The 138,760-nt window shown below is 37.1% G+C and overlaps 16 protein-coding genes across 36 annotated transcripts; 9 read left to right on the top strand and 7 right to left on the bottom strand.

Annotated features, from left to right (window-relative positions):
- Positions 1-7,089: 7,089 nt before the first annotated feature.
- LOC125194766 (kinetochore protein NDC80 homolog) lies at positions 7,090-10,809 on the bottom strand. The gene is made up of 4 exons (XM_048092991.1): positions 9,530-10,809; positions 8,429-8,675; positions 7,419-7,565; positions 7,090-7,320 (listed from the first exon to the last, which is right to left on the bottom strand). Exons 1-4 carry the CDS (start codon positions 10,807-10,809, stop codon positions 7,090-7,092), a joined length of 1,905 nt encoding a protein of 634 aa, XP_047948948.1.
- A 4,181-nt stretch (positions 10,810-14,990) lies between these two features.
- Positions 14,991-18,868, top strand: LOC125196766 (WD-40 repeat-containing protein MSI1). 2 transcript variants are annotated; one of them, XM_048095383.1, is made up of 6 exons: positions 14,991-15,441; positions 15,950-16,276; positions 16,393-16,545; positions 17,849-17,973; positions 18,104-18,199; positions 18,508-18,868. In XM_048095383.1, the coding sequence occupies exons 1-6, from the start codon at positions 15,097-15,099 to the stop codon at positions 18,734-18,736; spliced, it is 1,275 nt and encodes a 424-aa protein (XP_047951340.1). In that variant the 5' UTR covers positions 14,991-15,096; the 3' UTR covers positions 18,737-18,868. The 2 variants fall into 2 exon arrangements, with proteins under 2 accessions (XP_047951340.1, XP_047951341.1); XM_048095384.1 differs by lacking the exon at positions 16,393-16,545.
- A 9,532-nt stretch (positions 18,869-28,400) lies between these two features.
- On the top strand, positions 28,401-31,890 carry LOC125196042. 5 transcript variants are annotated; one of them, XM_048094393.1, is made up of 4 exons: positions 28,401-28,625; positions 28,879-28,941; positions 29,060-29,162; positions 30,530-31,890. In XM_048094393.1, the coding sequence occupies exons 3-4, from the start codon at positions 29,097-29,099 to the stop codon at positions 31,646-31,648; spliced, it is 1,185 nt and encodes a 394-aa protein (XP_047950350.1). In that variant the 5' UTR covers positions 28,401-28,625; positions 28,879-28,941; positions 29,060-29,096; the 3' UTR covers positions 31,649-31,890. The 5 variants fall into 5 exon arrangements, with proteins under 5 accessions (XP_047950350.1, XP_047950349.1, XP_047950353.1 ...); XM_048094396.1 differs by having other exon boundaries at positions 28,402-28,625; positions 30,557-31,890; XM_048094392.1 differs by lacking the exon at positions 28,879-28,941.
- Positions 31,891-42,433: 10,543 nt separating this feature from the next.
- LOC125195986 (anti-sigma-I factor RsgI2-like) lies at positions 42,434-47,573 on the top strand. Of its 4 annotated transcripts, XM_048094308.1 has the most exons (6): positions 42,437-42,946; positions 44,489-44,598; positions 44,697-44,765; positions 44,862-45,077; positions 45,479-46,127; positions 47,225-47,573. In XM_048094308.1, the coding sequence occupies exons 1-6, from the start codon at positions 42,706-42,708 to the stop codon at positions 47,290-47,292; spliced, it is 1,353 nt and encodes a 450-aa protein (XP_047950265.1). In that variant the 5' UTR covers positions 42,437-42,705; the 3' UTR covers positions 47,293-47,573. The 4 variants fall into 4 exon arrangements, with proteins under 4 accessions (XP_047950264.1, XP_047950265.1, XP_047950263.1 ...); XM_048094307.1 differs by having other exon boundaries at positions 42,434-42,946; positions 44,697-45,077; positions 47,293-47,573; XM_048094306.1 differs by having other exon boundaries at positions 44,697-45,077.
- Positions 47,574-49,479: 1,906 nt separating this feature from the next.
- On the bottom strand, positions 49,480-53,190 carry LOC125193805 (RHOMBOID-like protein 10, chloroplastic). 5 transcript variants are annotated; one of them, XM_048091693.1, is made up of 10 exons: positions 53,071-53,190; positions 52,811-52,981; positions 51,812-52,065; positions 51,522-51,576; positions 51,324-51,404; positions 51,147-51,243; positions 50,989-51,056; positions 50,664-50,762; positions 50,009-50,050; positions 49,480-49,838 (listed from the first exon to the last, which is right to left on the bottom strand). In XM_048091693.1, exons 2-10 carry the CDS (start codon positions 52,949-52,951, stop codon positions 49,698-49,700), a joined length of 978 nt encoding a protein of 325 aa, XP_047947650.1. In that variant the 5' UTR covers positions 52,952-52,981; positions 53,071-53,190; the 3' UTR covers positions 49,480-49,697. The 5 variants fall into 5 exon arrangements, with proteins under 5 accessions (XP_047947650.1, XP_047947651.1, XP_047947649.1 ...); XM_048091694.1 differs by having other exon boundaries at positions 53,067-53,083; XM_048091692.1 differs by lacking the exon at positions 53,071-53,190 and having other exon boundaries at positions 52,811-53,060.
- A 2,755-nt stretch (positions 53,191-55,945) lies between these two features.
- LOC125193806 (E3 ubiquitin-protein ligase SIRP1-like) lies at positions 55,946-57,367 on the bottom strand. 4 transcript variants are annotated; one of them, XR_007171637.1, is made up of 3 exons: positions 56,557-57,367; positions 56,294-56,410; positions 55,946-56,170 (listed from the first exon to the last, which is right to left on the bottom strand). XR_007171637.1 is itself a non-coding variant. In XM_048091697.1 (2 exons), exons 1-2 carry the CDS (start codon positions 57,365-57,367, stop codon positions 56,376-56,378), a joined length of 846 nt encoding a protein of 281 aa, XP_047947654.1. In that variant the 3' UTR covers positions 56,190-56,375. The 4 variants fall into 4 exon arrangements, 1 of the variants encoding a protein (XP_047947654.1); XR_007171636.1 differs by having other exon boundaries at positions 55,946-56,181; positions 56,297-56,410; XR_007171638.1 differs by having other exon boundaries at positions 55,946-56,165; positions 56,297-56,410.
- A 2,229-nt stretch (positions 57,368-59,596) lies between these two features.
- Positions 59,597-63,936, top strand: LOC125193804 (protein RETICULATA-RELATED 1, chloroplastic-like). Its single transcript, XM_048091691.1, has 8 exons — positions 59,597-60,161; positions 60,658-60,822; positions 60,931-61,023; positions 61,092-61,207; positions 62,233-62,331; positions 62,437-62,742; positions 62,850-63,014; positions 63,376-63,936. The coding sequence occupies exons 1-8, from the start codon at positions 59,793-59,795 to the stop codon at positions 63,656-63,658; spliced, it is 1,596 nt and encodes a 531-aa protein (XP_047947648.1). The 5' UTR covers positions 59,597-59,792; the 3' UTR covers positions 63,659-63,936.
- Positions 63,937-65,205: 1,269 nt separating this feature from the next.
- Positions 65,206-80,592, top strand: LOC125194150 (protein ALTERED SEED GERMINATION 2). 2 transcript variants are annotated; one of them, XM_048092206.1, is made up of 20 exons: positions 65,206-65,374; positions 65,856-65,924; positions 66,855-66,932; positions 68,450-68,584; positions 68,679-68,786; positions 68,867-68,995; positions 69,170-69,285; positions 69,358-69,475; positions 72,112-72,217; positions 74,060-74,202; positions 74,288-74,458; positions 74,551-74,661; positions 74,974-75,085; positions 75,783-76,126; positions 76,483-76,573; positions 77,239-77,334; positions 77,745-77,815; positions 77,898-78,022; positions 78,374-78,484; positions 80,340-80,592. In XM_048092206.1, the coding sequence occupies exons 1-19, from the start codon at positions 65,300-65,302 to the stop codon at positions 78,453-78,455; spliced, it is 2,280 nt and encodes a 759-aa protein (XP_047948163.1). In that variant the 5' UTR covers positions 65,206-65,299; the 3' UTR covers positions 78,456-78,484; positions 80,340-80,592. The 2 variants fall into 2 exon arrangements, with proteins under 2 accessions (XP_047948163.1, XP_047948164.1); XM_048092207.1 differs by lacking the exon at positions 65,206-65,374 and having other exon boundaries at positions 68,669-68,786.
- Positions 80,593-81,815: 1,223 nt separating this feature from the next.
- LOC125196305 (cytochrome c oxidase subunit 6b-1-like) lies at positions 81,816-83,092 on the top strand. Its single transcript, XM_048094761.1, has 3 exons — positions 81,816-81,925; positions 82,033-82,114; positions 82,832-83,092. The coding sequence occupies exons 1-3, from the start codon at positions 81,828-81,830 to the stop codon at positions 82,883-82,885; spliced, it is 234 nt and encodes a 77-aa protein (XP_047950718.1). The 5' UTR covers positions 81,816-81,827; the 3' UTR covers positions 82,886-83,092.
- A 1,015-nt stretch (positions 83,093-84,107) lies between these two features.
- On the bottom strand, positions 84,108-89,224 carry LOC125196961 (O-fucosyltransferase 7). 3 transcript variants are annotated; one of them, XM_048095630.1, is made up of 13 exons: positions 88,854-89,224; positions 88,472-88,570; positions 88,217-88,319; positions 88,052-88,119; positions 87,824-87,912; positions 87,562-87,742; positions 87,359-87,487; positions 87,121-87,254; positions 86,823-87,036; positions 84,994-85,178; positions 84,815-84,910; positions 84,447-84,553; positions 84,108-84,342 (listed from the first exon to the last, which is right to left on the bottom strand). In XM_048095630.1, the coding sequence occupies exons 1-13, from the start codon at positions 89,010-89,012 to the stop codon at positions 84,200-84,202; spliced, it is 1,707 nt and encodes a 568-aa protein (XP_047951587.1). In that variant the 5' UTR covers positions 89,013-89,224; the 3' UTR covers positions 84,108-84,199. The 3 variants fall into 3 exon arrangements, with proteins under 3 accessions (XP_047951587.1, XP_047951588.1, XP_047951589.1); XM_048095631.1 differs by having other exon boundaries at positions 88,472-88,567; XM_048095632.1 differs by having other exon boundaries at positions 88,402-88,567; positions 88,854-88,995.
- Positions 89,225-90,104: 880 nt separating this feature from the next.
- Positions 90,105-92,907, bottom strand: LOC125192973 (protein MAINTENANCE OF PSII UNDER HIGH LIGHT 1). The gene is made up of 5 exons (XM_048090659.1): positions 92,767-92,907; positions 91,996-92,090; positions 91,529-91,683; positions 91,076-91,210; positions 90,105-90,654 (listed from the first exon to the last, which is right to left on the bottom strand). The coding sequence occupies exons 2-5, from the start codon at positions 92,030-92,032 to the stop codon at positions 90,274-90,276; spliced, it is 708 nt and encodes a 235-aa protein (XP_047946616.1). The 5' UTR covers positions 92,033-92,090; positions 92,767-92,907; the 3' UTR covers positions 90,105-90,273.
- Positions 92,908-94,155: 1,248 nt separating this feature from the next.
- LOC125196897 (centlein-like) lies at positions 94,156-97,274 on the bottom strand. The gene is made up of 6 exons (XM_048095557.1): positions 96,999-97,274; positions 96,643-96,912; positions 94,937-95,094; positions 94,731-94,836; positions 94,530-94,646; positions 94,156-94,434 (listed from the first exon to the last, which is right to left on the bottom strand). The coding sequence occupies exons 1-6, from the start codon at positions 97,188-97,190 to the stop codon at positions 94,300-94,302; spliced, it is 978 nt and encodes a 325-aa protein (XP_047951514.1). The 5' UTR covers positions 97,191-97,274; the 3' UTR covers positions 94,156-94,299.
- Positions 97,275-101,338: 4,064 nt separating this feature from the next.
- Positions 101,339-108,176, top strand: LOC125192080 (cryptochrome-1-like). Its single transcript, XM_048089535.1, has 5 exons — positions 101,339-102,206; positions 102,645-102,863; positions 105,446-106,152; positions 106,740-107,543; positions 107,820-108,176. Exons 1-4 carry the CDS (start codon positions 101,888-101,890, stop codon positions 107,520-107,522), a joined length of 2,028 nt encoding a protein of 675 aa, XP_047945492.1. The 5' UTR covers positions 101,339-101,887; the 3' UTR covers positions 107,523-107,543; positions 107,820-108,176.
- A 2,580-nt stretch (positions 108,177-110,756) lies between these two features.
- On the top strand, positions 110,757-115,744 carry LOC125192171 (oligopeptide transporter 4-like). Its single transcript, XM_048089675.1, has 6 exons — positions 110,757-111,370; positions 111,956-112,053; positions 112,722-113,309; positions 113,747-113,999; positions 114,092-114,274; positions 114,991-115,744. Exons 1-6 carry the CDS (start codon positions 110,852-110,854, stop codon positions 115,600-115,602), a joined length of 2,253 nt encoding a protein of 750 aa, XP_047945632.1. The 5' UTR covers positions 110,757-110,851; the 3' UTR covers positions 115,603-115,744.
- Positions 115,745-117,182: 1,438 nt separating this feature from the next.
- Positions 117,183-122,055, top strand: LOC125196620. 2 transcript variants are annotated; one of them, XM_048095211.1, is made up of 8 exons: positions 117,183-117,365; positions 118,145-118,573; positions 118,671-118,845; positions 119,172-119,463; positions 120,396-120,468; positions 120,941-121,031; positions 121,435-121,514; positions 121,607-122,055. In XM_048095211.1, exons 1-8 carry the CDS (start codon positions 117,309-117,311, stop codon positions 121,889-121,891), a joined length of 1,482 nt encoding a protein of 493 aa, XP_047951168.1. In that variant the 5' UTR covers positions 117,183-117,308; the 3' UTR covers positions 121,892-122,055. The 2 variants fall into 2 exon arrangements, with proteins under 2 accessions (XP_047951168.1, XP_047951169.1); XM_048095212.1 differs by having other exon boundaries at positions 117,214-117,365; positions 117,911-118,573.
- A 10,995-nt stretch (positions 122,056-133,050) lies between these two features.
- On the bottom strand, positions 133,051-134,346 carry LOC125196824 (transcription factor bHLH93-like). 2 transcript variants are annotated; one of them, XM_048095470.1, is made up of 4 exons: positions 133,850-134,346; positions 133,615-133,773; positions 133,376-133,543; positions 133,051-133,304 (listed from the first exon to the last, which is right to left on the bottom strand). In XM_048095470.1, exons 1-4 carry the CDS (start codon positions 134,267-134,269, stop codon positions 133,218-133,220), a joined length of 834 nt encoding a protein of 277 aa, XP_047951427.1. In that variant the 5' UTR covers positions 134,270-134,346; the 3' UTR covers positions 133,051-133,217. The 2 variants fall into 2 exon arrangements, with proteins under 2 accessions (XP_047951427.1, XP_047951428.1); XM_048095471.1 differs by having other exon boundaries at positions 133,051-133,295.
- Positions 134,347-138,760: the final 4,414 nt, after the last annotated feature.

The following is a 138,760-nucleotide window of genomic DNA, read 5'->3' as shown; positions in this document are numbered from 1 at the left end:
CATGATATTGTTTCGATTTAATGTTTTTTTATAAGACAAAATCGAGTAAATGTTTTAAACGATGAGAAAAAACAAGTAAATGTCCAAAATGACGAGACAAAATCAAGTAAGTAAACATTTTTTGCAATTTACAATTAATACACCATTGCCATGTGGATAATAGACACGTAAGTTCGGCTACATGACATTTTATTTCTGAAAAACGACAAATACAAGGTAAATGATAAACTTAAAGATGAGATATTTTCGAGTAATTGTCCTAATAATGCGACAAAATCGACTATTTATACTTATTTCTATTATACGAGACTTTTCCTTTTTATAACCGTATATTTATATTTCTAATATGGTAAACTTAAAAAGTTGAGGGAACTTTATATTTAGCCTATGGAACAAGGACAAATATTTTCTATCCACGTCAGGTTTTATAGCCAATCGCATTTTTAGCTGGATTGTAAAAAATGTAAGTAGTAATTTATATAGCTGTCTTAGTTTGTAAGAGCATCCACAATGGTCGGCAAGCAACCGGCTAGCCGATTTTCGGCGCTGGCCGATCCGCTCGCCGAACCACTGAAATCGGCGAGCGCCATTTCGGCGAGAAATTCGGCGAGCGCTCGTCGCCATTGTAGGCTGGCGATTGGCCAGCGATTGGCCAGCGTATTTTTTTTTAATTAAATTTTCGAAACACTATATATACACGATTTTCATGTCATTTTCATTCGCACCACTTGTGTTAACGAGTTTTCTCTCTCTCCTAATTTCTGTACAAGAGCAACAACGTGAAATGAGTAACGGGCATGATATGGGCTACTACTTGGTGGATGGGATATACCCTAGGTGACCCGTCTTTGTGAAGAATATCAGATGCGCATATGAGGACATGAAGGCCTACTTTGCGGAACAGCAGGAGTCGGCACGCAAGGACGTGGAGCGCGAATTTGGTGTGCTCCTGTCCCGATGGGCGGCAATTAGGGGTCCAACGCGTTTGTGGCATGTCGACAACATTGCTTCTATAATGTACGTGTGATTGTTGCATACAAATTGCTGAGCTAAAATGGGTGAGAATCGGATCAAGGAAGAATTCAAGCTATTCAGCTCCCGGGCTTCAGTAGCCGTTGGATGCGTTTAGTTGTCTGAGATTAAATCGTAGTCGTGCGATCCAACTAGCCGTTGGATTTGAATGTTTAGTTAAAAGGCGTTTGTTGCCAAGTTGTTAGTTAGTTTTCGAGAGCTTTCTTCTTCCATTTTTCTTCTCCCTCTTCTTCGATAGTGTAATCAATCCAGAGAGTGGATCCTTTCTTGAGTGCAATACAAAAGTTTCTTGCGTTCAATTGCGTTTCTTTGGTCGTGTTTCTCAACTAAGAAAGCCAACAAGTGGCGTCGTCCGTGGGAACGTTTTTTCCCCTTTTCCGGTGAGAGTATCGATCGAGATCAAGTTCAGGCTGATTGAAGATGGGGTCTAGGTTCGAAGCAGAAAAGTTTACCGGCAAAAATGACTTCGGCCTTTGGAGAATGAAGATGAAGGCGATGCTAATCCAGCAAGGCTTATCGGAGGCCAAAAAAGGTGATGAAGCTGAGGTGCTCGATGAAAAGGCCAAGGCAAAGCGCGCAGAGATTCTTGCGAAAGCGCACAATGTGGTTGTTCTATGTCTCGGCGACAAAGTGTTGCGGGAAGTTGCAAAGGAGACAACCGCGGCTGGGATTTTGGAGAAGCTCGAGAATCTGTACATGACAAAGTCCCTCGCCAACCGTTTGTTCATGAAGCAGAGGCTATATTTGTGGAGATTCTTGGAAGATAAAAGTATTATCGAGCAATTAGAGGATTTTGACAAGGCCGTGGATGATCTTGAGAACATTGACGTTGTGATTGACGACGAGGACAAAGCGATATTATTGCTGAATGCTCTCCCAAAGTCCTACGATCAATTGAGGGATGCCATCCTATTTGGAAGAGAAGGGACTGTCACCTTGCAAAAAGTTCAGTCGGCTCTGAGATCCAAAGAGTTGCAGAGAGGCGGAGTCAAAGTGGCTGAGAATGTGCCCGAGAGCTTAACGATCAAGAAGTTCAAAGGCAAGAAAAATTTCAAGAAAGGAGGTGAAGCAGCCAAGGCATCCTCGAGTGATCAAAAGGAGACACGTTCTTGCCATTGGTGCAAGAAGCCCGACCATCTAAAAAAAGATTGCTTCGCATGGAAGAAGAAGCAAGCTGCAGAGGCAGCGCAAGGCAAAAACACCTCAGATTGTGTTCAAGAAAATGAATCTCCAGAAGCCTTGAATGTGATGTTACATGAGAATAGGGGCTCTTGGATTCTAGATTCCGGTTGCAGCTTCCACATATGCCCGGATGTGGAATTTTTCTCTGACTTAAGGGAAGCAAGTGGCTCGGTGGTTCTTGGAAATAATCAAGTTTGCCAGATTGAGGGAGTTGGGAATGTTAAGTTGAAACTAGACAATGACTCAGTGAAGTTGCTGACTGAAGTCAGATTAATCCCAACAGTTAAGAGGAATTTGATCTCTGGGGATGCTTGAAAGAAAGGGATGCTATTTTGAGTCCTCGAATGGAAAGATGTATGTTAAGAGGGGTCAGCTGTTCTTATGCAAGCAGAGAGAAATTGGAGCCTATATTACTTGTGTGGCTCTGCAGTGAAGGCAACTGATGGTGTCTTGAATGCTACTGAGTCAGATTCTGGAAGATTGTGGCACTTGAGAATGGGGCACCCATCAGATGGTGGCATTAAAGAGCTGATTAAGAAGGGTGTCATCTATGGAAATTATTCCAAAGCCAGTGAGCCATGTGAGGAATGTGTTCTGGGCAAGGCCAAGAAACAACCATATCCAAAGGGTAAGCATACTTCTCTAGCTCCATTGGATTATGCACATAGTGACTTATGTGGGCCATCTCCAATTAATTACATGACTACTATAGATGATTATTCTAGGAAGATGTAGCTCTATATTCTGAAAGAAAAATCAGAGGCTCTCACTAAGTTTAAAGAATAGTGCATGATTGTTGAGAAAGAGAAGGGCAGTATGTTGAAGGTGTTAAGAACTGACAATGGGTTGAAATTTTTGTCCAAGGATTTTGAAAAGTTTTGTGCAAAAAGGGGAATTAAAAGACACAGGACAATACCTCTCAACCCTCAGCAAAATGGAGTGGCAGAGAGGGCCAATCGAACCATTCTTGAAAGAGTTAGATGTATGTTGTTCTCCTCAGGCTTAGAAAAGAAGTTCTGGGGTGAAGCTGCTGCTACTGCTGTCAAATTACTGAATAAATGTCCTTCTTCAGCCATCAATGGTGATACTCTTGATTTCAGATGGTATGACAGGTATGGAGATTATTCAACCATCAGAGTTTTTGGTTGCCAAGCCTATGCTCATATCAAACAGAGTAAGCTTGATGCTAGAGCTCTGAGATGTGTTTTTCTGGGATATCAGCCTGGTGTGAAAGGGTATAGGTTGTGGTGTGTTGAACCTGGGAACCACAAGATCATCATAAGCAGAGATGTTATTTTTTCTGAATCTGTGATGCCTTTCAAAAGGGATCAAAGTACTGAGGGTTCTGACGTGGCTGATAGCTCTACTCCAGGAGTTGAGGTGGAGACAGTCCCATCAGTTCAAGGAGTTTGGGGAGCCAGCTTCTTACAAGGTTGCTATGGAATGCAAAGAAAGAGATAAGTGGTTTAAGTCCATGATTGAAGAGATTGATTCTTTGTTAAAAAATGGTACCTGGGTGCTAGTGGATAAGGTTGAAGGAAGGAGAATTATTAGCTGCAAATGGATTTTCAAAAAGAAGATTGAATCTGCTGATAATGAAAAGATCAGATATAAAGCTAGGATAGTTGCTAGAGGCTTCACTCAAGAACATGGTGTTGATTATACTGAAGTATTTTCTCTAGTAGTTAAACACACTTCAATAAGAACTCTATTGGTTGTGGTTGCAAGGATGGACTGGGAGCTGGAGCAACTTGATGTGAAGACAACATTTCTCCATGGGGATCTAAAGGAGACTATCTACATGCAGCAACCAAAGGGTTTTGCAAGACCTATTGAAGAGAATAAGGTGTGCTTATTGAAGAAAAGCATATATGGCCTAAAGCAAGCTAGTAGGCAGTGGCATATTAAATTTGATGATCATATTCTTAGAAATGGATTCACTAGATCAAAATATGATGAGTGTGTCTATATCAAGAGGAAAGGGGATGTTGTTGTGGCCTACTTACTTCTTTATGTTGATGATATGCTAGTGGCTGGAGATAGCAAGCAGGTGATTAAGGAGATCAAAGAGGATCCGAGGTCTGCTTTTGACATGAAGGACCTGGGAAATGCTAAAAGAATTCTGGGCATGAATATAGTCAGAAATTGAGCTAAGAAGGAGATCTGGCTGAATCAGTCAGACTACATCTCAAGATTGGTCAGAAGGTTCAAAATGGAAAACTCTAGGCCAACTTCAACACCTCAGGCTCAGCATTTCAGACTAACAGTGGAGCAGAAGCCTAAGAATGAGCAGGAGAGGCTAGAAATGTAGGCCATTCCTTACGCTAATATTGTGGGCAGTGTAATGTATGCATGATTAGCTCAAGACCAGATGTTGCTCAGGCTATTAGTGTCACTAGCAGATTCATGAGTGATCATGGTAAGGAGCACTGATTAGCTCTGAAATGGATATTGAATTACCTCAATGGTGCAGGGAGTGTTGGGATTCTTTTTAGTGGAAGTAAGGAGGTGAAAGGGGATGCTTTGGTTGGGTTTTGTGACAGTGATTATGTTGGGAGTGTTGAGAGCAAGAAGTCACAAACTGGCTACATCTTCACATTGTTTGGAGCTGCTGTGAGCTGGAAATCAAGCTTGCAGAGTGTGGTTGCTTTATCCACAACTGAGGCCGAGTATATGGCTTTAACAACAACTGTAAGGGAAAGCTTCTGGCTGAAAGGAATTGCATCTGATTTTGGAGTTGTTCAAGCTGCAGTGGCCATAGGATGTGATAACAATGGTGCACTGAGCTTGGCCAAGAATCATGTCTTCCTTGAAAGGAGCAAGCACATTGATGTGCGGTTGCATTTCATTAGGGAGGAGATAGAGAAAGGAAAAGTTAAAGTCTTCAAGGTGACACTTTGGAGAACCCAGCCGACATGCTCACCAAACCTTTGCCAAAGGAGAAGTTTGAGATGTGTTTAAAGTTGGTTGGGATGTGCAAAAGAAATTAAGGGGCTCAGCAAGTTGTATTTAAGGCAGAGATTTGTGATTGTTGCATACAAATTGCTGAGCTAAAATGGGTGAGAATCGAATCAAGGAAGAATTCAAGCTATTCAGCTCCCGGGCTTCAGTAGCCGTTGGATGCGTTTAGTTGTCTAAGATTAAATCGTAGCCGTGCGATCCAACTAGCCGTTGGATTTGAATGTTTAGTTAAAAGGCGTTTGTTGCCGAGTTGTTAGTTGGTTTTAGAGAGATTCCTTCTTCCATTTTTCTTCTCCCTCTTCTTCGATAGTGTAATCAATCCAGAGAGTGGATCCTTTCTTGAGTGCAATACAAAAGTTTCTTGCGTTCAATTGCGTTTCTTTGATCGTGTTTCTCAACTAAGAAAGCCAACAACACGCATGTATTATCATGCACAACATGATAGTCGAAGATGAAGGTGTACAACTGACTATTTGGGCCAATGACGATGAAGCCGGTCCAAGCCACGACGTGGCCACCCCCAACGTACGAAGGGGGGTACCTCACGATGAAATCGGCCGCCTCCAGACACATGCCGACATGCGCCAAGTGGATGCTCATATTCAACTCCAAAAGGATTTAATTGAAGAGTTGTGGACGCGGAGGACTGCATGACGATAGTTTTTTTTGTTTTATGTATTTTTTAAAAAGTTAATGTACTTTTTTTTATTTTAATGAAATTAATGAATTTTACCATATATGTGTCGTAAATTTTATTCCCTATTTTGTATTTTATTCCGTGAATTTAGTTGTTTTTTAATTTTGATTGTTGTGGCTAGGGCTAGCCTATTACTTGTCTTGATGATGTGGCAGGAGGAATTTTAGTGCTAATGATGTGGTAGGAGGAGTTTGTGGCTGACCTATGGCTAGCCTGAAGCCATTGTGGATGCTCTAAACACGACCTTGCTGTGTTATTTGGTGAAAAACTATCATTAGTAATTTTTAATCTACACTAACTGTGATCAACCGTGACCAATTTCCAGGCCCTAAACTGTTAAGATTCATTTTGATTCTTAATCACCATTCAAATTCATAAAATTGGGAATTGAAATGTTAGAGTGCGACTGAGCATGAATTAGCATAATTAAACATGGTTAGCTAAACCTGTGCTTTGTTATAGTTGTCACATTGGATGTTTATGCCAAGTCAATCCAAACAGCAAGTCCCACATACTTTATGTTTTTCATTGAATATCGAGTATGTACCTCTCAGTTTCGGGATCATCTTTTTCTCATCATACTTTATTCAATTTGCATCTTACACATCACTAAGTATTCAATGTTGATGGTGAAAAGTACTCATTTTTTCAATAAAGAATGACAAAATATATTTACCCTTTTATGCATATAAAAATAACAGGACTTAGCAAAAATAAAAAAACGTGCTTACCAATAATAACATTTTCCCCTCAAATAGAAAGGTGAATAAAAAACTTCATTGGTGTATTTATTTTTAAGTACTTATACAAAGTTTTATGTATCAATTTATACCTCATTTGCTTAAAACTCAAAGTAGACTGTTAAAATTTGGGCAATCCGGCCCCAAAATTGACAATTTTACAATTTTACAATTTTATGCCACCTTTCATCTCTTTGGTTAGAAGAGTTATGTACACCCAATTTAACACATTACCAAATTACTAATACAAAGAACAAAATATAATATTTTAGACATTTCATATTGTATCCATTAATTTTAGGCGAAGTGGACAAGATTCAGTGAAAACATAAAAGGTAGGATAAGTATATCAACAAGCATCAGCAAGGCAGAAACTTGTACACAAGATAAGCTATGACTGCAAAAGAGAATTTTGTCCATCATATTTAGCTACGAAATCAAGTGAACTGCCAACCGTTGTGTTAAAGAAGTTTGCCATCAACTGTTCGAATCTGAATTAGCGCAGCCCAGTGACGGATGGTAACCTTTGTAAGTATCAGCAATGGCGCTAGCAGTTTCTACTAGGTCACTCTTCATTCGTGCAATTTTCGAGCCTACGTACTCTTTGTATGACGCAACTGAATTGATCAAGTCAAAGAGTTCCCGAGCGCATAACTTGACATCTTCTTCAGTTTGAATCACGTCTTCGTGCAGCCCGGCCATGGATTTCTTCACCAAAGCAAATCAATAAATAAAGACAATGATATTTATGTAAAATGCATTTGTCCATGGATGTAAAGGGAAGCAGTAATAAGTGTTGGAATTACCTTCAACAATTCTGCTGCTTCATTTTCAACAACTGAAATGTGCTGAACCTTCATCTCAATTTCCTCTACCATTTTTTTCGCTTCTGCTGCACGTCTAGACATATACTCTTGCATTTCTTTTGTCACTTTATCCAACTGGGATTCAACCTATATGATCAGACCATTCATTAGGACATACTCATATACGATACAATCAATTCATGTACAGTGAGAAATAAACCTTCAATACTGAACTCCTCAACCAGTTGAGCCTTTTAAGATGCAGAGTAGGGAACATTTATCTAATACAGTAAGGAAAAGAAAACAAAGACGAAGGCACTAATATAGCAGCCGGATTCAACCAGGATATCAAACAGAATAACTAGGATGTCCTGCATCAAAACATAAGGACCACGCAAACAGTTGTTATCTTTGCCCCTATCACTGAGTTGCCTAATGCACATTATATCTGCTTGAGATAAAGCAGCTTCTTCACTACATATGAGCCAAAGGAACGAGGTACAAAGTAGAAGGAAAAAACATATAATTAGGTTTAATGTAATTTAGAAAACTTGATGCCCGAGTATTAACGGTAGCTATAAAGAGCATTAATAAGTTCGTTTTTCCTGATATTAGTCTTTTGCAGGAAAAATTGACACTTGATAGTTGATACACCACAAGGGAAAAAAGGAGCATTCTTAGCAAAACAAGTCTGTTGTATGACTTCTTGGATGTGACTTAGTTGAGTTTATTCCCAAGTTGCATAGAAGAAATACAAGAATGCTGCTACGCATATACCAAACCATCTTATCATGCTCTATATCCAGGTGCTAGAATGGCAGTACCTCTCAATTTAAATGACATCTCAGAACGACTAATCTCACATGGTACTTCTTACATATACAGAGAAAATTGATGAATTATTGCTAAATTAGCAGCTTACATGCATGTTCTTGACACAAAAAGTGATGTGAGCATAAGAAACATTTGCAAGTAAGTATTTAGTGTTGAATTCAACTCTACATGCTTACCTCATCATTGGAGGATTGAAGCACAACAATACGATTCCGTTTTTCCTCCAGCTTAGTGGCATTTTCACCTGATCGTGGCCGAAGAGAAATGAGTTCTTCCAATTTCTCCATTGAGCTTCCTTTTATTTCTTCAGCAAAGGCGACAAGTGCAGGCTTTAGTATGCTCTTGTAATCCAATCCCAATACCTCAGATGGTGTGGACCCATCAGCACGTAGCTGATATTGAAATCCATTTCCAAGTTTCAACCTAGAAATGTGTATTGAAAGAAAATAGCAATAATTAATGGGTAGCTGAATCAAATGGTAGCTTAAAGTAAACTAACTTAACCCCTGGAGAGCAAAGTCTTTAGAATTTAACTTGTACATAGTCTAATAAAATAAAACTGCTACGGTGGGAAAAATAATTGGATAGACAACTTTTCTAGCCTTAAATAAAATTAAAGAAATATTTGTAATAACTAATTATTTCTCTTTCCTCTTTCCTGCCTTTCATTCTTATAATTCAAAATTGAAGTAGAACTTCGCAACAGAGAAAAGACAAAAGATACATGATGAAACAAGAAGGTTCTTGTAAGATTTACATTTGACTTATAAAAATTCACCTAAACTACCCAGTCCTAGAGTCAATATAGATGCTATATAACTACTACTCAATAGCATCATGCTATTTAAATAGTTGAACAGAGGCAATCTTATCTGAGAATTACTCCAAAACGTAAATGAAGCATTTATACATGAATTTGAGTGTCACTCCATACAAAATGCATATAAAATTTTGCACAAGATGGAGTACCAACCAACCTAAGCAAGAGTGGATTATCACATCATTATATAAAAGGGTTTGAATGAAATTGAGCCAAAGACACTCGGGACAGTGACATAGTAGAGCTACAAGGATTAATCAGAGACACTCGGGACAGTGACATAGTCGAGCTACAAGGATTAATCAGCCTCCAATAGCAACAACTTGGTACAACGTAATTATTGTAGACGAGTTTCCCTTAAGAGACAAATGTAAATGTGTAATTGCAAGAGACAATAGCACTAGGAACTAGTTTATGCAGTTTTGGATTAGTTAAGAGAAGTGACAAGAAGAACCACCTTCGAATAGTTTGGTTGCATTCCATCACGAGACGCTCAAGCTCCTTAAACTTATGCCCTATCTCAGAATCAAGTTCCCAAATCTTCTCCTCCCAGCCACTTCTCCCAGCCTCCGACTCCTCAAAATCCCGCTCCACAGCCTGTAATTCTCGCTTCATTCTCTCAGCATCTCTCATATTAAACCCCTGTTCCTCAATCTTCCTCTTCAAATCCTGATTCTCATCACAAATTCTCTTGTGCTCCTCAACCTTGGCCTCTAATGCCCTTTCCTTCTCCTCTAATTTCTTCTGCACATTCACAAAATGAGCGTCCAACTGTTCGATCATATCATGGAACTTCGTCACGTCCTTTTCTACAACGGCCTTCTCCTGCTCCAAAACCTCCTTCTGACTTGGGCCCTTCTTCAAATCCATCACTTTGGCATCCAGCTCGTTAGCAGCTTCATCAACAGCCGTTGCATTTTCACCCACTTTACCCCTCCACTCTTCCAACTCCTTTATAAACTCTGAATCCAAACCATCCACCGCCTCATCATCCCCCCTAATGTAGAGATGATAACTGTCTAAATGGTGCGTCATCATCTGATCGCCCTTGAGTTCAGGCGATGAATTGATTGTAGAATCTGTGTACTGAGCTAACTGAACAAGCCAGTGGATAACTGCAAGCAAATTGGGCCATGAATGGGGCGTCCACGGGGCTCGCAGCGCCGATTTATTTAGTTTGAAGGGGCATTTGAGGCACTTCAGCGCGTGGTTGAGTTCTTCGTTGATTTTCTGCGAAGCGAACCCGAGTCGTTGCAGTAGAAGCTTTAGGGTTTCGGTGATTTGTTTACCGGAAGGCAAAGGGTGCTTGAGCGAAAAGGGGGCAGATTGAGAGGAGAGGTAGGAATTGATGGTGCGGAGGGCGGAGAGTTGGTAGGAACGATCGGAGATGTTGATGGGGGCGGCGGAAGGGCGACCGATGGAGGCAATTGAGGGGCGGCTGCTGCAGAAGCTAGCGTCAGATTCGCGGCCCTGGACAGGGGTGGTGAGTTGCCAGGGATCCGCGGTGTTCGTGGGCGTGGGAGGTGGCAGACCCCGGTCAGGGATTAGGGATTCCGACGGGCGGCGGCGGCCGGAGCTCTCATCGTTGTAGATTGGTTCGGATTCAGATGTTGGTTTCCCGCCAAGAATCAGTGACTTTATGCTTTGAGTTTTAAAATCACAATTAATAATACAGTAAATTTTAGGGGTAACTGCTTTTAAAATCATGAACTTTTCAAGTATTTCGGTTTTTCCCATTAACTTTAAAAGGTTCGTGTAATATCACTAATTTTATAGTCGGTTGCCGTTTTCCCATGTCGGGTTTTCCGGTAGTGTAGGTCGGCACGTGGACTATTTTTCTGATGTGGCAATGACATGGAAAATTATTATTTTTTTATTTACTTCTCCAATCTAACTTAACCTAATTTCTAACTTAAATTCATGAGATTACACCTTAAATTCAATTTTAATCCCAAATTGCAAGCCATAGGGTTCAGATTTTAATCCCAATTTCGATTGAATCTTTTATTTTTCCTAGATTGCTTCGAATTTAGTCAATTTCTGGCAATTGCAATTCCCAAATTTTTACATTTTGTTTCGATTTCAATTTTGATTTGGGGGCAGAGGTGATTCAACTGTGCACGAGCAAAATGATCAGAAGAGGAAGGCGGAGCTGGAGCTTCCTCTTATTTGCTCTGCTGAGCTGAAGATCGGATCCTTCGTTTTTGTTGTTTCCAACCTAACCGACGATTCATCTTCTCCTGTGAAATCTTCCGTAAGCAGCCTCGTTTTCTGCCTGGAAACTGAATCCGTTCAATCTGCTGTGGCCAAGGGTGTGGCCAAGGGTGCTGTTTCCGAAGACGAAGTGATCGAGTGTGAAAGCGCTTGCTGCAGCGGGGTCATGTGCAAGGTGAAGAACCCATATTGAAGAAAAGGAAATTGATGCCGGCAACGACGTGGGTGGCAAATTACCGCTGCTGAAGTGTTTTAACGTTTTAAAACGACGTCGTTTTACATATTTTCGACAGTTGCCACATAAGATTTCAGGCGTGCCCCGTCAGCAATATTTCTGCCGGAAAAACCCCGGGTCGTGTCGAATGGGAAAATCGCAACGCCCGGTAAAGTTCGTGACATTACACGAACCTTTTAAAGTTCGTGGGAAAAACTGGAATTCTTGAAAAGTTCGTGATTTTAAAAGCAGTTACCCCTAAATTTTATGTGATTCTAACAATTCAAATGATATGTTACTGCTTCATCTCTGTTTCATATATACGGAGTGAAGGGGTTGGCAGCGGAAGCGCTTACATAAATCAATTACATAATAATTCAGATCTATTTAGCGGATTATTTAGACAAATTCTACTCGCGTAATTATCACATGTATCATGCTCATAACTCAAATAATAACATGCTTTAAATTAATTGAAACCTAAAACATGCTTTTCTAAGGTTCAGCCATTATACCTTGATGATTCTCCAAAGAATCGAAGATGGCTAGCGCCTTTTCCTCGTGAAGATCTTCAGTACAAAACCACGGATCTTCTGACTGGTTCCCGGACTGTGAACTGATATCAGGGTGGGCTGATATCACCAGCGCACTAGGACTTAAATAGAGAAGACAGAAATCCTTTCCCCCATAGGAGAGAAATTCGACTACCACAAGAAGTAGGGGCCGAAATTTTTTGAGAAAAATTAAGTGTCTTTTCTGTCTCCTTTATTCTCCTATTTATAATAAGTCACATATTGGGCCCAGACAGGGATCTATGAAAGGCTTTGGATATGAGCTCCTCCAATTAGCTTTTTACTAATTAAATTAAACCCAATTTAATATAAGCTAAAATTGGAATATTATGAGCAGCCATTACAGAAGTAATATCTTGCACTCCCCATCCAAATCCGAAATTATAAGTAATTCGGATTTCCAATACTTTATATTTATTTCCCGCGCTTAAGATAGAAACATCCATTAATTAATTATTGTCTGCTATGAACTTAATTAATTAATATCTTATTTATTCCAAGAGAGGACTCAGCAAGAAAATCTTATTTATTATTCATAGGAGTAATTAAACTCCAACTAGCTAGGTTCCGAATAATAAAACCTTATTTCAAGCTTCTCTTGGGGATGTTATCAAATGAGACTCACCTCGCGCACGATTCAACATAATAGCAATCCTAGCACCGCTAGATACTAATCACCACTACCCAATATACCAGGCTTATTGGGTTGCGAAAAACCCGCACCATTTGGTAAGTCAAAGTAGTGCATGATCAATACCGTATGCTCAATGCTAACGTACATTGATTGAGAAATAGTTTACGAGACCTCGTCTTTCAGTAGATAGCATAAAGACTGTCTCGCTGTTAGATCCATTCAGTGCTATACCACACCATCGTCATCTTATTTTAGTAAGGCTTAGAAATAATCGGACTGACATTGCAACCTTTCACGATAGTTAGTCTAAGCCTATCTAGGTTGTGAAATTATTCTTTTTCTTTGTTTAGAACTGACCGTGTTACCTTAAAGTGGACGACGCCCACAACCGGTCTACTAAAACAAAGACTTAGACTTTGTTAAGTTACTTATACATTTAAATATGCAATAAACATCCATTAAATGTAAAACATAACAACATTATGACAAAAATAATCTGTTTATTCATTTGGAAAATAAAATAAGAGTTTTAACAGTATTCAATCACTCGAAAGGTGATTTCTAGTATACAAACTCTTACACGGAGTACGATAATTTTCATATTTATATACTACGATAATAGTAAAAAATGACGAAATTTTATCAACTTCTAGTATTTACATGAATTTTGAAATTAAAATATTAAAATATTAATTTTCAAATCTTCTTAATTTTTTCATTTATGTACAAATCAGAGTATTTTTGTAATGTTGAACATGACAATATTTCAATAAAATAAGAAGAGAAATTAGAAAATAAAAGAATCTAAATAAATAATACTTACCTATTTTAATGAACCCCGTCATTTTCAATAGCATTAAAAGATGACTTTTTGTGCATGAATGGAAGAATTGATAAAATTTGAAACTTCATAATTTAATATTTTGATTTCAACGTTTATGAAACATACCGGAATTGACTAAATTTCATAATGTAGTTGGCTATTAATCCTTTACATTAAATATATGAAGTTCATGTAATATGAAAATTAAATATATTAAAATAAAATACAAATATAATGTTTTGTATATTTTTTTATGTAAACTTTAAAATGGTAATATTATTTATATTTGAATATAAATGATACCAATAAAAATATAAATACTAAAGATGTAATTCATTTAATTAAAAAATTAATGAAGGAAAGAATTATTAGGGGTGGCAAATCGTGCGTGTCGGGTCGTTATCGTGTCGACACGATAACAACAAACACGAACACGACCCGTTAAGAAAACCTCAAACACGAACACGAACACGACCTGCTACCCTCCCGAGACACGAACACGACACGAACCCATTAACGACACGAACCGTTTCGGGTCAACACGACACGAATACGACACGAACCCATTAATGACACGAAAATAAGTATTGAAAAATGAAAATAATAAGAATAATAATATTAAAATATTATGTGTTAACGGATAACACGAACACGACACGAACACGCATTGTTAATGGATAACACGAACCCGACACGAAATTTTCGTGTCCTTAATGGGTCGACCCGATAAGGACACGAACACGATAAGGTCTGACCCAAACCCATTAATTTCGTGCCTGTTCGTGTCGTGTTATCGTGTCGTGTCAAAAATTGCCAGCCCTAAGAATTATGCGTGTGTCTGAGGAAAAAATTTGGACATACTCTACCTAGTTGTTATCCAATAGATTTTAGAATTTGAGATTAAATTGAATGGTCTTTTAGTTTTTGGATTAAATTCGCACCTATTTCAGAATATGAGATGAGGACGCAAGAACTTTTCATTTTTAGGGGATTATTATCCTTTTCTCTTATTTTCTATTCTTAATCCTATTATTTCCTCAAAAAAAAAACTTCCCCATTTAAGATTTCTTTTTCAATTATTCTTTTCCTCTTTCTTTTCAATAGTGTTCATAATCCCCCTCTCTCTGTTTTCTGAAAAAGTGTCTTAGGACTGTTAAGTTTACATGATGGTATCGAGATAAAACTAGTAGTGTATATGGTTTATGAAATTTAATCTCTCGACTTAATTCTAGATAAATTATTATAAAATAATTAATTATAACTAATCTCCTATAATCAAAATAATCTCAGAACTTCTCAAGGAAATCGAACACCCCCTTATTCGTTTAAAGTTTGTAGTGGTTAGTAGGCGTTGGATGTGAGTTAGCATATGGGCTAGGAAGAAAAAGCCCAATAACCCAACTCGGCAGCATGAAAATATATATAGAAACCCTTTACAAAACCAGAAGAAAAAAAAGATCCCTCTCTCTCTTCCTTCCCTCCAACTCTCCTTCCAAACCCTCACCACATACCAAATTACACCTGCAAAAACCTCCACTCCCCTACCTCTACTCGGCGCTGCTCGATAATGGGGAAGGACGAGGACGAAATGCGTGGGGAAATCGAGGAGCGCCTTGTCAACGAGGAGTATAAGATTTGGAAGAAGAACACCCCCTTTCTGTACGATCTGGTAATCACTCACGCCCTCGAGTGGCCCTCCCTCACCGTCGAGTGGCTGCCGGACCGCCAGGAGCCTCCGGGTAAGGATTACTCCGTGCAGAAGATGATCCTCGGCACCCACACCTCCGAGAATGAGCCCAATTATTTGATGGTGGCTCAGGCTCAGCTTCCCCTAGAGGATGCTGAGAATGATGCTCGCCAGTACGAAGATGAGCGCTCTGAATTCGGCGGTTTCGGCTGCGCTAATGGCAAGGTAGCTCTCCACAAGTTTAGCTTGATATTTTTTTTCTGTTGCTGCTGCTTCTGTGTGTCGTACTTTGTGTTCAGGAAGTTGGACCTCCGAGGACTTGTAATTGCTGGATTTTTTGTTTTGATAACCTAATTTATCTGTTTCCAATTAAGTCTGAAGATCTCAACTTGATCGCTGAAGTTGCTCGTGAGATCAGATTAGATTGTCGTTTAGATGTTTAGATGAATTATGCATTTATGAGCAAATCTTTTATGCCGAAAAACCCTTCCCCGATACACCTGTATATGTAAAGCTACTAACATGAACTTGATATCCTTAATGGTTTATGATGGATAACGATTGAATGCTGAAGCAGGAAATACCAGATATGCGAAAATCTACCCCTTATTGGAAACCAATTACTGTTTGTTTGACAATTTTTGGCTATGTGCTTTTGTTATGGCTATTTTACCTGTGAAATTGCCAAAAGCCCTCTTGTTGATTGTGGTACGCGATGTGTGATCTCATGCAGGTGCAAATCATTCAGCAAATTAACCATGATGGGGAAGTGAATCGTGCTCGCTATATGCCTCAAAACCCGTTTATTATTGCCACTAAGACTGTTAGTGCAGAAGTTTATGTCTTTGATTATAGCAAGCATCCATCTAAGCCTCCCTTGGATGGTGCGTGCAACCCTGATCTGAGGCTTAGGGGCCATAGTACCGAGGGATATGGGTTATCATGGAGCCAGTTCAAGCAGGGTCATTTGTTGAGTGGTTCAGATGATGCCCAAATATGTTTATGGGACATAAATGTGACTCCAAAGAATAAGGCTTTAGACGCCATGCAAATTTTCAAGGTAAATAAAAGAAATATTCAGGGGACATTTGTTCCATTTTTTTTCTGTACAAAAGTTGTGGGTTCCTGCATGTCATGACTTCATTAACACAAAGCTACTATATGCAATGAGATCAGATTCATGAAGGTGTGGTTGAAGATGTAGCGTGGCATCTTAGGCATGAATACTTGTTTGGGTCTGTTGGAGACGATCAGTATTTGCATATATGGGATCTTCGTAATCCATCAATGAGCAAGCCAGTACAATCTGTAGTTGCTCATCAGAGTGAGGTAGGTGCCATGTCTGGTAATCTTTAACTGGGTAAATAAATTACCACTTTTTACATTAGAATACTGATCTTTCCGATGCTCACCTGTAACAGGTATCATGTTCTTTTTTCTTCAAAAAAGAGGCTTTATGTGATTGTGAACTATTTAGAAGGAAAATATATCTTTCTTATTAAGGTGTTTAGTTGCGAGAGAAACCTTTGTCACAATTTGCAAGTTTAAGATTGTGATCTATGATTCAGTTAGTAGATATAAAAGCCAGAAGAATTGTCATTTGATTCTCTTTCCTGGTCTGGATTATTCTCCAACTAAAAGTTCATCTACATATTTAGGATGCACTCAGCAAATCTACCCAATTTATGAATATTAATGTGATAGTAAGAAAAAACTTTTTTGGTGCTGATAACTGAAACTTTTACCTGATTTTGGTTCCTACATCTTTATAAATTGTTTCAATTATGATCACTTTTCACTTCATAGAAACATAGAGGCGCTCAAAAAATTTCTGTATCCGTAAAAAGGCTTAGGCATACTTATTTTTCATGTTGATAGGAAATTTGACTAAGAAACTACCAGCGTGGATATAAAAATCATTCAAGCTTTGTTTTTTCTTTTATTGGAAATTCTTGGGGCATTGCCTATTTTGCTACAAATTGTAAAGTGGTCTCATTATTGAGATGATATATAAAGCATATCTAAAACTAAAGTCGGGTCAAAGTTTGTATTCCCTCCATCCCAAGGAAGATGACCCCTTCCTTGAGCGGCACGGGATTTTATTCAACTTTATTTTGTGTGTTAAGTGGAGAGAGCAAAGTTAGAGAGAGAGAATAAAGTAGAGATAAAGGTGATTCCATTTTTAGTAATGAGTTATCTTGATTGGGACAAACCAAAAGGAAAGTGGGTCATCTTTAGTGGGACAGAGGGAGTTATTTTTTTTGGCAATCGACCCTTAAGTATAATATGCACTACTAGCCATTGATGTCCTGATATTATTTCTGGCTAGAGTACTATTCTACATGCTTATTGTGCCTCACGGGACTAACTTGGTAGTGCGTTAGGAATTTTTGCTTGGAATATACTATATATATTATGTCTATTGCCCGCATTTATATTCATTAATGGGGATGCGAATTCATTAATTTGCTTCTCTTCAAATGATCTCGTAATTGTGTACTTGAACATGTTATTTCTGATATGCACTCTGTAGGCTAACTACTTAGCCCCTTCGATCCGTTTAATTTCCTTCGCTCCAGATGTACCTGTAGTTGTGTACTTGAACATGTTCTTTCTGATTTGCACTTTGTAGGTAAATTGCTTAGCCTTCAATCCGTTTAACGAGTGGGTTTTAGCAACCGGATCTACTGACAAGACTGTTAAATTATTTGATATGCGAAAGCTTTCGACTGCCCTCCACACCTTTGATTGCCACAAGTAAGATTTTGTGCATAAGGGATAATCGTATACCCTCATTTATTATCTGTGTGGTTGCTAAAATTTCTTTTTTTAAGGGATCGGTGGACCTCTCTCATTTTAATTGAATCTTCTTGAACTGTAACAACAGGGAGGAGGTTTTCCAGGTTGGATGGAACCCAAAAAACGAGACTATCTTAGCTTCTTGTTGTCTTGGTAGGAGATTAATGATCTGGGATCTTAGCAGGTAACTTATCCGGCCTGCTTGAAATGGCAAACGATTTGATGACTAAATTTATAATATTCCTTATTTTGAAATGCTAATGCTTTAGTTTAACTTATTTAGTTTCAAGATATCCAACTATGTAGCTTGAATTTATCCTGAATGTCATTTACTTTTTCAGAACAACAACCATGATAGCATTAGCCAATGGTGTTTGAATTCCCGCTTATTCACAGCAACTCTATATTGTGCTAATTAATGCTTTCGCCAATAGCTATCTGTTATATTAAGAAGATAAAGAGTTACAAGTATTGTCTGTAACTGCATGGCAGGATTGACGAAGAACAAACACCAGAGGATGCGGAGGATGGGCCACCAGAGTTGTTATTCATCCACGGTGGTCATACAAGCAAGATTTCAGACTTTTCATGGAACCCATGTGAGGATTGGGTTGTTGCTAGTGTGGCCGAAGATAATATACTGCAAATTTGGCAGATGGCAGAAAACATCTATCACGACGAAGATGATCTGCCAGGGGATGATTCTACCAAAGCTTCCTAGTTCACAACTGACCAAAATATCCATGCCATGTACTATGTTGTGGTAATTAACTCTTCTACTTCTTCTTTCCTGATGTATCATTAACTTCAAGTATTTATATTACTTTCAGTGTCAAACTCATTTTTTTTATAATGCTAATTGTTGATTTTCCTGCAGTAATATAATTATTTATCAAGGATGATCTCTTGACACATTGAATTTTGACTTTTACTAGAAAATTCAGTCATTTATGTGTTTGTCGTGTCATCGTGTGTGTCTGTTTCAAATTTATTCTGTGGTTACTTTTTTAAGTTTTGTGCTAATTTGCAAGAAAGCTCTCATATTGAACAAAGAGAGTTGGTTCAGGTAGGGCTTTCTACTGATAGCTTGAGGTAAACTTATTAGGTTTAGGTATACATCAGTTTGAAGTTTGGTTATGAAACAGCAGCCATGTTTTTTATATCAATTGTCTATGAAATACAATCATTTTTTATTTTCATTCTGGAATATCATCTGGGTTTGTTTGATAGTGTTGTTAGATTAAAATCAAGACTAAACCTGAAATTAAGTTAGTATTAGTTGTAGAGATAAAATTGAATATTAAATTACTATTTATTTTATTTGTTGTAGTTTTGTGATAAGATTGAAAACGGGGAAATTTTTGTTAATCATTTCGTAATAAAGATTATTTGGTAGAGTAAAATTATAAAAATCTCATTTTTTACTATTATTTTTTGAAAATAAAAAACTTATTACCTAATAAATTGTGAATCAAATAATAATTAATCAATCAAATGTTGTAGTAGATATTAACATTAAACTAATTTGGACATTGAGACTCCTATCAAAGTCAGATCTCTTTGTTTTAATGCTCTAAGAAATTAGATTATACAATTCAAATTTGAAATGATCTCTTAGGGCACCCACAACGCATCGCGTGGGTGTCTCCATCTCGTCTCGGAGAGACGAGATGGCAGCGAGACAGCGATGCAGATGCAAGCTCTGTCTCGTCGCCATCTTGTCTCCGTCGCGCCCCGTGTCTCCTTCCGAAGAGGCAGCTGGCGAGACGTCTCGCCATGCGCCTTGGCGAGTTGTGGTTCGTGCATGACGCCCACTCGCCGCCCCGCGAGTGGTCGTCGTTTATATCAGTTAAAATTTGTTTTTTTTTGTTTTTTTTAAATTCAGAAAAAAATTCAAAAATTTTAGAAAATATATAAAAAAAATTCCAAAAATTATACTAGCCGTTTATAGCCGTTTTTTTCAAATTTGTAATTTTTTTTCAATTTTTTAAAGCCTCCAATCACTTCTATAAATACCAAATCATTCCCACAAATTATCCACCATAAAAAAACTCTCTTTTCTCACTCAATTTTTTTTAATGTTGTGTTTTCTTATTTTTTTATGATTTTAATTATTTGTTTTTACTTTTTTAGGATTATTAATTATGTGTTTTTTATATTTTTAGGATTTTAAATTGTAATTTTATTTTATTTAATGAAGTGTTTTTTATTAATTGGATTTGTTGAAAATAAAAATAAAAAATGAAATTGAATGAATTGTTAAGAGATGAGATGGTTAAAAGATGGAGGGATGTAGGTGTTGTCTCTTAGTTAAGAGATGCAGTGAAAAAATACAGTGAGACCCATAAATAATAAAGAGATGAAAGGCTAAGAGATGGATAAGAGACAGCGTTGTGGATGATCTCATAGTAATTCTATACATCGCGTGTTAGTAGTTAATAAGAATAACACCAAAAGTCAATCATCTAATTGGTCATTGTCTTAAAAAAAGGATCCACTTTCTTCCGAGCAATAAGAGACTACACAGTTCATAAACAGTGTACATAAAAAAATTTATATCTTGTCCTACTAGCTTACACGTTACTAAGTTGAAATATCTAATAATTGAAAACAAATGTTTCATTTCCACAAGTATAACATAGACTACATAAGAAAGTTATTTCCTTGACCTAATGACGTTTGTGTAGGTAGTTAATAAGAATAACACCAAAAGTCAATCATCTAATTGGTCATTGTCTTAAAAAAAGGATCCACTTTCTTTCGAGCAATAAGAGACTACACAGTTCATAAACAGTGTACATAAAAAAATTTATATCTTGTCCTACTAGCTTACACGTTACTAAGTTGAAATATCTAATAATTGAAAACAAATGTTTCATTTCCACAAGTATAACATAGACTACATAAGAAAGTTATTTCCTTGACCTAATGACGTTTACTCTACACAGGGTATTTAGTTTGGTGAATTTGATATAATGGAATATTAATAACTCCATCATACTATATTGTTTGGTTGGATAGACTCGTCTCATATTTTAGCCATTGATTAATGATTAGTGTTAATTAAAGTTATTTCTATCATATAAGTTTTGGCCCTCTTTAATGATAAAATCATTATTGCATTCAGAGCATCCGCAATGCTGCGCGATGCGGTCTCGATCTCGTCTCGACGGGACGAGACGGCATCGAGACAGCGATGCGGCTACCGTCTCGTCTCGACGCGTGACGCGTCCCGGCGAGGCCGGCCTCGAGCTGGCGAGACACGCGCCCGGAGCCACGTGGCGCGCGCGGGCGGCTGGCGTGACGCCCACTCGCCTACCCGCGAGTGGGCGTCAGATTTATGACGTCATAATTCAATTTTTTTTTAAAAAAATCAGATTTTTCGGAAAAAAAAAATTAAAATTAAAAAAAAACGGTAATATGACCGTTCAACGGTCATATTTTTAATTTTATTTTTTTTATATTCTATATATACTCTTCTCCATTCTCCATTTTACACACAAACACACATCTATTCTCTCATCTTTCTTTCTTTCCTCTCCAATCACTTCTATAAAATCATTCCTTTATTTTTTTTCTTCTCCACAATTTAATCAATTATGGATCCATTTGAGCAAATGCGTCGAATAATGGAAGAATCGCTAGAAGAAGATCGACGTAGGGAGGAGGAAGCCGCCGCGCCTCCTAGGCGACGCCGGACATACATCCATCGTAACCGGGAGGAAGCCGCCGCAAGGTTGGAACGTGATTACTTCAGTCCGAACCCGGTGTGGGGAGATATCTACTTCCGTCGCCGTTTCCGTATGTCATGCGCGCTATTTTTGCATATCGCGAGTACATTGGCGGCACGGGAAGAGTTCTTCGAGAGAAGGGTTCGACGCTGTTGGCCGTCCTAGCCACACGACGCTCCAGAAATGTACTGCGGCGATCCGTCAGCTTGCTACTGGACAAACGGCGGATGCGTTCGACGAATACCTGCACGTCGGAGAATCCACTGGGAGACTTTGTTTGTTGAACTTCTGCAAAGGCGTCCGGGCAGCCTTCACCGCCGAATTTCTGAAGAAGCCAACCACCGCAGATTGTCGGTTTCTGCTCCGTCTTCACGAACAAGTGCACGGTTTCCCCGGGATGCTCGGGAGTGTCGATTGCATGCATTGGCAATGGAAGAATTGCCCTGTGGCGTGGAGGGGGTCATACACGAGCGGCCACAAAGGCACCCACCCCACCGTTATACTCGAGGCCGTCGCCGACTACCGGCTATGGATTTGGCATGCGTATTTCGGGGTCCCCGGCTCGAACAACGACGTCAACGTGCTCAACAACTCCGACCTCTTCGCTGAAGTTCTGAATGGTAAAGCGCCGGCCATCAACTTCATCGCTAACAATCGCCAGTATAAAATGGGGTACTATCTTGCCGACGGCATCTATCCGAAGTGGCCAACCTTCGTGAAGACGTTCAACAGGCCTGCGGACGAAAAGCAGTCTCTTTTTGCGCAGAAGCAAGAGTCTGCTCGCAAGGATGTGGAGAGAGCGTTCGGGGTTCTCCAAGCTCGATTCAACATTATCAAAGCCCCGGCTCGACAGTGGTTTATGGAGAATATGGTCGACATCATGTATACGTGCATAATCTTGCACAACATGATTGTCGCCGACGAAGGACCTGAGGCGGGAAATTGGTTCGACCCTGAAACCCCGGGAAGCTCAACCGCAAGTAGTCCGCCTCGAACGGGAGTGCATCCGTCTTTGCAAGAGCGGTTGTCTATTCGGGCAAGGACACGTGATTCTACCGCCCACGCCCAACTCCAGGAGGATCTAATGGAGCACATTTGGGCAAAATTTGGCAACCGTTAGATGATCGTCACTAGAGAACTCCTTCTTCTGCTTCTTTGCCTCCATTTTTTTTATTTGAGTTTAAGTGTGCAATTTGTAATTTCTAGTTTTTTAATTATGTCTTTTTTATTTTTTTAGGTATTTAAATTGTAATTTTATTTTATTTAATGAAGTGTGTTTTTTATTAATTGAATTTGTTGGAATTAAAAATAAAAAATGAAATTGAATGAATAGTTAAGAGATGATGTAAGTTATTTTTAAAACCAGTCCGAATTATATAAAAAATCGAAGAATCAAATTTTCATTTTTAATTATAATTCATAACCAACAATGCAGCACCAAAAATGTCTCAGTAGATACGATAGTATTAATTGAGGAGGGTAATGATAAAATACAAACCTATATATGGTACAAACTCAAAACTTTTCAACACAACTTCAATACTGTTTCAATAAATATCAACACAGTGTAAAATTTCAAGATTTTAATATGAACATAGTATTAACACAATATCAACACAACATCAATTATTGACTATTGTTGAAATTTTGTTAATATTTTTTTGTTGATGTTTTTTTGTGATCTGTTCATATTTTTCAATGGTTCAGATCATAAATTTGAGTTTTTACAATACTTAGAGATTTTATTTAATCACGATCCTAATTGAGGAAAAGAGGGAAAAAAATATGTAAAATTGAAATGTCACGCTTTGGCCACCTAAATTGTAAATGTCACGCCTCCCCCTACCCTATAGTGAGAAAAATGAATAAGTTACGGCTCTTAGTATTACACTCAAGTTAGGAGCGTCCTCAACAGTTTGTCATCAGATTAATTACAAGTACTTCCCAAACAAAAGTGCGTGCAATCATGTCCTCTCTCCCTGCGCGTGAAATAGTAACGCATCAGTTATTTTAGTAGAGAGTGGCGTGTTTGTGACTCGAAGTATCTAACATGAAAGTATCCCAAATTTATAATATTAATTTAATAATAAATTAAACGATAGTGTGAAAAGTTAGTGGTAAATAGGTCTATTTATTAAAAATAGGAAAAAACAAAATGAGTAAAGGCCAAAATTAGTTCTAAATATATGGTTATTTTATGTTTTTGGTGCTAAACATTATCTTTTGGATTTTTTGGTCCTGCACATATGAAAATTTTATCATTTTGGTCATTCGTCAACATTTCCGTTAAAAACTAACGGTCAACGAGTTTAATCCCGATTTTGACCAAATTAAACTTTTAATTCTGATTTTTTACTCTCTAATTAATTTCCTAATTATTTTTACACTTCTATCTTTCATCTTCTTTCATCTTCTTGCTTCCCTATTCTAATCTTTCCCTACTCACACAAAACCTCCATTCTCAGAGATGAACACCATGAAAGGAAAGCTGTTGAAGAAGCTCAAGACGGTCAAGGATGCCCCCCTTGGCCGCCATTGAAGAATGCCCTGATTCAACGGAGCTGATCAAGGACCTCCGAGATGAAGAGACGGACTTTGATTCGCAGCTCACGGATGATAAAGAGAATGACAGTCCAGTGGAAAACGGGAATGTTGCTGAATCGAAGCCTCCTTCGTCGGAGATCGATGCGACGTCGTTTAGGCGGCCGGATTTGTACTCGGAGAGCCTCTTCGATCCGAATCTCCTCGCGGCATTCGAGCAGGCGGTGATGGAGGTGAAGGCGAGAGAAGCCGAGAGAAGGAAGCGAATTGAGGAAGACGGCGAAGAGGAAGCACGCTATTAGTTTACTATTTGATCTTCGGATATCAATCCGGTCAACCCGACCTTCTTCCTGTAGGCCGAGCACCTGTTCGCCGTCGACGCCACCGCCACCGCCACCGGCGCGGCCTGGATCTGAGCCTTCTCAGGGAGGGAGATCAAAACAGGTGGCGCCGCGGCGGCGTGATGCGCCGGAGAGGAGGCGGTCAAGGGAGCGGAGAAGACGGTGGAATCGGCGAAATTTGGAGGCAGAGACGGCGAGATTTTTTGCAAATTGGATAATATTTGGAATAGCCAATCTCAAAATTGGAAAGGAGGAGCTTGGAACTGTGGGCAATTTGAGAGGAGAGAAAGGAAGAAGATGAAAGATGAGAGGAAGGAAGATTGAAGTGTAAAAATAATTAGGGAATTGATTAGGGAATAAAAAATCAGAATTAAAAGTTTAATTTGGTCAAAATTGGAATTAAATCCGTTGACCGTTAGTTTTTAACGGAAATGTTGACAGAGGACCAAAATGATCAAATTTCTATATGTGCAGGACCAAAAAATCCAAAAGATCATGTTTAGCACCAAAAACATAAAATGGTCATATGTTCAGGACTAGTTTTGGTCTTTACTCAAACAAAATGGATAATTGTTTATAGATAGACCAAAATGATAAAATAGGACAATATTTTATGGACGAAGGGATAACTCTCTAACAAGTGAAAAGTATGAACTAGTACTAATGATGTGGAGTATACTCTTTATTAACAATATCATTTCTCTCTCTTACTTTATCAATTATACATTAAACCCGTGTTGAATTAAATGTTCATACATTTCAGAACATTGTGGATCACCTACATTTTTTCCTACACCATTTCTTACTCCACCCCTCACAAACATAAAATATGATAGTGTGCCCATTATTCATTTTTGTGAGGAGTGGAGTAGGAAATGGTGTAGGAAAAGTTGTAGGTGATCCAGACTGATTTCCAGAATGAAGAGAATTAAATTATCTTATTGCTCTTATGCGAAAATATTTATAATGTTAGATAAATTAATTTTTAGTTGGTAGTGATTATTAATTCGGATGAACAATACTCTATATGTCCTAAGTAAACGGATTCATATTTTTTTAGATATCACAGATTAAATGGGTAATTTCATTTTCTGTCAAAAGTTAAACCTTGTAATATGTTTCATACTATTATTTATTTATCTATTTTATTCTTACCAATAAACTTTATTTTCTTTTATAGTAGTAGTACTTCCTTTATTATCTTTTCGTCGAATGGACTGAACACAACTTTTTTAAATTTATTGCCGAAAATAAATATCTTGATTGAAAAAGAGAGCCTAATGTGGGTGGAAAAGGGAGAAGACATACTATCACAGATATTATTATTTGAGAAAAACAATTATCGAGACACGTGGAGGCATTTCATCCCTCTGTTCGTTACTCGGCCAAGACATCCCTTAGGTTAAAGTATTAGTTATTTTTTTCTTTTAGAAAAACTTTTGAATTATTTATATTTTATTAATATTTATTTTAATTTTGTTTTGTTTTATTTTTATTTTTATTTATTTTTATTTTATTTTATTTGTATTTATTAATTTCAATTTTGTTTTTGTTTAATGTTAACAAATTTTGTATTTCAATTAAATTATATATAATTTAATACTCACCTTGTTCTGTGTTAATGGGATTGTAATTATTTTTCGGTTGTTCCAACATAATAGGGTTATTTGTATTTTGGCAAAATGTAGCGCATTTCATTTCTCCTAATTTTTTTTTTCAATTTTCTTAATTTGTTCTCTCTCGAATTTTATAGCCTTTCGATTAACACACTAAATATCTATTACTCCCTCCATCCCCCATTAGGAGTCACACTTTGACCGGACACGGGTTTTAAGAAATGTAAAGAAAAATTGGTTTGAAAAAATTAGTGGAATGTGGGACCCATGTTTTTATATTGGTTTTATAATAAAATGTGAGTGAATTGAGTTAGTGGAATGTGGGACCTACTTACCATTTATGGTAAAAATGTAGTGTGACTCTTAATTGAAGACGGACCAAAAATGTGATTCTTAATAGGGGACGGAGGGAGTACATTTTAATCTGTGTGGAAAAAAATGTTTTTAAAAAAATTAAATAAAAAAATTAAAAAAATACTGGATCCACAAATATTTAAGTGAAAATATAGTAGATTATGGATGTTTCTAGAATGAAAAATGCGTTAAAAAATGATGTAAGACCTCTACATAAAATTATTGAGAGATTTCGGAAAAAAGGGGTTAATTTCGCTGACCTTTCGAAATGAGGGATTAATTTCGTTGACCTTTCGAAATATGAGTCCGAGGCATGCGAATTTTTCAGAATGAGGGATTTTCGATTCTTTATGCATTTTCTCTTCTTTTTAAAGATTATTTCGTTCATAATATTTATTAATTGACCAAATTATCCTCGAAATTTTTTTAGCACAATTTATAAAAAAAAGTCATCTTTTTCTCTCTGGATAGAACTGTTACAATGCATTGTTGCTACGAAAAACCTCATTCAATTAGGCAGAGTCAGCAGCTTCCACAGCCTTTGGTGCCTCATCTGCTTTCAACTGCTCCAATGCCGACACACGTTCGTCCAGTGACTTGTAAGTGTTATCTATCTGTTGAGAGATGGCGTGGTGGGCAATTGCGTAATCCTTCTGGAGATAATAGAGACCGGCGGCGGATGCCAGTGCCGCGCCGGTGAAGAATGAAGCCAATCTAACTCGCAGCACATAACCCATTTCAGTCCCCTCCGATTTCACCGGTCTCATCCCCAACGTCTTCATTTTCATCAATCAAGCTCATATCTGTGCTTAAATTGTGGCTCGTGATCGTGCTGCTGTTCCTGCTATTACTACTACTTGATTGAATGTGATTTTGGGGCTCTATATTTTGATGATCATGAATTCCTGATTGTGATTACTTCTCAATTCTCTAGAGAAATCCTTGAAAGAATTGGACACAATTTCCTTGAAATTCTAGATTAAAACCCATTTCTTTGATTTGGGCTTGTACCTCTGCCGCTGCTGATCTTACTGATTCTCTGAGGGGCCAGAGATGAAATTCCTCTCGATCAAGCCGGAGCGGAATCCGCGCTCAATTTGGCCGGAGATCAGGCTGGAATTTCTGAGGATCGGGACAGATTTAACAATGGCGGTTGAGTTTCTGGAGATTGGCTGGAGCGAGATTGAGGAGAGAAGAAATTGGAGCTCTCAAAGGCGGAAGCGTTGTCGATTTGAGCTCTCAAAAGTTTGTATATCTGTGTATTTTTTGTACCTTACAAACGCTGCCATGGAGGAGAGAACAGGATGGGGCAGTTTGTGGAAAGAGGCGTGCAGTTTGGGGGCGGGGGTGGGGGTTGGTTGGGGTGATTTTTTATAAATTGTGTTAAAATTTGTAGAGGGTAATTTGGTCAATTAATAAATGTTAGGAATGAAATAATCCTTAAAAAGAAGAGAAAATGCATAAAAAATCGAAAATCCCTTCTTTCGAAAAATTCGCATACCTCGTACCCATATTTTAAAAGGTCAACGAAATTAATCCCTTATAAAGGTCAGCGAAATGAACCCTTTTTTCCGAAATCTCTCAAAATTATTAGGGTAACTAATAAATTAAGATATGTATCGACTATGAAGCCCTGTATATATATTTATATATCCTAAATTAAAAATAATTACCGAAAGAAATTATATTAAGTTGCTCCACGTTCATAAAATAAGTAAATAAAACATTATTTAATAAAGGTATCGGTTACTTTAATAACAATCCGTTTTCTTTTATCAATATTAACATACAACACTCTCAAATATGTTTTCAGCCCATTTCTGTAATTAATTATTTAGTGATTGGAATTTTTAAGCAGTAATTGAAAGCTTGGAGAAATGGCCGCCCTCTGAATTCTGATATCCCCTCGATCTCTCAGATGCACACCAACCCTCTCTCTCTAAGCTCTATAATTTTTTGTATAGCTGCATTTTTTTTTCTTTTTTAAAAGTATTAGAAGAATCCACCAATTACGAGAAAATTCTTCGGTAAGCATTTCCTGCTAATTTATCATTTTTTCATAAATATTTTGCAGCGTAATTTTCACTGTAGGCGTGATTAACTGGGGAATCTGTGATGTTAATTTATGGTTAAATCGTCGTGGAGCATGTGCTTTGGTGCCTTTATTGATTTACTGATTAAATATTATTTTCTGCTGTATTAGTTTATAGATTTTTCTAATCTAATAATTTATTGATGAGCGATCGATTGAGTTGAGCTTCTGTAAAAAAAATTCAATAGCCTTATCTGTCGCATCGCGTGATTCCGAGCTTGTGGCACGTTGTTTCGTGTTTTGGCCTTTAGGTATCTACTTAGCATGTTATCCGAATCTCCCTTTCATAAAATAACGCTGTGTATGTATATATGTATGTATATGTGAATCTGAATCGTGATTGATGTAGTGATATTTTATTTTCTGAAGGTCGAATTTTGTTTTTGCGCGTATATAAATATAGTGGATGCGCATTTTGGTCTCCGCCAATAATTCTTCAACTAGGATCCAGATTTGCTTTGTGGATAACGAGGTGGGTTTGTTCTTCTCTTTTGTGGCTGAATTCTGGTTTTGAATTCTGTGCAAATTGAGACTGCTCCCTTTATTATTTGAATTGGTAATTCTGTTTAGCTATTGATGACGTTCTAATAAATTGTGATTTTTCCAACAGTGTAAGATCTGGTTTGGATGAAATTGGGTCGTGAATTTTGTGCTTATGTTGTTGGGTAAATGAGGTTTTAGTTTTTGAGAAGTTTCTATGAACTATGTTTGCTAAAATTAACAGAAGTGGCAGTTGGTAGTGACGCCATTCTTTCTTTCAACTAATGCATTTACAAGATGTTGTGATCTTCAAATTTTGATTAAGTTAGAGTTGGTTATGAGAAGGATACTTTATACCATGACATTTTTTACATACGTGCATTTTCTATAATTTATTTTGTGCACTGATGCTGAGTTGGAGGTATTGGAAATTGTCCTGTGCTTGTTTTGATTTTGGCAGGAGACTAGGAGTCGTGCTTTTGTGAATTGTGATTGATTTCCCTTCCCATAATTGACATGTTATTTTGGTTGGATATTTTCATAAGTTTATACATTTTTCATGTTTTCTTCATACAAGTTTTGATTAGGAATTGCTGCACTGCACCTACAATTCTTTCTTGTTTGCTCTATATTTTGTTGGGTGTCATTTTTGGAGTGAGCCAAGGTAATGGTACTATTTAGATGTATTGAATTGAGTGTGGTAGTAATAGAGTTTCATATTCTCTCATCTCATAATTTACATTTAGCTTAAATTCTCCAGGACGCTCACTGGTTACCTGGTCATTTCGTTCACTTACTGAGAATATTTGAAAGAATCTCTTCTGCAGGGATTTTTACTTAATGATAGTAATTTTTTTTTTATCACTTTATTGATTGGCAACTTTCACCAGATCTTATGTTCTACTTTCGTTTCTCAGTGGTTAATTGTGGATTTTGATCTTATGTTATCTTATACTGACTGCTTCCTCCATCATGATTCATATGCAACTTGACTTACTTGCAGTTGGGCTTTTTTTATATCTACTTGCCTTTGGTTGCATGCTTTAATTGGTGCACATATTGGAATTGATAGCATAAGGCCTCTTTATAAAAAAAAATTCTGCTCATGCAACAAATTTTAACACTATATTTAATGCATTAATTTGTAAATAAAGGCTTTGGTTGCTGGATATATTTACCCTGTTTATATGCTTGCTTATAAACTCAATTTTAATGGGGTGAGAAAAAAAGAATAAACTTATACCCACGTGTTTGGTGTTGGCGATTTGATTGTGTTTATACATAACCTGCTGTAGTTCGAATTTTTCATGATCCGCTGCCTTTGACTTAATAATGATGTGATTTATTGTGTTTGATAAGATTCCTACGTTGGCGGGTGTTGTTCAGGAAATGGCAAAAGGTACAAGAGGTCGACGCCGGATTGCTTCACGGCAGTGCAGGGAAACACCATACCCCCTACCATCGCACAAACAAAAGGAAGACACTTGCTCCAAGGTAATTAAAAAAGACTGGGAAGATGCTACATGCTCAGTGTGCATGGAATGTCCTCACAATGCTGTCCTTCTCTTGTGCTCCTCCCATGACAAAGGGTGTCGTCCTTACATGTGCGGGACAAGTTTTCGTTATTCGAACTGCCTTGACCAATACAAAAAGGCCTATGCAAAAGCAGCACCATCTGACAGCCATTCGGTTCACGATTCACTTGATAGTCAAGTTATTGGTCCATTTTCTGCTCACTCAGCGGACAGTGGCGATGCTGCAGAGCTTGCATGTCCTCTTTGCAGGGGACAGGTGAAGGGTTGGACTGTTGTAGAGCCTGCGCGAGAGCAACTCAATGCCAATAAACGAAGTTGTATGCAGGAAAATTGTACATTTGTGGGGACATTCAAAGAGCTGCGGAAACATGTGAAGGCGGACCACCCTTCTGCAAAGCCAAGAGTAGTGGATCCCACACTAGAACAGAAGTGGAGGAGGATGGAGCGTGACCGAGAGAGAGAAGATGTGATGAGTACCATAAGATCATCAATGCCAGGAGCAGTGTTTTTTGGTGATTATGTGATAGAAGGAGGAGGTCAATATGAGTCTGATTCAGATGAAGAGGAGGAGGGGTCTGATATTAATGCCATGGAGCAGAATGAGGGCATGGGAGTTGGCGTTAATCAGAATTTGATGTCTATGTTCCTCTTTCTGCAGGCCTTTGGTTCTGCAGGCAATGACGGATCAAATAGACGACAAGAGAGAGGCTCCAACACCAACGGCGCACTTGATAGAGGCTCTGTGAGATTGCATCGCCACAACACAATAGATGAATTAGAGTATTCTGATCAAGATAGTGAAAACGATGATGATATAGGAAACGAAAATGATGAGAACGGTGGTTCGTCTCTGGTTGGACGCCTACGTCGCCAAAGTAGAGTCGTCCTGGGGCGTTCTGGAAGGAGGGGAAGGAATAGAGAGGTGAATCAAGGGATGATATAGTTGCCTTACCTTGCCTCCAATTGCCAATATCATAAAAAGTTCACAAGTAGGAAATTGGTTAGCTGTTACTTTTAAACATTTGCACATGCACATTTGATATTCCATGATCCATTGATTCAAGAGATGTATGATAATACTATTATAGGATAGCTCAGGAATATGGATGAAAAACTTGCATCTTGTAATTTAAGTACATTGTAATTGCTGATTAATTTGTTTATCACATGTTAATTATTCACTCACTCGTGAGTATTATGTAAAGAATATTGTAGCTTCTGCAGATTTTTAATCTCTCTTCAGCTTTGTTAGGTTTGAAATATTAATTGCCACCTCTTTTTATAATGTAATTTGTCTTTATAGAGCCTCTTGAACCGTAAATTTGAACTGATGCTAATTCAGAAAAGGAAGGGAATCTGAATACTTTTGAACAATGTGAATTTGTGCTGAGTAGATCAGATCAAGTTTGCAGCAGAATCTCACGTGCTTCATGAACATGGCCAGAAAATTTTCGTGCTCAATGCATGTGTGTGTCGAGGTAGAAATAAGTATCGCAGCTCGGTTATGTTTCCTAGTAAGGACTAGTCTCATGGCTATGGAGGGAACTAAGCTAGCCATCAGACAGCCCCCATGAGCATAGGATAGAGTTGCATAAATGATATAAAACAGAATTCCCACACATAGAATGTACTATTGTGAATGCAGCTACATCATGCCCAGGATATGCAACTAACCATTATCACATTACATAGTATGTATTGTAACACATCAAGCATTGATGTCATCGGAACGGACGTCTCATCTCTTTGAGAGAAGGGAAAACAAATCTTATCTTGCTTCAAGTGAACTTAAAACATCTTAATTAACATCATGGCATTTTGGGACGATTCTGTCTCGTGAGCAAATTCGGCTGACATCATGGTCAACACCCCGAAGATGTGGCAAAGCGGCCATAATTTTATCGACATTCTTAAAAATATGAATATGGAAATCGAGGAGAATCTCCACTCTGTCTCATCCCCCGACATTGAAAGTCGTCCTATGGGGACTAAAGTAGTGAAGAGAAAAACCAAGGGGAAGGAAGGGTACAAGGATGATTGTTGGGGTTTGGTGCCCCTTGCACAGCGGAACACTTGTACAAAACAAATAAATCAGACGTAGGATCTATTTGACCGATTATGCGATTAATCAATTCACATGTTAAACAGATAATTGCATGCTAGAACGCAAATAATTCATGCTCAAGAAAATAAATCCTAAACATGATTTCTACGGTTTAGAGTTACCGATTTGATTATCCAAAGAATCGTCGATTGCTCGCGCCTTCTCCACGTGATGATCTTCGATACTAGACCACGGATCTTCTCTCTGGTTCCCGAACTGTATCTCGATATCAGGGTGGACTGATCTTATCAAAATACTAGGACTCGAATAAAGAAGACAGAAGAAATCCTTCTCCAATTAGGAGAGAAATTCGAACTCCTCTAGGTAGAGGGGAACGAAAATTATGAGTAATAATAATAATGATTTATGTCTCCTTTATTCTCCTATTTATATTAAGTTCCTTTTGGGCCCAGACAAGGATCTATGGAAGGTTTTGGATATGGGCTCCCCAATTAGCTTTTTACTAATTAATATCTTATTAATTCCAAGAGTGGACTTAGCAAGACACATTTATTTATTATTCATAGAGCGATAAAACTCCAACTGCCCAGTTTTTCGAATAATAAAACTTTGTTCGAGCTCCTCTTGAGGACATCATCAAACGAGACTCACCTCGCACACGTTTCAACATAATAGCAATTCTAGCACCGCTAGATATTAATCACCACTACCCAATATATCAGGATTATTGGGTTGCGAAAAACCCGCACCATTTGATAAGTCAAAGTAGTGCATAATCAATACCGTATGCTCAATGCTAACATATGTAGATTAAGAAATAGTATTTTATCAAGACCTAGTCTTTCAGTAGATAGCATAAAGACACGTCTTGTTGTTAGATCCGTTCAGTGCTATACCACACCAATGTCATCTTATTTCAGTAAGGCTTAGAAATATACGGAATGACATTGCAACCTTTCACGATAGGTATTCTAAGCCTATCTAGGTTGTGAAATTCTTCTTTTTCTTTTGCAAAGCATTGCATAGATCTGACCGTGTTACCTTAAAGTGGACAACGCCCACAACCGGTCTACTAAGCAAAAGACTTAGACTTTGTTTACTTCTTATGCATTTAAATGTTTGTAAAACATCTTATAAATGCACAAGCAAACACAATGTAATAATACACTGATTCTATTCGTGCGAAACTGCTCGAATAATACTGAATCGGGTTAAAAGTGGATTATAGAGTTTTACGTATACAAGCAAGATTCTATTCGAGCGAAACTTGCTCGAAACATGCTTTTCAATATACCAAACCTAACAATCTCCCACTTATACTCAAAACATGCTTTCGAGTATACCCACTGCCAAAAACTCTCCCACTTATACACAAAGCAGGTATTGATACTAGATATATCGAACTACCATTCATTTCACAAGTGAAAGAAAAATCTGCTTGGTTGTTCTCTGATAATATCTTTTTCACCATAATGTCTTTGCTGCGCACTTGATCTTTAATTAATTTCATCCCCATATGTGATTGCTTAGCTTAATAAACTCGTGTGTCCCTTGAGTTAGCCTTCACTAGAGTAATAAAAAATAATACTCATAGGCATACTCAAACTTACGATTAAAGCTATTAGGAAGATATTCCTAAGATAAACACATATTCAGAGGATGACTTACTCGATCACTGATTAGTCATAAAACTAAGACAGTGTAACCCCAAGGACATTACATGAATGACTGGTAAACTAGAATATAGTTACTAGTCTTTCTCAAGCACTAGGGTATATTCATTACCTCAATCAAAATCCTTTGCCATGGTTAATATGATATATACTTGCTATGCATAAGCACAACTAATATCAAACTTAGTACACACTATAGCATACATGAGACAACTATCTCCGAAACTAGTCTCATAATTCTTGATCTCACTAAGCGTCAAACGACACTTGACTAGAGACAAGACAATTCCATCTTGAGAGGTATAAACCTTTTCATGGAATTTCTAATGCTTAAATGTTCCAAGCAATGTGTAGATATATGATTCCTAAGAGAATGTCAACATTCTTTCTAGCATCTTAAAAGGACTTAGATGCTAAGAATGTAATTAGTTTCTCTTAGATCATTTATCTTAAACTGGGTAGACAACCAGTTTCCTACGCCAGATGCCAATCTTAGTTGTTTGCAACTTTTGTAGATTTCATCATCGTAGAGTACCAATAATACCATATGTAATGCACTTTCAACTTCCTTGTGCTTATAGCACTGTTAAGGACACAAGTCAAATACCAAATATTTGACAATTTTAATAAAACACATATACTCTGATTTAGATGCTTGCCTAAGACCACGAAGGTCTATATAAGCTTCCAATCATGCGTTTCTTGCCCTTAATTACATATCCCATTAGAATGTTCTAGTAGATGATTTCCTCAAGACTTCTATTTATAGAAGGCTGTCTTGACAATCATAATACATACATTCTAATTTATGTAAGTTCTAATAGACAATATGATCGAATAAATCCTGGCACAACGATAGCGAGAAGATAATTCTCTTTGGGCATAACCCATTGTCATTGTCTAGCCTTTTGAGATCCATATTTACACTTGCAAATATACTAGCTCCCACTGACTGACACAGCCTATAGGTAGTTTTGCAAGTCTTGTAAAACATGTTGTCTATCTTAGATTGTAGTTTGAAATCTATCACCTTTTCAAGGATGAATATCCAAATGAACCAATACTACATTGTAGTTAAAGGGATTATGTTCAAGTTGATCTAAGACTGAGTCTTACGACACTCTTAGACCCATGAACTTGTTGTGTTCCAGTGGAACGCTCCCACTACGATATGATTCTTACAATCTTAGGTACTGAAGTTGATTTTATTAGTGCAAAAGTTTCTAATGGTATGACTTCTTGGTAATGTGGAAAATCCGATATCTCTCTCTTTATTTTGAGAGTTATCACGCTGTTAGGCTTGTAGTTCATCTCTAGATCTTCATACAAGAATTATATCTTTGAAGATTACAGAACTTATAACCTTACATCATTTGGGAAAAACCTTAAAACATGCCTCAGTACACAACTCCAATTTCTTGGACACTTTTCCAACACGTGTTGGAACAACATTACACCTTGAGATGTGCTAGACTAGAGACGCTCTAGTCCACAACTCGTGTTTTGTAGAAGGTACTGATGTTGGTAGTTTCTTTAATGTTTATCCCATCAATGATAAGATTTTAATGAGTACAACTCATCACATAATCAAACTTGTCTTAGAAAGACTTCGATTCCTTCTTACATAACTATCCCATTCATTAGATGAATGCTTGGATTCGTTAATGGAGATTAGACTCCCACTACTGATCATAACCCTTTGCTCGTCTCCTTATGGTGTAAACCATTAAGACTTGCTAGTCTTTCTATGTTGCACTTCTATAAGTATTCTGAATCTCTTGAAAAATCAAATGATTCTAACTCATAGTGCATCAAATAGACTTTCTCAACTCTCAAGCTATTTAACGAAATATTAAAATCTTGATAGTCTAGATCAGTTCGAACAATTTCTAAGTATTTTCTTGGCCTTAAGGCTAAGAGCCATAAATACTTTATCATTCAATGATTAAGAAGTTGATGTGTTGTTGAATACTCAACCTTGTCGCACTTATATTATTTTAATACTATGATGCCTTAAGCATCAACCATAAAACAATAGTTGAGCATTAATAGCTCCCACTGCAACAAAAACCTAACTGGATCAAGATCTCTTACTTAGAAGTTGCATTGTCATGTAAGTCATTGTCCTTCTATAAAATAGGTCAATCCAACTCACAAAGCATCTTTTCTCGCTTTAAACAAACTTTGATGACAATCCAGGCTCTCCCATTTCCATATCTAGTCTTTTGTTCAAATGAACTAGGACTTAAGAAAAATGCAGCCTTTATGAATTCGTCATCTATCATGTTACTTTCCTCTAATAGTAACACAACGACTATTATTCTGAAGATTTTCTACTTTTCAGTTAAACCTTCTTATAGTCATTTCTTGTTACTTTAGGCGATGACTTGTGTCAGAAACTATTTGAGTGATCAAAAGATCCTCAAAACATTCTGTCACTCTAGGATATTCCAATCGAATCATCTTGACAGATTCTATTGATATCCATCTTTCATCGTCATTAACCAAGACTTGTCGAGCTACTTAAAGGAAAATAGCTTGACCTTATTCCTCAAAGAGCTTGTCAAGTACATGCATAATGCATTCTCGAACATTCTTCGTGGAATTATGTCGAGGAAATGGAGGACATGAATCATTGAGTATAAACTCCAAGCTTTCAGCGATGAGAATTTTATCCATTTTCGTTTCCGGTCTACATAATTTAGGCATTCGAGTTTTCTTTCTTTAAGGATCGCAGACAAATATTAAATGACATAATGAAGATTTGACAAATAAACTTATTATCACATACTCATGCTCAATACATAATCACAAATAACCACAAAACAATTATGTATCTTACAACAACAAAATTAATAAATTGTATCCTCCTTTGGAGGTTAATACGCATTAAAACTTTGACAATTTTACTGGTCACAACACCGACGCATCAATATCTTCCTCCTTTGGAGGTCAACACGCCTAATGCTGCCTAAGCACGACCATCAGATTTAGCATTACAGAATTTTATTTCTACAACACACTCCCATAACAATGTTCATGTGCTGATAACAAAACCAAGCTATCTCATAAATTCTGATTGAACCCTGAAACTCGCAGTTCCTTAGGATTATTGTCCCCACTTTGCAGGTGGCAATAATATTGGGAACCACTTTCTAGTTCATTCTATTTATTATGTGAGAAGTCCGCCCTTATGAACTTACTGTTTTCGTAGGATTATTGTCCCTACTTTGTAGGTGGCGATAATATTAGAAAATCAGCTTCACAAAATTTGGCAGTCCAACCGATGGAGACCGTATACAACGCACTTGTTGTAATCATCACTTAGATATTTTGTATGGTTTTTGCATAATTATCACATAAGCAGATAAAGCAGATAATCCACTTAAAATAGATAAACACCAAATAAACAGATAAATCTATTTAATGCATGACATTTTAACACACATGATAATTATCGGCAATTATTTAATCTAGTCAAGGGAGAATCAATTAAATAATTAAGTTTTATATTGGATAACAATTATCCAAATTTATTTAGGATTTATCAAGATAGAGTTAACTATCTAAATCCATTTAGGATTATTCAAGATTTTATTTTGATAAAATCAAATCCTACGATTCAAGATAACGTTGATCTAGGATTATCATTATTTAAATCGTACTAGGATATTACTAGATAGAAACAATTCCATCATTATCCATAAGATAAAAATAAAATCCTATCAACCAAGGTTTATACAAATCTTAATTCTATTTAGAATAGACATCCAGAATATATCAAACATTTCTTAGGATTTCTTAGATAAATAAATTTATCTAAATCCAATTAATTAAGGATTTCTTATATATCATCTTTATCCTAATCTATCTAGGATATAAATCCAAAAGATAAGGATAACTTGGATTAATACTTATTTTAATTCATCTAAGATTTGTCTTAATAGAATTAAATCTATTCAAATCCATAGGATAAAATAAATCAATATTAATATTAATCCTAATCCATCTAGGATTTAACTTGGAGTAAATCCATATAAATCCATAGAATTAAATAATATTATATTATAATTATTCAAATCTATCCAAGATTTATCTAGGAACAAATCCATATAAATCTATAAGATAAGAATAAAATATTATATTATCACTATCCAAATCCATCTAGAATTTATCTATGAATAAATTCATATAAACTTGATAAGGCTAATTTCATGCATCGGTAATGTGCGAAAAATGTTATAATTTGCTGGGTCTAACACGTTTCCTAAGCCAGGTGTGTGAAGAAAATCGCTAGATCAAGGAAGTACTGAAGGAGATGGTCTAGCGAAGGAAAGGAACGAAGTGAGCAGGATTTACAAGGAAAATTGGCGTGACAGAGGAGTCTACAGCTGAGGGCAACAAAGTCTTATCTATACCTCGCTGGGCCCACTCAAACGCCTATATATATAGAAGAGCATGCAACGCAAAAGAGAGAGTTTTTTTTTCACTCTTCTTAGCTCACACACTTTACACACACTTGGGAATGGATCTGGGGTGGTCGTGATCGGAAGGGTACTTTCTAGAAAATCTCGTGTTTGGCAACACCGTCCGAGTGAGGGCGAAGATACAATTACCTTTAATTTCAGTTGTTTTGCTTGTTTTCACCGTCGAACTTCACTTTTGGGAGTCGACCTTGATGTTGATGATGCTTAATTGTTTTACCGTTCGTGGATCTGCGTTTAGCGGTTAAATTTCAAGTCATTTTGCATAGATCTCTCTGCTGTTAGCTTATTTCTTCAATTGTTATGTCGATCTCTGTTTATTTTGATGTTATTTGCAAAATTGAATCCAAGGATTTGGAAATCCTAATCAAATTTGGAAAGAATCTTGACCGAACCTTGCATGGCTCGGTTTGACTCCCACTGAATCCACGGCCACCACCGCCCTTGCTGGTCGGAGATGTCACAGCCGCCTGCAGCCATCTCGGTTGATGTTCCTCGGCTCCTTGCGCTGTCACCGCAGCCACCGGTGCTGCACACGTGCAAACCACCGTTCTAGGCCACACGACACCACTGTGCGACACCGAATCAGACCGTCGCTGCTGTGCAGAACTCCTCACGTCGGTGGAGTTCGGACTTCCGTTGCTGCTGCCTGCGTTGCTGCGTCGTCGCTTATGCGACGTCGTCTCTGCAGCACCGGCGCTGCTGCACGAAAGTCCCCGCTACTGCACGTTGCCGACGAAGCTCGTGGATACCGCCAGCAGCCCTCCTGGGCAGCTCGCTATTTCGCCCAGCCTGCCACAGCGCTGCTGCTGCAATCCACGTCGTCCGCATCCAAAAGCGCTGCTCTCCGTTACCATCGGCGACGCTCACGGCAGATCGTCGCGGTATTACGAATCACGCACGTTAAAAGGTTTTGCAAGATGAATTCCATGCAATAATTACTTAAATGTAATGATTGCACATTCAAATTTAATTCAAGTGCATGAATATAATGATTACTGTCGCACGTAATCATCTCACAAGACAAACATGTATGCTATGAATTGATTCTGGAGAATTAAATTTCCTAATTCATTGAATTTGGGCATATCACAAGTTCGTGCGGTATTCGACTTCCTCGTACTTACGAATTACGATATGTTGATTTAATTGAAAATTAACAACAACCACGCAACGAAGAAAAACATGCATTCAAGCAATTCACATAACAAGAAATTAATCCACATAATCAGAGCCAAAACTTGGCTTTGATACCAATTGTTGGGGTTTGGTGCCCCTTGCACAGCGGAAGACTTGTACAAAATAAATAAATCAGACGTAGGATCTATTTGACCGATTATGCGATTAATCAATTCACATGTTAAACAGATAATTGCATGCTAGAACGCAAATAATTCATGCTCATGGAAAATAAATCCTAAACATGATTTCTACGGTTTAGAGTTACCGATTTGATTCTCCAAAGAATCGTCGATTGCTCGCGCCTTCTCCACGTGATGATCTTCGATACTAGACCACAGATCTTCTCTCTGGTTCCCGAACTGTATCTCGATATCAGGGTGGCCTGATCTTATCAAAATACTAGGACTCGAATAAAGAAGACAGAAGAAATCCTTCTCCAATTAGGAGAGAAATTCGAACTCCTCTAGGTAGAGGGGAACGAAAATTATGAGTAATAATAATAATAATGATTTATGTCTCCTTTATTCTCCTATTTATATTAAATTCCTTTTGGGCCCAGACAGGGATCTATGGAAGGTTTTGGATATGGGCTCCCCCAATTAGCTTTTTACTAATTAAATTGAACCCACAATTTAATACAAGCTTATATTGGAATATTACGAGCATCCACTACAGAAGTAATATTGAACTCTCCCCATCCAAATCCGAAATTACAAGTAATCCGGGTTTCCAATTTGTTTATTATTTATTTATCGCGCTTAAGATACAAATGTCCATTAATTAATTAATGTCTGCTATGGACTTAATTAATTAATATCTTATTAATTCCAAGAGTGGACTTAGCAAGAAACATTTATTTATTATTCATAGAGCGATAAAACTCCAACTGACCAGTTTTCCGAATAATAAAACTTTGTTCGAGCTCCTCTTGAGGACATTATCAAACGAGACTCACCTCGCACACGTTTCAACATAATAGCAATCCTAGCACCGCTAGATATTAATCACCACTACCCAATATATCAGGATTATTGGGTTGCGAAAAACCCGCACCATTTGATAAGTCAAAGTAGTGCATAATCAATACCGTATGCTCAATGCTAACATATGTAGATTAAGAAATAGTATTTTATCAAGACCTAGTCTTTCAGTAGATAGCATAAAGACACGTCTTGCTGTTAGATCCGTTCAGTGCTATACCACACCAATGTCATCTTATTTCAGTAAGGCTTAGAAATATACGGACTGACATTGCAACCTTTCACGATAGGTATTCTAAGCCTGTCTAGGTTGTGAAATTCTTCTTTTTCTTTTGCAAAGCATTGCTTAGATCGGACCGTGTTACCTTAAAGTGGACGACGCCCACAACCGGTCTACTAAGCAAAAGACTTAGACTTTGTTTACTTCTTATGCATTTAAATGTTTGTAAAACATCTTATAAATGCACAAGCAAACACAATGTAATAATATACTGATTCTATTCGTGCGAAACTGCTCGAATAATACTGAATCGGGTTAAAAGTGGATTATAGAGTTTTATGTATACAAGCAAGATTCTATTCGAGCGAAACTTGCTTGAAACATGCTTTTCAGTATATCAAACCTAACAGAGCACATAACACCCCTTTGACGCTCTTCTAGATAACTACTCTTTCATTGTGGTCAACCTCAACTGCACTCTCAAGTTCAAGAAGTTAGGCACCATGATTGCCCAATATATGTCGATGATATTCCATAGTCTTCGAGAGGTGCAAGGGGAGGTGAATGGATGCTCTTGAATAAGTAATTTAGGTATTTTAGTTTTCTTTAAAATATAATTAGTGTAGTTTTTAGGAATTTTAAATTTTTAATCAATTGACTAATTATGTCATTTGAAGTGAGATTTTATGGAGAGATATGAGAAACCACGTATAATTATAGGAGTTGTGCCCTGCCCCTAATATAAAAGTAAAAGGGAAAAAATTATAATGATAGGACAAAGAATATACTTACTTCCTAACTAAAAAATGTGATCGAGAGACATATGACTCGTCCATTCTTAATCAAATAATTAGAGTTAGCTATCCTAATATCTTTTTTGAGGTGTCTATGAATGAATAAACTCAATGAATAATCACTTAGTCTGTGAGTAAATACTCTTAATCTAATAGAAAAAAAATACTGTACATCCACTTTTATTTAAACCAAAAAAAGTTTCTCTTTTAGTCCTTTTCTGAAGTCGTTACACAGTCATATAATATGTGAATAGTAAAATGATTAAAGTAAAATTATAGATGAAGCAATAAGTGATGAAAAAAGCATTTAGATTGAGTGCGTTTAATGGTAGGGAGATTGGGTTCGCATTTGTTGGCATTGCACACCCGTCCCTTTCTCCTTCCCACCCCAACTTCTTCTCTCCACATCTTCTTCTCACACAAACTCACTCTGATAGTGAGATCAACCCAATCACGACAAATCCATCCCGCTCCCCTTCCTCTGCCTCTACGTGTACGCTGCGCCGATACATACATACATACCCTTCTCTAATCTCTAGAGAGATAAAATTTTGATTTCTTAGATAGAGAGAGAGTCGCTCCGAACCGATGCTGTGGTGGGAATGGGGAAGGCCGTTAATCAGCAACTGCCAATTGTACAGCAGCAGCAGCAGCAGCCTCGTCACAGCTCTAGAACCTTCCTCTGCCAGAGATGTGCGGTGGGAGTTTCCAGATTCTTCAGCTTCAAATGCGCCCTAGTTTTAATGCTCAGTCTCGCCGCTTTCTTTTCTGCCCTTTTCGGGGTTCTTCCTTTTCGATACAAGCATCCAGGGTTTGATGCTAAGACCTCAATCAAGCTCAGTGGTGAATTGCTTATCCCTACATGTTTAATTGGGGGTTTTTAGGAAGTTATGTTGTGATTGCTTTAGAATTAGGTTTCTTTTATTAGGTGAATTGAATTTCTCGTAATTGCTAGAAACCTGTAATTGATTTGGTATTTCTGCCTATAGTGCTTCTAATTGTACTTACGCGTAGTGCTTGGACTTAGAATTGGACTCTTGTGCCAATTATTTGAGGTTATGGCGCTTCTTTACGTGGTGTTTGTTAAAAGAGATGTTTTTGACGGGTGATTGGAGCGTTCTGAAGCTTATTTTACTTGAATATGCTTATAGTTTATACTGGAATAAGTTCGTGTACAGATTTCTTGTGAAGTCCAAAGGTAGAAACTGGCCTCTGATGTGTAATATGTTGCTGTGAAAACTCGCTGTATAACAGCTCTTACATGTTGTTTGGACTGTAGAACAAATTGGTAATTATTGAGTTGTATGACGTATGTGGCTTTACTCCAACTAACTCAGTACAGATAACTTTGATTGAGGTCTTTATATGAACGTAGTTACTTGCAGCAACTGTGCTCTTTATGCATTTGCATGATCGGTTCTTTATGCAAGATCTGTTCCTCCTGGTCTTTGTAGACAGAGTAATGGTCTGTCTGCTCTTCTCGAGGCAGGAGAAATGTTTCTTAAATTAGGAATGTCGAGTTGTAGATTGTCAAGCTAACCATAATGTTTCTTTTCCAGGCTGTGGAATAATGACAATAAAATCTATTGCTGAAATCTTTGAATATGACCAGGGAGTACCTAACTTGATGATTTTAATGCCCTGATTGGCACACTGTTGCCAGTACTGCAGCCTTCTTAAGAATTTTATTTATTCTAATGATTGAAGTCTACTCTCTTGTATATACTCTCTCCGACCCTTAAAAATAGATCACATTTGCCATCTTGGGATGTCCCTTAAAAATAGACTAATTCTATTTAAGGAAACTTTTTTCTCTCTAATGAGGAGGATCCCATTCTCCATTTACAATACTCCAATCACTTTTCTTTCTATCTCTCTTTGACTTTACCAATTGTTCGTTAAAACCCGTGCCATTTCAAAGGTTGTCTATTTTTAAGGGACGGAGACGGAGGGAGTATAATTTATTCAAATGTCCATGCACTTTGTGAATTAAGCTAACAATACTTTATTTGAGTTGGAAATGTAGAATTGGACCATTTAGGTTTTCTATTAGTTGTTATATTTGTGTAGCCTAGGCTCTAGACCAGGTTAGTAATAATGTGATTGCAGCATCATCTTTTACACCATCTATTAAGCTGTGAAGACTGCAATAACTTTTAGAAAAGGTAGTTACTATAAAAGTTAGTTGGATTAGTTAGTTTTGACTGTTATTATAATGTTGTGTCACATTATTTGTGTTTTTCTTTCCTTGAATCTTACATGAATTTATTATCATATTTCTAGAGGGCAAGAGTTTACATGGAAGAAAATGGTTGTTTATTATTGATGGCTTTGTTTAAAATCTCCATTCCTTGTCTGACTAATGGTTATGGCTCTTATTTTCAGCAACTGTTCAATCATATTTCCAGCTTCAAAAGCCAATTTCTGAACTTATACCATATATTTCAAGACTAGAATATGATATCAATGAGGAAATAGGTGTCCTTTCCTTTAAGGTTGGCCTCAATCTTCTACTTCATACAGTACTTGTTTTTCCAACCATCAAGTTCAGAGAAAAGAATAGATCTGTTGATGATCACTTATTTTTTTACAGGTTGCTGTTCTGTCCATGCATCCGGCAGATCCCTCTAACTGGAATAGCTTATCTAACTGGACTGATGTGGTGTTTGGCTTCATTCCTGATCCGATTAATAGTACAACAAATCCTGTGGCATTGAGTGTGTTGAAATTGTCATTGATTGATCTGTTTCTTCAACAGTACAATTTGACGTTAACGTCCACAATTTTTGGAGAACCTTCTTCATTTGAGATTCTAAAATATCCTGGCGGGGTTACTATAATTCCAGAGAGAACTCCTTTGCTGTCTTTGCCTCTAGTCAATTTCACCCTCAATAGCTCAATTTATGATATCAAAGAAAATCTTCCAGTGTTGAAAGAACAACTAAAACTGGGATTACACCTGACGCCGTATGAGGTAAAACTAATTTCTACTTTAGAATACCATTGCAATTCTGGGTCAGCAGTTGAATTTCATTCCCTTAGCTTGAATACTGGTACTTGTTAGTATGTAACTTTGTTGTTTTAATCTGCACAAGGGGATGAATGATGATACATGCATCCTTTCTTAATCTGGTCTACCCACTACTGTTGTTGCTGCGGCTGCTATGTTTTCAATTTAAATTTTATTCTATTCCTTTGCTGCTTATATTTAAAGATTTAAAATTTCTTCTAACTGAGACTTCCATGGATATATTTTTCATTTCCATTTATAGTTTACCTTTAGAATTAAAAGCCTTTGATGTTTGGTCTCATCTAATTGGATATGAATTTGGTTATCCATTTCCTCCTGGCCTGATAGAATCTTTCTCGATGCAGATGGTGTACGTACAAGTAACAAACAAGCATGGCTCAACAAAAGATCCGCCGGTGATGGTTGAAGCTTTAGTTGCATCTGACATTCCTATACAGCCAGAGAGATTAAGACAGCTAGCTCAAATAATTACTGGATCACCCTCTATGGAAAACCTTGGGCTTGATCATTCTGTTTTTGGAAAAGTTAAGGAAATTAGTTTGTCCTCATTTCTGAATCACTCTCTTTACGCACCCGCACCTACACCCACACCCGCACCCGCACCCACACCCACACCCACACCCGCACCCACACCTTCTCAATCTCCATCTCCATCTCCATCAATAGATTATCACAGTGGACCATCTATGGCGCCGTCTTACTCTCCTGGCCTTTCACCCAACTCACACCATGCCCCAGCACCATGTCCTACATGTTATGCCAATGAACCTTTACCCAGGCCACATAATGCTCCTCAGCATTCTTTATCTCCAAATTCTGGTTCTCCTTCTCCCACACCCATAGCAGCTCAAGGCTGTCAACATTGTGGTTCTGATGATTCACCAAGTCCTTCTCCAACTTCTCGAAACTTGTCTCCCCATTCCCCCAGAAAATCACCCGGAGCAGTGTCAACACCCCAGACTGCACCAACCAGTCCATCCTATATTCATTCATGTAAGTATCAAAACGACAATAAAGTTTACTATCATTACTTCTAAGTCTACAATGGTTTAACATGTAATTTATCATCATCAATATTTTTCTTAATTTTGTGCCTAAAGTTCAAAAGGTGTGCCTTGTGTGTCTCTAGGGTTGTTTGCATTTGCTCCTTTAATAACTATGATTCAGCTGCTGAAAGTTGATTTCAAAAGTATAAGAAAAACATGATATAGAATTGTCTCAGACTGACAGGTGCACCTCCAGCACTTTGCGTTCCGCATTTTAATGAACAAAAATCAGGCCGCCAGAGCAACTATGGTTTTTGTTACCTTATTTACAAAAAATGCATCTTTAAGAGGAAAAAATAGGTATTTGAATAATCCTATCACATCACATATGGAGTACTAGTTTAAGTGCTTTGTCTATGGAATTTCATCCCAATCAGTGGCCGTAAACTATTCCGAGAAAACCATGCTAGGGGTACTATGATAGTTTCATCTGATCAACACATAAGCTATCTTGTAGTCTTGCCTAGATCAAATGTTTTTATTCTTTCAAACATATAGTTGTTCACTCTCATTCTATTAGAAGAAAGCTTTTATTTGTATGGAAGATTGCCATTTAGCTTTCTTGAAAAAGAGATGAGCATGGTTCAAGATAATGGTTTGTCTCATGTAAATTGCTATTTGCAATTGAAACAAATGCTATGAATGGGTAAAAACCTAATAGGATGCTGGAGGATATCTGCTGCAACAAAAATGTTACTGACGCAATTCACTTCTAACTGGGTCGACATTAATTGGAAAACTAATAAACATCCATTTTCTAATGATAATTTAAGCTATGTTTTGTCACAGCAATTATGATCCTTGTACTAAAATCAGGGTTCTGTTTGCTCACTAGAACTTTCTAGCAATTGTCAGAAATTCAAATTCTTGTACATTAATATGGTACATACTATGCATAAAGTGTATTCAGTGCCATGTAGTTTTGTGCATTATAGATTTCAGCTTAAATTTTCCGAAATTTGTTTCTCTGTATCTGATTGCCACCTTTTGATCTGCAATTTTCTTGGGTTGAGAATTGCTGAAGAATAATATGCATATTTGCAGCTTACAGTCTGAGTATCCAATGCTTAAATGGACTGCTGACATTCTTCCTCCTGCTCTGGATATCCTAGATGAGGCCCCCATGTCAACGAACAGTTTTGGTGGTTGAGAGAGCAACAAAAAAGTGAGTTGGAGTTGATACTTAACCTTACAGGATGGCCGTATACGACCTAACCATCAAAGGAAACTGGTAGGTCGCCTAGTTGCAGGTTTCCGAAAGAACAAACTGTAAAATGCACAGGTTCTTTCTGGGATGTGCAATTATGGGAAGTGCGGAATGTAATGTTAACAAAAAAAAGGACTATAGCTATTTACATAGTTTTAGTAAAGAAATGAGAATTATCTTCTAACATGCTTTCACCTTACATAAGATTTGTTGGGTGAATGGTCTTCTAAAATGCTTCAACCTACAAAAGATTTGTTGCGTTATTGTACTATACTCTCACACACTATAGGCATCTAATAGGTTGCTTCTCTTGAAACGTGTGGTCGTATCATTGCTATGAGAGCATTTTTTAAATGGGTAGGTCTCAAATTTAATTAGAATAATTTTATTAAGAAAGTAATTTTTCTAGAATATGATTATTTTTGCGGTTAAAGAGCGCTCTCATTTGTTTTAGAATTCTTGTACCAATGACATAGTCACATGAATTTTTTACAAACAAAGTAGTGTTGAATTGAAATTAATTTTTCATGAAAAGGTTATGAATATTTTATGGATAATTGAGCTTTTGCGAAAAAACTAAGTCACCTACTGAAACTTGTAGTATTTCATTATTCGGGTACAAAATTTTTGAGTTGTTTGTTTATAGACATATTTCACTATTCAGGTACAGAAAATTTAGACTTATTTGTTTATAGACGTAAATATTTATAAAACATAGCATAAATGAATTAAGCAAAACTACTCACAAATGGATGAAAGTGAATGTGGAGTTTTACATATACAAATATCTCGAAACATGATTTGCAGTATATAATCTTAAAATCTTACTCCATTTAGTTTTATCATGGCATGCTTCCCTTTTCAACGATCTTCAACGGCTTGTTATCAACAAGATGTAGCTAAACATATTTCAATGATGCCAACATAGTTTCATGAATGAAAATGACAGTTCTAGATTTCAGTACTTACGATTTCATCAGACTACTCACACTCATACCAGGACAAACGCCTCGCCATCGCCATGTGATGTGGGGGCATTCGATGTCTTCTTGCTTTTTTAATCCTTATTCTTACACTCCCTCCGTTCTCTATAAATATAAATTCTTTCCTTTGTCGGTCCGTCCCTTGAAAATAGACACTTTCATTTTTAGGAAATTTTTCTCTCTCTGATGAGGTGTGATCCACTCTAACACATTTTTTTTTGTCTCTTTACTTTAACAATGTTGCATCAAAACTTGTGCCGTTTCAAATGTTTCTATTTTTCAGGGGACGAAGGGAGTATTTTTTTGGCATCTCACACTAACTCTTAAAATGCAAGAAATTCCAACACTTAACTTGATCCACATCTTTCTTGGATTGGTTCCTTCCTGAAGATTTTGATCTTTCTTGATTATGCTTTTCTTTTAATCTGCCTCTTTGTATTGTATTGTACTGTCGAAGCCAAAAATAATGATTTTTTTTGACAAATTTCTATGCAATCATCAGATCTCTTACTCTATTAAACATTAGTTTTGCCTTTGCGACACTAACTGTTGTAAACGTGTTGGCTTAACTTTTTGGTACGGAGGTTAGCAAAACTAGGGCACAAATCTTGTCAGAGAGTTTAATATCAACCAAGTTCAATTGCGCAATGATCATCTTGAACTCGTTAAGATGTTATTGCACCGTTTTTTTCTTCTTACGTTCTCAAATTAAACAATCTACTTAATAGGTTTACTAGTTCGTGGTGGATGGTTTTTACATATGATACGATCATATGAGCCGAACCCAGAACACATTTGAGAATAAGACATTTTAGGAAGATTGTTTGCCTATAACCAGTGGTTACTTTATACTCTCTCTATCCTCTATCCTTTTCAGTCGAAGTTTCTTGATAATATTCAGATTTAGCACAAATTTTAATGAATTGATTAATATGTTATGAGTATATTAAATGAGTGAAATGTGGATTGCACTTTAAAGATTATAATGTAAAATGAGTTGCAATATGAGTTTCACTTAAAAAAAATGAGATGAGACTTTTATTACATGATACTATGATACTTCTAAAATGGAAAAATGGGACTTAGGGCAGGGTGAGTAATTAATAGTATAACGATACAAGTAATTCACATCGATACCCACTTTAGACGTCAACGCAGAAATTCGGTGTCTAGTGCTATAATATGCCAATTTTCTGAACTATAAAGTGAGATACATCAGTTGGTATAGTCAGACAAGTGCTAGATTTAGGTTCAGGTGTAAGATTTACTGCAAGTTTACAGAAATCCTCACCATTCCAAATTCCAATATGGTTGAGAAATGCTCAGCTTACTTAGGACGCCTCCTCATTAAGTAAAAAATGGGTGCCTTATCCTCGAAATTTCTCCTGCCATCACGGGCAACGGACTGAAGCTCCCAGGAAGGACCAAGAAGCCAAGACACCGCAACCCCGCCTAGCAACCCTCCAGCCTGAAATATTTGACACATGGAGTATTACCGTATATAAGGAACAAACGGGGTACATATTTAATATTGTTCTAAGATTCTTCAGGACTGAAGCAGCAATGTTCTGAGAATCATAGTTGCAAGAAGTTGATACATACATGCACAGTTGTCTTATGAATTAGAAACCAACTTACATGTCCCCAGTTATCAATGCCCTGAGACAGCAACCCAATTGTCTGCACAAGAGATGTTCATTTCATTAGGTAGATCATCGAAGCATGCAACAGAGTTCTGTCATGACTCGTATCATTACAATATCCTATAAAATGAAGTAATAATATAGGTGATTCCCTTAATCAAGTACGGAGAAGAAATTTGAAGACTAGTCACACAATTACCAGCAATCATCGCACATCATACTGTGTGACCTGATATCTTGTAAAGTAAGTTGGAAAATAATGTGTATTGAATGATTATAGTTGTTAACTTTGAAGTGCTGAAAGTGAAATGCATGTTGAAGATTTGATCAGGAAGTCACATATTAATAAGGAATGTTGTCTAAGACTCTAAAGTGGTGATAACAAACCTGTACAGTCACAAGATACTAAATGGTGGAGACAAAACTGAGATAATACATGTTGAAGATATGGTCGGGAATTCACATCTTAATTAGGAATGTTCTCTAAGACTCTAAAGTGGTTATAACAAACCTGTACAGTCACAAGATTCTAAATGATTGGGACAAACTGAGATAATGATGAAGTTGAAGTAATTGAAAATTTAATCCAACTGATAGAAGACATTAAGATTTGTCATTTTCAACATTAAGCCCTCGAGAAGTTTACGTACCATGTTTATAGCAATCACTTGTGCAATATGTTTCAGATCATTTTCAGTGCCTTTGACCATGCCCCTGTGCCTCAGGACAAACATAGCAAAGGATCCAACCTGAGTATGTAAGCGATTAACCAATATTAGATAAAGAGAAACCAGAGGCAGAGATAGAATGACAGAAAAAAAAATGTCAATTGACTAGCAACTCTGCAACAGTTCATACAGTAATGATGATGCTCTGAATAAGATTTCTTCTACAGAATAGAGTACCTTGAAAGACAATAAAGTTAACTTAAATAGGACCCAAAAGATGCAGCACTTGTAGAAGAAAAGTGATTACCAATCCAAATATAGCTCCTGAAGCACCCACTGCTGGTGCTTTACAGAACCAATAGCTCATGGATGCACCTGAGGTATGCCAAAGGCCTTGATGAGAACAAATGGACTTCTTTTAGATTACAAGAAAATTACTGACTGTAGTGGGCTTCCAGTTATTACTTGCTATTGCTGAGCTGATGTATATTGTTAGATATCTTTTAGGACCACATATATTCTCAACAGTAGGCCCAATTGAGTTTAAAGAATAGCAATTGACCTGAAAAGGACAAACTATTCTCAATTTAACATGCCGAGTCAACCAGAATCAGGGCTTTTATAGTAATATTCAAACCAAACCAGCAGATGCCCAATATTCGCATGCAGAAAGGAAGACGTGACTAGCCTCCATAACTGCCCTTTACTAATGAGACTATTAATCTGCAAATATATAAGAGGAAACATGTCCAATTACAGAAATTCTGATGTATGTATGTATGTATGTATGTATGTATGTATCATATTATCCAGTACTTTGATAAGGCAATAAAGTCAAACCTTGGCACCCAGAAACATGAGGTTGCCATCTGATGCATATTGTGCAATATAAACTCTGCAGATAAATATAGGAAAGATATTCACTGCCTAGGGAACTCATGAAACATGATATTTAAGAGAACTTTTTAACAATTCGACATACAAATTTCCTTTTAGTGTTTCACTGACTCCATTGTTCTTCCTTATTTATTTAATAGAATATATGTTGTATATTCTTAGGGAGATTTATCAGTAGAATATCAACATAATAGAATTGAACATTGGCAGCTGTATGAAATACTGATACTTACAACACATTAGCAGCAAGAAGGATATTAGTCCATTGCCTTCCATCAAAGAAGTCTCTTCTTGGTGTCCTTGATTGTGGCTTCCCCAGGTTTTTAGAATTACTTCCACTTTTATCTCCATTGAAGAAACTTAAGCTCGAGAGTGTCCCAGATAAGGCATTGAATGACCATTGGAGACAATTAAAACCTGCAAGCTGAAGGGCCCTTTCGTGACAGACATCCTCCAAATGAGGCACACCGCTAAGAATAGAAAGTTTCTGTACAATGCACATAAACCATAATTATAGTGAAGACTCACTAGTAGGGATCAGAGATTGACATGATGGTAAGCTCTTCCTAGTTCAAGATAAAAAATTCACATACTATATCTGCCATGTCTACATCAGACTGAATATCCATTTTAAAACCACGTACAATGGTCAATTAAGTTTGGTTCGTTACATATTGCAATGCTTTAAAAGTCACCATGCTCATTGTAACTGGAGCACCAACATAGCATTTCACTGCACAACGGTGTTCAATCACAAAAATTGTGTATTTATGACAATCATTTGGACTCAAAGATAAGCTATGCATATAACTAAGTGTCTATCTTGCTAGGCCTGTGTTTAGGGTTCCATTCCCGCTAGCAGCATCTTGGGTTAGATTATTTGTGGTTGACATGATGTTCAAGTAAAGTTCTGCAATTTACCTCATTGTACTAAGTGCTAAACTTTAAGAACAAGAAGAAGGCTTCATCAATTTCGCTCCTTAAATCATCAGAGAAAACAGAAGTAAAAAATAAAAAAATAAAAACAGAAGCTTTTGGCCGTTCAGCTAGAAGTCTAAGCCACAAAGACTTTCAAACAAGATCAATTTTGTGAAAATGTAATTCGCACTAATTGATTCATTTTAACAAGCCACACTGGAGAGAGAGATCCAGGAAACAGTCAGATGGAGATAGAAATGTTGCAGATTCAATGCAATTAGGGGTTTTGAATTTAATCGCAGTTGACTTGTTACCTTAAGGGAGGAGCGGAGGAGAAAGCGGCGGCGTAGGGCGTCGCCGAGGCGGAGAGTGACGGCGGCGGTGGTTGCGAAGTGGTTGGTGGTTGTGGGCAGCGCCCTAAACACGTTGATGGAGGAGTTGGAATTGGATGTCATCAATGAATCACCACTTTATTCCTCACAAGTCTGATGATTGAAACATGAGGAGGAAATAGCCAAATTCAGGAAACAATGAGATTAATATTCATCGTTTGTGAATAACTGTACTCACTCACCAAATCCTTAGATAATCTGCAAATGCATTAATGAACTTCTAAATGCCAGGATAAGACGCTTAATCATGCTTTGACTGTTTTACTCTTATCACGAACTCATTTACCATTTCTCTTTTTTCGTTTTCGTCAGGCAAAACACATCTGGAGGTCCTCATATTAAAATATTTTATTTTATTAAATTATGTCATATTTTTTTTAATTTATTAGGTCTTTATACTAATATATTTTGTTTCATTAAGTTTTTTAACATTTTCTTTCTATCTTTTTAGATCTTTATAATGATGCATTTTGATTTAAGAGATTTTATACTTATATTATTTTATCAGTCAATATTGTAGCTGAATTCATTCTAAAAGAGATAAAGAAAAAAAGGAAAATAAATACATGTAATTAACACTTGAAAATTTAATTAAATTCTGAGGTCAGTTACATAAAAATCCAGCCAGATTAAAAATATAAGTATAAAAATCTCTAAAATGACAAGATCTAATGAAACAAAATAAGTGTAAGGGACCTAGTAAATAAATGTATTGGTATAAAAATCTAATGAGCCAAAAAACTGTAGAAGAATATATGAAATAGAAAATCTAAATAAGTTTAACCCAAGGGCTATGGTCGAGTGACATGAGACTCGTCCATCCTTGACCAAATGGTCAGGGGGATCGATCCTTAGGACATCCATAATGGGGCGCCCTATGCGACGCCCTAAGCCCCGCCCTATGCACCGGCACATCAGCATTTTATCCTCCGCCCCTTCCACCAGCAGTTGGGCGGACTATAGCCCGCCCTAAGTGACGCCCTAAGCATTTTACTAATATTTTTATGTTTGCAAATGTAAATAAAAACAAACAAATAAAAACAACACAAAGGAAAATTCTATATTATTTAATTAAAAAAAGTTACAAAATAAGAAATAAAAAAAGCACTAAATACAAAAAAAATGAGGCTAGTCTAGAGTAGTCCCAACTTGCGGCTGAGGCCATCGATCATCCGCTGGATGCCTTCGATTTGAGCCGGGTTGGTCGCCTGCATGAGGGCGGTGTGCGCGTCCAACAACGTCCTGTAGTCGGAGGAGGCCGCCAAATCCGAGTAGGCATGGGCCGCAGTCGAAGTCGCGGACGGCGTCGAACTCGAGGTCGGCGACGGGGCCTGGTCAGGCGGCGCGACGGAGGAGGATGTGGCCTTGCCCTTGGCCTTGGAAGCCTTGACGCCAAGGGGACACCGGGAGGACATCGGTGTGCCGGAACTCTCATCCTCGAACACCGGATTGTTGAGGTCCATTGGAGACGCGCCGCTATCGCTACTTGTATAATCAGCGAAGGTGCGCTTCGACGCCCTCCTCCTTGCCACCGTCGATGGGGGAATCACATCACCAACGAACTTCTGCTTGTCCCTCAAGAGCGCCCAGGACTGGTAGTGCTTGAAATCTCCCTACAATGAAATGTACGACTGCATCACTTTGTCCCGCACATCCGCGAGACTCTCGCCACTGCCCTGCTCCCTCTCGCACTTCTCGTACTCCTCTGCGAACAAATTTACCTGCTTCTTTATTTGATCTCAGTGCTTGCGGAGCTGTTCCCTGTGGCGCTTGTAGGCGTATGCCGGCTTGGCCGCGTTGTATTTCTCGGCGATGCGCTCCCAATACGCAGTTACCTTCTGGTTGTTGGCGTACACCGGATCCTCCGAAACATCAATCCAACATCTCGTCAAGACGATGGATTCGGTGTCGGAGTAGTTCGTCCTTCCCGGGGCGAACTCTTCACACACCTCCGTTGAAGGCAATTTCTGGGCTCGTGCCTTGGTCCGCTTCTTCTTGGTGGCGGACCCAGATGCGGCGGCGGGCCGGCCGCGAGGTGCGGCGGTGGCGGAGGGGCGGTGGGGAGAAGGCTCCATGTCGGACAGCCCGTACGAGTCGGTGCTGAAGTCGGGATCGTACTCGGTGTTGGTGTCGAATGGCCGGTATTCGTCGGGTTCTGTACCCGGCCATCGTGCACCACCGAACATCGGACTATTCGGATTTGGGTAATCTCTGGAATCCACTTTGCTTGAAATGTAGAAAATGTAGTGTAAATTTGAGAGTGAAAAATGAAGTGAAAATGAGAGGTGTATATAGGTTTTGAAAATTTAATTAAAAAAAAAAAGGAAACGCGTCGCATCGTCCGCGTCGTCCACAGTGGCGGACGATGGGGTATCCTCCGCGCATCGTCTGCGGACCATGTATCGGCCGCGGACGATGCGACGGACGATGCATCGTCCGCACATTGCGGATGCCCTTAAAAGTTACTGTGCCCGCCGGTGAATACCTTGATAATTATCAAAAAGAAAATCTAAATGTGTTTTGCCTTGTTAATACTCCTATCAACATAAATTTCAATTAGTACTGTACTTCTGCGACGGACTCGAATCTGAGAATTTTTTTTTAGACTTAATAATACTTTAAGCCTTTAACCATTATGCATCTTCAGTGATTAGAGATGTTCGCTGTAACCACTTCAGTTATTAAAGGGTTGCTCGATACCGTACAGTTGCAGTCTAATTGGGTTTTAGACTTTTAGTTTTACCCTCTCATTTCATTACTCTCAATTAGCTTGTGTTCCATTTGACCGCATTTTTTTACATGTCTTTTTCCCAATCTATTTATACCGCATTAAATATGTGTGGGCACACATTTTAAACTAAAATTTCATTCTCTTAAATAACTATGAAGAAAAGAGATGGGTCAAATCGAATAAGACACAACATTGACTAAAATTTGCAGGATTTTACAGGGTTGGCGGCTTGCTCCTAAACAAAATACTAGTATAGGTAGTAGTACTAATTAAGATAGAAATAATATATCAATAAATTTGACATTTTCATTTTTATTCTCAGACATTGAAATTTTTTATATGCAACACCAATCTGTATTTATTAAATAAAAAGATAAAAACAAATAAATAATGCTGCTCTATATAAACTATCGATATATTTACAAATTAGATAAGTATCTCCGCAATTTGGGCAAGCAGGGCAGCACCTCCCATCTCCATTGAGTCAGCTGATTATAGAGCATACTAGTACTAATTAACTCTGAATCGTTTCCACCAATTGTTGCTCTGAGACTCTGAGTACCTTGGAATTATATTTCATTCAAATCATTTTTTAGATATATTTATCAGTTCGTCTCAACAAAATATTTAATTTGCTATACATGAGTTTGGCCAGTGAACGAGAATGAAATACATACCTGTGCTGAACCTATCTTCATCCTCTTTAATGTCTAATTCATATTATTAATTTTACCTTCAATTAAATGACAAAGCTAGCTATGGCATGGGCCAAGATCGCCACCAAGAGTTACCTGTCACAATTTCCATTTCATCGTCTTTGTAGTCAATCATATATATTTATTAGTTTATGATGAATGCATTTCACTATTGGATATCATGCACAATTTTTTTTCCAAGTACTATAATTACTTTCAGTGCGAAAGCAAAGATTTTATACCTCCTGGAGCGATGGTGTCGTCAATAAAGTCAAGGCATAGATTTGCCCAATTCATAAGGAAACTGAATGGCCTCGACGAGAAGATCTCCGGCCACCTCCAATTTCCGGAACCATCACCTCCTTCTTCTCCGCCTCTATACCCAAGATCGTATTCATCACCAGGGAAGAAGAAATTACTATTCATATCGTTGTTATTGTCGTTGTTGTTAGACGGTAGCCCTTGCACCTCGTAGCGACACACGGGGCACGTGTTGTGCATTTGCAGCCAAGGAATAATGCAATCATCATGATAGAAGTGCTTGCACGGAAGCTCCCTAACTCTCACCCCAACCTCGAAGTCCTCCTTGCAAACCGGGCAGCACCACTCGCTCTTCCGCCGCTCCTCGCTCACCTCCACCACCGGCAGCGCCTCCACCGCCGCCGCCCTGTCACTCCCGGCAACCACGGGCTCGGTGGGAGGATGATATTGATCGGGCCCGATGAACTGAAGCAGTATCAAGGAGCGGCGCCTGCTGCTTTCGCCGTCTTCGATTTGCTGGCGTGGCGGGGTGGGCGGGTCGAGCATCCGGGCGAGGGCGTCCAGCACGCGCGCGGCTGGAGAGGGGTCGAGGCCGGACTCCAGGAGGGGGCCGGGCCTGGAGACGTCGAGCTCGTGGCGGATTTGGCCGAAGCAGCGCGGGCATAGGACTTGGGAGGGGTCGGTGGTGGTGGTTCTGATGGAGCGTTGGCAGCGCCGGCACCAATAGTAGTGGTGGGTTCTTGCTCTTTGAACGCCGTTCACTACCACGCCGGGTCGACGAGCCGTGGACATGATTGTTACGTTTGAACTTTGAACGTCGTTTTCTCTCAATATATATGTGTGTTGTGAAATGTGATGTTTGTGGAGATTAAGGAATGGCTTTGCATGAAAGGTTTCTTTCTGTTTCAGGGTTTATGGTTACCTAGTTTTGTTTGCCTAATCTTCTCAATCACCTCTAATAAAAGTAAAGGATGATTGAGAGTCACGATAGCTCTATGTATCGATCGTCGCCGCAAGTTTAAGCTATTGCATGCATGTATTTTATTGAGTCGACTTAAAAATGTGTAAATAATTTTATAAACTTTTATTTATATGGAGTAAGAAAGACATGCAAGATGGAGTATATTGAGAGAGGATTCATTGTTTTTATATACATATTCATTCAATAAGCGCTAAAAACACTTTTTATTTTTTATTTTTTTCACTCTAACTAAATAATAGACTCAGTGAAGTTGAATTTGAAGTCATCAATCGTAATATAAAAATATTTTTTACTAATTGTTAATGATAATTTGTACGCATCGTTCATAACTATAAACTGATTAGGACATTAGGTTGTGATTGTGATTTGTGAATAAGATATTGCCAAGTGTTATTCACAGATGAAAGTTTTAAATTTTAAGTGTGAATATAATGAGAATTTTCATGTTTTGTATAACACTAACGGTGGATTTATTAAAGTAAAAGTTTACAACTGCATATACATTTTAGTAGTCTTTATGAGTAAAAGTTTTTAATTATCCTTCTGGCAACTCAAAATTACTACTCTATTATTTATTGAGTTAGAGTTTTTAGCTTGATTATTACTTACAACTTGTAATACTTTTAAGGGGGTGTTCGGTTTGTAAGATTGTATCTAGTATTAAATTTGTTGTGTGTTTAGTTCATGAGATTCAATCCCACAATTCAATTCTAGATGAATAATCATGAGATAATTAGTCATAGCTAACTCTCTATAACTAAAATAATCTCACAACTCAATTCTAGATTGTATCTTGGTATTATTATTTTATCTTGCAAACCGAACACCATCTTAATTACATTGTGGGTGAGTATTTTTATACTTACATCTTCAAAGCTCTTGGTTATGAAAGAGGGTTATCATTCACATTCGAGATTATTCTTGATTATGTATGTGCTTTTAGGCTATTATTTCCAATTCAAAATTAAAATAGATTCCGAGATATTCACAGCCAGAAATTATTTTTAATTACTGAGTTAAAATGTTTAGGTAATTATTAGAATTTTTTTTAATTCACAACTATTTTTTTTATAAAATTTTGAATGGCCCTTATTTTTTTCACCAATTCACAACCAAATTTCTTTTAAATTTTGTATGCCCTTATTTTTTTTCACCAATTCACAACTACTCTATATTTTGAACAACTACTTTAGTTGAGAATGACCCTTGCACTTGCTTCATCAATTTACTTACACGACATCTAAGAGCATCTGCAATGGGAGAAGGTATATAGAAAAAGTATATCATCTATATATCTCCTCAAAAAGTAAAATATACCCTTCCAAAAAGAAACATACTCTAAAGGAGAAAAAGTACTCCCTCCGTCCCACAAAGATAGACACTTTGACCCGGCACAGGTTTTAAGAAATGTCATGGAAAGTGAGTTGAAAAAGTTGGTAGATGTGGGTCCTACTTTTAAAGTATTAGTTTTATAATAAAATGTGAGTAGGAATTAGTTAATGGAATATGAGGTCTACTACCAAAAATGGTAAAAAGTGAAATGAGATAAACTTTGTGGGACGGATAAAAATAGAAAAATGGGACAATCTTTGTAGGACGGAGGGAGTATATAGAAAGGTAAATGATTTTTTAAACATAAAATAATAGTACAAAATGCATTAAAAATTCATAAAGTGTGACACCTTCTCAAATACCTCTCTCTTGGAGAATAGTTTTTAATGAAAAAAAGGCAAATATAGTAGTTATACAATTTTACCTCTCTATTGATGGAGAAGTAAAAATACCTATTCAAAATGGGAAAATGTATAATACCTTCTCAAATATCTCTCTTCTTGGAGAATGATTTTTTATGAAGAAAAAGTAAATATGGTAGTTATATTAGTTTATTTCTCCATTTACCATGCTCTAGTAATAGCTTTAGTTGTGATTGTGAATGAACCTTATTTAATGTATTTTAATCAACATTCAAGTGGAATTAAAGAAATGATAAATTAATCCGGATTCAAGGCCGAGTCGATTCATCTCCGAGTTTGAGTGAGTCTGTCGCAGAGACGCCTCGTTTTTGATCAAAACCTTCACTTCACCCTCACCCCTAATTCACTTCTCTCTCTGAGGGAGGTATTAGCTCAAGGGGAATCAAGAATTATCAACCATTTCTCCACGACGAAGTTGAGCCCTAATCTTCAAATCCAGTATCCCGCTCAAACCAGTTCGGATCACAAAACAGAGCGAAAGATGTCTCATTCAGTCTTCCAAACAGCGCAGATTATGCCTCTCGCGCCAACGACCAAATCCTTGTCGTCCACCTTGCAGCCAATTGCAACCATTTCCCTGCGTCCAGCATCGCCGCCGTTTCCCGGCAGGCGGCGGAGGCATTATTTTACAGTTAGGGCTTCATCTTCTGCGTTGGTTGACGGTGACGCTAATGCGCACCTTGAGCGATGCTTTCAGGCGTCTCCTGATGCTCCTTCTTCGACTCCTTCTTCCAGCTCCGTGGAGTTTGGCCCCACTATGAAGGGGGGACAGTACGGGGCGTTTGGAGCAGTTACCTTGGAGAAATCGAAGCTGGATATGACGAAGAAGGAAACTAAGTCTAGTGCTCAGGTGATTTCGAATTTCACAAGTTATGCACAATTATTTATAGCAAGATATTAGTTAAGTGGTTTAAGGTGGATTTAAGCGGAATATTTTTAATCCGTCAGCTTCAGTGTGTCTGCTAATTTTTGATCGAGGAACTCGATCAATGTGCATTTGAGAATGATATTTGGGGTTCTCGTGGTGAGGCTATGCTCATCTTCTGCTGCTTCATCCTGGTTGACTGAATTCAATTCTCCATTCTATACTGCAATCTTTGGTCTATCTTGACCATGGCGCAGTTGGATTCATGGATTTGTGCTTCATAGCTCTAATTTATGAGGTTTCTGGTTTAGTGTTGCTGAGTGCTGATATTAATTTGAGCCTACTTGGTTGGCGATTGAAGGAACTTCTTCGTTGCTGAACAATTTGCATGCCATCTCAGTCTTCATTACATCTCCCCTTAAACCTGCTTTCATGGATTCAAATGTACTTGGTCATAAGCTTCTTCTCTTTATAATGGCAGATTGAAACCGGGGGTGGAGGTGGCAATCAGGGGAAGGGTCTTAGTCATGGCGGTGGTGATGGAGGCGATGATGGTGGCGATGATGATGATTACTTTGACGATTTTGATGAGGGTGATGAGGGAGACGAGGGTGGACCGTTTAGGAGAAGGATCATTCTGGAGGAGGTAATGAACAAATCTGTCCATAGAAACAAAAGTGGATGCAATTTTGTCTAAAGACTAATCTATTTAATTTTTGTTTACCACCTTTTTTTTGCTAACACTTATCTGCAGTTGTTTGATAGGAAATTTGTTGATGCTGTATTAAATGAGTGGCAAAAGACAATTATGGATTTACCAGCTGGGTTCCGTCAAGCCTATGAAATGGTAATGCTAGGCCCCTTTTTACCCCCCTCTTTTTTTTGAGAACTATATCTGATATCTGCTTGCTACAGGGTATGGTTAGTTCTGCTCAATTAGTAAAGTTTCTTGCAATCAATGCCAGGCCAACCACAGCAAGGTTCATCTCACGGTCTATTCCCCAAGGATTGTCTAGAGCATTTATTGGCAGGTTGGTTGTAGGCATTTGTATTTTCGAAATAAATTGAAGATAAAAAATATCTCGACAGCTCCGTTCTTAAAATTGAACTCTTGATAGCATCATGAAATATGAAATATGTGATTTATGTCGGGCATCGGCTTTTCCCTTGTGCTCTGAGCTTATTAGTCTGAGTGCTACGGATTTACAATCTGGAAACAGTTTCTCTATCTTAGACACTGGAACTTCAGAGCAAAGCGTAGCTTTCTTATACTCCTTGTTTTGCTGTTTTCATTCCTTTTTCGTCTTGCATGATTTCAAGAGTAGTATAGTGGGGGAATTTAGGCCTTCTATTGTAACAATTGGATCATATATTTGTATCTCTAAGTGACAGCTTGATGTTCTGTTCTTATTTCTGCTTGTATGATTCAGGCTTGTATTTGGCTGGAGAAATTTCTTGATCTTTGTTTGCATTGTTGCTTTTGGTTTTTTAGGAGCTCAATTATGAGTGGCATTATACTGGGTTCTGTTCCTTATCCCACTTGTGAGATTTTTTTTCCATTCTTTTGGGAATTGTGATCTGTAACTTTTGATAGCTTATCAATAAAATGCAAGTAGATTAAAGTATTTTGTTACCTGTCTTATTAAAATTAAGACAAATGTAAAATAGTTGTTAGAATGAGTCGTTGTTAGTTAATTACATTAAGTGTTGTTTCTACTTTGGATTATATTCATGCTTGGTAGACTGTATATGGTATTAGAATTGGTATGTGATGGAACTTGTGAAGTATCGAGGGAAAACGTGGCATCTAGGACTTTTTACAATTTCTATCTCTGTTAATTGGTCTCTTAGAGATCTTTAAATGTTTACATTAGGATTTCAGCTATCTCATTAATTGGACATTATATTCTATATGGTAATTCTATAGAACTAACAGTATATTTTTATATTGGCACTTGGGCATTTACTATATAGCAGTCTGTGAATAGCTTTCCGGGTAGCATAGATTGGATTTGGAACCATTTTTTGATATGTTGACCTGACCTTCTTCTGACAGGATGATTGCCGATCCTGCATTTATGCTCAGACTGCTTCTTGAGCAGGCAAGTACAATTGGTTGTTCTGTTTTGTGGGAGATCCAGAATCGAAAAGAGAGGTATACTTAGAAGTAGCAATAACAGAAAAGGAAACTCGCTGTATTATTATGTGCCTCTGGACTCAGTGAACAGGACTCAGTGACTCCTAAATTTCCATGTGTCAGGATAAAGCAGGAATGGGATCTTGCCCTCATCAATGTGCTCACTGTGACAGCTTGCAATGCAATTGTTGTTTGGTCTCTTGCCCCCTGTCGTTCATATGGAACTACCTTCCAAACTGATTTGCAGAATACTCTGCAAAAGCTCCCTAATAATATTTTTGAAGCTAGCTATAAATATAGAGACTTTGACATACAAAAGAGACTTCTATCATTCCTTTACAAAGCTGCAGAGTTAAGTATGGTAGGTTTTACTGCCGGAGCTGCACAGGGGGCTCTATCAAATTTTTCAGCCAGGAAAAAAGAGGGAAGGTAGAAATAGTCACAATGATAATGTCCTAGTTAACCTATGCTTATTCTGGTAATTTTCCTAGCTTCTTGACACACAGCATTTTTTTTTCTGGGATGACTTTTGTTAGGTTATCAGTGAGCGTTCCATCTGTTAGCACCAATGCACTCGGTTACGGAGCTTTCCTTGGTCTCTATGCCAATCTGCGCTATCAACTTCTATGTGGTTTTGAGAGAGCTACGACCAGTTACTTCGATGTTATAGGAGTAGCTCTGTTCTTCAGCGCTGCTTTGAGGTTTGTCTTTGGATTTTTGAATAATCTAACTCTATAATATTATTAACTGATATATTTGTTCTTATGAGCTCAATTGGTTGAATGCATGGTTTGACTTGGGCAGACCTGTAGTAGTATTTGGAGGTCTCTCTCTAGGCCTATTGGACTGCATATGGGCATTGAGCTCATTGAAAGAAAATACATTTTATCCCTTATTTAGCTCTTTCATGCTCATGTCTTGATGTAAATGTGGAGTCTCTGGAACTAGCATAAAAGGGTTAAGGCTAACAATTTACAAGTTACACTTCCATCAAAGATCTCTTGCATTTTGTAACTTTGGCTTTTGAAAGAGGAAGTAAAATGTGAATGCAAATCCATGCAGGGTCCTGAATGTTCAAGTGGGAGAAACGTCTAGGTTGGCTTGGCTTGGTGTTGAAGCTGATCCATTGGTTCAATCGGAGGATCTCCTGAAAGCTTACAACAGACCTTCAGAAGGCGTAAACCAGTCTTCTTCAAAATGGTTCATATCCAAAAATGCTATTGTCTCTGGGCTCGGGCTTCTTGGGATCAGACAAGGACAAACCGACTCTAAAGTTGAGGGTGATGCACCTGCGCCCAAGGCTAGAAGGAAGAGAATTGTCAAAAGGAAGGTGGCAACAAGTTGAACTGTGCTTTTTAACGCGGGCTTTGATTTTCTACCTACCATATATACGAGAATGCTCAGTGCGCATGGCTAACGAGCTAGTACGTTGTTGTGTTACTGTTGAGCCGGGCCAGACAAGCATTGAACAATTTTGATGGTTCTCGGGATAGCGCCATTTTTATCGATTTTTTCCTAATTTTTAGCCTCTCTAACGATTTTAGCATGATCATGTGACTCGCAGACTCAATTTTTGTAAGAAAGTTTATGTAAGCTCGTTAATGATGAATGAGGTGCAACACATATCTTGTTCACTTGCACTATCCTGCAAAATTGTGAAGTACACGATTGTAATTTTGATACCTCTCTCTTTTTGCTTCCTCGATGTATACTGCTAGGAACTTTTGCTTATTTATTGCGGGTGGAGTGCATTTTTTAAACATGCTGGTGCGCTTTTTTTGTTAAGAAAAACAAAATCCACGTTGTATAGTTAGTTAAGCAAAAAGTCACAAAATGCTACTACTACTCTTTGTGCTGTGTTAAAAAATTTAATACTAGTGTTTTATGCCTCAATTTTTAGTGTGTTTAACTTTCTTTTCTACCAAATATCATCGATGAAAAATAATCCACCTCGTCGTACATCGAAGTAGAGCTTTTTCCATGTATAATATTTTTGTATACCACCTTTTAGTATAATTCATAAAAGTTTTTAAGCATTAACATATTTCGTAAAGTGTCCCAGATTTAAACGAAAAAATGAATTTCGAAAAGTGTCCCACATTTGTTGAGATATGAAAGTTATGGACAGTTTTTTTGAAATATAAAAAACAAACATTATTACCTAAAACCAAATTATACAATTACACCAGATGAGCTCTAGGGGTCGGAAAATATATTTGATGCAAAACTAATTGTATTTAATATATAAATAAAAATTTCTATAGTTTGAATGAAATATTAAGGGTTGAAATATAAACATTAAATAAATTTGATTCAATACTTATATTTGAGATTTACATAAATAATTTTAGTTTGATTGTTAATAAAATGGCAAACGGCAAAAAAAATCACGAAGTTTGATCATATTTTGATCCATCCCGCAATTTTAAAAAATACTACTAACTAATTATAATAATTTTGGAAATTATGGAATAGACTAGAATTTGACCAAACTTTATGGTCCGGAGTTTATCGAAAACTTAAAAGAGAAATTCACACGTTGATTTGTGAATAGTTAACATAAACAAGACTTATCCTCATCTCTTCGTTTTTGAGGGTCTCCCACAATATCTAAATTTGGATTATAGGCGGAAATTATATTTATTTTGTTAATGAAACCATTTACAGAGTATCAATTTGGATTTCATTGCATTATTTAATTCTAAATTAATAGGAGTGGTATATTTGATTAAAGTATTTAATTGTTAGCTATCCATGTAAGCATTTTAAAAATGTGAATTTGGTGTGGGCTGAGTCTGAGCCAGAGAAAATTCTAGGGGCTTACACGTGTCTTTATTCCACCAACTTTATATTTATGTAAATCGATTCCCGAAAAAAAAAAAAATACAGTACTCCGTTAAAAGAAAAAACAGGAATTCCGAAGGTGGTTCGTGAAGCCGGCAAAGTCGAAGTTGGGCGGGACGATCGTCGCAGCGGTGCCTCTGAAATGGACTGCTCCATCTGCTTTCACGATGGCAACATCACCGACTTGATTAACAGTCGCACTCTCCACAATCATAATGTTTGTCTCTCTCTCTCAATTCTTCCTTATATTAGTATTTGATTTCTCCGATTATTCTTCCTCGACACTAGGCTTGTGTGAGATTCACTGTTTCCTTTCAATGTGCTTTGATTTTGTGGTTGATCATGTTTCTGCTACGATTTTCGAAACAATTGATTTCATTCTACAGTTTTAAGTGATGTTTGTATTTTGCTTGGCCTAGTCTCTGTACTGTAACATCAACCGCCTCATAATACATAAAGAGGCTTTACCCGATCAGACTGCTGGAAAATTGAACTTTTTAAAACTTCCTATTGGAGATGTCAGCAATTTTAGGGTAGCTGGATATCAGCAATTCGAGGGGATTTGAACTGTTACATATCGTGTTTGTTTTCAATTTTCTCAAGGGTGTAATTGTGATTGGGTTGCACGGGGAAATATATGACTACTGGAATGAACTTTCTACATACGCGTACTTACTTTCTCAGCTTTCAATCTCCAGGATTTTAACCATGCTGTGCAGATGCACTCCTCACTCGTGCGGAGGCTCTCACTGGAAAGAGAACTAGAGGTAACACTATCTATTTGGGAGATTTCAGTCCTCTTGTTAACTTATTTTTTCTTAAGATTATTTTACCATGTTGTTAACGTTTGTGGTTTTAACAACTGAACAGGAAAAAGGAAAAACACTGGTTTTGTAGACCTCAAGTACATTGCCAAAGTTTCTAGTTTGAATATTTTTTATTTGGTCCTTGTGTCATCAAGTGATCGATGGCTTACTATCTATAAGCTAATCTTGAAATGAATGAGAGTGCACCTTACATTTTGGGATGTGTCAGTTGTTTTGAAAAGGCTGCAGCAATTTAACAGATTAAGCTATTTAAGTCCAATATTATCATTACCGGCTTCCCATGATGCATGCCTTTAGTGAGTGGGTCTAAAACAGTTTATCTATTTGTCATGGAGCATCAGTCCTGAACATGATGTGAATTCCAAGATTTTTTCTGCACTCTTCCTCAGAGTTGATACATAATAGAGAATTCCAAGAAAATATGTTATGAAGTTAAGAGGCTCACTTACTAATCCCATACTAGTTAGGAGAAAGGTGAAAGTGAGATTGCCTTCTATGAATGACATTATTTTCGGTCAACTTTGCTGATACAAATAAACAGGAGAAGTAATTGAATCTTTGTTGGTAACACGTGTTTTTCAAATTTATTGATATACGGGGTTCAACACCTTTAAAAATCTTTTCTTTTTACACAGTCAAACTTTCTGACGTACTGCATGTCTAATGACCCTTTGATCCTCCATATAGCCAATGGAGTGATGGTGATCTTGTAGTGGCTATCAAAATATATACTTAGTCTGCTAACATATTTGAAGTTTATATGGCCATATATCCAGTACCTTTAGTATCGACATGCTTGAGTGAAGAGTCAAAACACATAGCGATTCTCAGTTTGTAAGTCTTCTCTTATTCCATTTTTTTATTTGGCAGGGGCACCGTGGATGTGTGAATACTATAGCTTGGAATTCAGAAGGCTCTATGTTGATTTCAGGATCTGATGATACTCAAGTATGATTAAGCTTATTGCGCACCGATTTGAACCTAATACCTGCATCCTTTCGTACATGCAAGGTTCTTACAGTGGTTGATAAATGTAGTATCTAGAATCTGAAGTTGGTGAAAGAGGAACTGATTGACCTGAAATAATTATGAAATAGAAAAAAGAGTTACTATAATGGAACAGCAGAAAACTCAATTAAATTGAAAAGTCCAGTAGGTCGAATAGTCAACTATCCTTGTGATAATGACAAGATAAATAGTTGGTATTTCAATTTTTAATGGCTTCAGACTGTCTGTTTTAAGACTAAGAGCTATTGGTAGCTGCGCAATAGTCTAGATTAATCAGTTTGATTGGTGCCTTATAGCTTGACTTTATTTATTGGTGATGGCAATGTAGGTCTTCTTCATTAGCTTAATGTCACAGAAAGACTTTAATTGATGGAATTGAAGTTTCTGATTCTTAATGGACAGTGCAGAAAAAAGAATTAATATTAACTAGATTGTTGCTCTAGCTGATATTTGTCCATATCAAACATCACTTTTTTAGTCCTTCAGGAAAAAAAATCAAAAAGAGTTCCAGATTTAGGAATTTCTAGCATAAGATGAGCAGTCTCTTAATTTTTCACCAATTTTATGCACACGCAAATCATAGATCTGACTACAGCAGGGGTTCATGGTGACCCTTCCTATGAATGATATAAGTTGGCCGCCTTTGAAATTGTTGTCTAGTGCACCTAAAGAACCATTTATGTATGAGCACGGAAGGTGCTTTTAACCTTAATGTATCTCACTGCAGCACCTTGTTTTCCAGTACTGCTTCCATTCATTGGAAGTCTGCTAGAAAGGCTAAAATGTAGTATCATGTGAAGGCTTTCAGTTGGACCACTGATGAGTTTGTTTGGTCTATTGTATCTATGTAACCATATATATATTCAGGTATCCTTCTGTGATACCTATGAGAACTTTGACAAAATTACTTCAAATTTATTACTTCCACACCTAGATTGCTTGAATGTAGTGCACCATGTCAAGAGTTTAAAGTGAGCCTGCCTCTTTGGTCAACTAGTTAAAACTAGTCAACACTAACAAGCGTTTAGTAAGGCTCCTCCAATGATCAACATCATCTTGATTGTGGTCGTCAATGATTAGCAATTGCAAACTAGTAATGTAATTATGTAACATAATTAACTTTTTAGTCTCTGTGGATTTGGACTCGTTGTCAACACATTTTGCCTGTCAGGAAAAACCTGTAGCTGCCACCCAAGGTGCACTTTGGTCAACTATGCTTATGTGAAACCGTGTAGGCGAGGCAAGCTACACTTGGACTTAATTTAGGAGAGGGCGCTTCCTTTGGGAAGCATCATCAAACCTGAGTCTAACTAAATCAATTTGTTTCAAGACACCTTTTCATTCTATTTATTCTTTCTTCTTTCGTCCCTGTGAAGTTTGTCCCTTTTTGTGATTTTACTCAACATTCACATGGTAATGCCTGCTATCAAATATGACGGATGTCTTATTTTCTGCAGGTTAACATCTGGTCCTATTCAAGTCGAAAACTTATGGACTCAATCGACACTGGCCATTCTGCCAATATTTTCTGTACAAAATTCGTCCCTGAAACTTCAGATGAACTTGTGGTTTCTGGGGCAGCAGACGCCGAGGTAATTTTATCATGGCAGACTGCATATGTATGACCTTGGACCTGAATTGAGTGATCCTGTTTCACGTAGTCAGAGTGATGTTAGTGCATTGCAGGTTCGCCTATTTAATTTGTCCCGTTTAAGGAGAAACGGACTGGAGGGGAGTAGTATCAGTCCATCAGCAGTTTTCCGGTGTCACACTAGGAGGGTTAAAAAATTAGCTGTAATCTTCTCATTCTCTATCTTAAAGTAATTATGTAGCTATAGTCTAGCTGTTGATGCTAATCTATGTGTCTGTTACAGGTGGAACCTGGAAATCCTAATCTGGTGTGGAGTGCCAGTGAAGATGGGACATTTCGGCAGCATGATTTTCGTGAGGGTTCTTCTTGTCCTCCAGCTGGGTCTTCTCATCAAGAATGTCGTAATGTTCTTGTTAGTTCTATCTCCTCTTATTGCTCTTCCCTCCCATGTCTCTTCTGTTTCCTACACTGCTTTGCATGCTCCTTTTTTCTTGGAGTGCCAACTGTAACTGCATTGCGTTTGGGATATATTTGAATTGCTGTCTTCTGTACTAAAGATTATTGCCTGCGTGCTACTCAATTGCAGCTTGATTTGCGATGCGGAGCTAAGAAATCACTAGCAGATCCTCCAAAGCAGCCTCTTGCTTTGAAGTCTTGTGATATCAGTTCTACTAGGCCCCATTTAGTCATTGTAGGCGGCAGGTATTCAATAGTTAATTCAGCTGTATCTGTACATGTGGTTTATCTTCTAACCACTGTTTTTAATCACTGTAGTGATGCATTTGCACGTCTATATGATAGAAGAATGCTGCCGCCTCTATCATCTAGTCAGAATAAGTTGCCACCACCTCCATGCGTGGACTACTTTTGCCCAATGCATCTATCCGACCTGGTTAGGCCATGACTTAATCCTAAGTCAACACTCTCCTCAGACTTCCTTTAACAGACTTGTTTTTTCTACTACTTATGTTCCAATTATGTTGCTTTTTATGAGCTATTGATTTCTTTATTAGCTTCTTATAAATTGCTATGTGAAGTACTTTGTGATGTCATGTGTTTGAGAAAGCTGGATATTAAAGGAAAAGGCTGAAAACTAGACTGAGTTTCATTTCTTGTTGGACAACATAAGTAACTTCGTAATAATCAGCTCATCTTATGGTTTTTTTTGCACAAATACTTTTCACATTTTCCCTTCTAATTAGTAGGATGGAAGTGTTTTCTTCTTCCCAAATCCATGGTTTCTAGGCTGGTTGTTCACAAATGAATTTGTAACATGTCTCATGATTCCTTTGGATGTTAAATGTTGTGCCATGGAAACAAAGGTGCTATCGTAACTTTTGTAAACCCTCATTCTTGTCCCACATTGACTTCATGATCCTGTCTCATCTATACAAACTTGGATAACCTTCTCCTTATAAGGCCTTTTAAGGGGGTGAGTGGCCCATTTGTACGTGGTATCAGAGCAGAGTCAGCAGACCCAAGTCATTGTGGATTTTCTTTTGTCTGCTCGTGTGGAAGTTCGATGTGCATTCTGGCCCACACGTCCAGGGGCGTATTGAAAACACTCATTCTTGTCCCACCTTGACTTGATGATGATCATGTCTCATCTATATATACTTGGATAACCTCCCCCTAATAAGGCCTTTTAAGGGGGTGAATTACCCATTTCTACAATAACCATCTTGCAATTATTTGTCGGGATATTGGTGGAAAAAGCCCCTGAACTTTGGCCACAATTTGGTATTTCCCATAATCTAAAGTTGGTCTTAAAAATTCACTAACTTAACGGATCGTGTGAATTTCCTAACCCGACGTGACTCATCTGATTCTGGCGAAATTGAATCTGATGTGGCACGTCAGATTATCTATGTCGATACGCTAGACATCCAGAAGACCGTTTTTCCCATAATCTGGTATTTTCGGTGAAATTTGGTATTTTCCATAATCTTTAAAGTTGGTCTTAAACATAACTAACTTAAGGGGGTTGTGCAAAGTTCCCAACCCGACTTGACTCAACTGTTTCCAGCGAAATTGAATCTGATGTGGCACGTCAGATTATCTATCTGGATACACCGGACATCCAGCAGACCCAAACGGTATTACTTTTATTTTGAAATTTTTTATTTCTCCAACCCTTCAACACATCTCTCCATCTCTGCAACTCTTCTCAACCACGCACAGTTGGCCACCACCCATCATAGTCCACCAGCTTGCATCGGCTTCTGTTGCTGACAAACAACCTGCGTCGTCCACCACCACCACCAGCCTGCAGATCATGTAGTCACGAAGATTCATCTTTCCCAAGTCACATTACCATCTTTAACCCAATCTTGATGAAGCTTCTTCTTCCCCATTTCCAAAAATCAATGGCGACCACCATCTCGAACCAGATTCCAGTCGAACCAGATTCAATGTAAGTTCCCGCCGGCAAGTTCTAGTTGAACCAGATCTAAGGACACTTACATTTCTCTCCCCAAATCTTATCCACCACCAACCTCTCCAAACTATCTTCTCTCCCAAATCAACGGCGTAATAATTTCTTCTTCGTCTCACTCAAATCAAACCCCTCAAACCAACGGCCAACTGACACCTCCTCCTACCGGCTTCCTGTCGCCGCAAGGTTGCCGTTGGTGCTGGGTGTTTCCGTCTTCGAGTGCTAGTTGAACCAGTTCTTCCGCCGTCGAATCGAAATTATGGTAGCTTCTCTTCGTTCTCCTTGTACTACTCCGTCAATGACCAAGCCCGCACTGCTGTTTCCCATTCACAAGAAAACCAGCCTGACTCTCCTTCATGAATAAGATGAAATTATGTTTATTTTGAATATTTTATTGTCTAAAATATAGTTTTGATTTATTTAAATAGTGGTAATTAAAATTTGCCTTCAAATTAAATCATGTATGATTCTTACTTGAGTTTTATATGACACGTCTGATGCCAAATAGATCCACATGGGATTAAATAAGCCACATTTTAAACATGGCCGGAATATTCATTGTGGGAAATTCACAAATTGTAAAGTTAGTGATTTTTACGACCAAGTTTAAAGGTTGTGGGAAATACTAGACTTTGCCCAAAGTTTATGATTTTTCCGACCAATATCCCTTATTTGTTTGTTGACAACTTCTTCAGAATGTTTCACTAAATAGAGGATGATGAAGGTCAGTTATAGATTTATGTAATGCGATTTTATCTTACCAGAGTGTTTTTGGATTATGCATTTATTTATGCTGCTTTCTCATGTTATAATTCATATGTCCATAAATTTCTCAACGGCTATATATGCTGATATGCTCATTAACTGCTTAACTTGATCATTTTCATTGTATAGTACTAGTATTTTAAAATATTGGATTGGTTTGGAGCGGGAGCAATCTGTGTCTTCAGCCCATTTCTATCAACTAAAAGCATATTGCATATATTTGCCCAGACTCACTTGGCTAACTTATCATTGTATTTTTTATTGGGTTCCAAACAATAATTATGATTTACTGAAGTAATTTTTATTTTTATTGATAATTTTATTGCCAGGGACATTCCAGCTTGCATCCTACTCATGTTGCATTCAGTCCAAATGGGGAGGAGCTTCTTGTTAATTATAGTGGGGAGCATGTATACCTCATGGATGTTAATAACGGTATGTGGTAGATCTTGATATTTTTAATTTTCTAGTGCTTCTGTGACTGTACTTTTCTTTGTATCCTCACACACAAAGCTTTATGCTTCTTATGCATGGAGCAGGAAACTGGTTTGCATAAATTAGTCTAATGCATGTTTTGTTGATTTGTTTGTTTGGGGACCAAGTTACTTATGTTCCAAGAACAACATATATGGCTGTCTATGAAGAGTTGATGCTTCTTTGTGAAAAGCCATTTACATCACAAAGAAGTAATGCTTCTTTGTGCTTTAACTGTCTTAATAGGTTTAGTGTTCAACTTTTTTCTTTTTAAAAACATTTGGGAGAGTCAGTTGGACCTATAACTCTACAAAAATATGCAGACCAGTCACTCAAGCCTGTCAAAGATCTTTTTTGATATACCATGATCATGCTTTTCCCACAATGGCAAATGAGCATCCTAATTATCTACATACTAACACACCATGAATAAGTCTATGGAAAATTTTAGGTGTTAACTGAATGAAAGAGGACCAATTTGTGAGAAGAATATGAATTATTCATTCTAAGGATGTTATGCAATTAAGAAAAGCATGTACTTCTGGTACTTCATACTCATTCAAGAAATACATTCCGCAAATGAATATAATCCTGTCCAGTATATGGAGTTAAATCCTTGTAAATGATGATGCAGACATGGTAAACAATTATTGAGAGGTTATGATTCCTCTTGTATATTCTATGTGTGGTCTTCGGTTTGGGGTTTTTTGATAAATCCATTGAAAAACCAGCTGATAGGTACTATGATAGATTAAGGAAGACCTGAAAATTTCCAAGGGGTAATACTTACGTGAGAGTGGTCTATACAACGAAGAAAAAACACAGGTCTAAGAAAAAACAAGGTCATTGTATTATAAGTGTATCATTTCTTGAAAGTATACCTTCACTTGTAGTGTACTTCACCCATGATAGCTTCCCCAAGAGCAAGGTTCCTTGGTGCTACCCAACACCATATGGTATAAGTTAATTTTGGTGATTTAACACTTAGGTGATTATGGCACAAAATGCAGTCAAATGTAGTAATTATTTTTTAGTGAACTAACAAAGGTGTATCAAGATAACAACTTTTTTTTTGTAGATTCATGACTTTGTGATTTCAAAGGGATTAACCAGGTTTATACGCTTAAATGGAAAATCACCAGGCACTTTTCGAGAACACTAATTAGAATATCAACTAAGTTTATGGCACAAAATGCAGTCAAATGTAGTAATTATTTTTTAGTGAACTAACAAAGGTGTATCAAGATAACAACTTTTTTTTTGTAGATTCATGACTTTGTGATTTCAAAGGGATTAACCAGGTTTATACGCTTAAATGGAAAATCACCAGGCACTTTTCGAGAACACTAATTAGAATATCAACTAAGTTTTCAACTCATAAGATAGAAATGACTTCAGGAAAATCTATGAGATCTTGTAATACAAGGCAAGAGCCTGATAATTTTTTATTTCCTTATCCATTGCATCCGTGGGACTTTACTTGGTGAACAGATTTACTACTATAGTGTAGACCAACTATTACAGATCATAACTCCTTGAACTCATCAATTCCTCATTGGTTTTCTCGAGGGGCGGTACACATGAGACCAACCCTGATAAGCTCCACGAGACCAACCCTGATAAGCTCCACAATCAGTCTTTATATATTAATTATTCATAATTTCTTAACTTGCAATTGTTAAAAAATCTGGGGTGGGGGAGGGGGTCATCTCCACAAGCTCTAGCGTTCTCAACTTTATCCAAAACTAGATGCTTGTATCACCAAACTTATTTCTTGTTGAATAATAATGTTTTCTTATGCAGTTTTGGGGAATACAGTGAGATATACCTCAAGAGATGTCTCAAAGCTAACCAGCCTGAGTCCCAAACTAGACAAAGCAGAAGTGAAATCATCGTTTTCAGGGGTATCCTTAAATGGTTTCCCTGTGAGAAACAAAGCTGCAGTAGTATGCATCCTTCTCTTTGAATGTCTATATATGAGCTCAGAGTTTCATTTTCTTGTAACTGATTAAATATTACTTTTCCTTCAAGCTTGATAAGTGCAGGAAACTAATCCGTTTTGCTGAAAAATCATTGAAAGGAGAACCAGATCGTTATTATGGAATTGAGGCTTGTAATGAAGTGCTGGATGGTCATGGTTATGAGATTGACCCAACATTGGTGCATGAGTGTTTGTGCATACGCGCCTCCTTGTTACTCAAGGTCTTATAACAACTATGAGCCCTGGGACATGACCCATCTTCATTTCTCAATTTTCTTTCCTCTGTTAATTGATTCTATTCAGTATCTTACAGAGGCGGTGGAAAAATGATTCTCACATGGCTATTAGAGACTGTCACAGAGCTCTCAAACTAAATCCTTCTTCAACTGGGGCACTCATTTGCATGGCTGAAGCACTGTCCATGGTAACTTATTGATATATATTCTATAATTTTACCATTTTGTGGTAAATCCAATAATTCTTGAAGGGTATTTAATAAGCAGTTTTTCTGTCTATCTAATATTGAATAGATCCGACCATATATAATCTTGCTTCCCTTGGCATAACAAGATAAATGGCGATAACCAGATTTAATGCTGTAAATGAAAATAAATCTTCTGATGTGTCAATTATAGTTGAAGATGTACTGATGTAGTATGGTTACTTGTATTTGAGCACAGTTTGCATTTTTCAATTCTAATTCAACTGTTGCTGGCTTGGGTTGTTCTTACTACAGCTGGAAAAACATAAGGAAGCATTGGAGTTTGCTTTTGCAGCTCAATCTTTAGCTCCATCTGATTTTGAAATTATGGAGAGGGTGGAGCATATAAAGAAGAGTTCGGCTGCAGGTTCATAGTGCTTGTAGTGCCTTGTCAAAGTCTTCACTATTTATCTTAGAGTTGTCTCAGTTGAGCTTTTTGCATTGTTAGTATGTTTTATCTTCTATTGTTATATTGATTCTAAAGAAATTAGATACTATTAAACTGCTGTATCAAATGTCAGTGTGCTAGACTGGGTAAAATGTATGTCGGATTCTGGAAGATTCCTCTTTAGTCAGTTCAAACAGCTCGTAGCATGTCTAACTTAACCTATTGGGCTGTTGGAGCTGTTTGTCAGCAGTAACTAAGTGGATATAAAAATCAATCTTCTTCTTGTCACCCCTTCCTGTGTATTAGCCAGCCTTTTCTGTTCCTAACTGCAAAATAGTAATTTATCTTCTTTTTATACTGGAAACAGCTGGACTCCTTTCGTGAACAGCTACCTCGTGACATAAGATGATCCTGCACTCTTCCAATAAGCCTTGGAGTCATAGTTATTTTCCTACTTAGTGTGATTAGGTGTTCCAGTATACAATGTCAATGTTTAGTTTCTTTTGCTATTCTCATTGTTTGATTGTCATGCTATAGTAATGTTTCGGTTTTTACATTACAAGTTACCGTTTTCCAGTCATGGAAAGTGAAGTATGTATGCCATATTTTGTGTATCTTGTAGTAGTAATATATATCACTACTCGTAAATAATTACTATCATGCATCTGACTTATAGCTGAAGCTGACAAAACAAGCATGGAAAGTGACAAAAGATCAAGGGCAAATTATCGAGCTAAAAGAGTGCTTTCTCTAAGTGACATAATCTACCATACAGAAGGAGAAAATGATACTCCAAGTGGACCTGAAAGAGAAGACTCTGATTACGATGATGAGCTTGAACTGGATTTTGAAACATTAATAGCTGCCGAAGGAGGGCATGATGTTGAGTCCGATGTTCTCCCAGGAAACTTAAATTTGAGAATTCACAGGAGAGGCGATTTGAATTTGAACGCAGAGAGGGTGACTGGCTCTTTTGGATCACCCGTATCTTCACGTGAAGATGAGACAGTGCCAAAACAGGTTTGCTTCTGTTTTTCCCCCCGGAACTTTCCTGATTTGATGATCACATAAGCTGTTACTCCGCATTATTTTATCCTTGAATCGCTCATCTCTCATCTCAATCAAGAATATCTTAAAGTTGTCGCCAACAATCCTTACATTTTTCTGTTTTTCACTACCATACTACCTGTTTATCTTGCTCATCAATTTATTGTTAACTTGTTATTCCTACATAACACATGGAGTGAATCTGTTAATTGATTTTACTTTCAACATTAATAATAATAACGTTGTGTATATCTTGTCCATGTTTATAACGTAGCTGCATATTATCTTCTACACCATCTTTGAGCTAAATTGTCTTGTTCATGTTTCAGTCTGAGGTGGCTATAGATATGAAGCAGAGATATGTTGGCCATTGTAATACAGGCACTGACATAAAGCAAGCCAGTTTTATTGGCCAAAGAGGTATGTTCAGAACCTGACATGAGATTTTCTGGATCATGCTTAAGCAAGGGTAATAAGGATAAAAAGGAGAAGGGACTATATTTTTCCACTCCAGGGTTCTGGTGCTGTTCTTTAAAAAATAAAAAAAATTGATACTCGATAAACTAAGAAGAAACTATCATGAAATTAGAGAACACACGAACACACTTCTATTTGATGTAGTTATCCCAGTCTCCCTCTCCTAGTTAAAAGACATCTCTGATTGTTGTTATAATTTATCAACTTATATTTGATGTGTTTTTATATGTTTGCTATGTTTATAGTATAATTTTCATGTGTGTTTATGATTTTTCATTTATGCCTCCGTCTTACACCTCGAGAGGCTATGCGAAGATGCCTCAAAACATATTTTAAGCCTTGCATGTTATGAAAGAGACATATATAAGAAATATGCAAGGGAAGGGATACTTCTCTCAGCTTATTGCAATCTAAAGATTCAATGCTGAAATGAGGTCAAAATCTGTTTGTAAGAAAATCTGTATGAACCATTGGTTATTATATGGGGCCCTCTTCAGCTTATTTCAATTAGCACAACTGCATATTTTTGGTTGAAGTTTTATGAACATCATAATTTATTATGTTATGATCTTGATAATAATATATCATGATGTTTTCCTCGTATCCAGGTGAATATATTGCTAGCGGAAGTGATGATGGTAGATGGTTTATTTGGGAAAAGAAAACTGGGCGATTATTGAAGATGCTGCATGGAGATAATGCCGGTAAGAACCACCTCCCAAGCAAAAACTGGAAAAGATTATCAAAAGATATTTATACTCTAGAAATTGTTTTAGTCATGGTTATTTTGGAGCCTGACAAACCATCTGAGCTCAGATGTATAACCTATGCCATGATATTAACATGTAGTCAGTGTCTCAAACTGGTGGCTGTTTAACTGGGTTTCTTGGGAATTGTGCTTCAAATTCTTACTGTACTCGGAACTTCATCATATGTCCAAACTACAAATATATTGTATTTGTATCATCTAGTCTTACTGTTGGGTTCCTGTTGTTGCTGTAGCTCGAATATGTTGGATTTCTATCACCGATTACATGTTTGCTACCTGATACCTGGTGTTCATTGTCATCCTGTTTCACTGCTTGAAGTATCTAAATCTTTTCACTTTGTGCAGTTGTCAACTGTATACAATGCCATCCATATGATTGTGTTATTGCAACTAGTGGAATCGATAGCACGATAAAGGTACAAAGGGTTTCTTATAGGAGTATATATTTTGTTGCATTTGCTAAGATAAAAGTACTGTTTGAAACTCTGGTGGATGCAGATCTGGACTCCAACATCTCCAGTCCCCTCCAGTGTTGCTGGGGATGAAGGACCAGAGCCTTCAAATGTGTTAGAAGCTATGGAAGAGAATCAGCGCAGATTATATTGCACTCGTGAAGCTATTTTGTATGTATTCTGAATCTTTGACCTCACAAGTGTTGCTTATTGTGCTTCTAGTGTCAGACTGTAGATATTGTGATATCGATGGGTCGGTGGCAGCTTCTGCTTTTGGTTTCCATGTTCCAGACTCTCTCTCTCTCTCTTTTATTCTGATCTATGCTATTGCTCAAAATATTTGGGACATAAAGTTCTACTTGTACATGTATTGTCCATGCCATATTCAAATTCTTCTTTGTCTATTAGTCCTGTTTTGTGGCAAGCTAAGCTTACACTATTTTTTTACATTTATTTTAAGAATTGCTAGATCTTGTTTGACGGGATCATGAGTTTTTATTGTGCCATTCAAAATCATTTCAGGCCCTTTGAAATTCTGGAGCGTTTCCGAATGCATGAGTTTGCAGAAGGAAGTTTTCATCCATTTGAGTGCACACAGAGTTGATAAGTCCTAGCCACTATGTGTGGCCATAGGTAACGTATCTTGGTTTGCACATTCACTGTATATATATATATATATATATACATGGGGGTGTGATCATGTCATAACTCATATTTATGTGATAACCTAATAACCCTATCATTTTATGGGTCAAAAGTATCATTTTTACTAAAAATGATATTTATACACGATAAAATGATATTTTTTCAGCATGCATAAAATGATAATTTTATTCCATAAAATGATATTTTTCGTCCATAAAATGAGAGTTATTAGGTTATCACCATAAATATGGGTTATGATATGATCACATCCCTATATACATGTATATAAATATATATATATATAAAGCCTCTAATTGAGCATCCTGCAAAGATAACTTCCTACTGGCCATGTTGTTTCTGGTTCTTAGAGGCAGCAGCAATAACGAAGTTGTAAAACATATAGCTGGTTAATGGAACATACATAGATATGTATTTATAGTCGTTATTCTGGCTGAATCTAATAAGCAACCAAAAGAAACAAAAAAAGAAATAGAAGAACATCAGGACATTGGTAATTTACACCGATATTTCTTGTTCTAAGTAAGAACTGTACTATAACTAATACTCCCTACGTCTGCCATTGACTGTCTTATTTGGGTCGACATAAGTTTTAAGAAACATGAAGGAAAGTCACTTTTATATAGTACTCCCTCTGGCCCTGAAGATGACCCGTTTACCTTTTTGGTTTGTCCCAACCAAGATGACTCATTACTAAAAATGTCTCTATTCATTCTCTCTTCACTTAGCACACAAAATAAAACTGCATAAAATTGCGTGCAGCCCTAGGAAGGGGTCATCTTTCTTGGGACGGAGGGAGTGTTAACTTTTGGAATGGAGGGAGTATGAAGGAAAGAACGAGGAAAAAGTTAGTGGATTGTGGGTTCCACTATTATATACTAGTACTACCTCCGTCCTTGGAAAATAAAAACTTTTGAAACAACCCGGGTTTTAATGTACAATTAGTAAAGTAAGAGAGACCGAATTGGTACAATAAGAGAGAGGGATAGAAAAATTGGTAAAGTAAGAGAGTGGAAGAGGAAAAGCAAGGGAAAGTAGTGTTAGTGGATTATGGGGCCCACTTCCTAAAATAGAACGTTTAGAAAGATTTTATTTTTAAGGGACGGACCAAAATGGAAGGAGTTTCTATTTTTAAGGGACGGAGGTAGTAGTATTTTGTAAGCTAATATGAGTGGAATGATTTTGTGAAATTTGGACCTACAAATGGGACATGTAACGATAGACATCCCAAAATGGCAAAATGATTTCATTTCATGATACAATTTAACATCCATTAGGAAGTATATCAGGATTTTTCATTTATTCAGGTATTGATAGCAGTATAAAATTAATTTAATTACAGGTTTAACTGGAGTAGGGGGGACATGGCATGAAAGAACAATTTAATAAACTGTTAAAGTGGCATGTTTTATCGTCTTTGAGAAACAGTTTTGGAGATGATTTAACTGTATCACAAATATAATGCTAGCTAGTAGGTATCATAATTGCTCAATTTATTAGGGACAATGTCACTCATTGTTTGGGCACATTATTAGAGATAATGTCACTTATTGTTTGGACACGTTTGCTGTCTTGAAGTTCCATCCTGAACGTATAGTCTTGTAGTATTCAAGAAATTTTGGGCATGGAAACTAGACTTGCATTTCCATTTTGGATATGTTTAAATCCTTGCACCATAGGCATGTTGGTGTTGTGATCTTTGTGGTACGTAACACTTGCTGCTACACAAAGTGATTGAATCAATGAGAATATTGTGTGTTTTGATGTCCTCTCAAGTATCTCTCAACATTTTGTTATACGGTGATGTGTACTTCTGTTGGTTCAGGCGAAGTAGCAAATTGATGATTCAAGGACACATGGACTTGCTGAAGTTTGATCTGAAATTGGAGTGGCTGAAAGAGAGATGTTTTATGTATCATATGGATTGTTTCTGGTTTGGTAATTGTTACGAATCCAAACTACTGTAGATAGATGAGGCCTTTTTTTCTTTTTGGGTAAAATAGACTGCACAAGATAATTATTAATATACATTTTATACAATGTGACGCAGCTAATATGTGTATAAATATTTCGCATAACTTTATGGTGTGGTTGTCTTTAGGGTGCGTTGGCAGTGAAGCATTGTGGGACGCTTGATTTGGGTTTTCCATGTTTTGTTTTTTAGTTTAAAATCATTTTCAATTATGCAAGTCTTTCAAGAATAATTGTTCTTGTAGGAGTGCCCTTTATGAGTATTGAATAAGTCATTTCCGTGCCGGTTCGGCACCTATTGAACCGTCACTAGTTCGGCAAAGGAAATGACATTTTGGTGATTTTAACTATGTTTCCAGTTTTGTATAAGTTCCACACGGGTTTTAAGAGTTTTTTTTACGTGGTCTTCGATTTTTCGGGGGTTAAATTGTCGCATGTGATTCCAAAAATTTGAGTCGGAAACTGATATGTTGGTTCCAGGCCAGTCCCAGTCCGTGAGGGGTGGTTTTTGGTTTTAAAATCGTACTCTGTCAGTCTGGTTTGAGCCAAGTGTCCCCAACTCCCTTTATATAAACGATAACAAGTTTTAAAGAAATTTTGTAAGATATGTATAGTGCAAAATAAGAAATTGTGAACGATTTCAAAAACTCAGTGTATATGCCTTCGTAGATGGATTGTGGTGGGTTCTATGCGACATTTGGGTATCTGTATTAAAATAAACTTGTTTGAACTCTCTATAGATGCAAATCATTAATAATGACGATGTGGAGGCAGCTTTGGTGGGCGACTGACTGGTCGATAACATTCAAATTTCAATCATTGTGCATATCACTTTTTTTCTCAATTGAGCAGCAGAGAACATAGTTTTCTCTGTTCACGTGAGGTTAATGAGTTCTTTTCAAATTACTAAAATTTATTCAACATGAAATATGGGTCCGCAATTTTCGAGATATTTAATTTAAGGCCCAATATCTATTGGGGTTGGGCCTAAAATAACCTGAGTCACGTGGTGGGCCTTTCTTACAGTATCTGCTTGCTTTCCTACTTCTCTCTCCCTCTCTTCACTGAAATCTCACCGCCGTCATCACCTCTGTTCCTCCTACAATGGCCGACGTTGACGCTTCAAAATCCCCATCATTAGCTGAGGTAATTTTTTCCTCAACTGATTTCTTATGCTAGCTTTGTCTTTCGGTTGGACCTTGTTCGGCGATTGAGAATACCAAGTTATTAAAGTAGCTTCTTTTCCCAACGGGAGGTGATCTGATCGAGTTGCAGCTCTGGAGTTCCTTACTTGGTCAATTCTTTCTTACTTTATTTACTTAACCAATTTATCCTTTCCCGAATGCACGCTTTGCAGCTTGAGACTGCACCAGCAGACTTTCGTTTCCCTACTACCAACCAAACTAGACACTGCTTCACCAGATATATTGAGTATCATCGGTGGGTGAACTAAAAATCGTTTCCAGCTAAATATGTTCTTGATAGTTTGTGAAACTTCACTGCACCATATTATCCCAATATCTTCTCAAATTGGTGTACGTTTTCAGGTGCATTGCAGCAAAAGGTGAAGAAGCACCCGAGTGTGACAAATTTGCTAAGTATTATCGCTCTCTTTGCCCCGGTGAATGGGTATGCTTCTGTACAGTTGTTCAAATGCTATATGTATACGTATCAGTATATGCCTTCACCATCTTACTAAATATACTATCCTTCACTTAGGGATTTAGAATACCAGGTGAAATACCAATCCCATTTGAAAAATATATTTCTTCCTCAAATGCCGAAGAGTAACATAATCTAGTGTTTTGCACTCCCTCTGTCCACCAAAATAGTCTCATTAGGGGGTGTTCGGTTTGCAAGATTGTATCCCGGATTAAATATGTAGTGTGTTTGGTTCATGAGATTCAATCCCACAATTCAATCCTAGATGGATAATCATGAGATAATTAGTCATAGCTAACCCCCCTATGACTAAAATAATCTCTCAACTCAATCCTAGATTGTATCTTGGTATTAATTTATCTAGGAAACCGAACACCACCTTAGTGTATGGCACGGCACGGGTTTTAATGGGAAATTGATTATGTATGGGAGAGAGATAAAATATGGGTAAGGTATGTGAGAGAGAAAATGTGGAGAGAGAGAGTGAAAAGTGAATAATAAATTGTGCGTAACTTTCAATTTTTAGTATTGAACTAATTTTGGTGGATGGACTAAAATGGAAAGATGAAACTATTTTTTGTTGATGGAGGGAGTATAACAAATTTATCAATGTTTAGTTGTATATTATGTATTTATTATCTGACTAGTTTGTATTCAATATTGGTCCTTGATTCATGGCTGCAGGTGGATAGATGGAATGAGCAAAGGGAAAATGGCACTTTTCCAGGCCCTCTGTAATTGATGCCCCACAAAACTGTCAAACATTCTCAAATCTGTTTGATGCAAGGAGAGTTTCTTATTCTTGAAAGGTCTGAGTAATAAGAGAATTTGGCTTGTTCTTGTGAGCACATGAAGCTCCAACTCGTAATGAGGTGTGACCTCTTTGAATTTTTGTCTAATGTATCTTTCATCTGATTACAACTATAAGTATACCCAATTTCAGTACTCCTTTGTTGAATAGCTGCAGCATCTCATTACACGTTTAGTTACCAGAGGTTAATTAAGAAATTGCCGTAATCACTATGAAACCAACGAATTTGGGATGCATTTTTTATACATCAATTCCATATATGAAATTTCATACTATAGCGGTATAGCCCCCCTTCAAAAAGTTTTTTTGCATCCACCACTGGTGCTAGGTGGACAGGAGACCCCAATGGGGGTGAGCCTGTACTTGTGAAAAGATGAAAAGAGGTTGGTTCAAATGTTTTTACCTTGTATTTAAGGTATTGGGTCTTGTTGGATCTGATGTTTGCATTGGTCAGGTGTTGGGATACCTAGCTCTGGTTCTACCGCTTTTTTTAGAGCATCAATAATGGTGTTTCATTTAACCCTAGCTTTCGTGTTTTCGGTATACTTGAATGAGTTGCTTGGTTTGTGTTATCTATTTGGAAGGTAGATCATAGGCTGATGAAGTTGATCCGCTCGAGCAATTAACCTTTTGAGGCAAATATTACAATACACACTCCCAACTTCGATAGATACTGTGATTCTTTTGTCAATCAATAACTTCAAGCATTGTTAGTTGAATGTGAAGAAGTAATCCATAATCTATGCATTAATAAGCTAAATTGGTTTTTTGGGTGATCTCATGTTTGGTATTTCTTGGACTTCCTTATCACTTATTCTATATGTTCACTCGCATAGTAATAACTACAAATTCATAATAATCGCAATTATGGGGTTTCCACGCTTGAAATAAAACATTGGGCGTATTATCCAAATTATTGGTCCGGTACTAAATGTTGCCTTTTCATACACTTTATTTATACACGGCGTTCGAGGTTAAATGTATTAATTTTATTATAAAAGATAGTGATTGAACTAGAGAAATATTTTTTCAAAATTTCAGTATCGAAAAGTAAGAAATTTGTTCCTGCACTGTAAAACATGACTCAGGTAACAGTGAACTTTTTTTTTATCGTTTTATTCTCCCCCTTTTGATTTCTTAAACAATGTGTCGAGGCAAAAGTTTAAATACTCATTCTGAACTTTGAAAAATAAAATTCTAAAGTTCAAACAAAATATCCCTAGCATCAATATGAATAACTACTAATCTACCTCAATATCTACAACAACTTGATTTCTTAACCTAACTGTAAAGAAGCACCATCGACACCTTTTCCCCGCCACATGCCGGAATATGCACGACCGGAACCACCTTACACGTGCTTTGGTTAAATGAGGAGAGAAACCTGTGAACCCATTTTGTATAGGTTGTAAAATTTAGAAATATTTCAAGCAACCATCTATTTGATAATAAAAGTAGTATTCTCATGTGCAGCAGGTTCCATCTGACATAAACAATCTGGTAGAGGGTTCACATAGAACGCCTCCTCAGAACGAAACCTATCCGTTCCCTTTGTTCCGGTTAGTGGGCCCTTTCTCTTCCTTGGAGATCCTTGCCTGGGAATCAAGAAAGCAGACAAGAAAATGGGTCACCACAAACTAAAAGAAACTAGATTATTAGTTGCGCATATGTAATCGACACAAAGCATCACTCAAAACCACACCTCCAGAGAGGGTTGGTTACAAAAGAAAATGCAAAACAGAAAGAAAATAAATATTGAATGACAAGGGAAGAAATGAAATATGCAACCAATTGTGTACATGGTGGCATAAAAATGAAGCAGCTTAGCAATATGACATTCTGTGAGGATTGCATACCTCCCCCTGTGAATATCAACAACTCTATTTGACAAATTTTTGCCTTCTTTCATCGTTCCCCCATTAATTTTGTCAAACAGTCGAACAAGTGCTTTCCTGAATAACAAATATGGTTCAAAAAGTTAACCAATTGAACTGAGATGGAGAGTTATAGGGGAAAAAACGTTACAGTGACATGCCTGTCTGGAGAAATTGTTTTTCTGTGACCTAGAAATCGACGATGGCCCTCAACTGCCTTTGCCATATTGCCAGAATACGTCGGGATGAAGATATCACTTTCAACTGAGACGATATAGTCAAGTGCAGCCATCTGTGATGCATGGTAGTTGAACGGCTCTAATTCCTCCACTGATGCTAACTTTTCCTGGCAAATCACACTGGATGAGAACTAAAAATGAACATCAAAACATGTAGCTTGAATCATCAACAAGAAACTAAATCCCTATCACAACAGAGACCACAAGGTCAACAGCTCTGTCTAGTTAGTCAAATTTATATCACCATGACTGATATAAAATGAAACGTAAATACAAGATTCACCTATTATTATTATTATCAAATTTAAACCAGACAAAAGAGAACCTATGCTGCTTAGTTATTCCTTATTTAAAAGACATAAACATTAAAATATAAAATGTATAAATTGAAAGAATAACTTTACACGTACTTGTTACATTCATTCGTAATAGAGAAATAAAATATTTTAAGAATTTTTGTAAAACTATTTTTGGCATGTCTTCTTCACTAGTAAGTATCACAGAACAATATCATGAAATTAATAATATATTTCAACACCTTGGCACATATTGCGAATGTGTATATATATATATATTTTTTTATAAAATTACAGATATAGGAGTACGTATTACGTATTAATATTATAGCATTGTGGAGTATGATTTATTTTATTTTTCTTTATCGTATTGATAGATTTGTGATGGATTTTGATATGCCATTAAAAATTGAATTATTAAAATTACCAATCATGATATATACATCATACATGCATATTTATAACTATTCTTTAATTATTATTGTATATTATTATTTACTCCCTCCATCTCACCATAAGAGTCACATTTTACCATTTCGGTCCATCCCACAATATGAGTCCTATTTTTCACTTTTACAATAAATGGTAAGTAGGTCCCAAATTCGACTAACTCGCTTCACTCACATTTTATCATAACACCAATATAAAAAAGTGGGTTCCATATTCCACTAACTTTTCCAACCCACTATTCTTTACATTTCTAAACACCAGTGCCGACATAAAATGTGACTCCCATTGTGGGACGAAGGGAGTAGTAAAATAGAGATACACCAAACATATTGCAAATGTGGTTATAAGAGGAGGGTCCACAAGTTGTAATGACTTCAAAACTAGTTCTAGATGGACAGTTATCAAAGTTGAGAAATTACCCACATAACATAAAACAATTCTAACTGTCTGATAAGGAAAAATAGAGCAAATGTCAATTTTGGTCCTAAACATATGACCAAAATATGAATTTGGTGCAAAACATTCACTTTTTGAAAATGTGGCCGAAGTATTCCTTTTTTGACGGTTTCGTAAAAAAACTAACAATCAACGCTAATTGCATGACCGTTAGTTTTTTGACGGAACTATCTAAAAAGGGCCACTGCGACAAGGATTTCATTTGTTATGGACCTGTTTTTCAAAAAGTGAATGTTTTGGACCAAATTCATATTTTGGCCATATGTTCCAAGATTGACCTTTACTGGGAAAAATAACTAACAAAACTTGAGAAAAAGAACACAATTAACCAATGACAAGTTCCCTATTCCCTCCCTTACCCTGGGGAGCCAAAACATATATTCGACTGTCAAAATTGACCATGGTTGGTTCATATATAAGGGTTTCATTTTCATGTACTTAGTGTCACATTAGATAATGAGCATTACTTTTCTAGGCCCCTACTAACTGATACAAACTTGCATACAAGAACAAAAAGCAAATTGATATGTGTGCAATTTATGTGCATACCTTGTTCATTATTATAGGATACCTAATCTTCAGATCAGCCATACGAGATTCACCTCCATATATTTCTCCCGCCGCAACATATACTGGGGTACTTGATGGGAAACCAAGAGTACTAAGAAATAATCCGACCTCTTTAGGAGTAAGAGGACAATACCCTTTGGTTCTCTGTTCTACTGGATCAATATCTTTTATCTTCCACCAAGTCATATTCTCCCTTAAGATCAAAGTAAGAGCTACCGATTATTCACTGTTACTGTAAGATATTGGGCACCACATAAAAATCAATAATGTAGTTCACCTAATAGTCTTTAGCTCCTCGGCCTCTTCTGGGGATAGATCATGGGTACAGCCACTGAAGGCAAGCATGTCCTTTTCAAACCGTAAATGCAAAGCAATGTAATGACCATATGACCTCATTCGCTCTACCAACAACTACAAACAAAAGAATTTAATACAATAAATGAATTACAGGGCATGCATTTATGAAAATAAAGAAACACATTAAGATGATCATCAAGAATTATCTCTGCAATTACCTTCCCCATACTTTCAATTTGAGGAGCAAAGCGAAGGGCTTCATAGCATGCACGACATCGTAATTTCTGAATGTCAGGAGGCAGGTTATTGTTTGCCAACCGAGAATCAGATTTTGCTGCTCGGATCACCTAGAATTTTCCATTTAAATTTACAATGAGAAAGACATGCACACAAGTGGATCAGATTTCTATCACAAAAGTACCTTATACTCTTCCCACATGCTTGCTATCTCTTGTTCATAATAATCTACCCCAGACCAACTTCTGAAATGCTTTACTGCCTTAGTGGCATTTGCCAATTCCTTGGGAAGCTTTTTTATAATTGTTACATCACCAGCTAAAGAATTGATAAAATGGGATTCGTCAAAGACATCAGAGAAGTTGCTGCAATTTTAACAAACAAGATTAAACAAAACTATTTAAACATAAACATTTTACTCTGAGCAAGAAAAGTGAATACTGTACCTAGAATCTTGCCAAAATGAGCGTTTGTCTAGCTCAGGAATCACAAGCGTAGCATTTATCAGACGTGCAATAGCAACCATATCACATATCTGCAAACAGGAACTCGCTAGTGAGGATATTCCTTATCAAACTACTCACCAAGTACATCATATACAACTATCAGTATACATATATGAGAGAGAGGAGGGAGGGAGGGAGAGGGAGAGGGAGAGAGAGAGAGAGAGAAACCCCTGCTCTCATTTGATTAAGACCACCATTTGCATGTACAAGTAGGTAACCACGAGATTCTGGAGGAGCTGAAATGGCAAAAGATACTAAATGAATAAGCAAGACAAGGTGCAATGAGAGAAAGCAAAAACAACAAGAAACTAATTTACTAAAGTATTACATTACATTTATAAGATGAACTTGGTTTAATGCAAGGTACATAGTCTCTATTAGGTGGTTGCTTCCACAACTTGTCCAAATTCAAACTTGTATTCGCGCCGCCACCCAACTGTCAAATCTAAACGAGTGAAAACATGAAAGAGGCATGACTACATGTCATCAATAACTGCCACTATCAACCCCACCAACACTTGTCTTGACAACAGCAAGCACATAGCGAGAGAGGGAGCTAATCCACAATACTGGATTGGAGAAATCAACCTTGTGAGCAGTGACAGGAGCCTTCAACATCTGCGGCCGAGTAAATTCCTTCATCCAGCTTCGCTCTCGGCTCAGCTTTTGGTGCCCGGTTTCGTGCTGCTACATCAATTCAAACGAAATTTCAGTTTCCACCATCCAAGTCAAGATCTAGATTTCATTTCAGAACTAGAAACAACAACTTATAGATTATTAAACTCTCAATAATCATCAGCTCCTTCAAACAAATCCATAAATGCTCTAGAATGCCAAGCAACAGTTACAGACTAAATCGCAATAAGGAAGCACACGATCTAGCTAATAATTAGGGCAAAAGAATTCAAGCTACAGTATAACTAAGACAATAAATAGAAAAAAAATGAAATAAAGTGAAATGAGAGGAGACCGCAGGAAGCTTGTAGGATGCATCGGAAGGTAAGTTGGGAACTTCATGGACGTGTACGGAGGAAAGGAGCGCCATAAGGGTGATAGCGGCTATGGCGCATGTTAGCAGGCGCCTGAGGAAGAGAAGAGTGCGGCACCTCCGTTTAGAGAGCAGCGGCATCACTGGAAAACCCTTGGTGTGATGAATGCGCGTCTCTGAATTAGAAAATTGGATGGCATTTACGATCGCAGAGAGTGGGAAACGAGTGCAGTAATTGCTGCAGTATCAGATCACATGGAGAGAGATAGAGACGGAAAGGGATTAAAGTTTAAACGGTGAAGAACTTAATATTCTTCAAGTCTACTCTGGTCCAAGTCAAGTGTGATTCAAGCAACCCCATTTTTTAGGCTGAATTGTAATGTGATTACAAATATGTCAATGAATGTAATCAATCAAATCATGCCGCCTGGACATTTTATTCCAATGTATAAACTTTGTTCTTCTTACATTTTATCATCATTAATCCATTTTATACAATCTTTTTCGATTATTATCAATATCAATATATGAAGAAAAATAAGTAAGTCTTTTCTGACATGCCATTTTTTGTTAGAGACTAATTTTGATAATAGAAATTGATATACCTTGAATATTGAGATGCAAAAATTGATCTATAATTAATAAAATCATTAAATATGATATACTCGTATTTCATAAATTTTATGGTTGGAATAAAATGTGTACAAAACTATTAGGCGAAAGAAGTCTTTGCACTTCATTTAAATTCAACGGATTACACGCAAAAGATAAAGAGCGTCAATTATGAGTGGAAAAAAAGGGCTTAATCGTAAACATTTTGCTAATTGCTTCCTTCATTAATTGAAAATTTGTATCATTTCTATTCTATATGGAGTACTAATTTACCCTAAATTTTCCCGTTACAATCGAAAGATTGCATATTTTATGTCCCATAATTTACGTGTTGATCTGGTTAAGCTTGTCTTTGTTATTTCCACTTCGACTTCGTTATTTCCTTGATTATTTTTTTTCTTAAAAGGTTAATAAAGGTTTGGAGTTATTGCATGAATCAGATTTATCGCGCAATCTACGTTCCGAATAAACATTATAAATTCACTATGAAAATTTTTGAATCCAAAAATAGATAATATATTGAGATCTATACAATTCGAGTCTTAACCATGAATTCATTCTCAAAATGATGAATCCACCTTAAATTTTTATAATCGGGTGATTTCTATTTTAAACCATAAATATTTGAACTCATCTGAACCACTGTCATTTTGCAACTCCGCAGACGAATATAGTAACATATACAACAATGAGTATGATGTCTAGTGTTACAATATACAACGCGCCTCAGCAAAGCCATATACGCGAAAAGTGGGACTAGAGGTCGGACAAAAGTAGCACGATCAACGGGCTAAGACGCGTCTGGGCCTGATGGAGATGGCAGAGAATCGTCGGCCTGAACCTCAGGCTGAGACTGTGAGACCTCTGCAACAGAGGTTTCCGTTTGCACAGGTGTTGAGGCTTCTTCAGCCACAGGGGGCGCAGAGACTTCAACGGTCTGCTGCACCACAGGAGGCGTAAACTTGTTGATGTAGTAGCTGAGAGACGGGCCTGAGTATTCAACAGTCTGCACTACTGCCGGCTTCTTGCCTACTTGGAGAAGAACTACTGAAGCAGCAGCGACTGAGATTAGGCCAATGCCTGCAGCGATGGCTGCCGTATTCTCCGCTCCCTCCGACGATGAACCTGCAGTTCCGGAACTGATTGCACTTTCTGCTACGTAAACTGCAGGCTGTGCAGGTCAAGTAATTTCTTTCAGCTCAACAACGGTGATAAGTTGTTTTTATGATTGTAGTATTCTTAAGTTCGGGCTAAACGTTAACCATGGAATCAAATTCAGGCTATAATTATCTATGCATCTAAGGCTCCTTAGAAGCAGATGCTACAAAAGTTCCCTCGAGGACACAGAGAACAGCTAGGACACTAGAATAGCAGAATGCAAGAATGGCAATGAACATTGCAGCTCAATAAAAACAAAGACAGTATCGATAAAAGGTTCAGGCAAACGTAACACTTGCATTTGTATCTGGGGTATATAATGGATGTAATTAGAAGAGGAGTAAGACAAGAACAAGTAATCTGTTCAAGAGTTATTGCATACTTGGAAAGTGATTTTCCAAATTTTATATGATAGAGATGTTGGATTTTCTTACCTCAACAGAATATATGTTGGTTTGGCCAGCTGTGTCCTTCTCTACATATCCGGTCCATCCCTTTTTCCGCGGTGGAAAGGTACCAATCACTCTAGTTTCCTCACGAGCTACCCATTCCATGCTCACTTTACCAACCTGTTTCATTTTGTCACCAATATATGAGATCCTTTAACCATGAAAGCAGCAAACTATTGAATTTCAGGTCATAATGCGTCCACATACTTCAAACTAACTCAGCTGACTTTACCGCCAATAGGCAATAATAATAATCATCTAATCATTGAACCCCTCACAAACGTCACACACATGCGTAAGATTGTACTCAGACAAATCTGAAAAAACTAATGTCAAAACTAACAATCTTTCTGAAAACCAATAAAATTCACCCAACTCAGGATTAAAATGCAACCATTTCTATTCATTTGAGGAATGTAGGAGATTTAAGGAAGTAACCTCTTTCTCAGGGGCACATTCTTCTTCATTGCAGTCATCGGCATCATCTGCAGAAGAAGCCCTGATTCTTAAACCATATTGCAAATTCTGCCTCTTTTTTGGCTGGGATTTATTGAATAGTAGACTTGCTGATGTAGAGATGCTGCAGCTGTTGCCTGACAGTACAAAAGTATTCAAGAAAATATGATTTTGCTTTGTAGTAGTACAAATACCCAAGAGATAAAGATATGGGGAAGAGAGGGGGTTATTTGGCACATAAATTTGAATAAAAAGGATGGTGTGCCCCTAGAGTTCCCAATAAATGAGATACATCATGGATGAAAAGAAAACAATACGAACAATTGACATAAACATCATCCATGGAGAGATGAAGTTTTGAAGTCTGCAACCCAAAACAGCATTTCAAATTAAGCATATAGGAGATATTTAAAAGACACAGAAAACGGAAGTCATGAGAGAATCTTTACCAGGTGAAAATATGGCAGCGGAAGTAAAACATGACATTCTTTGGAACTATAGCAACAACCTCTCCTCAATCTCACAACACCACCAACTGCTTAACCTGATAAACATGTGAAAAAATGGCCTAGATATTAAGTACTCCTCATTAAGCAATGCATTTGTTAAATAGTTTGAAAATTCATCATAGTTCATCCATTTCATAGAACATTTTAATAGCATAACTGCGTAACTATATCATCATTCATAGTTGTAACCTTATAGTTGAATCGATAGGTGTATCGATAACATTCGTTCTCATATTCATGTTGAAGTAAAACATTTAAAAATGAACAGTTCACGTTACCTACTGGGCTCATTAGCTCAACATACATTTCCACAGCAAAAACATATGAGAAATTGAATTGGATTGGACTAGATTCATTACACGAGTTCTTAGCAAAAATCATGGCAACCAGAATATCAACCAACATTACTTTGCTTGAATTTCTTGCACAAAACATGATGTAAATCTTTAGTACTATTTTTAATAAACACTCTAATACTTCAATCAAGTAAGTAACATAATGAATATATATGCACATAATTCACTTTTGCAATTTATTTAATCGTTGAAAGTTAAGCGTTGAACAAATATTATCATTTCTGAATAATCCTAATCAAACCTAACATCGCTTATAATCTTTCCATACATCCAAAATTAGCATTTTGATATTTCTTCAAAAATTTAATGGAGATGGAAACAAGCAAGCATTGGACATTTTGTATGGAGAACTTACAGTGGAATTGAGCTTGGAACGATATTCTGGTGGCGAAGAAAATGGTTGTAACAATTCAAAGACAGCAGTTTTGTGTTTATATTGGAGTATGTATTCATGGATTGGTTGGTTTCTGCTTTATGTGGTTGATTTTGATTGTCGAATAGAGATTACGTTGGCCTTTTTCCCAAACATAAAAAATACACTTTCTTTTTCTTTTTAATTTTCTAACAAATTATGATCATTATGTGATGGGCTCTATAAATTGGGCTCGTGGGCTAACTGCGCATAAACGATGAAATGAAGTTTAATTGATAAGAATTTTTTTCTTCAATTAATAAGTCAAGGTTTTTGTTACTATCATACAAAAAGGTTTTTGTTACTATAACAAAAGGAAAAGTGATTAACCATTATTGATTACTTTTAAATAGAATGTGATTTCTTCATATACCATAGGAGCATCCACAACCCAAAAGGGGGGGTTGTGGTCCCGCAACGCCAGGGAGTCACGGCACGAGCCGCCGTGCGTTATGGGTGGGAGGCTCATGACGATGCAACTAAAGCATTTTTTTTATTTTTTATTCCAAAATTTGTATAAATACCACACCTTCTCTTGAATTCCAAAATCTATATAAATTCCTTCTTAATGGATTTCATCGACTATGATCTACAGGGGGAGATGGCTGAGTTCGTTAGAAGCCAAAATTGGCAAGCATCGGCCTATGCAATTGCACCTAGTCCGGCTACGGGGTCCTACCAGTAATTGCCAGTTAGACAACCGATTTGTTGTTGGTGAACACTAATGATAATGATATCATGATATGTAGACTATGATCACACGTAAAAAGGGTAAGGGCAAGAAGAATGCAATCGATACCACCAGGCCTCAAAAGTATAGTAGGCCCAATGAGACATTGTTCTTGGCGAAGGTCTTCATCGAATCATCGGTGTCTTCAAGGACCCCATTATCGGCAACTCCCAAAAGTGTTGAGTGTTCTAGGATCGGGTCACCAGAAAGTACGACGCTCAACAGCCAAATGGCATGACCGAGCGTGAGTACAAAATGCTTCGGAAGATGTCACATTTCTTCTTTTGAAAAAAATTTCCTCTCACATCAATTATAAAATTATATTTTCTCTCACCACTTAACACACAAAATATCATCTCCTAAAATTCCGTGTCATTTCCCAAGTGTGACATCTACTTTGGGACGGAGGGAGTACTTTTTTACTTTATTGTAGTTAGGAACTTAGGATTATTTTTTAAGAGCAGTAACGAGTCCCCGCCATAATTTGTGGCATGCTGCCTGTGCAGGATAACAAACCTGAGACTCGAGCCAGAGGTGTGGCCATTCGGCCTTAAACTCTGCCATGTGCCCGTGCAAAACTCAGGCCATTTCTTGGCTGAATGTAATCACAAGTATCAAAGCGTCTCATTTCGTTGCATCTATAATCACAACTACAGTGATCAATCATCATTACTTTCTCCCCAGAAATTTAGGAATTAGACAAATTAACAAGGGGATGAAAAAAATTAAAGACCAAATCTCTTGATTTACTGCTTGTGCATTCTCGATTCAGGGGAGTTAAATTGGAGTGGTGAGAGTGGCTGTCTCAGCATATTCACATCACTTGAATCAATCTTCTTCTCCACTGGGCTACTCATCTTGGGGCTGCATTTTCTTTTCCCCTTCAAACCACAAGAAATTCAAACGACATTAAATATGAACATAAATATGTTAATCAATCAATTAAATCCCCAAAAACATAACATATATCCTATACCTTTCCAGAAGCAGTGCCTCCACTTGAACCATTATTGTGCTTTTCCCTATAGCATTGCCTCATCAACCGTTTATTCTCCTCGTTCAGGACGTTGTTTTCTTCAAAGAAGGCATTCACCTGAAAGTACAGATATGTCTGATTCTTGCAGGTGAACTTACTTATACGACAACATGCGGGGGTAAGTTGCACTGGTTTACGTACCTCCTCTTCAGCTCTACGAAGGTTATTCGTTAAATGGTCCTTGTCTTCCTCTAGACTTTTCACCTTTGCTGCTAATGCTACAGCTTTCTGGGTTAAAGGACTCAAGCTGGATGAAATTAGAAGTTCAGTCAGAGTTTGGAACAACAATAATATTATGGCTGAAATCACAAATACTTAACAATGTTGATTTGCAGAATATATCCCACCTTGACCACAATGTCACTAACTTGTGGCAAACTTCAATTCCCGTATGTGCCTCTAGGAAGCTATGTGCAGTTGACACAATTTCGTCCTTGCCAAACATAGCAGTGAACAGTGAATTCACTAAACGATGTTCCTCTTCTGTATTGGTGGACTTGCCATCCTTTACCCATCAAATTAGACAGTGTGTCAGTACCAGAAGGATATTTCCAAGATAAAAGTGAAATAGGAAACTCCCTCAAAGAGCAGCATAGCTTAATTTTATGTCACCCAATCACACATAGAGATGTTTATAATACAAGAGGGGTATTCGATAACTAATAGATTGGGAAGCATCCCATAAACCAGCTGAAAAGGAATAGTACTTATTAAGAGAAGGCACTTAAAGCAATACACTATCAAAGAAAGGAAGCAATTATGCAGCTCAAAAAGCCCAGTAAAAGAATAAAAAACTCTGTTGGTCACACAAAAGGTTTTTCAGTTACTAAAACGGTATCCAGAATCGTTATGAGTTCCATATCCAGCTCTATTGTACAGCAACTTCAACAACACAGAAAACAGACATTAAAAGTTAAGGTGGATTAGTTTCTCTCATATACAGTGCATTTTGCAAAGAAAACCAAACCAAAACAAGTCCCTTACCGGCAACGGAATATTAAAGAACTTTAAAGTAAAAAAGGAGGCTCTCTAACAAACCTTATCCGGACTAAAAGCTTGAAGCAACTACGGACATGCTTTCAGAATAAAAAAAGTAGTAATTCTGTATCAACATGACTACTTCATAAAAACTTGAAATCTCAATTTTGAGGGAGCACAGAGTTTGGAAAATCTTCAATGCAATTGAACTGGCCACCTAAAAAGGATAAAATGTGCCAAAAAAAAGGAAACATATACTATTGTCTGAAATCGAATTGGGGAGGACAGCTTTAGGACTTTTAAGGGACTCCAAGTAATTTACTAATAGGTTCTGATCATGTTATGTTTTAAGAATTTGTCAATATGTGTTTAGTATATATGAGCAGATAAAGCAATGACAAGTCCAGCAAAACATCATTACATCATAAAATGCACCTCCATGTGCACCATTCCAACTAATATACACAATTAACAAAAAGTCAAAAAACAGTCTTCTACTTGGTTGTTCACTAAAACCATTATAGGCTCAACATTTTCTGGTAATGATCCATATAGTGAAGTAGGCAAGAAACCAAAACCTAAAATAAGAAAACATAGGGAGTATAACAATTAACAAGGAAAAGGTGTATAGGAGGTGGCAGGTAATACAAGTGAGACCTGCCCAGACTAACAAAGAGGAGAGATTAGACTTGAAAAGTACTAACAAAAAGGGACAACACTTATAGTTCACCTCAATCGACCAGTAACTCAATAAGATTGTGAACAAGGATAATGACATGGAAAATCTAACATAAAACACAGAGTAATGTAGATATGAAACTACACATTGTTCATGTATCTTTAGTAACTCTGAGTGTCAGACAGGCTTTTGAAGGAATTCAGCTGAAAATTTTCAAGCCTAGAAGAACTGGGAACCAAAAAATGAGAATTTGAAGAGGGCATAAATGTATCAAGTGATTCGCTACCATGGAGTATTGTTTAGCAAATAAAAAATAAATAAACCTAGCCCGAATCCACAAAACAAAAAAATGAAAAAGAAGAATTAAATCAACGAAAATCAAGAAATTAAAATTACCAACTGCGGGGATTGACACTTGTAGAAATACAACTCTTCCTCCAATATCTTTTTCTCCTCCTCTAAATCACGATTCCGTACCTCAGCTTCCTTGGCTCTCTCGTCCGCCTCGTTCGCAAAATCCATCAAAGCTTCACGATCGTGGTCATAGAGCGAGCACTCTCTCTCCCATTTATTGCACGCCGCCAACAGATTAGAGCATTCCGTCGCCAATTTCTGGTTTTCCTCCACAAATTTCTTCAAAGCCACCGCATTCATGCTCGCCTCGGCCTGAAGAACAGAAGCAGGAAACAATTCCTTGTTCAAAAATCGAAAATTCCGAAAGTGAAATTCGAGGAGAAGCAGCAAATACAAACCCTAGATCGTTCAATGGCGTCATCTTTCTCTTTTAGCTTGGATTGCAGAGAGAGATACTGGCGACGGAGGTGAGTCCGCGACGCTTCGACCGCTCGAAGTTTAAAAAGAAGTGCGTCGGTAGAGACCGCCAGACCGACGCTGTGATCGATTGATTCTCTTATGTAATCATCAGTTTCTTGGGGGATTTCCATGTCAAAGGGATTTCGAAATTGGATCTTCAACTACGAGAAGGAGATGTAGCAGGATTGCAGAAAATTTGAAATGAGAGGGATTCGTAACTCAAAATAGCCGTTTGTACTCTTTCAATAAACAATTGTAGTATTTAATAGGGAAATTGGTCTCTAAAACCATGAACTTTGCCCAAAATTTGGTATTTTTCATGAATTTTGAAATTGGTATATAATATCACGAACTTTGCATTTTGTTTGATATTTCCCACGGCATGTTTATTACTATATTTGACTAACTTACGAGACTTTTATCATACTTGACACAATTAAATCAACGTGGTTTTCAACGTGACTTTTTATACTACATGTTATGAACTTAAAAAGTGGTTTCAAATATTATAAAACATATCACGATTGTTTATGTTAAATAAGATTTTGATGAAAATATCTTATTTGAGTAAGTTTGGGAAATACCAAACAAAATGCAAAGTTCGTGATATTATATACCAATTTCAAAGTTCATTGGAAATACCAAATTTTGGGCAAAGTTCATGGTTTTAGAGACCAATTTTCCTATTTAATACTCCATTATTAGTGTTTTCGTGATTAAATTATTTTTATATTTCATTGAGTCTTAAAAAAATAGAGTAGGTGGTAAATAACATGGGTTTCAATCAACAATAGTAAATTAACAGAAACAGAAAAAAAGTTGGTGGAAGTAGAGTGTTATAGATAGTGCAGTCAATATTATTAATATAGTAAATTTAAGTGTTTAAAAATTTTCATATTTAAAAATTGGTCTAATTTTGATGGACGACCTAAAATAATAAAATTATTAATATTATATTTTTTTGTTGACGACCTAAAATGATAAAATATGATATTTGAAAACGATACAAATTTTAATACATAAATGATATAGTAAGAGGAAAGTATTGTATATGTCTCGACTAAATTGAGTTGTATTCCTTTTTGGGATGTAGCAACTAAGTTGAGTTGTATTCCTTTTTGGTATGTAGCAAAGTTGAACCATTTCATTTTTTGACAATAAATAAAATATTGAGTAAGGGCCAAAATTGGTTCTGAACATATGACCATTTTACGTTTTTAGTCCTAAACATTATCTTTTGGATTTGGTGGTCCTGAACATATGAAAATTTGATCATTTTGGTCCTCCGTCAACATTTCCGTTAAAAACTAACGGTTAACAGGGTTTAATATCGATTTTGACCAAATTAAACTTTTAATTCTGATTTTTTAATCCCTTAAAAGCAAATAATTCAAAAAGGGAAAAATTTTAAAGAGTAAAAGTAAAACTCTCTGTAGTGAAGATGGATTCTATGAATTTCAATGGAGAATTCTAATTCTATGAATCTTTCGATGCCATCTTCGATCTCGTGAGCATGATTTGGTAATGGCCGGAGTCGTGGCCGAGCCAGCCGCTCTGGATCCAGAGAAACCCCATGGCGCAGCCGCAGTGGGCGTGGAGGAGCGCGCCGTGGCAGAAAACGATGCCGTAGAGGCAGAGGGAGAAGAGCATTGCGATGGCGGTGAGGGAGAAGAGCAAGTTGTGGCCTTTCCTGTCGAAGAGCCCTAATTTGGTGAATTCATGGACGAGCTTGCTGTAGTCCTTGGAGACTTCGGAAACGACATAGTTTTGGAGGTGGAGGTGATTGTGGAAGGGGGCGAGGTGGGACCAGGCGTGGGCGGGGTGGTAGGCGACGTATGCGTCGGTGGCGTCGCGGCCGGCGAGGTTGAGGAGGGGGAGGTCGTCGCCGGGGTGGCATTTGATCCAATCGGAGACGTCGTAGATTTTTCCCTGGATTGAGATCCAGAGGTCACTGGGCTTTTTCCTCGGCGCTGATGTATTTCTTGGTTTCCGCCATTGTTGAAAAGATTTGATTTTGAGAGGTGGGCTTTTGAAGAAGAGGAGAGTGGTGAGCTCTGCTATGGTTGGCTATGGAGGTTTTTTTCTCTCTACTGTGTTGAGCTTGAGCGCAGAGGTGGGTCACAAACATGGTCACTTTTATCTGGCCATGTTATTATGGAGATATTATCTTCCCCCTTGACTAGGGTTTGAGAGAAAGAGGAAGGAAGAAGATGAAAGATGAGAGGAAGGAAGAAGATGAAATTGAAGTGTAAAAGTAATTAGAGAATTAATTAGGGATTAAAAAATCAGAATTAAAAGTTTAATTTGGTCAAAATCGGGATTAAACCCTGTTGACCGTTAGTTTTTAACGAAAATATTGACGGAGGACCAAAATGATCAAATTTCTATATGTTCAGGACCACAAAATCCAAAAGATAATCTTTAGGACAAAAAACGTAAAATGATCATATGTTCAGGACCAATTTTGGCCTTTACTCTAAAATATTTAATCGCTCTTATTTTATTCCATCACATACTTTACCCAGTCTTTATCTTTCCTACTTTATTCCTCTCTCCAACTTTTTAACACAATTTGTTAATCTCCGTACCGAAAAGTTTTGACTCAACTTAGTTGCAACAGATTGAGTATACTCCATCCCACTGAAGATGACCCACTTTTCTTTTAAGTTTGTCTCGACCAAGATAACCCACTTAAAATGGAAACACATTTATCTCTACTTTATTCCATCTATCTTTCTTTACTCTTTTCATTTAACAGACAAAATTAAACTATATAAAATCTCGTACCAGACAAGGAATGGATCATCTTCTCTGAAACGGAGGGAGTAGTTAAAATAATGTTAGTAGAAGATGACACCTATAAAAGTAAGAAAAAAGTAGAAAATATAGTTGAAATAGTATTAGTGGATGATGGAGCATAAAAATAATAAAGTAAGAGAGAAGAAGAAAATTTTCATTAAATATACATGGACTATTTATATGAGATCGACTAAAAAGAAAATATGACCTCTTTCTATTAGGCAAAGAGAGTATTAAAATATATTTCATTCATTCCTCGGTAGTCAAAGTCATTTTTTTAAATCATTTTGGACTAATTGAGTCTTTTTCATTTTAAAAAAAAAACGTTATTAGCTTTTTATTTTATTCTTTCTATATCTGTTAATTATAATTCAAACTTTATTTTTTATTAATCTTTAAATATTAATTTCTTAAAGTTATGTTCAATTGCAATGCCTCAATCTTATAATGCAATTATGTAAGGATTATTGGATTATTAAAATTTAAAGACATTGTAAATGAGACTACAAGAAAGCCACAAAGGTGAGTATGGATTAAACGTGTACTAGTGTTCGGTCTTCTAAATAAAATAATACCAAGATATAAGGTAGGATTGAGTTGTGAGATTATTTTAGTTATAGGGGATTAACTATGACTAATTAACTCATGATTATTCATTTAAGATAGAGTTGAGAGACTAAATTTAATGAACCAAACACACTACTAATTTAATCTCGGGATACAATCTTGCAAACCAAACACCCAATACTATTGTACTTCCTCCGTCCCATAAGAATATGCACTATTTTTGTTTTAGTCCGTTTCACAAGAATATGCACCTTCCAATTTTAAAAACTCTTTTCTTTCTAATTAGTTGGGATCCATTCCCTGACAATTTTCTCTCTACCTCTCTATTACTTAACCAATTTTGAATGAAAATCTGTATTGAATCTAAAGTGGATATTCTTTGAAAACGGCATGTATATATATTTTATTTCTTAAAAATAAAAACTTTTTGTTTTACTTCGTCTTGTAAAAATATAAATGTTCTGTTCTAGAAAATTTTGGTCTCTTTTTTTTACTTTAATAATTTTGTATTAAATTGGTGAAGTTTTAAAAGTGTACTCCCTCTGTCCCATTAGAAATGAAACATTTTCCTTTTTAGTTTGTCCCATTAAAAATGAAACGTTTCCTAAAATGGAAACATACCTATCTCTACTTTTTCATCTCTCTTACTTTACTCTCTCTTCATTAACTCACAAAACAACATTACATAAAAACTTGTGCCGATTCCTAAATGTTGCATATTTAATGGGACGGAGGGAGTATATTTTTACAAGAAAGATGGAATATTAATTGCTTTCTTTGTTCATTATAGTGATCAGTGACTTTCTTAGCCGATACGATATATTATCATTTCACCAAAGGCTGCACCCAATATTCTTGAATAAGGACAGTGCGATCGTAAAGATGTTCCATGGCTTGAAAAAGGTGAGCTCCGGTATCACTTTCAAGTTTCAACTAGGCAATAATTCACACAAAAAAGGAAAAACTGGAGATTTGGTTTCCACCCTGTCAATAGTGGAAGGATTAAGGAAGGCACTAGATCAGAGAGCGGAGTTTTGTTTGGTAGCAGAGCAAACAGGATGATAGATAAGAGACGAAGATACTTGTTAAAAATATTGATAAAACTCTCCTAAAAAGTTGTGGCTGCAATTCCCTCGTAGCCCCACTCTCTCCACCAATCGTATTCACTCCCCTCTTTCGCTCTTTCTCAACCAAATGGTCTGCCTTTTGCCTTTTACTACTGCGCCTTGCCCTGCTTTGATACTCCCATTATTAACTCCAAGATTCATTCGGTATTTAATTCTTCAGCACACGTTTGTAATTAGGCGTTTTCGGATTCCGATGTGAAAAGGGAAGATTTTTAAGCTGAGAATTCTGCAATCAAGCGCCAATTGAATTATGGTTCCTGGATAGCACACCGAGTTTGTGTCCTTGTGTGTGAGTTAATTTGGGGGTTTTTATTGATTGGATTTAGTTGAGAAAGATGGGAATTCCCGGAGGTGGATGTAGTATAGTTTGGTTCAGGAGAGATCTCCGGGTGGAAGATAATCCGGCGCTGGCAGCGGGGATGAGGGCCGGGGCGGTGGTGGCTGTGTTTGTTTGGGCGCCGGAGGAGGAGGGGCACTACTTCCCTGGTAGGGTCTCTAGATGGTGGCTGAAGAATAGTTTATCACACCTTGATAGCTCTTTGAGGAGCCTTGGCACTCCCCTCCTCACTAAGAGATCCACTGATAGTGTTTCTTCTCTTCTTGAAGTTGTCAAATTAACTGGTGCTGGCCAGCTGTTTTTCAACCATTTATATGGTTAGTCTATCTGTTCAAGGAATCATATTTTTGTTTGGATTGTTGCTAATAATTATCCAAACTGGAAAAGTGATTGTGTTCATAAATCTTTCTTTGATCTTGGTTTAGTGATGTTTACTTCATACTCTTAGATCCCCTCTTGTGGAAGGAAACCATAGTTTTGAGCATGTTTTGGGAAGAGTTATGAGACCTTTGTTGTTGTTGTGTGTTCTACACTTCTACTGGTACTGGTGGATGCTATATCACTTTAAAAGTGACCGTGTTGATTTATTTTTGCTGCTAGTGTGTCCTAATCAACATGATACTTATATGAATGAATCTGGATTTTGAATTTAGCAATGCTTAGTTTAGATCCCTCATGTGAGGGCGGGAAACATTGTTTTCAGCATGTTTATGGGCAGTATTATGACACCTTTGTTGTTTGTGCTGTACTGTTAGATCCTATATCACTTGTAAGGGATCACCGGGTAAAGGAAGTCTTGACTGCTGAAGGCGTTACTGTCCGTTCCTTCAATGCAGACTTGCTCTATGAACCATGGGAAGTTCTTGACCAGGACGGTCGGCCATTCAATACTTTCTCAGGATTCTGGGACAGATGCCTCAGTATGCCGTATGATCCTGAAGCTCCTCTCCTCCCGCCTAAAAGGATTTTTCCTGGTACTACTCATTTGCAGACTTTTTACCCTAATTATATTCTTCAATATCATCTTCTTAGTTGGTCAGAGCTGATTTGAGGCTTGCATACTTTTTTCCTTTGTAGTGAACTGCTATAGGTTCATTAGTGGAAGCACTGCATCTATCTCTAGTTTGTAGTAGCATCCTTATCTATTTCTAGTTATAAATCTTTCTGAGGTTTGCAGACAAGACATTGACAATGGTTGAGGCGCTGGTATTGAACATGTTGATTTGCAATGTGCTCTTCCAATTGTTTCCATTGTTATACTTCTTTCACAGGGGTTTTAAAGTATCAGTTTTGATAGGTACATACGTAACAAATTTTTATCCTTGCTGGTGCTGGTTGACCTTCACAAGGTGATAGATACCGTTGAAGTGAACATGAAGATTACTTGTTCCCCTCGAGTGACAATAGTTTGCGCTGAGTGTTTCGTCTATAATTTTCATCTCAGTGGGTTGGGGGATACAGTGAATTCAAGTTTGGAATAGTTAAAAAACAACCCTGAGTGAGAACTGCCAATATACATGAAATGTTGATTGAAATTGACAGACCAAATACTTGGTAAGAAATAGCCTGTGTGTAATGGAAACAATTTTTTGAAATATTAAAAAGTAGTGAAGGGTTTATAGCATCAAGACCTGCATTTAAAACTCATTGGTGGTGACTGAGGGGAACTTTTCGCAAATCCTAACTATTACAACCCGAAGCATAAAACTGATATTTGGGTGATAAATCTTATAAAATCAATTAACTGTCAGATGTAAGGCTTCCTATGCCAGTGGTTTCAAATCTGCACTGACCAATCTTTATTTTAAGAATATAATCTCTGGAATGATTGATCACAAAAGAAAGAAAGGGGTGCTTCTTTTGTTTGTGCTTGATTCCGTAAAACGTGAAACCCCATTTCCACATGTCCTGCTGTGTGAGTTTTGTGTTTGTACTTTGTAGTAATACCTAGTCATTTCTTTCAGTTGCATAATAACATCGATCTCTTGGTGCTAATCTGCTCAACTTTGTCCACCTCTGATAGAAGTTGTTCCCCATGTTCCCTGTGCAATTTATGGAGTCTAGTTAGTATAGTTTATTAGAGAGAGTTTTTATATTTTATAGTTAAAGTCAAGTTATGAGTCTTTAGTAATTTGTTATTCCTGTTTTAATTGTCAAGAAATATAGTATCTTTTTCAGTGTGTTGCTGCTGTGGCCCTTTTCAGTGGAGCAGCCTCCCGAGACAGTTTTATCTTTTAATTGTTCTAGGTTCCCTGTTTCATATTCCTATCCTGTTCCCATCCCCTGTCACCATCATATCACTTCTCTATCAATTGGTGCAGCGAACGATTGTGCACACACAAAACGCAGACTCGTTTGGAGGCTTTAGAGAAGGCGACGGAGGATCAAGAACCTCGCACATCAGTGATCGAGTTGAATATCGATGCACTAAGCGATGGCTTCGATGCATCGGCAGCCAACACCGTTCCTGAAGATGATGCTCGAAAATTTCCTGCAACAACCTGGGCTGCTGGCTATTCCTTTGCCAGTTCCGCAGCCGTAATGCGTCCAAGTGTGGCAGCCCCAGAAACCTTCATTTCCTGCCCCGCTTCCGTCCAGTCACCTTTCCATTACCAATTTACCGGGCCAAATGGATTTTCGGCTAGAAAGATCAAACATGCCCTCCGTCTCCAACAACATCGGGAAAATTCTCCCATCTCCTGTTATGGCAACGATTCTGCTGCCGCTGCCCCTTTCTACTATTACCGGAACACTGCCAGTTCCTTGCCCTGCCCTGAAAACCTCATTGTTTCTGTTTGTTGTGTCACTTTCAACACCAGCTGCTGTCAACGTTTCTTGCTTCCCACCTCCACCGTATGTGCCGTCTGCTCCTGTGAGCAGTGTTCTTTCGCGCCTCTGCTGCACACCATGTCTTTGTTGGTGTGCCATTGTTTCCGTTGGATGACCTTGAATGCGCTGCAGATTGCCGGCACACATGGCTGCTTTGCACCGTTTTCTGTCCAATGTGGTTCAGCACAGTACCTCAGCCTTGAGGGAAGGCAGTTTCAACAAGTGGAGTGTTGATAGAGGATGTTCCCCATGTTCCCCCTTGCAATACCTTCCATTATCTTTCCTTAGTTAATACTTATTATGTTTATTAATTACATATTTGTTTATAAATATGGCTTATGTTCCTATGTTTTATTTGTCAAGAAATATCGTATCTTTTTCAGCATGTCGCTGCTGTATCCCTTTTCATAGGAGCAGACCCCCAGATGATTTTTTCCTTGAATTGTTATCTGATCCGTATTTCCTGTTCCTATCTGTTTCCAGTCACCATCACATCTCTTCTCGATCAATGTCCATGCAGAGAATTGCACGTCCTCATTAATGTGTTTCTATCAATGTCAATGTTAACATATCCTTTCCAATTGCCTTTGGCTAAAATCGAAGTAATATATTATTGCTAATTCTTAGTGGACTAACAAACTAAATATTATTCTTCGTTAAAGCAATTGTCTTTTACAAGTTTCAGTCTAATATGATATCATTCTAACTGCTGCTTGCTCTCATCCAGGTGATGTGTCGAGATGCAATCCTGACACGTTAGTATTTGAAGATGAGTCAGAGAAAGGAAGCAATGCCCTTCTCGCTCGGGCATGGTCCCCTGGCTGGAGCAATGCCGATAAAGCCCTAACAACCTTCTTAAATGGACCCCTCATAGAGTACTCCAAGAATCGTCGAAAGGCTGATAGTGCCACAACCTCTTTTCTATCCCCCCATTTGCATTTTGGGGAAGTCAGTGTTCGTAAGGTTTTCCATCTTGTTCGCATTAAGCAAGTTCTTTGGGCCAATGAAGGTAACAAAGCAGGTGAAGAGAGTGTTAATTTGTTCCTCAAAAGTATAGGGCTGAGGGAGTATTCCAGATACATGAGTTTCAATCATCCTTACAGCCATGAAAGGCCGTTACTTGGCCACCTCAGGTATTTCCCTTGGGTTGTGGACGAGGGCTACTTCAAGGCATGGAGACAAGGCCGGACTGGATATCCTCTGGTGGATGCTGGAATGAGGGAGCTATGGGCCACTGGATGGCTACATGATCGGATACGTGTTGTAGTCTCGAGTTTCTTTGTCAAGGTTCTGCAGCTGCCTTGGAGATGGGGAATGAAGTACTTCTGGGATACCCTGCTGGATGCAGATCTTGAGAGCGATGCCCTTGGTTGGCAATATATTACTGGAACAATTCCAGATGGTCGAGCATTTGACCGCCTTGATAACCTACAGGTCCGTACTCACAACTTTTCTTGATGCTTTTGGATGCACTGACAGTTGACATTAATCAATGGACTGCTGTTTCTGTCTCTCATATTATAGTAAAAATTGTAAAAAACCTCTCTTTTTTTTAATACCCATATCATTGCAAAAATAGATGAATAATTGTTGAAATGGAAAAAAGCCTTTCTATTTTGGGCAAGTGATTTTCCTTATATGTATATCATGTGTATATCGATTGCATTTCTTTGAATTTTTGACATCTGGTTAAAAACCTTGTCACTGTGTGATAAATGTTCGAAGAATTTGACATACCCATGAAGGGTGTTTTACTGGTACCTTGACTATCTATGCTTTTACTTTGTACTTGAATTTCCAAATATATTGAATTTTCTTAAACATGCCATGATAAGTGACATACAATGCGTCCCTGAACTTGTATTATTTAGCTCCATGCTTCTACCGGATTAAGTTGCTCTAAGGGTCTCAGTGTCTCGCACATTTTTGTTGGTTCTTTGCTTTGCTCCAATTACTTGGAGAATTTCCAATTTGATGATTTCAACAAAGTTGAGAACTAGATTTCTATTATGTTTTGATAGATTGAGGGTTACAAGTTCGATCCAAACGGAGAATATGTTCGAAGATGGCTCCCTGAACTTTCTAGATTGCCAACAGAGTGGATACATCATCCATGGAATGCGCCAGAAAGTATGCTACAAGCTGCTGGAATCGAACTTGGTTCGAATTACCCTCTTCCTATAGTCGAAATAGATGCTGCAAAAGCTAGGTTGGAAGAAGCACTTGCACAAATGTGGCAGCAGGAAGGGGCTTCACAAACTGCAATCGAGAATGGAATGGAAGAGGGCCTTGGGGACTCGTTTGAATACACTCCTATTGCATTCCCTCCAGACACAGACATGGAGATGGACAATGAACCTATCAGAAACAATCCTCCAAATGCAGTCATTCGCCGCTATGGGGATCAAATGGTACCAAGCATGACCTCTTCTTTCATCCGCGTTGCAGATGAAGAGACGTCAGTTGATCTCAGAAGCACAGGCGATGACAATAGAGCTGAGGTCCCTTCAAATGTAAACCCTGCAGAGGAGCCGAGAAGAGAACGACGCGGCCAAGCTATAATCCAGACAGGTAGAACGAATGATGGTTTCCTACAATCCAATTTCGCAAGAGGTCGTAGAAATTCTGAAGATTCAACAGCAGAGTCATCCAGTACCACTAGAAGAGAGAGAGACGGCGGGATTGTCCCAGTTTGGTCCCCTTCGAATTCCACATACTCTGATCCATTCCGAGGTGAAGAGAACAGCATTAGCACCAGTTCGTCTTACTTGGCTAGGCATCCACAGGCTCATCAGCTATTCTGAAAGGCAGCTTTCTCAAAATGGGTAAAAGCTACATTCTTTGTACTCTTTTTATATCAAAGATCATAGTAATATATTTGAAAGACTGCCTTTACCATATGAGGATGCTTAGATTAATCTTCAATGTTGAAACTCCATTTTTTTTTTCTCAAACTGGGTAAAAGCTACATTCTTTGTGGAGTACTTTTTTTACATCAATATTTTTTTTAGAATGTGCATTTACCATGTGAATATCCTTGAGCTTCAATGTTGAAACTTCATTTTTTTCTTTAATGAGGGTACTCGTCGATTTTAATGCAGATCTGTAAACGAGATTCTACTCGCTGACAAGGCCTGTTCATAATAATTGTCTTGTTATTAAATAACCGGGAATGGTTGTTGAAGGATTCGGGCAAATGGAGGGCTCCCAAGAGGTAAGAGGCTCGCGATCGCCTGTGCTGTTTGTAACACTGTGATCAAAGTGTGCAACTATTTCTAATTTGGTAGGTTACAATGTATAGTATATATATCTAAATATATTGTTCCAGAGTTATTATTTGGTCGTATATGATGATATGAAGGTGTAGTATAAAAGTGAGATAGACAGACTGTTATCTATTCCTCATGTATATACTCAGGATATGTTTTTTTGTATTAAGCTGCCACATTTTATCTTCATGATATTTGGTTTGGTGTTTATATGATATCTGACGTAGGACAGATCTAATATTCAGATTTTTATTCTTTAGTGGAGTAGTATATAGTACTACTATACAATTGAGATCTCTGTCTCAAAAGCTGAAATATTAATGTTAAATAACAATTTTCAGCACTGACAATTTTTTATGTCGATTGTCATTACAAATGATCAATTAGCGCACTTTGAAGTTTTAGAGTGGACATTTTTATTTTTTATTGCGCCATCTCGGGTCAAATACTCTTGAAATCACCTATCTTTATTTATCGTAATCTCAACTTCTGGTTATGGCGCTTGTCTAACAACTTCAATTGGAAAACTAGGTCACGCTTATCTACAAATGACGATGCTAATAGAATATATTATTCATAATTCGACAATATTGACGGACCGGGTTATGATTTACTCGATTTTTAAATTTTGTTTCATTTTGTTATTGATTAGTTCTTTGTGTTTTAATTCATAGGCTTAATTAAATAATAATGGACAAATTTGAAACATTTCATAAATTTTTGCAGCAGAAGCATCATATTTGGTGCTAATGCATAGAAAAGTCTAAAAATGAGTTTGGATTTGGTGTATGGTTTAAAAAGTTTTTTACACCAAAAATGAGTTTTAGTGTATGTCTGGAATAGTCTAATCTAGTGGATGTGTTTTTGTATGTGCTCCTTCCTCTTTCTTATATATGAACAAATATAATATACTCCCTCTGTCCCACAAAAGATGTCACACTTGTGGGATGGCACGAGATTTTAGGAGGTTTTGTTTTGTGTGTTAAATGGAGAGAGAAAATATAATTTTTATATTCATGTGAGAGAGAATTTTTTTCAAAAAGAGAAATGTGACATCTTTTGCGGGACAAACTAAAAGGGAAAGTGTGTCATTTTTTGTGGGACGTGAGGGAGTAGTAACTATTAATCGAACGATCTGATTAAGTGATCTATGAAGCAAATGGTTGTATAACTTTCATGGCCAAACAATTATAAAAAAATTACGAGGACTATTATGCATACTATTTTTGATAACTTGTAATTATGGTGGAAATTGAAGTTATATCATTGTCCTTAAATGCAACATCTAAATACATTGATAAAATCACATTTCTATGAATGACACACAAATGAAAAACAAAAATTTTCTCAACATCATGTAATGCATGGGAATCATTAATTTTTATTTAAACATTATTTGCCTATGAAGATTTTCTTGTCCTCAATTTCTTCACCAATAAATATTTATATGACTAGAAAAGGGTGGAAAAAACAATGACATGTTGGAAATTTGATCAATCGAAGTTAAAGGCTGATTGTCTGGAAACAGCTTTTTAACGTCCTTCTATAAGTTAGGATGGATCAATTTTGTAGCGATATGTGAAAGAAAATCAATTAAATGATAATTAGAAGAAAAAAAATTGAAATTAAATATATATTAGCTAAGTATATCTTTTTTTCACACTTTTTCATAAGAAACGACGATAAATATTCAGTAGAAGTTAACAAGAAGTGGCGACAAAATACGCTTAGTTCCTCAATCATATCAACTAGCTACAAAGTCACATCCCTTACATAATAAAACAATGAATCTTGCATATACTATAGTATTAATTAATAACTTTTGTGACAGCAAAATATATTCAACGTACGCACACTAATAAAATTATAAAGAATCTGCCGCCTCCTGAATTCGAATAGATATCTGCATTTGCGTCCACGCTGAAATGAAAATCATTTTTACAGTAAAGAGGGTTTTTTTTTTTATTTGAATATCTGAAATCCGAACACATTCTTAATTTCTTATTGTATAGCTAAGAGAAATTATTTAGCCAATGACTTTAACTTTTAATCATTTAAAATAATCATCAAAAAGTTGATCGATAAAATTAGAAAGAGGTGAATAAAACAATAGTACTCCCTCCGTTCCAGATAATTCGACCTAGTATTCCATTTCGGGTCGTCCTACATAATTTGTCTCACTTCACTTTTACTATTTTTGGTAGTGGACCTCATATTCCACTAACTCATTCATACTCATATTTTATTATAAAACTAATACTTTAAAAGTAGGACCCACATCCCATCAACTTTTTCAACTCACCTTCCATTAGATTTCTTAAAACTCGTGCCGGGTCAAAGTGTCCCAAATTATCTGGGACGGAGGGAGTATATTGCTACTACATCTGTCCCACAAAGGTTGTCCCATTTTTCCCTTTCCGTCCGTCCCACAAAATTTTCTCATTTCACTTTTTACCATTTTTGGTAGTAGATCCATATTCCACTAACTTATTCCTACTGACATTTTATTATAAAACTAATATTCTAAAGTAAGACTCACATTCCACCAACTTTTTTAACTTACTTTTTTATATTTCTTAAAACTCCTGGACGTTCAAAGTAAGACAATGTTTATGGAACAGAGGAAGAGTAATTGATAAAGACTAAGCTAAAATAGAGGAATTTCGAAAGAAAATATAAAATTGATCCAAATAGAGTCCATCATTCCTCCATTAACCTAATAATTAACAACCAAACTAATGGTCCAAAATCCAGCCATTTTACCTTTCCACTATGTCATTAATAATTATATAACATACTATACTACATAATAAGTAATCATTTTACACTACCTTTATCACCATAGCTTCTCAACTCTCCAAACCATGGGAGAAATGGAAGAAGCCACCCCTCCCCTCTCCCAACCACTGCCAAAGCTCGACGACGAAGACGAGCCCTCGCCCATCGAGCAAGTGCGCCTGACGGTGCCAGTGACGGACGACCCGACCCTAGCCGTATGGACGTTCCGGATGTGGGTCCTGGGGCTCCTGTCGTGCATCCTCCTCTCCTTCCTCAACCAGTTCTTCTCGTACCGGCGGTCGCCGCTGGTGATCACGCAGATCACGGTGGTGGTGGCGACGCTGCCCATCGGCCGCTTCATGGCGGCCGTGCTGCCGTCGAGGAAGTGGACGGTGTCGGTTCCCGGGTTGAAGCCCCGGGAATTCTCGCTCAACCCGGGCCCGTTTAACATCAAGGAGCACGTGCTCATATCCATATTCGCAAATGCGGGTAGCGCTTTCGGAAACGGGTCGGCCTATGCGGTTATGATTGTCGATATTATTATTGCCTTTTATGGAAGGAAAATTTCTTTTCTTGCTGGATGGCTCCTCATTATCACCACTCAGGTATTATTTTCTAAACAAATTATTCATATAAATATAACCTTTTACTTTTGAATTTCATCATTGGTGTCTTATTCGGTGTCTCACTCTCAATTTTTTTGTAGTACTAGTTTTTATTCAAAAATAATTCTAAGAGGAGTAATTAATTGGGGATCACTAAATTAATGTGATCTAATAATTATTATTATTTTTTTCCTTTTGAAATATAACTTATTATTAAGATCAATTAATTAATTAAATACGAGTAAAGTGTACTATACATAATTAATATACTTCACCCATTCACCATTAAATGGCATGATTCGTCAAAAAGAGTTCTCCAGTTAACAATTCTATCTATTTTTAGCAACATATCTAAAGAATGATTTTTCAATTTTCATGAACTGCCCATAACTCTTGAAATATGTGCTTCATAGTATGCACGACAGCACTTATTTCGATACAAATTGTGGTATTGTAATTGTCGCTTTCAAAACGTCTTCATCAGTATTTACAAATGTATTTGAAATTACACTATATATAATTGAGGCATAATCAAGGTCTTAAAATTGGTTCAAATATGAATAAAACAAAGTACTATGATGATAGGTTCTTGGATATGGCTGGGCTGGGCTGCTAAGGAAATACGTAGTGGATCCAGCACACATGTGGTGGCCCAGCACTCTTGTCCAAATTTCACTATTCAGGTACAATTCTTAATGTTATCTCCTATTCTCTCATCTATATTTTAATGAATAAAAGATTAATAATACTTAACTAGCTTATGAATAAGAAGCTAATAAATACCCGGTCACTATAATCACTGACGGACTCACGGGTAAAGTAAATTTTCTTCTTCATGCATAGCTGATTTGGACGTTCTTGTTTCTTTCCTTAAAATGGAAGCTTATTAACGATGTGCTATGATAAGATGTTGATTTTTAATACTCCTATGAATTAATTACTATATCATCCATCGCCATAAATAATGAAATTTTCTTGACAACATCCTTTGTATTTCGTGTTCTTTGCCCCACCCTTTTATGTCTTATTTCACCTACTAGTCTACCACAACTAATTTTATTTATATCTCAATAATGAGAGTCTCACATAGCTTTCGATTTGTTCCAAGTGTGGATTTTTATAACAAAATATCTCATATATCAATTAATTAAAAAGTACTTAATGGAGTTGTTTATAGTAGTGATGTGAAACAAGAAAATCTTGATAATTGAACATCGTAGCAAAATTCACGCTATTTAAAATAATTTCGATGATTGAAGTTGAAGCAATAAAACGTACTTCCATCACCTTAGTGATATCAACAATTTTTTTTTTTTCTTCTTTTCTTGATTCGATGCTCTCTCGTTTGCAGAACACTCCACGAAAAGGACGAAATCTCAGCGGATCCAGACAGCAAGAAGCAGACATCCCGGCCAAAGTTCTTCGTGATCGCCCTAACCTGCAGCTTCCTATGGTACATCTTCCCCGGCTACCTATTCAAAACCCTACAGAGCATCTCATGGGTGTGCTGGGCCTTCCCGCACTCCGTCACGGCCCAGCAGCTGGGGTCGGGCTTCAACGGCCTCGCCCTAGGAGCCTTCACCCTCGACTGGTCCGTGGTGGCCTCCTTCCTCTTCAGCCCGCTCGTGTCCCCCTTCTTTGCCATCGCCAACATCTTCATCGGGTACTTCTTCATCGTCTACGTGGTCGTGCCCATCTCCTACTGGGGGCTCAACGTCTACAACGCAAAGACGTTCCCTCTCTATTCCGTCGACCTGTTCAAGGCCGACGGGGCAAACTACGACATCAAAGCCATTGTCAACAGTCATTTCAAGCTGGACGAGGCGCAGTATGCGAAGCAGGGACGGATTAACTTGAGCATCATGTTTGCTCTTGCTTATGGATTTGGATTTGCTACCATTGCAGCTACTCTTTCCCACGTTGCATTATTCTATGGAAGGTAACTTTTTTAATAGTTTTTTATCATTTTCTTCCTATGGATTTGGATTTGAGTTATCATGCTATTGTACATTTATTTTCTAAGTTTTGGATAAAAAGTTGATTGCATGCATATTAAACTATTAAATCATAGCTGGGGCATATAATCATTCCTTTTTCATCTATTCGCAAATAACTGTCGGTTACGTACTCAATATCTCACATCGTCCTAAGAGCAACCGGTGTGGTGTTTATAGACTAAATGAGTTTTCTCTCCTAATAAACTAGTCTTTTGGGATGGGTTCTCTTGTTTGGTCTGTAACACTCTCTTTTTTACTAATTTTGAAATGGACCCATGTTCCACTAACTTTTATTACTAATTTTTTGCACTTGTACATTCTTAAAGTAAGACAATTGATCGGGGACAGATGGAGTAATTTTTTGGATATTAATTTGCAGGGAGATATATGAGCGTTTCAAGGCTTCTAAAAGGGAGAAGATGGACATTCACACTAAGCTGATGAAGAACTACCAAGACATACCTTCATGGTGGTTCTACATTCTTCTTTCAGTGACACTCTTTGTGGCATTGATGCTTTGCATCTTCCTGAAAGACGAGGTGCAGATGCCGGTATGGGCGCTTCTGGCTGCTGCACTTCTTGCTTTCATTTTCACACTTCCTATCAGCATTATCACAGCTACTACTAATCAGGTATATATATACATACATATCTTGAAAAATCCATACAAAATATGCATAATTAAGTTGTGGAAACTTACTAGATGGTTATATTTGATGAACAGACTCCAGGATTGAATATAATAACAGAGTACCTAATGGGGATTGTATATCCTGGAAGGCCAATAGCTAATGTGTGCTTTAAGGTGTATGGCTACATGAGCATGAGTCAAGCAATCGCCTTTCTCAGTGATTTCAAGCTTGGACACTACATGAAAATTCCTCCTAGATCAATGTTTCTTGTCCAGGTACTACACTTTTGCTCTCATGCATGTTATATAAAACCATAGACAAAGTATTTTTTTAAGAGATATTGGTCTTAAAAACCATAATAATCGTTGAGTCACCAACTTGAAGATCGGTACCAATTTTCCACAGCTGGTCATTCTTAAAACCCGAAAGATCTATGTGGCACATAGGGTAGTGATAAAATGCAAACTTATATATTGTACAAACTCAAAATTCTTCGACACAGCTTCTACACATTTTCAATATAATATCAACACGGTGTAAAATTTCAAGATTTTAATGTCAACACAGCGTCAACACAATATCAACACAGCATCAATCATTGACTACCGTTGAAATTCTGTTGACATTTTCCTGTTGATGTTTTTTTGTGATCTATTGACATTTTTCAGTGGTCCAGATCATAGTTTTGAGTTTGTACTTTGTACCATATTTAGAGTTTTCATTTGATCACACCCCGTGGCACATATTATCTAACATTGAATTCAAGATTTAGGGTGGCTAAATGACGTGTTTCATGTATAATTCAAATTAGGCCACATAGATTTCATGGCTAGCCACAAGATCAATCTGCCAAAAAAAATCTATTTGGGTAATATTTAAGGCTAATTTCAAAGTTAGTTGAAAATTGCAGAAATTGTCGAAAGTTAATGATTTTTACGACCAATGTCCCCTTTTTCTGTATCTTACAAAATGTGGATTTGGATGTGGTCAGTTTATCGGAACAATGGTGGCAGGCACGGTGAACATGAGCGTGGCGTGGTGGCTCCTCCACTCGATCGAAGGCATCTGCCACCAAGACCCGGACTCAAGCAGCCCGTGGACGTGCCCCAACGACCATGTGTTCTTCGACGCGTCGGTGATCTGGGGGCTGGTGAGCCCCATCCGCATCTTCGGCACCCAAGGCAACTACCCTGCCCTCAACTATTTCTTCCTAATCGGGCTGGCCGGGCCAGTAGTGGTGTGGGGATTCCACAGGGCGTTCCCGGAGAAGTCGTGGATCCCGCTGATCAACCTGCCCGTGCTGCTGGGAGCGACGGCGAATCTGCCGCCGGCGTCAGCTCTGAACTACAACGCATGGATATTTGTTGGGACGGTGTTCAACTTCTTCGTGTATAGGTATAGGAAGAAGTGGTGGCAGAGGTATAACTACATTCTGTCGGCGGCGCTGGATGCTGGGGTGGCGTTCATGGCGGTGGTGCTCTACTTTACGACGGGGATAGAAGGGAAGAATGTGGAGTGGTGGGGGAATGAAGGGGAGCATTGCGGCTTGGCGGCATGCCCCACGGCTAAGGGTGTCGTGGTTGATGGTTGCCCTGTCTTTTAGTTTTTCCTTTTGCTGGCTGGAATTTTAGGATTCATGTTTTGCATTTTGTTGCCCTAAAAGGGCTCATAACTTTACTATATACTACTTCAATGTATCATTTTTAAATTTTCGTCGTCACTCAATAAATAGTCATCTTGTTTCATTTTTATATATTATCACATTTACTTACTCACTTTACTCGTATTATTTTGTAAAATTAATATAAAAAAAATTAGACTCACCTACTAACTTTTTCTACTACTTTCTTTTACAAAATTAAATACTATTAATTTTTTAAAATTCAAGCTTGTGAAAATAAGATACTCCATCCGTCCCATAATAGATGTCACACTTTCTTTTTTAAATTATCCCACAAAAGATGTCGCATTTCCTTTTTTAGAAAAAGTTCTCTCTCACATTAATATAACACACAAAACAACACATCCTAAAATCTCATGTCAATCCTCAAGTGTGACATCTACTATGAATATTTATTAGTGGAAGGAGAATAAATATTACTCTCTCGTCCCACAATAAGAGTCAGACTTCGTCATTTCAGTCTGTTCCACAATAAGAGTTACACTTCATTTTTACCATAAATGGTATGTAGGTCCCATATTCCGCTAACTCACTTCACTCACATTTCAGTATAAAACTAATATAAAAAGTGAATCTCATATTGCACTAACTTTTTCAACCACTATTCTTTACGTTTCTTAAAATTCGTGTCCACATCAAGTTTGATTCCTATTGTGGAACGGATGAAGTACTCTTTATTTGATGTGAACATTACTCCTATTTGCTAGCATAGTTGATATGGTCTATTTTTAAGGAACAAATAAAGTGTAAAATACTTTAGAAATATATAAAATTTATAATTTCAATTAGCTATTTTTAAAAAGTAAGATTAATAACAAAAATTATGATTTAAATTTTAAATAGTAATTTTGTGCCTAACATATGTATCGATTCATCCTTTGATTAGTTTATTGCCGGAACGGTTTGTTATAGTGTACTCTTATTTAGTGGAACATGCATATATGATGGCATCATAATGATGCTTAGTTTACTTACAATAGACGTCTCGCCAACTCGATCTGACCAGCGGCTAAAAATAGTGACGTGAAAGAGGCAAATTATCTTTTTTTGACAACTAATTTGGTTAGATTTTATATGGGAAATAACAATTTGCAATTGAATTCGACTCTGTTTACACTTATTGAACTCTTAATAGTAACAGCCAACCTCCATATTGATTATCAGTTTATCACATTAGCCAATCAAATACTTAGGTGAGTTGAAACTGTATGACTAATTAAAAAAATTTTAAAAACAAGAAACGTACTAACGTAACGCAAATTTTTAAAAAACATAATATCATGATTAATTAATGGGACGAAAATGGTCCATTATCAAAGTTTCATAAAATAAAAAATGTTCTTGTTTTTATTTGCCATAAGTCAAGAATGGTTCAACGAATAAATTTTTGTTTACGAATTATAAATTTTAAAACAATAAAAAAGTATAGTTTATGGTTTCCATGATGTATGTTGTTAAAGTCATAAACTTTTTGCTTCACAACAGAATTTAGTTGACTCACTTTTTCAATTTCATGGTCCACGACAGCTTTCAATGTTCAAAACAGATTTATCAATGTATCCAAAATGCTCCCTTTTCCATAGCTCTCGTTTTCCTTGTGTTGCTTCGAAGCTGTAATCCCAGCTTCCATGGCGGAGGATACTGGCGTCGGAACACTGCATCAAACCGCTCAAGCAGATGATCAGGTCATTTTTATTTTTCTAAGCAAAAATCAATCACATCAGCGGATTGTTTTTGTCATTAAATTTTTTGGGGGTTTTCTGAGGTGTTGGAGTTTCTGTAGTTGATAGGTAGGAATTGTCCCCTTTTATTTTGCTTGATTTTGTGGGTTTTTAGTTTGGTAACTCTTGCTCTGAAAAATTGGGAAGAGGAGCTTTGAATTTTGTAAGATGGCATGTTTTTAAATTGAGTGACTCTAAAGTTATATTGAATAGGTTTTGCTTGAAGTTAGGCGAGGTAGCTTTTGGTATCTTTTACTGTGTCACTTATATAGAGAGCTGATTGGAATTTTGGATGCCATCTCATTTTTGGGAAATTGTGAGATGTGTTTTGTACAACTGGTTTTCAATCTGAACAAGAAGAAAAGATATAAGCAGAAGTGAGGATATATGTGTATGAGAGAGCTGCAAAGTTAGACTTAGACCTGATGGTAGTTGAACCAATTCTTCTCTCTAATTGTCACAGTCTCTCGCTATGGAATGTTATCGAAAATGCAATTTCTGTTTTTCAGGAATCAGGAGTCAAGTATGCTATTGGTTTTTGAAAAACTCTAGGACTTGTAGATTCTGTGCCACAATCATTCTTTTTATTTACTTGGAAGCATGAATGAGGTTTTCAGACTTTTACTACCATCACCACTCAATAGTGGTGGGCAATGAATTGAAACATGCCAACAGTTTTATTCGGGAGTTGTAAGATTATATTAACGTGATAAAAAGAAATAATTGGATATGAATGATATCAGAGATGTGAACGAGAAGAAGCCACCTTAATGCCACCCAGACGCCCAAATCTGTCATCTCTGGAAATACCTGAAAGGTCTTTGGAGGCTGCATTGTCTGATATAACAAGGATAGACATCCCCAGTCCCAGTTCTACCAGAGCAGGATTGCCTCCGAGACCCAGTTCAGCAAAACTTAAATCATCTGTTAAGAACATGCTTTCTCAGAAGAGCTTCAGGGGTAAAATCCCATCACAAGAAACTGAAAAAACAGTTCTTATCATACCAGATGTGCCCCTTCCAGACAAGCCTTCGACTTCAAGATCATTTTCCTTAAACAAATTGTTTTCCCCATCAACAAAATCAGTACATTCTTTACCTGTGACACCAACGGCAGTGGCTGATCCTAAGCCCTCACTTGAAAATCATGCGGATCTTCTATCTAAAACGCTTGTAAGTTTTTGCCTAATGTATACCTACCATACCAAAGTAAAATATTGTTTTCTGTTTCAATCCTCTAATTGAGCTTTGTTTCCGACTTTATGTACAGCAACCTGAAGCTAAGAAACTCATGACACGCTCCTTTTCAGTTCCAGTTAATATTAAAACCAGAAGCTTGAGGCGAACAGAGTCACATGGGGGTCTGATACGTGTGATATCAAAGCACCATCTCCCTACAGCAGTGGAAAACGCCTCCCCAGATATATCTCCCGAAATAGAAGTTGGTATAACATCTGCATCTCTGTATTTTGTGCTTGCGATATTTCAAATAGTTCTTGTGATTGCTGATACTAACTTCTACGCGTTAGGCATCCCAGTAGTGTGAAGAGCTTGTATAGATAAGCTAAGGTAATTCAAACTTTTTAAGGGTCAACGACTCAACGTACATATCATTTTTAAGCTCCCGTAAGAAAAGATCATTAATGAAACGAGCACAAGAAATCCTTCAGAATAGGGTGATGGCCAAGGCACAAATGTATAACGTAGTATTAGTGATTTTGTATTATAATTCACAATATTCATAAAATCGTATTGACTATTTACGAAATAGATGATGCCGGGGAAGACATTCCCGAAGAAGAGGCTGTTTGTAGAATTTGTTTAATAGAGCTTGGAGAAGGGGGTGAAACACTGAAGATGGAGTGCAGCTGCAAAGGAGAGCTTGCGCTTGCCCACCAAGAATGTGCTGTGAAGTGGTTTAGCATCAAAGGTAATAAGACCTGTGATGTTTGTAAGCAGGATGTCCGTAACCTTCCAGTAACATTGTTGAAATTACAAAATCCTCCTAATGTTGTACGAAGACCACCTGCTGTACCACAACAAAGGGAAGCAACTCGTTACAGGCAAGCTAATCCTTAATGTTTTACCAAGGATTGATTATATTTAATAATGTGTTGCCTCCATTTGTTTTGCATTACTCTTAACATAAACTGATTTGACCAATCAGTTTGGACTTTGAGTCTATATGGTTACTCTGGCCTAATTGATAATTCAGGGCTGACACTGATGCTATATTCATATTGTCTGTCCAGATAGTTTTCTGTTCATAATATTTTATGTGTATATGTAGCTTGTAGGTTGTTTCTTGATAGCCATTTTGGTAAATTTTATATAATTTTGATCTGTTATGGTGATCAAGATAATTTCCTACTAAAATCATAGGCTATAAAATTGGAAGTTATTTAATATTTGAGACAAAACTCTGCTGAATTATTCTGTAAAATCCTTTGTTCTTTTTATGTGGAGCTTTTGGTTTATGATCAAGCTGAATTCTAAGAAATAAAGATATCCCATGTTGTTACTTCTGTAAATGGAGAAGATTTTGGCACTAGCTCCCAACATAATAATCCTGCTCATTTTCCTACTTCATATGCTTCATCGTAATCCCCTGCACAACCTCGGAAAATGTTAAAGAGGGCAGAAAATTGAACAGTAGTATGGCAAATTCCAATAATTGGTGCAAGTGAAAGATAGTAATGGCTTCTTGATAGGAATAAGATTCAGTCTTTTGAAAGAAGATTTATCAAGATAGTTGATTAATTAATATTACAGTTATGATCAGTTATGCCTTCTTAGTATCTTTAACCATATTTTGCCATTTTGGTATGACATGATTGATAGTATTAGTAACTGCAATGACTTACTAAAACTGATGAGTACTTCTTTTAAGTAGGTAATTCTTCGGTTCAATAACTTGCGAAACTATTTGATTTTGATTTCAGATTTATAAGTCTCTAAGCATTGCTTGATTTGTAATTACTTCAATTCTCAGCAGGGTCTGGCAGGATGTGCCTGTTCTCGTCATGGTCAGCATGCTAGCATATTTCTGCTTTCTAGAGCAGCTTCTGGTACTCCTCTTTTGTATATTGTATTTATATTACAGTGTAGACTTCCATCCCAGGCCTTCATTCACTGCCCTTTTAGCCTGTGTATTGTAGTCAGACTCATCACAGGTTATGAGATCTTCATATAGTTTTCTTCCTGAGGAACTAATTATAGACATATTATAAATAAAGTAAAATCCTTCATAATTTCACAACTCTATTGCTATTACAAAGTTTTCGATCTATAATATCGGATATGTTTTCTATTTGCATACTTCAAATATACTATAAACATGTATACTTGTTAAAAGATTCAGAGCTGAATAGTAGGCAATAGCTGGGTAGCTTCAAATAGGGTGAAGTAGCTAGTGATGTGGCTAGGACTTCTATTGAGATAGTTTTGCTATGTTGTGCGTAAGTAGATTAAACTACCTTACAAGTTAATCTTCCATTTAGATTTTGTCACTTACTATATTTAATGACTCCTTTATATCAGGTAGCTGACATGGGACCTCGAGCACTCGCCATTTCTTTGCCTTTCTCTTGTGTTTTAGGTCTCCTTTCATCAATGATAGCATCCACAATGGGTAATCTCATAAGCTTCTTTCCGTTCACTTATATTGTCAATGAATTCCTCGCTTAAATATGAAAATATTGAAAGCAAACAATTTAAAGAATCTGGGATCAGAACATTTTCTTTTCTTCCTCAAACGACTGTCTTTTAGTTACAGCCACTAAAGTGTAGTTCAATAAAGTAGCATATGATCTTTCATAAGCCCTCTGTATTAATCTCCAGTCGAGCTAGTCATCATTCTATGTGGCTTAATCAATTCTAAAAGTTTAACACATGATTGATCATCTCTTGCTCCGTTCAGTTTTTGCATGTTTTTATGATTGATTTTGATAAGAAAAAAATGTCAAGACAATATGAGTTTATCGTGAATTGACTGTTTTTTGTTTTATAGAATGCTTTTATGTTATGATTTGCAGTGAGCAAGAGTTACATATGGGCTTACGCTTCTTTCCAGTTTGCAATTGTGATCCTATTCGCTCATATTTTTTATGCCGTGGTAAGAGATGCCTACTCTACTCTTTCTTCGAATCTGTCTTGTTCTTCTAATCTGTAGCGATAACTGCATCTTGCTTGCTCAATCACTTGCAGCTTAATGTGAATCCTATTCTTTCCGTGTTGCTCTCCTCTTTCACCGGGTTTGGGATTGCGATCAGCACCAATTCTCTTCTCGTGGAATACTTGAGATGGAGAGCGAGCCGTCATCCCCAGACCTTACCACAACATATAAGCAGTGGTGCACAGTTTCATCAACATGAACAAAGACACCACCAGAGCAGGCAGCATCATCGGCCCCAGCATACTGATCATGGTAATCGAGCACTGCAAACTCCAGTAACACTCTCAACACCCACAGGGCCATCAGGAAACATGTGAAAACAGAAATTGAAGGGTTGAGATGCTCGGCTGGGCAGCTATTGCAATTTAGTAGTGTTGGCCATTGATGTTAGTTAGAATAGCTATTTTATATAGCTTGCAATCAGGATAATGTAATTCTTCTAACAGCCAAATATAAATTTTATTGATGGAAAGGTTTATTATCTTAGGTGCATAATTTTACGCACATGTCACATATCTTCAATTCCTCTCAGTAAAGTTAGAAAAAACTCCCCGTAAGAGTAGATACAAATATTGGTCCTCTGCATATGCCGGTTTTTATTTAAGCCGTAAACAGTATGTTTGGGTTGATATATGTAGAATATAATTCAGGTTATTTTCTTTGTTTAATTTGGATGGGGATGTTAAAAGTTACAATGTCAAAACAAAAAAGATCAATGATATGAGCCCAACTACAACCATGGACCAGACTGCACAATAGCAGCAGCCAAGGCCTGCCGAGAGCCCGCCAGAGTTGGCCCAAACTGAGCCCGAGAAGATGAATAAACGACATGTCGCATTACGCGCCCGTCAGAGCGTTATCAACACTCCGTCTACCGTTAGTCTTTTATTTTGATTTAATTAAATGTAATCGAGTGAAATTATAAGCTATGTTCTAGGTTTTCTTTGTTGGTTCTTTCAAGTTTGCAAAAGTGAGTTCAACCTATCGTAGATACTCTATTTATGTTCTTGCATTATAGCAAGATATTATTGTATCTACATATTATAAATGTGGAGTCTTTCATATTAGAAAATCAAGAAACACAAATCTATTTTAATTATCTTTTTGTTTTACATGCTAGAAACCTTACTTTTGAACGGCTATTTCAATTTATTCATATGTTAAAAGACCTAAAACAATCGCAACAATCTTAATTTAAGATTAACCACAATCCTACGAAAGATAAAGAAAGTCGGTCCGTAGTGGGTCTGACCATTGTCCCACCTCATCCCTTATGACGTGTGCCCTTTCTATAAATAAATTTAAAATTTAAAATAAGCAATCCACACGTCAAGTAAATAAAACGACATATTATATAATTTAAAAAACCAACATTTAACAAGTACATATTTTAAAACATTCCGAACCGTAGTGGGACCTTCTCACCACTCTGTATACTATACATTTATCTACATGTAGAAATAATGAGGAGGAGAAGGTTGCCAAAACGTGTCAGCCGCCGACCCTGATAACAAGTGGAGTTTGTATAACTCACATTAACTGAAACATCACTGATATATTTTCCTGAAAAATATTAGTGGTTTATATGAGCCAAAACTCAGTGTATATAAATCTTACCTTTAATTTCACACAAAAACATCAAACACATTCTTTCACCAACATATTGTTAGGTTTGGTATACTGAAAAGCATGTTCCGAGCAGTTTCGCGCGAATAGAATCTTGCTTGTATACGTAAAACTCTACAATCCATTTTTAACCCGATTCAGTATTATTCGAGCAGTTTCGAACAAATAGAATCGATATATTATTACATAGTGTTTGCTTGTGCATTTATAAGATGTTTTATAAACATTTAAATGTATAAGAAGCAAACAAAGTCTAAGTCTTTTGCTTAGTAGACTAGTTGTGGGCGACGTCCACTTTAAGGTAACACAGTTGGTTCTATGCAATGCTTTGCAAAGGAAAAAGAAGAATTTCACAACCCATATAGGCTTAGTCTACCTATCGTGAAAGGTTGCAATGTCAGTCCGATTATTTCTAAGCCTTTCGAAATAAGATGACGTTGGTGTGGTATAGCACTGAATGGATATAACAGCAAGATGTGTCTTTATGCTATCTACTGAAAGACTAGGTCTTGATAAAATAACTATTTCTTAATCTACATACGTTAGCATTGAGCATACGGTATTGATTATGCACTACTTTGACTTATCAAATGGTGCGGGTTTTTCGCAACCCAATAATCATGATATATTGGGTAGTGGTGATTAATATCTAGCGGTGCTAGGATTGCTATTATGTTGAATCGTGCGCGAGGTGAGTCTCGTTTGATAATGTCCTCAAGAGGAGTTTGAACAAGGTTTTTATTATTCGGAAATTGGTCAGTTGGAGTTTTATTACTCTAGGAATAATAAATAAGCCAGAAATAATAAATATAATAAATATCATTCGGAAGCGGAGCGCGAAGAACAAGAATATTATGAACAATATCATGCCGCCTATGAAGCCTATGTCGCCGCCAATACCCCCGCCCCTCCTCCTCAACCAACTAGAGCAAAACGTCGCTACATCCCTCGTGATCGAGAGGGAGCCCATGAAAGGCTCATTGCCGACTATTTTTCCGACCAGCCGCGGTATCCAGAAGATTACTTTCGGCGCCGTTTTCGCATGTCAAAACGGTTGTTTATGCGTATTGTCAACACATTGTCCACCCGCGTTGAATACTTTCAAGAAGGTGCAGACGCAACCGGTCGGCAAAGTCTCACGGCATTGCAAAAGTGTACTTGTGCCATCCGACAACTTGCTACTGGGCAAACGGCTGACCTCTTCGACGAGTATTTGCATGTCGGTGAGTCAACTGGAATCCTATGCCTCAAGAGTTTTTGCGACGGCGTTCGTTCTGCTTTCGGCGAGGAATTCCTTCGGGCACCCACCACCGACGATTGTCAACGGTTGCTTCGTCTTCACGAAACAGTCCACGGTTTTCCCGGTATGCTAGGCAGCATTGACTGCATGCATTGGAAGTGGAAGAATTGCCCGACTGCTTGGAGGGGGCAACACTTAAGCGGCCACAAAGGTGGCGGCCCAACGCTTATCCTTGAAGCAGTCGCCGACTACCGCCTATGGATTTGGCATGCATATTTCGGTGTTGCCGGATCCAACAACGACTTGAACGTGCTATATTCTTCACCACTCTTCGATGATGTTTTGAATGGTGTAGCACCGGCGATCGACTTCACCGTCAACGGAAATGCATACCACATGGGTTACTATCTCGCCGATGGTATTTACCCAAGGTGGTCGACTTTCGTGAAGTCGTTCAGCAATCCACAAGAGCCGAGACGGATTCTTTTTGCGCAGCGTCAAGAGTATGCTCGGAAAGACGTCGAAAGAGCTTTTGGTGTCCTTCAAGGCCTATTCAACATTGTGAAGTCCACTTCTCGGCTTTGGTACGTTAGGAATATCGCCGACATCATGTACACGTGCATTATATTGCACAACATGATTATAGCTGACGAAGGACCGATGGCGGGTAACTTTTACGACGAGGATGAAGCCGGAAGCTCAACCGTGAGGTCTCCCCCACGTCGAGGTGTGCATACGACGGTGAACGAGAGGATGGAAAGAAGACACACAATGCGCGATACAAGAGCCCACACTGAGCTACAAAAAGATCTAATCAATCACATTTGGGCGAAATTCGGCAACGAGTAGTGTAATTTTTAATTTTTAGGATTTTATTTGTGTTATTTTTAATTTTTAGGATTTTAATTATGTAATTTTTAATTATTTTATAATTTGTAATAGTATTTCGAATATTTTAATGCATTTTAATATTGTGAAAATGTTTTTATTTAAATTGAATAATAGAATGGTGGGACCCTTGAGCTTGTCCTTAGCTAAGAGCACGGATGTGGGTGTTGTGCTCTTAGCTAAGGACAAGCAGTAAAAGTGGGTCCGGGCCCACAGCTAAGAGCACGGATGGGGATGCTCTTAGTCCCAACTAAGATGACACGTTTCCTTTTTTGGTAACTTTCTCTCTCCAATTAATACACTCAACCACTTTTTCTCACTCATATTAAAATATTCATCTTTCTTTATCTCTCTACTTTAATACTTACCCCCACATTCTCTCTCTCCAATTAAACACTTTAACCAATAACTCCTAAAATTCCGTGCCGGCTAAGCAATGTGTTATCTTAGCCGGGACGGAGGGGTAATAAATAAAATCACTACTCTTGTATACTCATTAATCTAAATTCACAGACACATACTTTTATATACTTTTATGCGCATACAACTACTCTAATTTTACGTAATAAATTAAAATATTATTTTGACATCACTCATTTATTTTCCATACCACAAATGACAATATAAAATATAATGGCAATAAAATATATGTAAGAATAATATATGTTTCGGGTTAGGGATGTCACAAAGATATTAACCTATATTACAAAAATATTAAGCATTTACGTAAATTACAAGAAATAAACCATTTTTACATTTCATATACAATACATATATATTAACTCATTGCGTTTAGGTTAGGTTTACATTTCATATACAATACATATATATTAACTCATTGTGTTTAGGTTAGGTCGAACCAAGCCTAGACCGGTCTTAGTCTTATAAATAGGGCAAAACTCATTACGTTTCTTTAAGCAATCAAATTATTATTCGCCCTAATTATTGTTCTCCAAGCAAACCCTTTTGACGCCGCTGCCCGACTGGAGACTCCTGTGCACAGCCGCTCAGAATCTATCCCCGCCGATCCTCACGGATGCCGGTTTTCCTTGCAATAGTTACATTCTTTATATTCCATTGCTCGTTGGGGATTTAGGTCCTTAACAGAGTCCTAGATCACTTTTATTATAATTGCTAGGTAGAATTCTACTAACTCATTACTCACATTTTATTATATAACTAATACGTAAAAATGGGTCTCATATTTCACTATCATTTTCAACCCACTTTCCTTTATGTTTCTTAAAACTCATGCCAAACTCAAATTGACTCCTAATGCCAAAATGGAGGAATATGTTTGAATTCAGTCTACATCAGTTTTTAGCTTGCAGATGTATCATCCAGGAATCAGACCACTGAAGACCACTAGCATAATATACTAAGGTATTCAGAAAGGAGATGCCCCTTGAAACACTCTACTGCAAACACAGAGTCGAAGCTAATTATATCCTTGCCTAGGTTGCCCGTGGCCCATGTATCCAAAAAAGGATCTCAGAACAAGATACCAAGTTGTGCTATATTGCTAACGGTTGTTCCTCGTCGTATAAAAGTTATCTCTTGATTTCAAATTTAATTGCCAGGTTCTGCCGCATATTAAACCATTAAAAACCATTTTACCATTGCATTTAGACTACATCATTACATATGATCTCATTGAGATTAAGATTTTGATGAAAATCCATCAAGTCTCTTCCTCATTTTGTACTGGTACTTATTTACATTTTTAATTATTTATTCTGTTTCTTGTCAAAATAAAACTTATACTAGTATAAATTCAGTAAAATTGAAAGAAAAAGAACCTTAATGTAATACTTGAATGTTCCGCTTGCTCCACGCAAAATCAGGACGTGCCATCAAGTAGGTTCTCTATACCAGAATATTGCACAAAGGTGACTCACATTGACATGAGAAGAACCTTCAAAAATCTACAGGAAAGAAATGGAAGCCATGTATTTAATTGTATTGCATAAAGTTCGGAAATGAAATTTCACAGTTATCGAACTAAATGGAGTATATAAGCTTGTACAAAATGAAAATGATTCCTAGACATTTAGCAGTTCAAAGGAAAGTCTTATATATAAAATTAGACGCTAAAGGTTGTGATTGGTAAATGTCAATGATGTTCTAAACCCATAACTGCTTTACTAAGCTTAGCATAGACCTTAATAGGCTGGACTGCCAAATTTGCCCATCTAATAAAAACAATCAAACAAATACTATGATTGAGGTATGTTACTCAGTCTCTATTATGAAACTAGAACTTCATCACATGGAGGAGATGAGCATACACAGACACACACACATATGGTGATCCTTGTGGTCACCTGATCACAATGATCATAATAAAAGATCATGAGTCTTAGACTCTTAGCAAAAAGTTCTATATATTAACAGTAAAGCCAGTCGAACACGAACCTATCGCTGTAGCTTTTTAAGACAATGGTTCCATTAACGAAACAGACTGGTGACATCATAATTATTCAACCACAAACTTGGGACAAACAAAAGAGTGGGGTAAAAGTGACCATACAATTTTTAAGAAACATTGAGGAGAGAAATGAGGAATTTAGCCGAATACGATTCCGATAAACAATGAATTCTGAATGATTTGCTATGCAATCACCTTATTAAATTGCGAGATCACCTTCACAAATTCGAACCGACATCGCAAATGAATTCAATTCAAAAAAAATATCCGTTGTGGGTCAATACGTTAAACCGGAGTCTATCAATTTTGAAGTTTTATTGATTTTTGAACTTTAATCCATTATTGAAATGTCATAATTTTGCTAATAAATGTAATTTTGTCCACATGTTTAGTGTTGCAACCCATTACATATGTTTTTCATATGTTGAAAAGGTGACATTAACATGAGTATCGTGTTTTGCAATCGAGGCTAATTAAATGTTCAACCGAAAATTTTGAGTAAACAAACTAAATACAAATATGAAAGGAGTCGCGACATAAGTATCGTATTCAATACCTAAAATTTGAGTATACAAACTTAAAAAAATATGCAAGGAGTTTGGAATAGTATTTTAATGTTGGGACCTCTTCATTTATTTGCGGAGTAAATACATAAGTCATACAAAATGTATCACATTTATTTTATGTTAGTACAAAAAGTTTGAAGTTTACATAAATCATACAAAAAGTTTCATTCGTGTTTCAATTTAGTACATTCCGTTATATGTGTTTAAACGGCGTTAACTCTTTGTCTATGTAAAATATAAATGTTTCATCATTGTTTCATATTGGTACAAAATGTTTTATGATTGTTTAGTATTGGTACAAAAGATTTCATCATTGTTTTATGTTTGTACGTCATATAAGTAAAAAATTAACACCGTCTAACACATATAACATAATGTACTCCCTCTGTCCCATTAGAAATGAAACGTTTTCCTTTTTAGTCTGTCCCATTAAAAATGAAACGTTTCTAAAAATGGAAACAATACTCTCTCTACTGTTTCCTCTCTCTTACTTTACTCTCTCTTCGTTAACTCACAAAACAACACTATATAAATTCTTATGCCGAAAAGCAAATGTTGCATATTTAGTGGGATGAAGGGAGTATTAAATTGAAACACGAATGAAGCTTTTTGTATGATTTATGTAAACTTCAAACTCTTTGTACTAATATGAAACAAATGTGATACATTTGTATGAGTTATGTATTTATCCCTTTATTTGCATGATATTGCCTTAATTTTTATTTAATTGATTTCATTATTTCAACATAGACGAACCATACTCAAACTAGAGAAAACTAGCAAAGCAAATGATGGCATCAACCGCTATCCAATAAAAAGCAAAAATAAACTCAAAAAAATTCAAGAGTTAGTCCGCGAAACAACTAATTAATCCATAAAAAACATTAATAATTCATAAATGTAAAATACATGAATTCAATTAACAATGGTACCATGCTCTTCTACCTTTGTGTGCCATTACCAACACCACCATATCAATTCCTTTCGACCACATTTGCATATTGATTCGCCTTTGGATCAAGAACCGGTGTCTCGACACCGGTTCCTTCAGCAGGACCCGAAGCACAAACAGTAGATGTTTTGGGCGTAGGAGGCCAATTCATGAGAATATTATTCGTCTCTCTAATCCTTTCCTTGAGGTAATTCATTTTCTCAATCGAACCGTAAGCCAAAGCCAAACAACGGTTGAAAGCATCGCATCATTTCTTGATACTCTTTGGACTCCTTATATGGTAATCGCTTCCTCGCGCGCAATGACGACCTTTTATGACCCGCCATAAAAGCAGACATCCATGGTTCCAAGTCATGGTTGTGGGTCGAATGTACGGACGACGCCATCCACTCACCGGAAACTTGCCTAATAGCATTAATATGGGCCTTACAATTTATTCTTTTCGTATATTTCTTACAATCCGACTTCCCACCACGATCACATGATATTACAGTATATTTACTAGTGCTAGAAAGACTCCTCCCAATCACGCAAAAACCTTGTGCCTTTGCATACGATTGGTAGGCGTCGCAGAGTCTTTCAACAGTGTCAAACACCATGCCCGATTTAGGCCCTTCTTGCACCATCTTCTCGAACACATCTTCGGAAACCTCAACAGTTGAGGTTTCTTCCTCGGAATCAGATCCAAAAAACTCATACAAAAGTTCATTGCTAGCCATAGATATACTCCTATATCATTAATTAATTTATAGTGTTACTCCTATAATCATGCGTCCATTAGTATATACTGTGTAGAGCAATATTTTTTGAGATATTATACGATCCCTTGTAATCTTATAGATATAAAATTGGGATTTGTTAGTTGTTACTATAGGTAAGTCTTGCTAGAACTTTATGAATTTGGTTACTTTTACAAATTTTAGAAAAATGTTGGCATGGAAATATTAATATGTTAAGATTATCAGGCTCACTAATTTCAATCAACAATCAATCTACTAGTAACAAATAGGGGTAAAAGAGCCACGACCAAGCCAAAGAAAAAAAAAAGCTCCATTCCTTTGTTTTTATAATGGATCAAATTAATATGATTAATTTCGTGTTACATAAAGGAAAATAAATCATAAAATCAATCTATATCAATTCTAGCCCTAAAATGTAGCATTAACTAACTATTACTCCGTAAAGTCGGTCCAAAAAATGGGACCAATGTGAAGCTTTTTTTTTTTTTGCATATCACGTTAGTCAAAGTCGAATCCATTAAATCCTACTGTTACGGTGCATTATAGTATTAGTCTTATTTTTTTTTTAAGTTACTATAAAAGAATAAAAGGAATAGTATTAATGAAGTGATTTACAGTGCTCAGATTTTGGATGTTTAATTTTAATGTTTTAAAATTGGTGAATATTGTGAGTGGAGGGGTTGCCATCCGCATCCCTGTCTTTTATCCGTCTCTTAATCGTCTCATCTCTTCACTATTCATGGGTCACACTGTACTTTTCACTTCATCTCTTAACTAAGAGACCGCACCTGCATCCCTCCATCTCTTAACTATCTCATCCCTTATTCATTCAATTTCATTTTTTATTTTTATTTCCAACAAATTCAATTAATAAAAACACACTTCATTAAATAAAATAAAATTACAATTTAAATACCTAAAAAAATAAAAAACACATAATTTAAAAAACTAGAAATTACAAATTGCACACTTAAATTCAAATAAAAAAATGGAGGCAAAGAAGCAGAAGAAGGAGTTCTCTAGTGACGATCATCTAATGGTTGCCAAATTTTGCCCAGATGTGCTCCATTAGATCCTCCTGGAGTTGGGTGTGGGCGGTAGAATCACGTGTCCTTGCCCGAATAGACAACCGCTCTTGCAAAGATGGATGCACTCCCCTTCGAGGCGGACGACTTGCGGTTGAGCTTCCCGGGGTTTCAGGGTCGAACCAATTTCCCGCCTCAGGTCCTTCGTCGGCGACAATCATGTTGTGCAAGATTATGCACATATACATGATGTCGACCATATTATCGATAAACCACGCATGAGCCGGGGCTTTGATAATGTTAAATCGAGCTTGGAGAACCCCAAACGCTCTCTCCACATCCTTGCGAGCAGCCTCTTGCATCTGCGCAAAAAGAGACTGTTTTTCGTCGCATGCCTGTTGAACGTCTTCTCGAAGGTTGGCCACTTCGGATAGATGTCGTCGGCAAGATAGTACCCCATTTTATACTGCGATTGTTAGCGATGAAGTTGATGGCCGGCGCTTTACCATTCAGAACTTCGCTGAAGAGGTTGGAATTGTGGAGCACGTTGACGTCGTTGTTCGAGCCGGGGACCCCGAAATACTCATTCCAAATCCATAGTCAGTAGTGGGCGACGACCTCGAGTATAACGGTAGGGTGGGTGCCTTTGTGGCCGCTCGTGTATGACCCTCTCCACGCCACAAGGCAATTCTTCCATTACCAATGCATGCAATTGACGCTCCCGAGCATCCCGGGGAATCCGTGTGCTTGTTCGTGAAGTTGGAGCAGAAACTGACAATCTGCAGTGGTTGGCTTCTTCAGAAATTCGCCGGTGAAGGCTGCCCGGACGTCTTTGCAGAATTTCAGCAAACAAAGTCTCCCAGTGGATTCTCCGACGTGGAGGTATTCGTCGAACGATTCCGCCGTTTGTCCAAAGTAGCAAGCTGACGGATCGCTACAGTACATTTAGCGTCGTGTGGCTAGGACGACCAACAGCGTCGAACCCTTCTCTGAAGTACTCTTCCCGTGCCGCCAATGTATTCGCGATATGCAAAAATAGCGCGCGTGACATACGGAAACGGCGACGGAAGTAGATATCTCCCCATACCGGGTTCCGACTAAAGTAATCACGTTCCAACCTTGCGGCGGCTTCCTCCCGGTTACGATGGATATAAGTCCGGGGTCGCCTTTGAGGAGGCGCGAGCGGCTTCCTCCTCCCTACGTCGATCTTCTTCTAGCGATTCTTCCATTATTCGACGCATTTGCTCAAATGGATCCATGAATGAATTAAATTTGGAAGAAGAAAAAAAATAAATGAATGATTTATAGAAGTGATTGGAGAGGAAAGAAATAGAGATGAGAGAAGAATAGATGTGTGTTTATGTATAAAATGGAGAATGAGAAGAGTATTTATAGGATTAAAAAAAAATAAAAAAAATTTAAAATTCGACCGTTGAACGGTCATATTACCGTTTTTTATTTTATTTTTTTCGAAAAATCAATTTTTTTAAAAAAAATGAATTATGACGTCATTATTACAACGCCGCGCGCCAGCGTGCGCCACGTGGCATGCGCACGTGGCAAGCCAGCTCGAGGCCGACTCCTTCCGCGCGCGACGGGATGTCCCGTCTCGTCGGGACGAGATGGAGACGGCATCGAGCCGCGCTGCGGATGCCCTAGTGCTTCGTTGGTGTTATTTATGTGTTGATTTGATGTTCATTAAAGATTTGATTTGTTACAAACAATTGCATTTATTTAAACACTTCATATCTTATTTCTCTTTCGGGTTATTGTAACTTGTAAGGCCAAATAATGCTTTGTACTTGTTTATAAAAACACAAACTGTGGCCATATTTCGATTAATTAACCAAATGGAGTATATAAATTATGGATGAAAAAATTACTCAAACTTTAAAAGTTTTTATAATTTGGCTTGAGCTCAAATCTTATTGTATTTAAAATTAAGTCGATTGACCAGAGTATAATGGCAATTTGGAATCTGTTCCCCCTTTACTTGTTAACATGATTATGCTGAAAATCATTACCTTCTCCTTCTCCACACATTTATAGAGAATCCATTTATTTTAGAGAATAACGAAGGTGTGATTTCATCACTACCAATAGAATCCAGAAAAAGGCAACAGATTCCCCAAAAAGAGATGAGAAATCAAAACAAATCCAACCAATAATATGCTACAGCTACACACACTCCCCGCCATATCCTGCGTTTCTGAGAAGCGAATGCTTTATCTCTTCTGGATCCAAATTCGCTATCGTCTTCAAATCCTGCAATTATTAATTCCCCAAATTATCAAAATTTATAAATAAAAAAGAAAAAGAAAATTGAAATGTGAGACCTCTGAGCAAGAGGCTTGCAGAGCAAAGTCATTATAACAGCTGATAGCACAGTGATGAATCTCCAGCCCTAATGCTTCCAATGTGGTCACCATTGACAGCAACAATCCTGGCTTCGTCTCGCACCCAATCCCGATTCGCGTATCCAGATTTCCTCTCTCCACTTCAAACTGCAATTTTCTCAAATAAGGAGTAATTGTTAGTATTTGTTGATCAGTTTTGGAAGAAGAATCGATTATACCTTGGGCGAACAATCATTAGCCGGTTTGGCGTCCTTGAATATGCTCATGACGCTCAATTGATTTTCCCCCAAATGCGTTTCCTCTCGCAATTTGTTGATTCTCTCCAGCAGCTCTCTCATGTAGTCTATGGCGTCTCCCAAAATGGATGTTCTGTCCATCTGCAATTTTGGTTTTCCCCCTTTTTCAGATCACAGTAGCATATAACGAATACAGGAAATGAAAAGGTTACATAACCTTGCTAATTTTGGGAACAATTGATCTGAGCATGGAGAGGCGGTCGTTGAGGCGCTTCCGGCGGCGCCTCTCCGCCATGAGGTTCTTCGACGGCTGGCCGTTGAGCTTGGTTTTGATCTCAGCAGCAGCGGGAGGGCAAAATTGTCCGATGTTGAAAATGGGTACGGTATCCGCATTTTGGAGGGCGTTTGTGAAGTCGTAAGGGAGCGTTTGGGGGAGGAGGTTGAAAGTGGAGGAATCGACAGTGAAGTCGGGCGGTGATAGCTCGGCGCCAAACGGGGCGTAGGAAGACAGGTTTTGGAAGCAATCATCTGTTGTAGGGATGTTTATATAAGATTGTTGATTTGTGCAGTGATCCAGAGATTCCAGACATAGTAACTCTTCCAATAAACCATGTTGATCATTTGTATAGTACTCCATCCCTCTCTAACACAAAGATGCAGCAGAGATTTAAGGGCACATGTAGTCTCTCTCAAAACCAACACTAACAGAGATGCATTGTTGTGTACCCCAATCTATATAGGTAAACAGAATGACGTGTGGAATCAAAAATAATGAACCAGCTGCTAATTCCTATTACAACTTCACAAAAAGGAATAAAACAAAATTTACATTTTTATGAATTTTATAAAACTAAAAATGTCTATAATATTTTAAATATATTAGAATCAAGCTAAATAATATATAAACGAAAACAAATAACGCTAAAAATGTAGTGTGATAGTTCACATAAATATGTGTAGAATTAAATATCGTCCTTATGTAACTACTAGTAGTATGCATTCACATTGATAGTGCTATACTGCCTATACGGAATTTACTATACTACTAGTATAGATTATGATAGTGGGTGCGAGAAAAAAGAAAAAAAAAATAGTTTATGATAGTCAATTTTAGCTTTTGATTTATGATATAGTTTGAATTTAATTTTTAAAAAGTCTGAACTTTGTTACAGAAATGAACTATGGTCGGATTCAATTTTTTTGGTCAGATTAATTGAGGCATTTGTTATCGGGACGAAGTTTAAGAATAAATTATTAAATGAACGGTGAATAAAATAAGAAAGAATAAAATAAAAAAGAGAAAATTGTTTTTTATCAAAAATAGAAATAACTCAATTATTTTAGAACTTTACAAAATAGAAAAATAACTCAACAAACATGGAAACAAAGGGAGTATTTCAGTACCAGTCACTAGTTTCATTCTCAACCCATTCACAAATACTTGTCGCATCACTTTTTACTATTTTGATAATTGATGATACATCCTACTTATATTTTATTATAAAATTAATATAAAAAATTATTTATATTTCATTAATCATTTACACTCATTTTCCTCAATATTTTTTAATATCTGAGTCAGAAAACCAGTGACAACATATACTGGGTATAAAATTTATTATGAGAATCATTCCACGTCAATTCATACATGTTGTACTGTTTCATGATATGTATTTTTATGTACCCCTCAATTCAAAAATCATAGGTATCCCATGATTTCATCGTAGAGTAAAATTCCAATAATAAAAGTGGATATAAATTGAAAAGAGAGAATAGAATTGAAAAATATAAGAAATTACGTTAAGTTGAATCATTAACATAATATAGTAGAGTACTCCCTCCGTCCGCGAATAAGAGTCTCGGTTCACTTTTATTATAAATGGTAATAGGGTCTCACCTTCCACTAACTCATTCCACTCACATTTCATTTAAAACTAATATATACAAGTGAGACCCCTATTCCACTAACTTTTTTCCACCCACTTTTCTTAACATTTCTTAAAATTCGTGCCGCCCATGAATGGAACTCCTAATGGCGAACAGAGGGAGTACAAAATAACTAAATGGTTAAACAATAATGTCCAAAACTGTATTACTATAGTAAAAATTGTGGTAGCTACAAATTAAATTGGAAGTTTAATTTGGTTATGCTCTATCCGTCCCATAAAATAAAGACACTTTTCATTTTCATTTGTTCCGTATAATATCTCAATTTCAGTCATGAAAAGTTATCTCATACTTATTACTCATATACATTAATTTATTTATAACATATACCACTAGGCCCACATTAAACACTAATAATAATGTGGTCCACTATACACTAAACATGTTTGGTAGGGGTGATAACTCATCTAGAATGGAAATCCATGAACAAATTTTTGTTCATGGATTTCCATCCTAGATGAGTTATCACCCCTACCAAACATGGCCTTACTATTTTATCTACTCTTCTCTTCATCTCTCTTACTTACCAATCATGCATTAATTCTTGTGTCGTCTCAAATGTCCTTATTTTTCAGGACAAGGGAGTAGCATATTATCATAAAATCTTGAATTTTGGTCAAATTATGATCCATTTTAGAATTTTCAACGATTATAAAAAATACCATAGTATAATTTGATTTTCTCAATTTTCGCATGAGATTTAATTTGGGCGAAATTATACTTAATGCGACATCCGAATAAATTATATGAGATCACATGTGAATATACACACTCAAGAATGTTATCAATGTAAAATGCATAGTTGTTAAATTTTGTACTTGATGATTTTAAAATGATGATTGGACCAAAATTCACGATTTTTCTCAAGAATCGACCCTTTAGCCTATATCAATCTCACAGATTATAATATCTAAACCCATCTCACATACTGTGACATAGTTGCTAATTTATTGTTCATTTATATATAGCTTATAATATACGGAGTACTATATTCGTCATCACGCGCTTATATACCACAATCGCAAAATTCCATGTTCGAGGTGGTCTCATTTCTTTTGAACAGAATTATTTAGGAGAGTGGAATTATATTATTTTAGTGTAAAGGCGTGTGAACATTTTTATTATAAAGTGATTGTTAACAATAACAGATAACATGGCCAAGATTCAGGTTAAATAGGACAAATGGAGCAAAAGTTATAACATTCCGCTCCTTTCTTTATGTAAACTCAGAGAGTTGAACTCTACCCTTCAATGCCCTTTAATATTGGATTAATGTTTTAATATAGTTATGTAATTAATTATAATCAATTATACTTTAATTTAAATAAATTATTTAATTATATTTCAATGTTGCATAACATCTAGTTTCACGTTATTGTATTTTATGCTTTTGTAATTTAATGTTGTTCCAAAATTTCATATAATGTAATTATGTTGCTCCTATTTTGTATTGATGCTATTATCAAACACAAATTATGATTGAACTTTCGTGCAAAAAAATTAAACAAATAAGATATTAATAATAAAACAATAAATAAAGAAATAAATTAGAAAATAGAAAGAGAGAAAGAATAAGAAAAGAAGACAACAAAATTGAAGAGTATATTAGTGGTAAAATAAAAATGATGATTTGCCCCATCCAAATACGGAAATACCTGTAATTTTTTTGGCTTAGTTCACAAATTCAACTAAGTTGGTAGCTCGCTTGTTGTTATTCATTAATTTTTCTCAATATTCGACGACGTAGGGGCTAGGTAGGAATTGGTGAACCCTCTACTATAACCTTGGATAATTTAAAATAAATTAAAAACTGAAATTGATAGAAAAACATTAGGGAAATAATTAAGTAATACAACTATATTCTTACTAAATCAATATTTTTTTGGCGTTTGTTAAATGTCGTATCAGAAAGGAATAAACGAAAATGTATTGATTATCACAAATTTTGGCATAAATCGGTCTTAAAGTTGGCCATCTTCAACTCATAAGGGACTTGATTTTAGTAATGGTCCTAGTAAGCCTACAATCTTTTTAATGAAAAGGAAATACTTCCATTCATTAGAGAAAAATGGTCGAACAACCAAGCGAACTAAGATGAATATATCGTGTTGTTAGGTTTTACTTCTAGGGCTATTTAATATATTCTCGATTTTTGGTTAATACCAAACCAAACCCGATACCACATTGGTCAATCAACCGAAGATTGACGATTCAGTGCACGACCGCGGTCCAAGTATTTAGTTAGATTTTTAGTTTATTAACTGCAAAGCAGTATACACGCACCCAAAAAATCAAAGAATTGAAGATCAACTGTTGTTATTTACTATATTATTTTTGTTAAAAAGTCCCAAAATTTTAATTTTTTGCGTTTGGGTTAAAGCAGTTAAGCTTAAGATTTTATTTTATTTGAATTTTTAGGGGGTGTCTATGATTACATTACTGGGCAGAAATTGAAAGTGGACTTAGGAGATGTCCTGGACCGGTATATATCAGAATAAAAGATGGCCCAGTAAGATGGCACACAAAAATGGGCTTTACTTATCTATATATCAGATGTATTAATGTTTACAACTATGAACTACCCAATCTCCTTATGTGATTGGATTATTTTTCTTAATTATTTTTTAGTAATTGCAACGACAAATTTTAGATACTGGGTCACGATAAATTCAAATTTGACGGAACTCACCAATATGACAAAGGAGCTGCTCTGCCCATCCATTTCTGCAACAATTGCGGGTTGTTAGCACTTTCGACTTTTCGTCTTAGATGTCGTCTCACTACCTAGTATAACATAATTTTGAGATATTTACACGAGAGTTGTCTCATATCGTGAATAAAGTATGAAGTAAAAAGAGAGATCAACTTATATGCACAATGAGCTACTTCTTCTATCGATCATCATGCATCAATTAATTTTGGGACGAAATCTCTCTAGTAGTATTTGGTTAGTCTCCTCATCATGTATCAATTACGATTTAATGATTGGAGCATACCTAGCAGTAGAAAAATCTAATACTATGATATTAGAGCAGGCCTTATGTTTGAGTTGATTTGTGTGATGGAGCATTGGATGATCTTGGTGAGATAAATGTCATATAAGGACTCATATGTTAATGGATGTGTCTAGACTACATTGAAAAAGTAAAATTTAAAAAAAAAAATTATCTACCTAGTGAGT

The sequence above is a fragment of the Salvia hispanica genome, chromosome 6, assembly GCF_023119035.1.
Source record: "Salvia hispanica cultivar TCC Black 2014 chromosome 6, UniMelb_Shisp_WGS_1.0, whole genome shotgun sequence".
Taxonomy (NCBI): domain Eukaryota; kingdom Viridiplantae; phylum Streptophyta; class Magnoliopsida; order Lamiales; family Lamiaceae; genus Salvia; species Salvia hispanica.
The sequence above is the reverse complement of the archived record's forward strand: the minus strand, read 5'-3'. Positions and strand labels throughout refer to the sequence as shown.

Bases quoted from the DNA above. Each gene is read 5' to 3' on its own strand.
- LOC125193805 (XM_048091693.1), bottom strand. From the start codon at position 52,951: ATGACATCCAATTCCAACTCCTCCATCAACGTGTTTAGGGCGCTGCCC. The intron at 51,405-51,521 runs GTTTGACTTTAT...ATATATTTGCAG, and splicing joins TCATGTTTCTGGGTGCCAAG to ATTAATAGTCTCATTAGTAA. The intron at 51,244-51,323 runs GTTTGGTTTGAA...TGTCCTTTTCAG, and splicing joins CGAATATTGGGCATCTGCTG to GTCAATTGCTATTCTTTAAA.
- LOC125194150 (XM_048092206.1), top strand. From the start codon at position 65,300: ATGGACTGCTCCATCTGCTTTCACGATGGCAACATCACCGACTTGATT. The intron at 68,585-68,678 runs GTAATTTTATCA...AGTGCATTGCAG, and splicing joins CTGGGGCAGCAGACGCCGAG to GTTCGCCTATTTAATTTGTC. The intron at 74,459-74,550 runs GTCTTATAACAA...AGTATCTTACAG, and splicing joins GCGCCTCCTTGTTACTCAAG to AGGCGGTGGAAAAATGATTC.
- LOC125194766 (XM_048092991.1), bottom strand. From the start codon at position 10,809: ATGGGAAAAACCGAAATACTTGAAAAGTTCATGATTTTAAAAGCAGTT. The intron at 8,676-9,529 runs GTGGTTCTTCTT...ACACATTTCTAG, and splicing joins TGCAACCAAACTATTCGAAG to GTTGAAACTTGGAAATGGAT. The intron at 7,321-7,418 runs GTAATTCCAACA...GCTTTGGTGAAG, and splicing joins AAGCAGCAGAATTGTTGAAG to AAATCCATGGCCGGGCTGCA.
- LOC125193806 (XM_048091697.1), bottom strand. From the start codon at position 57,367: ATGTCCACGGCTCGTCGACCCGGCGTGGTAGTGAACGGCGTTCAAAGA. The intron at 56,411-56,556 runs GTATAAAATCTT...AAATTGTGACAG, and splicing joins CGACACCATCGCTCCAGGAG to GTAACTCTTGGTGGCGATCT.
- LOC125193804 (XM_048091691.1), top strand. From the start codon at position 59,793: ATGTCTCATTCAGTCTTCCAAACAGCGCAGATTATGCCTCTCGCGCCA. The intron at 62,332-62,436 runs GTATACTTAGAA...TCCATGTGTCAG, and splicing joins ATCCAGAATCGAAAAGAGAG to GATAAAGCAGGAATGGGATC. The intron at 62,743-62,849 runs GTAGAAATAGTC...GACTTTTGTTAG, and splicing joins GCCAGGAAAAAAGAGGGAAG to GTTATCAGTGAGCGTTCCAT.
- LOC125196305 (XM_048094761.1), top strand. From the start codon at position 81,828: ATGCACGCTTTGCAGCTTGAGACTGCACCAGCAGACTTTCGTTTCCCT. The intron at 81,926-82,032 runs GTGGGTGAACTA...GTACGTTTTCAG, and splicing joins AGATATATTGAGTATCATCG to GTGCATTGCAGCAAAAGGTG. The intron at 82,115-82,831 runs GTATGCTTCTGT...TCATGGCTGCAG, and splicing joins CTCTTTGCCCCGGTGAATGG to GTGGATAGATGGAATGAGCA.
- LOC125196897 (XM_048095557.1), bottom strand. From the start codon at position 97,190: ATGGAAATCCCCCAAGAAACTGATGATTACATAAGAGAATCAATCGAT. The intron at 95,095-96,642 runs GTAATTTTAATT...TGATGGGTAAAG, and splicing joins AGTGTCAATCCCCGCAGTTG to GATGGCAAGTCCACCAATAC. The intron at 94,647-94,730 runs GTACGTAAACCA...CTGTACTTTCAG, and splicing joins TTCGTAGAGCTGAAGAGGAG to GTGAATGCCTTCTTTGAAGA.
- LOC125196620 (XM_048095211.1), top strand. From the start codon at position 117,309: ATGGCGGAGGATACTGGCGTCGGAACACTGCATCAAACCGCTCAAGCA. The intron at 117,366-118,144 runs GTCATTTTTATT...GAATGATATCAG, and splicing joins CCGCTCAAGCAGATGATCAG to AGATGTGAACGAGAAGAAGC. The intron at 118,574-118,670 runs GTAAGTTTTTGC...CTTTATGTACAG, and splicing joins ATCTTCTATCTAAAACGCTT to CAACCTGAAGCTAAGAAACT.
- LOC125196961 (XM_048095630.1), bottom strand. From the start codon at position 89,012: ATGCCGCTGCTCTCTAAACGGAGGTGCCGCACTCTTCTCTTCCTCAGG. The intron at 87,037-87,120 runs GTGAACTACATT...TTTGATCTTAAG, and splicing joins GAGGAGCTAAAGACTATTAG to GGAGAATATGACTTGGTGGA. The intron at 85,179-86,822 runs GTATGCACATAA...GTGATTTGCCAG, and splicing joins ATCCTATAATAATGAACAAG to GAAAAGTTAGCATCAGTGGA.
- LOC125192171 (XM_048089675.1), top strand. From the start codon at position 110,852: ATGGGAGAAATGGAAGAAGCCACCCCTCCCCTCTCCCAACCACTGCCA. The intron at 111,371-111,955 runs GTATTATTTTCT...CTATGATGATAG, and splicing joins TCCTCATTATCACCACTCAG to GTTCTTGGATATGGCTGGGC. The intron at 114,275-114,990 runs GTACTACACTTT...GGATGTGGTCAG, and splicing joins GATCAATGTTTCTTGTCCAG to TTTATCGGAACAATGGTGGC.
- LOC125196766 (XM_048095383.1), top strand. From the start codon at position 15,097: ATGGGGAAGGACGAGGACGAAATGCGTGGGGAAATCGAGGAGCGCCTT. The intron at 15,442-15,949 runs GTAGCTCTCCAC...GATCTCATGCAG, and splicing joins TCGGCTGCGCTAATGGCAAG to GTGCAAATCATTCAGCAAAT. The intron at 16,277-16,392 runs GTAAATAAAAGA...CAATGAGATCAG, and splicing joins ACGCCATGCAAATTTTCAAG to ATTCATGAAGGTGTGGTTGA.
- LOC125195986 (XM_048094306.1), top strand. From the start codon at position 42,706: ATGGGGAAGGCCGTTAATCAGCAACTGCCAATTGTACAGCAGCAGCAG. The intron at 44,599-44,696 runs GTTGGCCTCAAT...ATTTTTTTACAG, and splicing joins TAGGTGTCCTTTCCTTTAAG to GTTGCTGTTCTGTCCATGCA. The intron at 45,078-45,478 runs GTAAAACTAATT...TTCTCGATGCAG, and splicing joins TACACCTGACGCCGTATGAG to ATGGTGTACGTACAAGTAAC.
- LOC125192080 (XM_048089535.1), top strand. From the start codon at position 101,888: ATGGGAATTCCCGGAGGTGGATGTAGTATAGTTTGGTTCAGGAGAGAT. The intron at 102,207-102,644 runs GTTAGTCTATCT...CTGTACTGTTAG, and splicing joins GTTTTTCAACCATTTATATG to ATCCTATATCACTTGTAAGG. The intron at 106,153-106,739 runs GTCCGTACTCAC...ATGTTTTGATAG, and splicing joins ACCGCCTTGATAACCTACAG to ATTGAGGGTTACAAGTTCGA.
- LOC125192973 (XM_048090659.1), bottom strand. From the start codon at position 92,032: ATGTCATGTTTTACTTCCGCTGCCATATTTTCACCTG. The intron at 91,211-91,528 runs GTTACTTCCTTA...AAAATGAAACAG, and splicing joins AATGTGCCCCTGAGAAAGAG to GTTGGTAAAGTGAGCATGGA. The intron at 90,655-91,075 runs GTAAGAAAATCC...TGACCTGCACAG, and splicing joins CCAACATATATTCTGTTGAG to CCTGCAGTTTACGTAGCAGA.
- LOC125196042 (XM_048094392.1), top strand. From the start codon at position 29,097: ATGCGCATTTTGGTCTCCGCCAATAATTCTTCAACTAGGATCCAGATT. The intron at 29,163-30,529 runs GTGGGTTTGTTC...GTGTTTGATAAG, and splicing joins TTTGCTTTGTGGATAACGAG to ATTCCTACGTTGGCGGGTGT.
- LOC125196824 (XM_048095470.1), bottom strand. From the start codon at position 134,269: ATGGAGTACTATACAAATGATCAACATGGTTTATTGGAAGAGTTACTA. The intron at 133,544-133,614 runs GTATAATCGATT...AGAAAATTGCAG, and splicing joins CTAATGATTGTTCGCCCAAG to TTTGAAGTGGAGAGAGGAAA. The intron at 133,305-133,375 runs GTCTCACATTTC...TAATAATTGCAG, and splicing joins TGCAAGCCTCTTGCTCAGAG to GATTTGAAGACGATAGCGAA.